The sequence below is a fragment of the Tachyglossus aculeatus genome, chromosome 11 (assembly GCF_015852505.1).
Source record: "Tachyglossus aculeatus isolate mTacAcu1 chromosome 11, mTacAcu1.pri, whole genome shotgun sequence".
NCBI lineage: Eukaryota > Metazoa > Chordata > Mammalia > Monotremata > Tachyglossidae > Tachyglossus > Tachyglossus aculeatus.
The window spans coordinates 57,862-160,927 of NC_052076.1; the positions used below are offsets into that span (position 1 = coordinate 57,862).

A 103,066-nucleotide genomic window follows, 5' to 3' on the forward strand; every position below is an offset into this window, starting at 1 on the left:
GGGGTTTTGCGGGGGAGGGGGGAGGGGGATGCAGCTCACAGTGTCATACAGGCACAACAGTTGCGGTGGGGCTCACAGTGTCAGGGAGGCGAATGGTTCCGAGGCATGAAGCCAGCCCCCTTTTGCGGACTAGTGTTTTTTGTGTGCTTCCTGGCACCTGGGCCAGGAAGATCCAAATGAGTACCATCAAAACTTGGGTATATGGCATGGAGGTAGTCTTGCCGTTTGCCCACACTCATGTTATTATTGTTCTTCCTGTTGTCTGGGTCACAAATATCCAAATGGCAAGACTCAAATCTGGGGCTCATGGCACAAAGCCACTACTCCCTTTTGCTGGCACCCAAATTTTAAAAATGATTATCCCTGGTGCCCAGGCCATAAAGACCCAAATGGCAAGACTGAAATCTGGGATTCATGGTACAAAGCTATTCCCCCCCTTTTGCCAGCACCCATACCTTTATTGTTGTTCCCAGTGCCTGGGCCATGAAGACCCAAATGTGAAGACTCAAATCTGGGGTTTGTGGCATGAAGCCAGTCCCCCCATCTTTATTATTGTTCCTGGTGCCTGGGCCATGAAGACCCAAATGGGAAGACTCAAATCTGGGGTTTGTGGCATAAAGTCAATACTCCCTCTTGCCAGCATCCCTATTTTCATCATTATTTCCAGAGCCTGGGCCATGAAGACCCAAATGGGAAGGCTCAAATCTGGGGTCCGTGGCATGAAGCCAATACCCCCTTTTGCCAGCATCCCTTTCTTCACTGTTGTTCCCAGTGCCTGGGCCATGAAGACCCAAATGGGGAAGAGTCAAATCTGGGGTTCGTGGCATGAAGCCACTACCCCTTTTTGCCAGCACCAAAATTCTTTTATTTTCCCCGGTGCCCAGGCCATGAAGACCCAAATGGAAAGACTCAAATCTATGGTTCTTGGCTTGAAGCCAGTGACCCCCAACTTTTGCCAGCATCCATATTTTCATTGTTCTTCCCAAGGCCTGGGCCATGAAGACCCAAATCTGGGGGATCTGGCATGAAGCCAGTCCCCCCTTTGCCAGCACCCATGTTTTTCATTACTCTCCCCAGCACCCAGGCCATGAAGACCCAAATGGGAACATGGAAATCTGGGGCTCATGGCATGAAGCCACTCCCTACTTTTGCCGGCACTCATATTTTCATTATTCTTCCCAGCACCTGGGCCGTGAAGACCCAAAGTGGGAAGACTTAAATGTGGGGTTTGGGACATGAGGTCAGTCCCCACCTTTGAGGGCACCCATGTTGTTGTTCATCCCGGGACCCAAGCTGGGAAGACCTAAATCTGGGGTTCATCCCATCAAGCCAACCCCCTTTTCTGTCATCCATATTTCTGTTTGTTCTTCCCAGTGCTCGGGACAAGAAGATCCAAAGGGGAAGACTAAGGCCAGCCCCCTTTTGCCACCACCCATATTTTTAATCATTCTTCCCAGCACCCAGGCCCTAAAGGCTTACAGTATTACACAGGCACAACACTGCTATGGCCCTGTCCTCGAGGGCTCACAGCGTCACACAGGGACAACATCATGGCGGCTCTGCTCTGCATAGGCTCAGTGTCACACAGGCAGAACATTTTTGTGGCCCTGCCCTCGGTGGGGGGGCTCACAATAACCGACGGGTCCAATGTTGCGGCGGCCCTGCCCTCGAGGGCTCAGAGTATCACACAGGTACGACGTCACGGTGGCTCTGCTCTGGATGGGCTCACAGTGTCACACAGGCAGGACATTTTTGTGGCCCTGCCGACGTTGGGGGGGGGGGACCTCACAGTATCCGACGGGTCCAATGTTGTGGCAGCCCTGCCCTCAGGGGCCTGCCGGTATCATCCAGGCACAACGTCAAGGCGGCTCTGCCCTGGACGGGCTCACAGCTTCAGTTGTCGCGGTTGTGACAGCTGTGTCACAGTGCCACAGTTGTGGCAGCCTTGCCCTCAGCAGCGGCGGGTGGGGAAGGGGCCCGACAGCCACAGATCACAGCCGGCCACCCTGCCCTCGGGGGTTCACCATGTGCGACGGGTCCCAGGTTGTGGTGGTCCACCCTTAAGGGGTGGGGGTGGGGTCACTGTGTGTGACGGAGAGCCCGGAACACTGAAGTAAGCACAACTTTACATTAAAAGGCATTTAATAAGTGCTGTTGCATGCTAAACTTTTGAGAGAATTCAGTACACACACCACCACTGTGCTTCAGCAGTTTACAAGTACTCTGCACACAGAAAGTGTGCAATAAATACCATGGATTTACTGTATTGTACTCTCCCCATGCTTAGTTCTGTGCCCTGCATAAAGTGTTCAATAAATACTATTGACTGACTTGAAGGGGCACGAGCATTATAATCTTTTTTACAGCACTTGTTAAGTGCTTACTATTTGCCTGGCACTGTCCTAAGCGCTGGATTAGGCACAGTTTATGTTTGGACACAATCAATGTCTCACATGGGGCTCACAGTATTAAACCCAGTTTTACAGATGACATCATTGAGGCGGAGAGCAGTGGAGTGCCTTGCCCAAGGTGACACAGTAAACGCCTGGCAGAGCTGGGATTAGAACCCAGGTCCTTCGGACTTTCAGGTCCAAGTTTCTATCCACTAGACCACATTCTGTGGTCTATAATTCCTTACAACTGGTGGGAAGAGAAAAGAGTAAGAACAGAGATGGAGCAGGAAGCTGCCCCCCACGCCCAGCCACGAGGAAGCGACACGGTCTCTGCCCACAAGCAGGGGCACCTCGCCTACAACCCTGCAAGGGCGGGACCACCCAATCCGGTAGCACAGCTATGGCAGGGGCAGCCCCTCTCTGCCCTCCACCAGTACCTTCTGGACTTATGGCACCACTTTGAGTCCTGGGTTCTTTGTTTACGCTATATATTAAGGGTTTCCGGTGTGTCGGGCACTCTACTAAGCATAAGGATAGGTACAAGCTTACTGGACTGTGTCCAACCTGATTACCCTGTATCAACCCCAGAGCTTAGAACAGTGCTTGACACATTATTATTATTATTAGATCGTTGTGATTATTTTTATTATTAGTTTGTTATATTGTTGTTAGCATTATAATGATTATAATTATATAGTATAACTGGATATTATGTTATTAGATATCATATAGTATATAACAAATAAAATAGGCTAAGTATAATAATCATATTGTTATATTATGATATAGTATATTATATATGATATATTGTGTACTATGCAATATAATACATAATGTATTATATATCAAACAATTACTACAGTGATATAATATAACACTATTATAATTACATTATAGTATTCATTATTATTGTTATATTATCTTATAGTGATTATATGATCTATTATGTATTATATAATATATGATTATATAATAGATTATGTAATATGTGATTGCATAATATATAATTACATCATTACACGATCTATTATATAATATATAATTATATAGTATATAATGTATTATATAATTACTATGCTAAGATGATATAACAATATGATAATAAATACTATAATATAGTTATTATAGTGTTATATTATATTATAGCAATTATACAATATAGTGTGCATTATATAATGTATAATTATATTATATAATTACATAATATATTATATAATTGCCATATAATATATTGGCATATAAATTGGCATAATTGCCATCAGATGACCTAGCAATCTAATATAGTTATGATAGAGTTATATAATTATATAATATACTATATGATAATATATTATTATATGTTGTATTATATAATTATATTATGTTATTGTATACAATATATTATCTACTGTGATTATATTGTTATTATGTCATATATGATATATTATGTAATTACTGTAACATGATTATGATGATAATATTATATTGTTATGATTTATTATTGTTATTATTATTCCTATTATTATTGCATCATGCCCCACCTGGGACTCCCAATTTTAATCCCTATTTTATAGATGACTTCTCTGTGCCTCAGTTACCTTAAGTGACTCACCCACGGTCACACAGCAGACAAGTGGCGGATTTGGAATTAGAATGCAGGTCTTTCTAACGCCCGGGCTGTGAGCCCCACGTGGATCAACTTGATAACCTTGTATCTACCCTAGTGCTTAGAACAGTGCTTGGCACAGAGTAAGCGCTCAGATACCATCATCATCATCATTATTAGAAGGAGTGGGGTAGACAGACCAACGTTGACACACAGAGGTGTAGACAAACCAACAGATATAGACAGACAGACAGTGAGCATGCATCCCCTGACACTCAGCCCACACACCCCATGCGTCCGTCAGTAATGCGTCCTCTGTCCCAGCCCTTCGGGACCCTGGACCCGAAGTCCAGCAGTCACCCCAAAACCAGGCCAGGCTTTCCCCAAGCCCAACGCTATCTGATCCCAAAACCTTCCCCCAACCACCTCCCACCCCACCAGCCTGCATACGCCCCCAACCAGTAAAGGCAGGTCTCAGCCTCCACCCCCTCCCTCCCTCTTCAGATCCTCCCCCCAGCCCTGAACCAACAAAAACCCATCAACCCCCCACACACACTCCCTTTCCAATTTCCCAAACCCTCCCCAACTCCAGGCAATGTACATCATATACACATCATTAGCAATGTCACAACCCATTAGGCACCCCCAAACCCCCCCCCCGCCCCCCAACATGTATATTTAAGTCATTTCTGAAACCCTGGAATCACCCCCACCAGCCCAACCCTAACAGCACGCCCTCCCCCACCTTCATCATCATCAATACAGTAGTCATCAGCAATCCCAACAGTCTCAATCCCACACCCACCCTAAAAAAAAGGGGGGGAGGGTGTAGCTGGAACAGCCACAGCCCCCCCTCCTTACCTGGGCCCGCGGCGGACCACGCTCTGTCTCCTATCCTCTTCCAAACTGGGGCGGGGTTGGCTCAGGAGCCTTATATGCGGCAGGGAAGGGCCCGTGCCGCCTCACTTTAATTAGAAGCACCTGGGTTGATTGGGGCTGGGTGGGGAGGCTGCCCTTTAACATTGCAAACCCCTGAGCTCCGGCCTGTTCTTTAACTGCAGGCCAGCAGAGCACTCTGCCCCGAGGGGTCTCTTTGCCGAGGTAGGGTTGATCAGTCAATCTACCGATCAATTATTCAAACACATTTATTGAGCTCTTACTGTGTGCAGAGCTTGGTTGTAAGCGCTTGGGAAAGTATGATGTAAGAGAGTTGGTAGACACCTTCCCTGTGCACAGTAAGCTTAGAGTCTAAAGGGGGAGAGAAACATTATTCATTCAATCATTCATTCATTCAGTCGTATTTGTTGAGAGCTTACTGTTCGCAGAACACTGTACTAAGCACTTGGGAAAGTACAGTACAGCAAGAAAGACAATCCCTGTCCACAACTAGCTCACAGTCCAATTAATCAATTGGTGGTATTTATTTTTGCGCTTACTGGATGCAGAGCACTGTACTGTCCTAAGTGCTTGGAAGAGTCCGGTACAACAGCTTGAAAAGCAATGTGACAAGCAGCGTGGTGAAGCGGATAGAGCATGGGCCTGGGACTAAGAAGGTCATGGATTCTAATCCTTGGGCAAATCACTTGACTTCTCTGTGCCTCAGTTACCTCACCTGTAAAAGACGGATTGAGACTGTGAGCCCCAGATGAGACAGGGACTGTGTCCAACCTAATTTCCTTGTATCTACCCCTGCACTTAGTACAGTGCCTGGCACATAGTAAGTGCTTCACAAATACCATAATAATAATATTATTATTGACAGAGTTGGTAGGCACTTTCCCTGTCCACGATGAGTTTACAATCTAGAAAGGAGACAAATTTTACTCTAAATAAATTATGGATCTATAACAATAGAGATATATATCCATATTCATTCATTCATTCAATCGTATTTATTGAGCGCTTACTGTGTGCAGAGCACTGTACTAAGCTCTTGGGAAGTACAAGTTGGCAACATATAGAGACGGTCCCTGCCCAACAACGGGCTCACAGTCTAGAAGGGGGAGACAGGCAACAAAACAAAACATATTAACGAAATAAAATAAATAGAATAGTAAATATGTAGAAGTAAAATAGAATAATAAATCTGTACAAACCTTGTACACCTGTGTGACCTTGGGCAAGTCACTTAACTTCTCTGCCTCAGTTACCTCATCTGTAAAATGGGGATTAAAACTGGGAGCCCCCCCATGGGACAACCTGATCACCTTGTAACCTCTCCAGTGCTTAGAACACATGCTTTGCACATAGTAAGTGCTTAATAAATGCTATCATTATTATTATTATTACAAACATATATACAGGTGCTGTGGGGAGGGGAAGGAGGTAGGGTGGGGGGGATGGGGAGGGGGAGAGAAAGGAGGGGGCTCAGTCCGGGATAATATATATAAATATATATATATATAATAATGATGATGGTATTTGTTAGGTGCTTACTTTGTGCAAAGCACTGTTCTAAGTGCTGGGGGGGAGACAAGGTGATCAGGTTGTCCCACTTGGGTCTCACAATCTTAATCTCCATTTTCCAGAGGAGGTAACCGAGGCACAGAGAAGTGAAGAGATTTGTCCAACTCACACAGCTGACAAGTGCAGCGTGGCTCAGTGGAAAAAGCGCAGGCTTTGGAGTCAGAGGTCATGGGTTAAAATCCCGGCTCCGCCAATTGTCAGTTGTGATTTTGGGCAAGTCACTAAACTTCTCTGTGCCTCAGTTACCTCATCTGTAAAATGGGGATTAAGACTGTGAGCCCCCCGTGGGACAACCTGATCACCTTGTAACCTCCCCAGTGCTTAGAACAGTGCTTTTCACGTGATAAGCGCTTAATAAATGCCATCATTATTATATTATTATTATTAAGTGGGGAAACAGCATGGCTCAGTGGAAAGAGCATGGGCTTTGGAATCAGAGGTCATGGGTTCAAATCCCACTCTGCCAACTGTCAGCTGTGTGACTTTGGGCAAGTCACTTAACTTCTCTGTGCCTCAGTTATCTCATCTGTAAAATGGGGATTAAGACTGTGAGCCCCCCGTGGGACAACCTGATCACCTTGTACCTCCCCAGTGCTTAGAACAGTGTTGTGCACATAGTAAGCGCTTAATAAATGCCATCATTATTATTATTATTAAGTGGCGAAGCCAGGAGAACTTCTGACACTCCCAAGCCCATGCTCTTTCCATTGAGCCATGCTGCTTCTGGTGGTTTACATATATATATATATATATATATATATATATGTAAGGACTGTGGGGCTGAGGGTGAGGGGAATAAAAACAATGCTAATTCAAGTACAAGGGTGAGGCAGAAGGGAGGGGGAGAAGAGGAAATGAAGTTTTGGTCAGGGAAGACCTCTTGGAGATGGCTGTAAAGCACTCAATCACCTTGCTCCCTCCTAACTCACCTTGCTACTCTCCAACTACAGCCAAGCCCGCACACTTCGCTTCAGTAATGGTAACCTTCTCAACACCATCAGTTGTATTTATTACAATGCAAAGAGTAAACATTCTCTATGCAAAACAAGATTACAGTTTATTGGGAGGACAGAAAACATACATCAAGTACAGATAGATCTCATCTCATCTTGCCGCCACCCCTTGCCCACCTCCTGTCTTTAGCCTGGAATGCCTTCCCTCCTCAAATCTGACAATTACTGTCCCCTTCTTCAAAGCCTTATTGAAGGCACATTTCCTTCAAGAGACCTTCCCTAAGCTCCTTTCCCCTTTTCCTACTCTTTTCCGCATCACCCTGACTTGCTCCCTTTATTCATCCCTCCTCCCAACCCCACAACACTTTTGTACAAATCTGTCATTTATTTATATTAATGCCTGTTTCCCCCTCTACCCTGTAAGCTCAATGTGTACAGGGAATGTGTCTGCTTATTGCTAAATGGTACTCTCCCAAGTGCTTAGTACAGTGCTCTGCACAAAGTAAGTGCTCAATAAATACAACTGAATGAATGAATGCACTTTTAATGAGGCTTTGAAGGTGAGGCGCTGGGTTAGAGTAGGTCAGCGAGACAAGGTAGGAGGGGGCAAGCGAACTGAGGGCCTTAAAGGCAACGATAAGAAGTTTCTTTTTGATGCAGACTGTAAGTTAAGCTCACTGTGGGTAGGGAACATATCTACCAATTATGTTGCATTATACTCTCCCAAACATGGAATACAGTGCTCTGAACACAGTAAGTGCTTAATAAATACTATTGATTGATGCAGAGTGGACGGCCAACCACCGGAGGCTCTTGAGGAGTGACATGGACTGAATGCTTATTTTAGAACAATGATCCGGGCAGCAGAGTGAAGTATGGGGAGAGGCAGGAGGTAGGGAGGTCAGCGAGGAGGTTAAAGCAGTAGTCAAGGTGGGATAGGCTAAGAGATTGGGTAAGTATGTTGGATAGAGAAGAAAGGGTAGATTTTAGTGATGTTGTGAAGATTGATTTTATGATTTTATGACAGATTGAATAGATGCATTAAATTATAAATCATTTATTTATATTAATGTCTGTCTCTCCCTCTAGACTGTAAATTCATTGTGGGTAGGTCCTTCTCTAACACTTCTGTTGTATTGCACTTGCTCAAGTGCTTAGGATAGTGCTCCGCACCCAGTAAGGATTCAAAAAATACCACTGTTGGTGATGATGATGATGACAATGAGTGAGATAAGCAGTGTGGCTCAGTAGAAAGAGCACGGGCTTTGGAGTCAGAGGTCGTGAGTTCAAATCCCGGCTCTGCCGATTGTCAGCTGTGTGACTTTGGGCAAGTCACTTAACTTCTCTGTGCCTCAGTTAACTCATCTGTAAAATGGGAATTAAGACTGTGAGCCGCCCGTGGGACAACCTGATCATCTTGTAACTTCCCCAGCGCTTAGAACGGTGCTTTGCACATAGTAGGCACTTAATAAATTTCATTATTATTATTATGTAGACAACACAAGCATTTTCCCCATCCCAGCACAGACTAAAAGCTAACAAACCCTCAACACACACTAAAAGCTACCTCAACTCAAAACAAAAAGGTACCTCAGGAACTCAAAACTGAAAAGCTAGACACTAGCTCAAACACTAAACTAAAAGCTAACTCCAAAACTAAAAGGTACCGCTACAAACTGAGCTAACTCAAACACTGAACTCAAAGCTAACAAAAACTCAAAACTAGGCTCACTAAAAACTCAAAGCTAACTGAAAACTAAACATTAACTCCAAAACTACCCCCCCCAAAAAAACCCCACAGACTAAAAAACTAAACCCAAACCTAGCACCCCACCGACAGAAAGAAACACGCCATCAGTTGTATTTATTTATTACAATGCAAACAGTAAACATTCTCTATGCAAAACAAGATTACAGTTTATTGGGAGGACAAAAAACATATATCAAGTACAGATATGTACAGGTTACAGATAACACAACTTAATACAGTCATCCACTTACTACCATAAGGCAAATTACAAAATGTAGCTCAGAAGGTGAAGGTGAGGAATATCACTACCACATGTGTTCCAGAGCCCTGAAGCTTTAAAACCCAAAACCTAAAACTTAACTAAAATGAAAACTAAAACCCAAAACTAAAGTCTAACCATAACAAAGACAAAAACCCTAAAAAAGCCAAAACCTAAACCACAACCTGAAAGCAAACCCTAAAACCCATCAAAAACTTAACCCCCAACCCAAACCTAAAATTTGACCCACAATGCCCCAGACCAAAAAAAAACAAAAGAAAAAAAAGCCACAAAACTAAGGCTTCCCTCCCCACCCCAAGTCAATTGTATTTATTAATCACAATACAGCACATGCCCTGCTCAAAGCAAGGTTACAGTTTATGAGGGAGCATACACACATCAATATCATTACATATAGGAACATGAGTTACAGATAGAGCCATAACTTAGTCATCCTTTTTATGACCATAATACAAATAAAATGTTTCTATTAAGAAAATTACATTTTTTAATGTAATTCAGGTGATTACATTCAGGTGTAATTCAGGTAATTAATGTAATGTAGTTCAGGTGATGTGGGGATGGAAGGAAAGAATCCGTCTCACATGGGTTCCAGAACCTTGTAGCACATGCCTCTGGAGCAACATTTTCCTCCACCCCTGAGTATAGTGGAGCATTGGCATGCTCCTTTCAACGCTCACTTTTCAAACCATTGACAATGGCAAGTTTCTTTGACCCCATAACTGTCTTGTAGAAACCACTGTATTGATGTTTGCGGGTGAGGATGATAATTTCCACGCTATTTGTCATTTTATCAGGCCTCCACTGCTTTAGTCTCAACCTCACTTCCCAAGAATGCTGCTCCTTCAGAAGTGAGACACAGCCACACAGGACTGGACATTGCACATTGAACCATTCCTACTCCTAGCCCCCACTCTTCGCCCCAGGCCCACACCGGTCAGCACCAAAGAGGTCCTTGTTCTGGGGGCCAGATTTCCATCTGGGATGACGCCAGAGATGGGACCGGGGACTCCGGGAGTTTGACCCATCTAGATTTAAGGGCCCCAGGTCTTCTCAGTCCCACAGTCCAGTTCGTGGTATCGATTCCCGGCATGGTACTCTGGTCCCCGGAATGGGGGCCAACCTTGGTGCTGAGAGCGCAGAGGCCATACCCATAATGTACCACACACACACACACTCGCTCTCTCTCTCTCTCTTTCTGGAGGAAGCACCAGATACCCTTGGCAATACAATATTTAACCTTAAGTAAACTCCACTGCTGATTTTAGAGGATGCACATGCTTCTTTAACTCTGTCTCTCAGGACACCTAGGTAATGAACTGGTTTTTATCCCAGTCGCACGGTGACAGTCTTCACGGCCGTGGGTACCCTCAACGGTCCGGGTCCGGTGTGACGGCTGGCGAGAGGTGGATCGAGAACCGATCTGTTCTTCAGGCATCTTCCCGCTGTTGATATGAGTGATGGTTGGTCAAGAAGGAGGAACCAAGGGACAGATGGGGTTTTAGTGTCGGGCCCCCTGGTGAACTGGGTAGGGTCCTCCCTCCTGGCTACTTTTGTAGCCATTAAGGCAAAAGAATCCACGGGGAAGGATTCTGCTCTCTCGTTCACCCCACGCATCCAATCCGTCACTAAAACCTGCTGGTCTTACCTCCACAACATTGCCAAGATCCACCCTTTCCTCTCCATCCAAACCGCTACCTTGCTTGTTCAATCTCTCATCCTATCCCGACTGGATTACTAGCACACTTGCCCCCTTCAAAGCCCTTCTGAAAGCTCACCTCCTCCAGGAAGCCTTCCCTGATGGAGCACCCCTTTATCTCTTCTCCTCCTCCCCTCCCCATTGCCCTGACTCCCTCCCTCTGCTCTACTCCCCCCTCCCTGACCCACAGCACTTATGTAGGTACATATTTATTATTCTATTTATTCTATTAATGTGTATGTATCTATAATTCTATTTATACTGATGCTCATGTGTTAAATGAGGATTCATTCAATCCTATTTATTAAGTGCTTACTGTGTGCAGAGTGCTGTACTAAGTACACTAAAACAATAAACAGTGACATTCTCTGCCCACGACGCAAACACAGTCTGGAGGTGGGAAGACAGACAAAAATACACATTAAAAAAAATTACAGGTATATACATGAGTGCTGTGGGGCTGGGAGCAGGGGGAAGAGCAAAGGGAGTAAGTCAGGGTGACGCAGGAGAGTGGTGAAGACCGTGAGCCCCATGTGGGATGGGAGCTGTGTCCAACCTAATTAACTTGTATCTACCCAATGCTTAGAACAGTGCTTGACACGTAATAAGCGCTTAACAAATGCTATTATCACTATTATCCATAAAATGGGATTAAGATTGTGAGCCCTCTGTGGGACAGGGACTATGTCCAACCCAATTATGTTGTATCTACTCCAGTGTGTAGAACAGTGCCTGGCATATAGAAAGCGCTTAACAAATACTACAATTATTACGGCAATTAAGGGCATGAGAAACTGGCCAAATTCCCCACCCGGCCCCTTTCCCAGAGAGTCTTGGAGTGTGGGAGACGATGAGGTCCTGTTGGGAGACAGCATCAGAGGAGACAGTGTCCTCTGGAGAGCAGCTGGATTTTAGTGATGGTGAAGCGGGGAAAGTGACTGAATCAGAAACGGGTGGAGGATGAAGGGGAGTTTGCCCAGGATGGAGTGGCTGTTGCACAGGCAGTATTTGGCTGGGGCTGCCTGTTGCTGAAGGGATAACACTGAGGCACCACTCCCACTCCCCGGGGTGGGGCTGGGGGCGCGGGGGTGGGGGGGTGGGGTAGGGGATTGCGCTCCCAAGGAAACCAGCTCCCCCAGAGGAGGACAGCAAAGCACTAAGGAAACGGACTAGAAATAAAGGTGAAACTGACTACCTGGAAGTTGACCTGTGACTTCATCGACACTACCAAACTTGAGCGGAGGCAGAGATGGTTTGTACATCCCAAGAGACTCACTAGAATGGTCATGCCAAGTGTATGGAGCAAACAAACCCACACGAAGCCTGGGCCACAGACTGTGTTGGGAGAGAAGGGAACTGACCACTGTCACTCCACCGTCAGGAGGTGTTCACGCAAACCAGCTGTAATTTAAGCTTTGAGTCCAGGTGTTGGGTGGTGATCTGCAGAAGAGCTCAGGTGAAAAAACTCTGCTCTGTTCACACGAAGGCTGCCTGCCCGATTGCCCACGGTCTTCCTCTAAAATAACATCTTATCCTCCTGCACGACTGCTGACCATGATGGGGATGCCTGCCTCCTCCTAGAAGCCCTCTGGGTGGCCAACAGAGCTCCTAGTCTGGGTGTTGGCACAGATTACGACAACATGGAGACAGCAGAGGTCCAGGTGGTACAGCCCAGACCTGCCACCTTCTCCACCATGCAGCTATTTTCCAGGTTTGGGTGGACCCGTCCACCTCTTGGGACAGCCTAGGTGTTCTTCAGTCAAAAGGTTTCACTTCCAGAGGCCCGGCCCCAGCCACCCGAGGTGAGGTGGGGGTGGGAGCCCTGGCAGGAGATGAAGCCCACACCAGGCTACTGCAGGGGTCCAGTTCCATGGGAAGAGGCTGATCTACAAACTCCTGCGGATTGTCCAGGCGTTGCTGCGGGTCAGAGCCAATACCTCTTAATCAGGAGCCACACGAGTCAGTTTCTTTTCCTCACACTTTTTATTAAAGTAAGGCTGGTAATGGAACATTTCTCATTGAAATCATAAACATAAAAGTCCCTGTATTTCATCACTCGTACTAAGAGGTGGATCTGGTCAGTAAGGTCTAGACTGGGGTGTAACTCGTCCATCAACTAGCCCAAGCCCCGCTCTGTCACATGGTGAAATGTCTCGTGTAGTCATATTCTATGGTCGGAATGACGGCTTGGACGAACTTCAAGAAAATGAGAAGATACCTGGAGGCCCTGGGTTACGGAAGAACAACGAGGTTGCCGCAGCCCCCTCCCAATACTGTCACCGAGCAGAAGCCCGAGAGCCTCACTGACTTGGGGACAGCCAGTAACCCACTCCCACTCAGCGCTTTCAGCTTCTGATCTTCCCCAGTCAATGGGGTTGCTGTTTGTTTCCTTTCCCTTCCCTCCCCTAAACTCCCCTCCGCTTTTTGGACCAAAGCAAACCTCAACCACCAGAAATTCCGTGCCCCGAGGGGGGCAGAGCAGAGCCACCCCTGCGCCAGCCATGCTAAAGCCTGGCACCGTGTGGGAACGACGAGCCACATCGCCACTTGCCCACAGCCATGGTCTCCAAATGGCTTGGGAGCAGGGTGCCGATGCCCATCCGCTCGCTCACCTATCCCATCTCTCCCGGCACGTAGTGTTTAAGAGCAGTGGCACAGGGATCTGGCTCCACCCCTAGAGACGCAAGGGAGGAGGGTGAAAAATATGCTCCCCTGGGAGGCCCCAGACAAGGCAGTGCTAAATGGACAAAGCCCCACAGTCACATGGGTGCTAGCCTGACCCCTCTGATGGGAGTGCGGGGCCCTACCAAGAGGGAGTAAGTGAGTAGACACTTTGTGGGAGAGGCTCTAGAACCCAACTCACAGATGACACCGAGCTTCCCACTTCTCCCACTTGAAGGGACCCAAGGCAACACCCATCTTTGGGCCACATCCCCTCCGGGATCCCCAACACCGGCCAAACCTTGCTAAGGGCGGGGAGCCAAGAGCCCAAGTTGAGGTCCTAGAAGAGTGTCAGGCGGCAAGATGCCATCCAAGCAAACCCAAGGGCAGCCCCCTGGATTGTCCAGAAAAGACCCTGCCCTGGAGCCCAGGTCTTCACAGCGCTCACCGAGAGAGAATCTGTACCAGAGACATCATCAAGAGCCCAGCGCATGGCCATAAGGATACATGTGAACACCCAGCTCTCCTCCACCCTCGGCGACGGTCTCGATGATTTTCTTCATTACCTCGGCATGTCTGCAGAGACCAGAGTGATCCTATTAGCCCAACCCTGCCACCCGAGACACAACTCCCATGCTATCTCCAGCGACTGGACACTTGAGATAGAGAAAGCCCAGAGGAACGAAGACATCTGTTTGCAACTTGCAGCCTGATGCCAGTAAGTTCTCATCAGGCAAGCTGCCCAGGACTGAGAAGCAGGACCAAGTAGACGAAACAGCTCTGTTGGAAGACCGAGAAGCCCCCCTGGGCCCGGGTATGAATTTGGTGCCCCCAGTCAGAACAGGCTAGACCTGAGCTCATGGCATGCAGAGGACTCTCTGCCCAGGACTCGGCAGTAGCAGAAACAGGAGGACCTGGGATGGGAGGAGGAAGCGGGGCCAGATGGTCGGGCACACTCCTGGGGCCCGAACAGATTTGGCCCTCCGGGCCCAGCTTTCTCCCGCTTCTTACTCCCTTCCCCGTTCTGGTCCCCACCCTCAAAATGAAGAGTTGTTGCCTATACTTGGGCATGTCTAGGATTTCTCTTAAAAACCATTCTCAGCCAGTGGAAACCACTAAAGGAAAGGCATTCTTTGCTAGTCAGTCCATTAATGAGTTATATGCCCCAAGAAAAGAGCATTGAGGTGGCAATGAGGTCAGTCTCTCTGGGCCACTGGGTTACACAAAAACACCGTTCATTTTAAAAAAAAAAACCTCTTCCTCTCTCCCACCTTCCCTCTCCCCCAACCTCCCTCCCTCCCTCCACCTCTCTCTCTCTCTCATTCATTCCACGGACTGTAAAGAATACACCAACAGCAATGAGACCGACCTGCACGGGTGCACTGAGCACATAGGAGGTGGTGGAAGATGGGGGTGGTTTTCAATGGTCACTGTTTTCTTCACATGGTCTTGACTGATGTCTTCATACATGTGCTCTACAGTGAGCGGCTGCCGTTGCTGAAACAGAAAGCAAGTTTTAGTCTCAAACTTTAGCCACACACACTGCAAGCCTGCTGTCTCTGCAAATCCTGGGCCTGGAAAGAACCCTCTCAGCTTTAAACCTCCGAGCTTGAGCTTCCAGACTCTTCTAACCGCTGCACTGGGGGAGTTTAAGTATGGTCACAGGGCACACCTGCACCTGCACAACGAGGGTCAGTCATCACCTTCAGGTCAGTACGCGAAAAACTAGATTTTGAGAGATACTTTCCTCCTCCAGCATAAAAACTTCGCCTCATGGTCAATGACCACACCCTTCCCCTGCCCCCAGCCCCTCAAATGACCCCTTGCTCAGAAACTAGGATGAGGTCTTTTGAGCCTTACTTTAACCACTGGAAGCAAAGATACCACAGAGCTGCCACTTCCACTTGGGGTGCAGCCCTGAGTTCCAATGCTGAACACCTGAGTGTCAGCCCTTGGGGGCTGACAGGTCACCCTCTCTTTGCTCCCTCCCTCCCTCCTCCCCAACCACTCCCCAAAACTTCCAGGAGCCCTGCACAACAAGGATGATGGTCAAAAGAATGAAGGATGGAAGGAGAGGGAGAGAGTAAGCAACGAGAGTTGGGTCATTAGGTAATCACCTTAAACCTAAGGGTTGTGCATTTGAAATCATGCGGTTTCCTCCTCCTCCTCCTCCCCAGCCCAGCCCTTCCTCCAACCGGATTTTGTTGTGGGCAACTCAGATTCATTCCCAACCGTTCCAGCTCCTTGGAGCTTTACCTCATCGTAGCCAAAGAGCCAGAGTCGAGGCGTCTGATAGTATTTGTCATAAGTGATGTATAGATCGTAGGTCCTGGTCTGCAAAATTGCGTCTTCATTCCCAACATCAGTTTTCGTCTTGCTGGCATCTAAGATTTTTCTCGTGTCCAGAGTAGCCTAAGCAGAATATTGGAAAACGAAAGTGAAAGGCAGCAAAACCAAAGTTTAAAATCCAGTCTTCCATCCTCACGGACCTATGATCCCCCAAGCCCCCAAGCATAAGGGTGAAAAGAGAGTGGGACTGGGAGTCAGGAGACCCGAGTTCTAGTCCCGCCTCCACCACTTGTCCATCGTGGGGCCTCGGGCCACTCACTGAACCTATCTATGCTTCAGTTCCATCATCTGTAAAATGGGGACAAAAATATCTGTTTTCCCTCCCTCAGACTGTGAGCCTCAGATGGGACAGGGATTGTGACAGATTTACCTATCTTGTATTAACCCCAGCCCTTAGAGTACCTTAGTAAGTGCTTAATGCTATCATTAGTATAATATCTCTAAGTTTGATAGAATAGGTCAAGAATGAAAATGTTTGTGGAGGATATTAATTATAAACACACGCACACACGCACGCACGCCGTCCCCCAATCCAAATGACCTAATGAGAACTCAATTCACTAACCTCATCAGTTTCCAACAGCCCACTCTCTTCATATTCTGTTATAAAAGGCAGGACATGATGTGACATGAGTGAATTAATTTTGAGACACGCCTAGTTCAGATCGTCATTCTAAAAAAGCATGCATGCCTTCCTCCCAGTTCCCCCGACCTCAATCCTGGACCAAGAATGGATGCAATTCATTCATCCATGGATGCAATTCAGGGTGGGAGGGTGGGGGAGGCATCTGACCTCAGTTTGGCCACCAACGTGCCCAACCTGGTCAGGGGGGAAGCCCATACGATCTCACCTGCCTCTCTTGGAGTCCTGGAGGCAGCCGGGAGGGGACGGATGGCGGGGGAGGAGAATGGCGGTTGGGGCGGGGAGAGAAATGCCCAGTTCAGTGGGTCCTGAAGCCCCACCCCTGCCCATAGCTGCCCACAGGATGAGCCCAAGCTGCCTGGTGCCTAGAGGAGTGATTAGACCCCCCCACCCCCACCCCGCCCCCTCCTCCAAAACTGTCTGAAGCCCCTTGACCGTCCCAGTCATGGCTATTTCACCCCAGGTCCTCGGCCCCTCCTGGATGGGACTCGGCCCCTGGGGCAGTGCCCCCAGATGCCCTGGACCTGGCTGGTGTCAGGTGGGAGCCCCACAACCCAGGGGCACCCCCTGGCCCCAGGGGAGCCTCGACAGAAGGCCACGGGCTCCTTGCCGCTTGCTGACACTCTCGTATTCCGTACTGAACCCACTGTGGAAAGCGCCCATGACTGGACCCCGCTGGAAGGGGGGGTGGGGAGGGAACCCCTGAGGCTCCCTGAAAGACACCTCCGGGCTGCACCCCTCAACAACCGATTGGTAGGCCGTGGTTTTCATCACCAGTGGTGAGCACCAACCCCTGCCCGGGGGAGGACAGCAAATGAGCAGTGTCTCTTCGTGGTCCCCAGCCTGCCTTCCCTAAACCTCTCTGACTGGCAGGCAATCTGTGCCCGGAAAGAACTAGAACTCCTGTACCTGGAGGCCCAAGAGCATGAATACCCATTTCATCCCGCCCCCAAAAATGATGACACGTTTTGGGGTTGGGACAGCCCCGCTCTATTTGGCAGGAGACTAGGTGAGGTAGGCGTGTCCCAGTCCCCTTTGTCAGCTTCGACCCCAGCTGGCCGGGCAGGATCCACCCTGCGGCCTATAGGCCCAGCACTCACCTTCCATATCGGCCGCTTCTCCCTCCTCCTCCTCCTCCTCCTCTTCCTCCTTGTCCTCATGTGAACCCGAGTGACCTTGAAGCCTTACACTGTCCTGTGAATCAGAAGCCAGGGAGAGAATGGTGCCGGGGGAAACGGATGCTGCCAGAGCCCAAGAAAGTCCAAGACCATGAGCAATTGATGCCATCGCTGGGTCATAGCCATGGCCAGCCCAGCCCAGGATGGAGCCTCCCACTGGGGAAAGGGATATTCCGACCCATCGCCTTACGCCTCTGGCCCTCTCTATGCACACTCACCCCACTAAAATCACTTGCTCCCGCTCTCCTTCCTCCCTCCTTCCCATCTTCAGTCTCTCACTCTCCTACGGATGCTTCTCCTCTGCCTTCTCCCAGGTGCCCACCTCCCCAAGGCCACCAAAGCCCTCCCTCTTTCCCATAGGCCCCTCTGGCTCTGGCCCCTCTGGCTCCCGTTCCCGTCCCGACTCCTAGATCGAGCCGTCTACTGGGCTGCCTTGACTTCCCTGCCACCATCTCTCTTCTTGACCCTCTGCCACCTGGCTCTCGGTCAACCTCTTCCCCAACTGAAGCAGTGCCCTCTAAGGTCCCCAGTGGACTCCTCGGAGCCAAGTTCACGGGCTCATCGCCATCCACCAATCCATCCATCTCTCCATCCCTCCATCCTGATCCTCCTTCCTGCTGCTGTGGACCCCGTGGGCTAAGCCCTCCTCTGACTCCTCCTCCAAACACCCAGAAGTCCTCATTTGGGGCTACACAACACCAACCGGGTCTACTCCTCCTTCTCTGACCATTCCTTCTCAGTTCTGTCCGCTGACTCTTCCTCCTTCTCTCACCCTCTTACTGTGGATGTCCCCTGAGGTGCTTTTCCAAATCCCCCTACTCTTCTCGCTCACAGCTCACTCTACTGGGGAACTTATCGGCTCCAACAACTGCAGCTCCCTTCTCTATGCAGACGATATCTCCCTCCCTCACCCCGCCGGTCCGCAATCTCACATCCCTTGGCCTCAAGACAGCAAACTCAATGTGTCTAAAATAGGCTCCTCACCTTTCCCCACAAAGCCCACTCTTTCCCATCTCACCACCAGTCCCAGAAGCCCATAACCTCAAGGTCACCTTCAGCTCTGAGCTGTCATCAAGAAGCAGCATGGCCTAGCAGAAAGAATATGGTCCTAGACATCAGAGGACCTGGGTTCTAATCTTGGGTCAACTACTTGCTGTGTGATCTTGAGCAAGTCACTTCTCTGTGTCTCAATCACCTCATCTGTAAAATGGGGATTCAATGCCCGATCTCCCTTCTACTTAGACTGTGAGCCTAGCGCTTAGAAGAATTATGGACACATAGGAAGCCCTTACAAGTACCATTTTAAAAAATAACAACTCTCATTTCACCCAACTGCCAAATGCTGCTGGTCCTTTCTGCACAACATCTCCCAGACTTGTCCCTTCTTTGCCACCCCAACTGCGACAACCACGGTACAAGCTCTGACCTTGTCATGTCAGGATTAGAACCCAGGTCCTTCTGGCTCCCAGGCCCATGCTCTAACCAGTGTGTCATACTGCTTCTCCTTCTCCTTCAATCCTCCAAGTCGACCTTCTACCTGAACCTCGCTTTCCACTCTCCCGCCTCCATCCTCTCTTCACACCGTTCCCGCCATGGCTGGGAACTCCCTCCTTCTCCATAAAAGCCAGTCCACAGCTCTTCCCGCCTTCAGAGCCCTCCCAAAATAATACTAATAATTGTGGTCCTTGTTAGGCACTTAATACATGCCTGACACTGTACTAAGCGCTGGGGTGGATACGAGCAAACTGGTTTGGGCACAGTCCCTGTCATCCCGCTTCCTCCAACAAGCCTTCCCTGATTAATCTCCCAGCTCCCCAAGCCACGGATTTCCAACTCTAGTATTTGTGAACTGACTTATACCCAACCCCAGAATTCACATATATGTGTAAACTCATTATTTGATTCTGACCACTTTAGTTGTGAATATTTTTCTGTTTGTCTCCTTCATTAGAATGGAAAGCTCCCTGCAGGCAGAGAACACGTCACGTAGTTTCTGGGAATTTCCCAGGAGCTTGTCAGCGCAGCACACTGAGAAAGCAAAGAAACCGCACATGCAGCCACCTAAACCATAAGACAGTTCCCCCAGAACAGCCCCGATTACCAGTGGAAGACCACCTCTTCCTTGAGTTTTCCTTTAGAGAAATGATCCATTTCATCTACCTATAATTTTAGTAACTTTTCAAGTTTAACTAATTAAGGAAGCAAACCACAAAAGTATGGTGACGTGTCTCAGCAGACACCAGAAACTGATGGGGGACAAACTGACAGTTAAAATTGGTATCAACTGAGCTTTACCCACCTTGAAACTGTCCCCTTTTTCCAATTCAAACACATCTGGGTGTATTTTAGAAGAGAACACACCCATTCCCCCCTGCTCCCCCGCCCCCACAGTCCCCAGCACCCAAATAACTGACTATGCAACGCACCTTGCTGTCCAGTGTGATCTCCTTCACTGCTTCAGTCACTCCTGCCACACCTAGCCAATTCAGCAGAAAAGCCATAATTACCCTGGGAAAACGGTAACAGGGGCCACGGGAAAGGGGGATGGGTGGGGCTGGTGCCTGGTCCACAGAGCGGCCCCCGGCTCTGGGCCACCGCTGCCACCCAACCCCTGGTGGCCCCAGCCGCAGCCACAATGCCTACAGCTTGGGCTCTTGGATTTTTGTTGGCTAGGAGCCCCACCCCGGAGCTGGACAGAGGGGCGGACAGGAGGGGAGTGAGGGGAGGGAAGAGAGGGAAGGGAGGGAGGCAGCAGAGGCAGAAACTCAGGGCCTGAGGCACCCCAGGTGAGGCCCACGAAGAGCGTGGACCGGAGATAGGGACGGACCTGGATTCCCAGGTTGAGCTCCAGAGCCGGCAAACGGCTGGCTGACACCCCATCAGCAACCCTACTGCCCGCTGGGCACTCTCCCGGAAAGAGGTGGCAAAGGGGACACTTTACTGGCCCAAAATGGACCGCGGCCCGAAACGGAAACTCCACGAGAACAAAGTCTGCTCAGAAAATACCCCCGCCATCATCGTCCCCCTATTCGGGGAAACAGAGAAGCCCAGTACAAAAAGGCCAGAATGAAGAGTCAGGAAACCCGGTTCTAACTCCAGCTCTACCCCTGACCCATAGTGTGGCCTCAGGCAATTCACTTCATCTTTCTGGGTCTCTGTCTTCTCACCTGTAGAATGGGGAGAACGTAGATCGCGAGGTCCGTGGGGGACAAGGACCATGTCTGAACTCATAACCTTGCATCTAACTCCAGCGCTGAGCCCAGAGTAACATATGGCTGAATAACTGCCCTCATTTATTAGACCTGATGCTTCTCAAGGGCAGCCCGCAGGTCTCTTTTCCTTCTCCTGCCAAACACTGACCCACAGCGCCAGTGATCTCGGAACGGATGGCGTTCCATGGCTGTCCTTCTCCCTCTTGCCCCGATGTGACCACTGCTCTACTTACCTGCATTGTGATAGGTGTCCACCCACCCTCCGTCCCCGTCATCTTCCTCTATGATGGCTTCTAGTTCGTCTGAGTATTCCATCTGTTTGCACCGCTTGTAGCACGGCACTAGAGAAATTGGGCGGCAAGAGCAGTCACCATAAAGAGTGTGTTCCACACTGGGGCTTGAGAAGAGGCAACGGGGCCCCGGCTCTCAACCAACCTCTACTGAGTGACCGAGGACCCCGTCTCACCGGACATCCCAACCTCACGGTGCTCTGGGAAGGAAGAGGCGTCTGTAGGGTACAGGGTGATGTTCACCCAACAAAATCAAACTGTCAGTAGGCCACTGCAGCCTCTTCTGAGGCAAAGAGGCTAGGGAACCCTACCCTCCCCCGCCCTGGAACAGGGCCACAGGGGATCACAGAGGTCCATGGCGGTAGCGGACTTAATAGATCTCTGCTCCTGATCTATCAATGATCAGTGGCATTAATCAAGAGCTTACTGTGTGCAGAAGTCTGTACTAAGCACTTGGGAAAGTACAATACAACAGAGTTAGTAGATGCAAGCCCCGCCCACACGGCCAGGAACCAGGAGACCGTGGGGACCGGGCCAGGGATGAGGGCGGGTATACGTGTGAGCGAGCAAGGCAGGGGCTGCCCTGCCAGCCCTTACCATCCCAGCCACTCGCTCTGTAGATGGACAGATGGAAGTGAAGAGGAGACAGCAACCTGTTTGGATAAAATGGCTAATTCATCCTGTCTTGCACACACTGCAACTCCTGCCCGGACTGAGGGTGCAGGGTCATGGATTTAACCGGAAAAGTCACCTGGTTGAGAAAGTCACCACGGAGCACCTGGTTCCAGTCTGCGTGGAAAAAGTGAGTCCCTTGGCTCCTCAGGCCACAGCCCAAGCAACAGAGGCCAACCAACTCCCCCGGGGCCAGGCCCACGTGGGAGCCCTGCAATTCCAACTCTTTCTGGTCTATAAGGCCCGGGGGTTGGGGGCGATGGGAAGGGGAGAGGCCGCCTGTGGTTCTGTGGCCAGGCCACTGGGACTGCTGCCTGTCCCGGAAAGTGGTGGCCTTGGGCAATCACAAAGCAGTCTTCCACGGCCCAGCCACAGAGGCCACAGAGAACATGTAAACGACTGTCCTGCTTGCAGCTCTACTGTGCAAAACCCAGCGGCAGGTGGACAGATTCCCCAGAACCAACGGCGAGAGCCCCCGCTTTCCCTGAACTGTCCGCTTGACGCGCCTCAAGGCCCCCGGGCCATGCGCAGGCCATCCTGTCGCTGATTTATCACCCTTTGCTGATTTGGAATTCAAATTCTTACCGTTTTTTGTGACCAAAAACTGTTTTCCCGGAGGCAAGTAGGCCTTGACTTTGAGTTCTTCTCCCGAAGCCCTTGGGAATGAGAAACGCACAGACACAAAAGCACACAGGGTTAGGCAGCGGGTTTAGGGATCGTGCAATCGACGGACTCTTCCACTTCTGCCTGTTGGCCAGGATCCCTGGGGGGAGGGGTGAATGCTGAGCCGAACAGGCCGTGAACAGGCCCTCCCGGGACTTGCTTGTCCAAGGCCAAAGGATGTGGGTATGTGGGCCTTTTGCTGAACAGAAGCCAACACGAGGCACCCTGAACAACAGAGCAGGGAAACAGCGAAAGGTGGGCTGCTCCTCAGCAAGAAGAACAAGCCCTCACTCCCTTCCCTATGGGCCAAGATGTTGGAACACTGCCGCTGGGCTACTGCAGGCTACCAGGTGGCCAGTGCTCATTTCAGGCCAGAGGGTGACACCTTGGGTGGCTCATGTCAGATTTGGCTGGTTCCAAGAGGAGGCTGGCACCATCCCGGCTCACCAGGCCCAAACAGGGCCCTGCTCCGTGAGTCCAAACGAGGCTTCCCCTCGACAGAACATAACCCAACAGCGGCGACTTCCTTTTCTCCCCACTTCCAACTCTCCTGGTGGGTCCTGATTACCCCTCCCCCTCCCAAAACGCCACTCCATGAGCATCGCCCACACTCCAGCCCAGGGTATGCCCATATCTCCTGCATATCCAACCACCCTTTCCCATTCCCCGCCCCCCCAACACCCCCACTCCCTTCACGCTCAGCAGGTAGCTCTCTCCGCCATTCCATGGAACTTACCATTGCCACGTTGGGCAGTGGTGGACCAGGTGGTCTCCGGCCGCCACGAACTAGCCGAGGTTCGGAGGAGAAGGTCAAAGAGGAAAAGGGGAGAGAAAGGAAAGGGAAAAATAACTGGAAACATACTTGGCGTCACAATCTGAGAAAGCCCAGAAACCCATAATAAAATTAAAATGACCCGCATTTTCTAAGTTCTCCCTTCAACTGTCTAAAACCAGATACTTCTACTTTCACTATTTTAACACCTACCCCGCCCACTCTTTTATCAGCTTTGGAGTGAGAGAATCCAGGAGCAGGAGAAAATGTTTTAACAACTGTTGCGAGTGCAGGCCGTTCCTGCAGCTGCCACCAAACATCTCCCTGCCATGTTCAAAGCAAGTTAGAAGCAGCATGGCTTTGTTGAAAGAGCACAGGCCTGGGAGTCACAAGACCTGGGTTCTAATCCCGGCTCCACCACATGCCTGCTGTGTGACCTTTGGAAAGTCATTTAACTTCTCTGTGCCTCAGTCCCCTCACCTGCAAAATGGCAATTAAGACTGTAAGGTGTGTCCCCCCCCACCCCGATAAGACATGGATTGTGTCCAACCTGACTAGCGCGTAGCTACCCCAGTGCTTAGTACAATGTCTGGCACAAAGTAAGCACTTCACAAATACCATTTAAAAAAGGTAAGTGGCCACAGGTCAACACGGATCCCCTCTGGGACACCCAATGAAGATGACGGCACTCAAAAGGGAAGCTCTGATTTGAGCCCCTTCCCCTTCCACGATCCCCTTCCACAAGGCATCTCAGCAGAAGGTGACACCCCACCCCCCCACACACACCAAGGGACACCGAGGGACGTCCCCCGTGGCGGACAGACCATCAAACATACTCGCGACTGGGACCCCTGATGAGAACAGACCATCCGTGAGCCAAAAACAGCCAGCTGACAAATGTTCTGAGTCATCTAGTCCCTACTGGACTCAATTCCAAATGGGATGAAGGCTCCAAAGCAAATCAAAGCCTGTGCCACAAACTGGCAACAGATACCACACTGGGCTTTGGTATTTTAGGGACGTTCCCAGACACACGGAGATGGTATAAACTTGAGAAGGCCTGTTTAAAATCACAAAATCAATTTCACCAGAGCACTGAATGCTGAGCATGATCAACTGAATTCCCACCTCCTGGAATCGCGCGGAGCTGAGCAGGTCACCCCTCAGAGTTTGGAAAAGATACTGCCCAAGGAAGCCTCTAGGAAGCCCCAAGCCTCTCCGGCTGCTCCTGGCCTCATACCTTCACACGCTGGACCGTATAAGCTGACATCAATTCAGCAGATGCTATGATGCACTGCTGAGCCCTGGGGACCCCTTCATGATGAACAAAGAGCGAGTTCCTAAAAGTAGTAGCAGCAGAAGCGATAGCGACAGCGGCAGCAGCACAGCAACTGTAGTAGCTGCATTTACTGAAAACCCACTTGGTGTAATACACTGTACCAAGAGCTGGCAAAGTACAAATTAACAAAGGGACTGGTCCCCCGACCAAAGGGAGCCGTCTGCTAACGGGGCAGACGGTCGTAAAAAGATTTCGGAGTAGCGTGGTCAAAAATCGATATCCTGAGCGGATGTACAGGCATGAGTTCTAAGGACTTTGAGGGTGGGGATCATTTCTACTTACTCCACTGAACTTTCTCAACTGCTCTGTACAGTGCTCTACAGCCGATAAATATCACTGATGGACCGAGAGGGTAAATTGCAATCCTAAGTGTCCGAGTTGGCTGAAGAGATGCTACGGCTCAGGGTGCTGGGAAACTCATTGGGGAAGGCTGGATGGAGGATGATGGGTTTCAGATGGCTTCTGAACGTTGGGGGAGAACAGTGGTCCGCCTGATGCGGAGAGGGAGGGAGTTGCAAGCCGGGGGAGCGGCAGGAGCCAGGGAAACGAGGCAGCAGGTGAGTGGATGGCGAGGCCCGGCTGGAAGACTGGGATGGGAGGAGTGAAGGCAGTGGGCTGGGGAAGAGCAGGTGAAGAGGTCAGATAGGTGAGGTGGCGTCAGATGGCAGAGAGTGCCGTAGGTGATTGTCAGAAGTTTCCATTCAATGAGAAGAGACACAGAGAAGCAGAAGAGGACCCGGTGGAGAGATGGGGACCGAGCAAAGCTTCAGGAAAATGATCTGTGCGGTGGCAGCACAGTCTAGATTGGAAGCGGGAGAGAGGCCGGAGGCAGGGAGACTGGCGAGGAAAGTGACGGCAGAGTCTAGTCGAGGCCCGACCAGAGCTGGTAACGGGGTGGCAGCGGTATGGGAGAAGCTGGGAGATGCAGTGCTGGAAGAACCAGCAGGATTTAGCCACAGATTGAACGTGAGAGCTGAAAGAGTCAAGGACGGCCCCGAGGGTGTGGCCTTCTGGGATGGGGAGGATGGGCTGTTGTCGACAGAGAGGAGAGAGAGGCAGGTACCCTATTCTAGACCAGCAGGGCTGGCAACACCGCCACTCAATTCAGAGCGAGGCTCTGTGGCACTGTGGCACATACAGACCAGGGGGATTTTAGAGAAGGGAAAGAATGACCAGACCAAACAGAAAACAGAAACAAAACAAAAAAAACAGAACTAGGTCAGCAAGATTACACAGCAGCTAAGAGGAAGGAAGGGCCTGAAAACTCAAGGACATGCAAGAGAGGAAACAAAAAGAGAAGCAGTGCAACTAAAATGAAGAAATGCACATTGTAGACTACCAGGTCAAGTTTCCATCTAATAGGTTCCAAGAGGGTGACAAGGGAGCTTGGGGCTTGAGATGAGGAAAGGTGAAAAGCAGGAAATAGCTATTTTTCCCCACTCCTTCCAACTTTTCCCTTCTAGGCAAAGAGAAACCCACACACTTTCCTCTTCACTGCCCTAGACTAGAAGCTGCTGTGGGCAAGGACCGTGCCTGCCAACTGTTGGATTGTACTCTCCCAACAGTTTAGTATAGTGCTCTGCACAGAGCATATGCTCAATAAATATGACTGATGGATTGACTGATTCATTTTTAGAAGAATTAGGCCCAGTTTCTGCTGACCAACCAGCCACCACGGCCCTGACTCTGCCGACCAACCGGTCACCGCAGCCATGACTCTGCCGACCAGCCGGCCACCGCGGCCCTGACTGCTCAGAGCTGCCTGTGGGATATTTTAAAGAGATTAAAAAGACCACAGGGGAAAACACATTACGAAAAACTCACTTTGAAGTTATAAAAACCGAACCCAACCTTTTCATTCAGAAAAAACTGAAAGACACTCACCTCTTCTGGGGTTATGACACCAGTTTCTTTAAACTTTGATTCCTAAAATGAAAAACAAAGAAGGTAATCTGCATTCTAGTAACCCAAAGTTTTGAACTTCTGTAATAAAAACCTTGAGAAACAGAGTAACTGGAAATTCTCACTGCAGGCAGCGAGATAGAGAGAGAGAGAGAAAAGAAAGGAAGCATTTTCTCCCATTGGCTAGAGAATGAATTCCAGGAAAAGTTCACAGGTCACATTTTGTTTATGAACAAGAAATGGTTTTGTTTTCAAAGAATTATCCAGGAGTTTTTAAGGGCCGAGGAACACTTCAGGAGGACGATCCGGGCAATGGCCTGGAAGACAGATCGTTTTTACCCCATTTTTATGTTGGGGTAAATATCTAATTTTGAACTGAACTTTAAAACTTTTAACTTCAGGTTTTGTTTTCATGGTTTCTTTTTTTTTAAAGAATTCCCTGGCACAGGGCTGCTGGAAAAGGGAATCAGGGGAGAGGCAGGATGACGGAGGGAGGGCACCCAGGTTCCTACCTGAGGGGCCATTTTCCTCCATCATGAGCCACTTGAGGGCCGGGGCCAGGTCTAATTCTCACACATGCATTCTTTCGGAGCTTTTGGGATGGTGCTTTGCACACAGTGACTTTTTAACAAATACTACTTTTACTATTACTACGATTGAGGGGGAAGGAGTTAGGGGACCCAATGCCCCTATCGGGTGGAACTGAATTTTAAACGAAGGTTAGGGGGTAGGCAAGGAAGCAGTCACAAGAACCTCCAAAATCTACCCCATGGACAAAAACTCAGGAGGCACTTCCTTCCCCATAGAATGCCCGGTTCTCCCTGCCCATCCAAAGCTCATCCACCACTCTCACCGGTACACTCCCATCACCAGGAGAATCATAATGTGTTCTGAAGGTTGTATCTGGAAGGCTTGGGAAATTTTAAATAGGTCTCACAGAATTTTTTTTAGTGTGGGTGAGGGCGACATCCTCCTGTTACCCCATTCTGTGAGGAATTTGGAGTTTCTGTGCTAAACTCTTCCTTGCTTACCTCTTAGTCCAATATAGCACCTTCTCTTCAAAGCCAATATTTGGATGTTCAATTTAGGGTCGATCCTTCAATCTGAAACTGCTTTAAACCAGGTTGTCAACCACCCACTCAATCATATTTATTGAGTGTTGAAGGTGTACAGAGCACCATTCTAAGCGCCTCGGAGAGTACAACAGAGTTCATAGACATGATTCCTGTCCCCGAGGAGCTTACACACATAGGAAGCCATGATGTCAAGTGTTACCTTCGCCACATGGGTCCTCGGAAAACACTGGAAAAAAGTAATGCTATTGAAGGGAATGTATCTGTTACTGTTGTACTGTATTCTCCCAAGCTCTTAGTACAGTGCTCTGCACACGCTAAGTGCTCAATAAATACAATCGAATGAATGAAGAAACATTTGCCCTCTAGGTGGTGGTGTAGAGAAAGAGAAAGCAAATGGCAATAATGGTATTTGCTATTAATAGTAGTAATAATTACTATTATTATTATCATGGTATTTGTCAAGTACCTACTATGGGCCAAGCACTGTTCTAAGCGCTGGGGTAGATACAAGTTAATCAGGTTGGACACAGTCCCTTGTCCCACGTGTGGCTCACACTCTTATTCCCATTTTCCTGATGAAGTAACTGAGGCCCAGAGAAGTTAAATGACTTGCCCAAGGTCACACAGCAGACATGTAACGGAGCTGGAATTAGAACGCAGGTCCTTCTGACTCCCAGACTCGTGCTCTATCTACTTAGCCGTGCTGGTTCTCCAAGTGCCTACTATGTGCACTATGCTACGTGCTTACTATGTGCCAAGCAATGTTTTAAGTGTTGGAGTAAAAAAATAATAATAATGGCATTTATTAAGTACTTACAACGTGCAAAGCACTGTTCTGAGTGCTGGGGAGGTTACAAGGTGATCAGGTTGTCCCACAGGGGGCTCATAGTCTTCATCCCCATTTTACAGATGAGGGAACTGAGGCACAGAGAAGTGAAGTGACGCCCAAAGTCACACAGCTGACAATTGGCGGAGCTGGGGTTTGAACCCATGACCTCTGACTCCAAAGCCCAGGCTCTTTCCACCGAGCCACGCTGCTTCGTAGATACAAGATAATCAGATCCCATACAGGGATCACATTCTAAGCAGAAGGAAGAACAGGTATTGGACCCACATTTTGTGGATGAGGGAACTGAGGCACAGATAAGTGAAGCGACTTGACCAAGGTCACACAGTAGGTAAGTGGCAGAGCCGGGATAAGAACCCAGATCCTCTCACTCCTGGGCTCGGGTTCCTTCCACTAGGCCCCGCTGAAAAGTTAAACCTGGCTCAAAATAGACACAAAATAAATTAGGGGGATGCCATACTGATTGTATGTTTACTAAATTTTTATTACATACAGTCTCTTCAGATACCCTTAGAGTTTACTTAGAGGGTATTACTTACCCTAACACATCAAAGATGGCAATGACTTGGTCTGATACCTTCCAGTGGGCCAGAAATCTCAGTTTACAGAATGTTAAGCCACTGAAGCTGCAGGCAAGGATGACCCAGCCTTTTCTTTTGTTGTTGTTGTTGTTTTTTTTTGTAATTGGTATGTATTAAGCACTTACTATGAACCAGTCACCATACTAAGCAATGGATACAAGATGATCAGGTTGGACACAGTCTTAATCCCCAACTTACCAATGGGGTAACAGGCACAGAGAAATGAAATGACTTGGCCAAGGTCACACAGCTGGAAACTGGCACTGACAGGATTAGAACCTAGGTCTTCTGACTCCCAGGCCTGTGCTCTTTCCACTACACCTAGCTACTTCTGGCACTGCTATCTTAACAGGAAACAGTGACTATTCCAATAGAGGGAACAAACTGAATAACTATACGAACCTTGCGCTGGAAGGAGTTGAGTAGAAGGCCTAAGATTACAGCACTGTCCTGTGAAAGAATTTCAGGGGCTATTTTATAGATTCCTCAAAGCCACTGATCATCAAGATAAGTGGTCCAGCTGTGGAAATCCCCGTTACCCTTCTGGGGCAGTTTAGCACCGTAGATGCAACTGACAGGGCCACATCCTCTACATCCTACTTAGTCCCCTGGCCCAGAGACCAGAAGGGTGCTCTACCTACACCTTTCCTAAAATCCTGGGCTCCAGAAATCAGCAAAAGAAATGCTCACAGCCATGGAAGTGGGGGCGAACGTACCGGTAACTTAAGTGTTTCCTGACAACCCTCTTCAGAAAGAGGTTTTGAGCCAGTTTTGAAGGCCTTTGCCAACCTCCCCAGAAGTGCTAGTACTCATGGGTTGGCTTGAAAGGGTCATTGAAGAAACGGAGGAGTTACAGTATTTATTAAGCACCTACTGTGTGCAGAGCACTGTACAAAGTGCTGGCTGAAGAAATGAGCTTAAAGAAGTAATGAGAGTTAGTGGGACAGGAACGACGTTCGACCTGATTAACCTGTGGCTACCCCTGTGCTTAGAACAGTGCTCTATACATAATTATCATCATCCTAATGGTACTACCACAGGTTAGGGGTGAGGCAGGGTTTGCAGCTCCCTGCATTATTGGGTATTTAACCTTCTGAGTTAGTCTTGTAAACAAGAACCCTCAAATAACATCACCCCTCCCTCAGGGGAGATGCAAGAGAAGTAAAAAGAATAACAACTGTGATATTAGTTCAGTAGCGCTTCCATAAGTGCTGGGGCGGGGGGGGGGGGCACAGACCGTCCCATATACAGCTCACAGTTTACAGGCAGAGGCGGGGGTCAAGAAAGAGAATGGGGACTTGACCCCATTCTTCACATGAGGAAACTGAGGCACAGAAAGGTTAAGTAACTTGCCCGAGGCCACCCAACAGGCAAGTGGCAGCCCCGGGATTAGCAGCGGATTCTCCGACTCCCCGAGAATGAAGGCAGCCCTGGATTTTGCTTGAAGGTTTGGCACGTGACTGTCCTTTGGGGTGAACGGGCCGGGTGCCATACGGCCTAGTGCAGAGAGCACGGGCCTGGGATTCAGAGGACGTTGGTTCTAATCCCAGCTCCGCCACCAGCCGCGTGACCTTGGGCAAGTCACTTAACTTCTCTGTGCCTCGGTTACCTCATCTGTAAAACAGGAAATAAGACTGTGAGCCCCACGTGGGACAACCTGATTACCCAATACCGACCCCAACGCCTAGAACAGTGCTTTGGCACGTAGTAAGTGCTTAACAAATACCATAATTATAATTATCCTAAGCAGTTTTTGGTGCCGGGGCTATGCCAGGGGTCTATGCTAGCAACCTCGGGTTAATTGGGTCCAGCGCTTAGAACAGCGCTTTGCACAGGGTAAGTGCTTAACAAACGACATCATTATTATTATTTTGGTGGAAAAGCAGGACCGGGGGCCTGCCTGGCCCGGAGCCGCCATCGGCCTGTCCCCGTCCCAAGTCAACGGGAGGCTCCCGCGGGCCGGGGGGGCTCTGCGGCCCAGCGGGGAGCCGGGGCCGGGGGATCGGGAGCGAGGGGCCGGGGGATTCATTCATTCAATCGTATTTATTGAGCGCTTACTGTGTGCAGAGCACTGTACTAAGCGCTTAGGAAGTATAAGTTTGCAACATATAGCGATGGACCCTACCCAACAGCGGGCTCTCATTCATTCAATCGCATTTATTGAGCGCTTACTGTGTGCAGAGCACTGTACTAAGCGCTTGGGAAGTACAGGTTGGCAACAATCTCGGGAGCGGGGAGCCGGGTGCGAGGAGCGGGGGGCCGGGAGCGAGGGGCCGGGGGATCGGGAGTGAGATACCGGGGGATTCATTCAATCGTATTTATTGAGCGTTTACTATGTGCAGAGCACTGTACTAAAGGCTTGGGAAGTATAAGTTGGCAACATATAGAGACGGTCCCTACCCAACAGCGGGCTCTCATTCATTCACTCATTCATTCAATCGCATTTATTGAGCGCTTACTGTGTGCAGAGCACTGTACTAAGCGCTTGGGAAGTACAGGTTGGCAACAATCTCGGGAGCGGGGGGCCGGGAGCGAGGGGCTGAGGGATTCATTCATTCAATCGTATTTGTTGGGCGCTTACTGTGTGCAGAGCACTGTACTAAGCGCTTGGGAAGTATAAGTTGGCAACTTATAGAGACGGTCCCTACCCAACAGCGGGCTCTCATTCATTCACTCATTCACTCAATCGCATTTACTGAGCGCTTACTGTGTGCAGAACACTGTATTAAGCGCATGGGAAGTACAAGTCGGCAACAATCTCGGGAGCGGGGGGCCGGGGGCGAGGAGCGGGGGGCCGGGGGATCGGGAGCGGGGGGCCGGGGGATTCACTCATTCAATCGTATTTACTGAGTGCTTGCTGTGTGCAGAGCACTGTACTAAGCGCTTGGGAAGTCCAAGTTGGCAGCATATGGAGACGGTCCCTACCCAACAGCGGGCTCTCATTCATTCATTCACTCATTCATTCATTCAATCGCATTTATTGAGCGCTTACTGTGTGCAGAACACTGTACTAAGCGCTTAGGAAGTACAAGTTGGCAACAATCTCGGGACCAGGGGGCCGGGAGCGAGGAGCGGGGGGCCGGGGGGCCGGGGGAGCGGGGGGCCGGGGGAGCGGGGGGCCGGGGGAGCGGGGAGCGGGAAGGCGGGCGGTTGCCGTGTGCCGGGGCCCCCGGCGCGGGGTGGGGCCGGGCGCCGTCACTGACACCTGGGAACGGGCCGAGCGGCGCGGGGGGACCCGGGACCCGGGGGGACAACGAGCCACGGGCGGCCCAAGGGGCGGGCGGGCGGAGGGCCGGTCGGTCGGTCGGTCGGTCGGTCGGTCGGTCGGAGGGCCGGGGCCGCTCGGTTACCTTGAGCACGGGGGTCAGGTACTCGGCCACCTCCAGCGCTTTCCCCTTCACTGTGTTGATCACGTTCTGCATCTCGGGGCCGCCGGGCAGGGCCCGGCCGGGCCCGAGGCCCCACGGCCGGGACGGGGGCGGGGCCGGGGACTCCTCACCCGCCTCCGCCGGGGCAAGGCAACCCCGGGGCGGAGGGAGGGAGGGAGGACGGACGGGCGGGCGGGCGGGCGGGCGGCGAGGTGGGTGCGCGGTGTCTCTCCGTCCGCCCTCTGTCCGCGTCCGGGTGGGCTCCGGGCGGGCCGCCTCACATGAGCCCGCCTCTCCCGGCACGTGACCCAGGCAGCCCGAGCTGGCTCCGGAAGGGGGCCCGGCTCCGCTCGGCCCGGCTCGGCTCCGCTCGGCTCGGCTCGACTCCGCTCGGCGCCTGCGCACTGGGTTCTCTCCTCGGCCCCCTTCCCCGTCGGGGCGTTCCTCCGACCCGCTGCTCCAGAATCAGCACCTCGGGGAGAGACGGCCCGCCCTCCACCCTAAGCTCTTCGCTCCCTGCCTGGCCCCGTCGTTGTCGTCGCCATGGCGGCGGCCATGGTTCCCGGCCGGCTGTCCGGACGGCCGACTGGCTGTGCCCTTCGTAGGATGAGCGGCTCGCCGGGGGCCACCTGTTCCACGTGTAGGTAAAGGCAGTGAGGACCCCGGGAAACTGCGCGTGCGCCAAGCGGGGGCCTCCAGAAACGGAAGGACGGGCGGACCGCCGCGCATGCGCCCACGGGAACCGCCGCTGACCCGGTCCTGAGGCGGGAGGCTCGGGAATCAATCAATCGTATTTATCGAGCGCTTAGCGCTTGGGAAGTCCAAGTTGGCAACCTATAGAGACGGTCCCTACCCAACAGCGGGCTCACAGTCTAGAAGGGGGAGACCGAGAACAAAATCAATCAATCAATCGTATTGAGCGCTTTCTGTGTGCAGAGCACTGTACTAAGCGCTCGGGAAGTACAAGGTGGCAACGTATAGAGACAGTCCCTACCCAACAGTGGGCTCACAGTCTAAAACGGGGAGACGGAGAACAAGACCAAACATACTAACAAAATAAAATAAATAGAATAGATATGTACAAGTAAAATAAATGAATAAGTAAATAGAGTAGTAAATGCATACAAACATATATACAGGTGCTGTGGGGAAGGGAAGGAGGTAAGATGGGGGGATGGAGAGGGGGACGAGGGGGAGGGGAAGGAAGGGGCTCAGTCTGGGAAGGCCTCCTGGAGGAGGGGAGCTCTCAGTAGGGCCTTGAAGGGAGGAAGAGAGCTAGCTTGGCGGAGGTCCTGAGGCGGGAGGCTCGGGAAGGCGGACGGATGGACAGACAGACAAACAGACAGACAGCTCCCTCCCCTCTCTTTCCCCCCCGCACACCCGTTAGATTCACTTCCCCCCAATAATAAAACGTTGTAGAGGGGCAGGCAGCAGGGTCGTGTAACCTGACCTGTCCCTGTTATCGGTGCCCCCGTTCGCTCTAGTGTTCATTAAACAGTCGATCAATCAACTCTTTATTGAATACTCAGCCAATTAATGGTACTTGTGAAATATTCAGTTAGTATTTATTTCAATCATATTTAGCAATCAATACTATTAAGTACTCAAACTAGTATTGAACATACAATGAATCAATCAAATATTATTAGTCAACCAATAATACTTATTAAATCCTGTCGTTTCTACCATCACAGCGCCACTGAAATCTGCTCTTTCTGCTGCATCCAAACTAGCACTATGTCGATCCAAGCACTTCAGCGTGGCTCAGTGGAAAGAGCCCGGGCTTGGGAGTCAGAGGTCATGGGTTCTAATCCCACCTCCACCACTTGTCAGCCGTGTGACTTTGGGCAAGTCATTTAACATCTCTGTGCCTCAGTTACCTCGTCTGTAAAATGGGGATTAAGACTGTGAGCCCTCCGTGAGACAACCCGATTACCTTGTATTTCCCCCCCCAGTTCTTAGAACAGTGCTTGGCATATAGTAAGCGCTTAACAAATGCCATCATTCTTATTAACCTCCCTGCCTCCTGTGTCTCCCCACTCCAGTCCATACTTCACTCTGTTGCCCAGATCATTTTTCTAGAAAACTGTTCAGTCCACGGCTACGCACTTCTCAGGGATCTCCAGTGGTTTCCCGTTCATCTCCACATAATAATAATAATGATGGCATTTGTTAAGCACTTACTGTGTGCCAAGCATTGTTCAAAGCACTGGGGGAGATACAAGGTAATCAGGTTGTCCCACGTGGGGCTCACAGTCTTAATCCCCATGCTACAAATGAGGTAACTGAGGCACAGAGAAATTATGTGACTTGCCCAAAGTCACACAGTACGCAAGTGGTGGAGCCGGGATTAGAACCCACGGCCTCTGACTCCCAAGCCCGTGTTCTTTCCACTAAGCCACGGTGCTTCTCACAGCAAACCCAAACTCCTTACCGATGGCTTTAAAGCACTCAATCAGCTTACCTCTTCCTATCTTACCTCTCTGATTTCCTGCCACAATCCGCCATTCCACTGCCCCTCTAACACCATCCTACTCACTGTTTCTCAGTCTCATCTATCTCACAACTAACCCCTCGCCCCCATCCTCCCTCTGGCCAGGAAATACCCTCTCTCCCCACCCTTGTGTACGACAGACCACCACTCTCCCCACCTTCAAAGCCTTATTAAAATCACATCTCCCCACTAAGCCCTCACTTCCCCTACTCCTCCCTTCTTGATCTCCTAAGCACTTGGATCTGTCCTCTGTAAGCACTTGATATTCATCCCACCCTCTGCCCCACAGCATTTATATACATATCTGTGATTTATGTTAATGCCCATCTCTCCATGTGGATTGCAAGCTCCTTATGGACAGGGAACTTGTCAACAATTCTGTTGTACTCGCCCACTGTTTTTAATACAGTGCTCAGCACACAGTAAGTGCTCACTAAATACCACTGATAGATTGATTGACTGATTGAACACTCAATCAGTGGTATCTATTGAACGCTCAGTTGAAAAATTAAGTCAGTCGAAGTGAAGCACTGGAGAGCTTTTATCTTCCTTGAGAGAAGTCAGCCTCAGATAAATGGCGCCCCCAGCCCCTGGCCGTATCCCCGAGGGCTGATGGAGGTTTTCCTTTGTTCAGTCTTCCGACAGCTGGGCAGCAGGATGCAGGGCATGGGCTGCAGTGGGCACAGCCCGGTCTCCGGGTCCAGGATCTACACGTGGCTGCTGGGGGCGCTCTTTGTGGCTCTGGGCTCAAGTCGCATCCTCCTCACGAAGCTTTCAGCCAACAAAGGTAGGCTAAGCGCCGGGCCTGAAGCTGGGGGACTAAACCCTATTCTCCGACGATCAAGGCACTGGCTCGTTCTTGGCCTGGGAAATGGGCAAGTTAATCCTTGCAGCTGAGTGGTCATGTCTTTGTGCAAGGTCTATGTCCACAGGGACTCTAGGGATCCATCCTTCCCCCTGCTCCCCTGGAGTTGATGTGTAGACTGCATAGTCCAGTGTCTTACTATGCAGAAGACTGTACTAAACACTTGGGAGAGTACAATATAAGGGTTAACGGGCTTATGGGACTGCTCTATTTAGTGAGTTTCAGTATGGTCATGGCTCAACCCTTCCCTCTCCTCCAGCACTCCCCTGCCAGAGGTGCCACCCACCCCTCACCCCACCCCTCACTGGGGAAAAAGAGGAGGCAAACCAGCCAGAAGTAGGGGAGTGCCTGGCTGCTGTTCTGGCCCTGCAGGGACCGACAAGTGATCTTTGTTCAATTTTAGTGGGCAGGTTTAGTGCTGTGGACAGCTCCCATTGGGGGAGGCTGTGGCCCTCCTGGAGACACTGCAGGGAAGCCCAGTGGGAACTGTCCCCAGAAGAGGACTCCTCCCCTCCCCTGGCTCTCTGCAGCTGGTTCCCCTTGGCCAGGGAGGTGGGTGCTTCTACAAGGACAGACACGTGAATTCAACTGGGATTCCAAGATCAGACACGGGCATCTTCCTCTAGAGCTACTCTGTAATAGCCTGCCCCCAGGTGCAGCTCTGTACTGGAAGGCCAGAGTTTACGAACGTAATTTCTTCTTTCATCCCCACTCAGAACCAAGTGAAATCATTGGGCTCACAACTTTACAGAACATCCTCAAAGCTGCAGAGGCCGCAGGCTTTGCCGTCCACGAACAAAGTATCCGCTAGTAGCTTATCCGCATTGTATTAATGGAATGCAATTTCTGTTCCCTTTTAGAGAACAAGTATGACTACCTTCCCACCACTGTGAACGTATGCTCAGAGCTGGTGAAACTGGTGCTGTGTACTCCGGTGGCACTCTGGGTGGTCAGCAAGGGTACGTATCCGAACAGCCCCACACCTTTTCATGTCTTTGGTTCCAAACTCCAGCCCGTCGCTGCTTGTGTGCAAACTGGCTTTTGGGGAAATGAGGGCACTGGGAGGGATCATATGCTGCAGGCATTTCCCGCCCGTGGTGACCTGGTGCTCCCACATCACCACCCTCACCCACCCTCAGCACCTCCAGTAGTTTCATCACCAGCTCTGGGTAGCTCAACCCCTGGTTGGCAGTCAGGCTGTGAGCCGCAGGCTCCCCGCACTCAGAGCAGGGCCTGCAGGAAACGGCCATATAGATCATGCTGAACTTATTTACCCTGAGGGTCACCAGTCTGCGGAAGAGGGGGGGAAAGGAAAGCTATAGGAGCCGCGTGGCTCCCTTTGAGGGATAGCTCTGCTCCAGTGCAAGTGCCAGATGGCAGGGACTGGGAAAGAGAAGGAGCACGGTCTAGTGGAAATAGCACGGGCCGGGGAATCAGGACTTCTAGCCCGGCTCCTCCGCGACTCAGCTGATCCAAAAGATCAGGCTGTTGGGACGGTGGCTCTCCCCAAGCCTGTGTCTCCATGGTAGAAGCGAGGGGCTCGGCTGGAACCTGGTCCTCTCCAGGCCACCATCCCCGGGGGAGCCGACCAATGTCCAACGGGAGCCTGGGGAAACGTTGGAGCCGACCCAAGCTGAAGCATAAACCAAATTCTCTTCTTTGCAGAGGGCCGTCCGTGCCGAGCTTTGACGTGCAGTTCCTGGAAGGAACTTGGAAACTACCTCAAATGGGCCATTCCTGCCTTCCTTTACTTTCTGGACAATCTGATTGTCTTCTATGTGCTGTCCTACCTCCAGCCAGTAAGTAGAGCCCTCCATGGGAAGACCCATTGAGGCCCCGAAGTCCTCTCTCACAGCTGTGACTGACTGCCTTTCTTGGGTTCCCCCCCCCCCGACACCGAGACCCCACTACTTCCAGACTCTCCTTGGACACTCCAAGAGTAGTGTCGGCATCTGCCGAGCACTCACTGAGGGGCAGTGCACTATGCTCACCGCATGACGTTTGATTCCAGAATGCAACAGCTGCACCTAATATGGGGTATCACTCCCAGCGGGTTAAGGGCCAGTGGTGGAGGGGGTGGTGGAGGGGGGCGCTTAATGGATACTGTTACTCCAACCCTGGGGAGAGGACTGGAGGACGGGGGGAAGGGAAGTCTGGCCAGACCCGGGGACCAAAACTGAGAATTTCTTTCCCTCTCAAGTATTAAATTCTCTGAAATCTTTTGAGAAGTGGCTGGGTCTTTGTGGAACTATCGTTCTCCCTGGGCTTGTGTGTGCCATCCCATTCAGTTCTTCAGGAGCACATGGCCTGTGACCCATGGAACTTTTGCATCACCATAGTACTTTGGCACTCTCTACATCCTGTGACCCTTTTGTACATACTTCTTTACGCACACTTCTGGTTGAGCAAACCTCCCTCCCACTTATTTTATGTCCTTCTCCCCAACTAGGTTGTAAACTCCTTGAGGTTGGGAGCCTGTCTGCTAACCCTGTTGTTCTTTCCCAAGTGCTTAGCACAGTGCTTTGCACACAGTAGACAGCTCGATAACTGAGTGATTGAAAACCCAAATCTCTTCAAATGTCAAACATGGGCCCAGTTTGAGGGACCGGAAGTAAAAGCCCAGGAAGTCCGGTTTGCACAGACTCAAGTCACTAAACTTCTCTGTATTTCAGTTTCCTCAACTGAAAAATGGGGACTCAATATCTGTTCTCCCTCCTATTGAGAATGTGAGCCCTGTATGAGACAGGGATTCTGTCCATCTTGATTATCTTAAATCTACCCCAGTGCTTAGAACAGTGATTGACACATTATAAGTGATTAACAAATACCATAAAAAATACCATAAAAAAGCGCTTTCCCGTCAGCCCCTCACTACGACCAGGAGGCCCTGGTCAGGTGAACATCTCAACTGTGACGCCAACACCTGGTCGGGGCTGTAACCTTGTGTCCCCTCTCTCTAGGTCATGGCCGTGCTGTTCTCAAACTTTAGCATTATCACCACTGCTCTTCTGTTCAGAATCGTGCTCAAGTAAGTAACTTGCTCTGAAAGGTATACCACCGTGACACTGGGCGTGTCCCAGTTTGGAATGTAAACTTACTGCTGGATGTTTCTGGGCAAGTCACTGAAAGTAGGGAGTCAAGTTACAGCTCAGGTACTGGCTTTTACTCATTCATCTACCGCGACACAGATCGCCCAGTGTGTTGACTTCTCACAAGAAGGGCAAGATTATTTTTCAGCTAAGAGGTATAAAATGTTTCTTCTCCCCAGGTCCCCTGCGAACATTGATTTTGGCAGGTTCCAAAAGTCAGCACTGGTGTTTTATTTGTGGGGAAGAGGGAGAAAAAATATCTTATAGTCAGGCCCTCCAGAATGTAGGTTTTTAGAGCCCAAATGCTGGAGGGGAACTAGGACACTTTCACTGGGACCATGGGCGCCTTTTGAGGGTGGAGCACAAGATGGCATCTGAAGAGCCAGCCGTGCACGGGCACACGACATGGGTCAGGGTACGGGTACCCCAGCACGATTTCCCCTCGACGCTGGGTCTGTTGGGACGTGGCCTTCATAACCTAGGAGAAGTGACCGAACCCTTTGGCCCAAATAGACCATTTCCATTGAGCCCCAACAATCCCAGGAGGACCAGCTGTAGTTGTAAAACAGGGGTGATGCCGGTGAGATAATGGTGATGGTGATGATGACAATAATGCACACCTGCACACACACACACACACGCATGCACACACACACGCACCCCCACTCCCCCTCCCCCAAAACCCACTCATGCGAATCTGTGGAAATCAGATGCTGAAGCCAAAGCCAGACTTTATGTAGTTTGAGGTCTCAGGATCATCAGGCAACAATTTTATTCCCTCTCTTCTTCCCTGTCCTCTGAAATCTCCAAAAGTTCAAATTGGTGATTCTGAATTACCTGAGAGCTCTGGCCAAAAGTCCATTTTCCTTAATATGGGTTCCAGGCCTGCTTTGGTTACCCTTTTAAACTCTATTAGCCCCAAAGGGGCCAAAGCCCGGGGAGGGCTGGGCCAGCAACCCCTGCTGCTCCCTGCTGGGCCACCGGGGCCCCCTGGCCAGCCCAGGCAGAGGGGGATGGAGGGAACACAGTCACAGTCCCGTTTATGGGGCTAGTTGCTCAGCTTAACAGATATCGCCATTATCATCAACATTATTATTGTTATTATCATTATCGTTATTGCTAACAAAAGTCGGTCTAAGCCTCCCTCCTCCAGATCCCCCTCCCCTGGCTCATTCTCTGAGCTTTCTGCTTCTCAAATTTTCAGTAAGTGCAGGAGGAGCTGAACATGCAGATTAATCCAGAGTGTCCAGGTAATGTGGGAGAAGCTGAGCCAACAGGCTAATTCAGAATGACTAGGTACTGCAGGAGGAGCGGAACCAGCAGGCTAATCCAGAGTGACTGGGCAGCACAAGAAGAGCTGAGCCAACACACCAGGCTAGACTTACCTGGCAATTGAGGGGAAGCTCAAAGCAGGACAGTCAAAAGTGACCAGGCAGTGCAGGAGAAGCTCAAAAGCAGGACAGCTGGGAGTGCTGGGGGGAGTGGAGCCAACAGGCGGGCCCAGAGGGATCCAGGCTTGCCGCTAGGCTGCCCTACAGCCCCGCCATCCCTGAGCCTCCTCCGGAGGGGAGGGGGAGAGACATCAGCCCGGTCCATCGAAGGAACTGAGGGGCAGGTGCCACTGTGTCAGGGAGGTCACCTAGGGCAACCCTCACCCACGGACCAACAGCCTCCTCACACCCGCATCCGGCCGCCGGGAGCCCCGGAGACCCGCGGTCATCCCAGGGATAGGGAAGTATCGCATCCACACGGGTAACTGAAAGCCTGGGAGCCCAGCAGTGGGTCCTGATTGCCCTGCCCCTTGGGCCCTGGATCGAGAGGTCCTTGTGCTCCTACAGAGTGAGACCAACCAAGCAAATGGGTTCCAAAGTCAGTCTTCATGCTCAGAAGTGGTTTCGGGCCGATGGGGAGAGGTGGCTGGTCAAAGGGGATTAGGCATCAAAGCTTGAGGCAGGGTAGAAGCAGTAGCCAGGATGGTATCTGCTGAGCGCCCTGCATCAAGTATTTGGGGAAGTACATGAGAAGCACATGACCCATTCCCTGCCCACAAGGAGCTTACCCTCTCTCTAGCAGTGGGTGACAGCCATAATGGTCTTTATACCCAGTGGAACCATGATGAATCTTGGATTTTACAGCTGTGAATACACAACAGGGCTGAGGGGGCTGTTGGGTCGAGACGATGTGGGGAGTTGGGGGACGGAAGGGCTTCCCGGACAAGATGGGATTTCAGCAGCATTGCCTCTCAGGCGCCCAGGCCGGCTCTCCACTCCAATGAGCGTGAGAGCCATTGAGACGTTCCCCCGTCTCTGCCTCTGTCCCCCGGTCACTCCCTCCCTCCCTCCCCGTGTCGGTGATGCTCCTGTTTTCCACCCCTGACCAGGCGGCATCTCTCTTGGGTGCAGTGGGCTTCCCTGCTGGTCCTGTTTCTCTCCATCGTGGCCCTGACCGCGGGCCCCGGAGGCACCTCGCCCACGCCCAACCCAGTGGGGCCCGGGATTCACCACGACGCCCTCACCCACCCGTCGGACTCCTGCCTCCTGCCGGTGGAGCCTGGGGGGTCATGCCTTGGGAATGCCACCTGCCCCCCAAGAGAGTGGTCTCTCATCCCGGCCCAGTGGAACGACACGGCCGGGTTCCTGCGCCACATGCGCGTCAGCCTGGGCCACGCGCTCATCGTGGCTCAGTGTTTCATTTCCTCCCTGGCCAACATCTACAACGAGAAGATATTAAAGGAGGGGGGCCAGCTCACCGACAACATCTTTGTCCAGAACAGCAAGCTGTATGTCTTCGGCACCTTCTTCAACGGGCTGACGCTGGGCCTGCGAGCCGACAGCCGCAGCAGGATCGAGCGCTGCGGGCTGTTCCACGGCCACAACGCATTCTCGGTGGCCCTCATCTTCATCACGGCCCTCCAGGGCCTCTCGGTGGCCTTCATCCTCAAGTTCCTGGACAACATGTTCCACATCCTGATGGCCCAGGTCACCACGGTGATCATCACCGCGGCTTCCATTTTGGCATTTGACTTCAGGCCCTCCCTGGCGTTCTTCCTGGAGGCCCCCACCGTGCTCCTCTCCATATTCATCTACAACGCCAGTCAGCCCGGCGAACCGCTGCCGGGCGGCCCCCGGCGAGAGCGGGTCCAAGAGGGAACTGGCCACCTCTGGGAGCGCTCCAGCGGGGTGAGTCTCTGGGGTCCGCACAGAGCAGTGGGTTATTCGTTCTGGAATCATCAGGCAGGTCGCTTCTTGGAAGTCGGGCAGTGCTATTTGCTGAGCACCCATTACGTACCGGGCCCCGTCCCGAGCACTCGGGAAAGCACGGCAGAAGTACAAGATGCTTTCCCTGCCTACACGGACCTTACACCCCAATGGGCGAGGCAGGCATAAAAAGAGTGGACTCTGAATTCAGAATTGTCAGGGAAGAAGTGAATCATCATCATCATCGATCGTATTTATTGAGCGCTTACTGTGTGCAGAGCACTGTACTAAGCGCTTGGGAAGTACAAGTTGGCAACATATAGAGACAGTCCCTACCCAACAGTGGGCACACAGTCTAAAAGGGGGAGACAGAGAACAAAACCAAACATACTAACAAAATAAAATAAATAGAATAGATATGTACAAGTAAAATAAATAAATAAATAGAGTAATAAATATGTACAAACATATATACATATATACAGGTGCTGTGGGGAAGGGAAGGAGGTAAGATGGGGGGGATGGAGAGGGGGACGAGGGGAGAGGAAGGAAGGGGCTCAGTCTGGGAAGGCCTCCTGGAGGAGGTGAGCTCTCAGCAGGGCCTTGAAGGGAGGAAGAGAGCTAGCTTGGCGGATGGGCAGAGGGAGGGCATTACAGGCCAGGGGGATGATGTGGGCCGGGGGTCGATGGCGGGACAGGCGAGAACGAGGTACCGTGAGGGGATTAGCGGCGGAGGAGCGGAGGGTGCGGGGTGGGCTGGAGAAGGAGAGAAGGGAGGTGAGGTAGGAGGGGGCGAGGTGATGGACAGCCTTGAAGCCCAGGGTGAGGAGTTTCTGCCTGATGCGCAGAATCAACACACGTTCACTGAGGTAAAGGTTGGGTGCCCACAAAGAGCTAGGGGAAGCTGCTGGGTGGGTGGGTGGGTGGGCGGGCGTGAATTGACTGGTCAGACAGAGACGGGCGGTCGGGTGGAGGAGCCGCAGGGTCTGGTTTGTCCCTGGGGAGAGGCTTCCCTTCCCCCTTCAGCCCACTCAGGCAAGTTTCTTCTGGCTCTGTCGTCATAGCAGGTAGTGGCCAACAGAGGGCGCCCTCTGCACTCAGGCCCTGGCTTCCCAGGCAGGGGGCGTTGGGGACCCCGGAGGCCTGCCTTCTCTCATACTCTGGACACCTCCAGGGGGGAATCGGCACAAAAATCCCATCATTCGGCAAGGTCGTTCGGTCACAGCCATTCAGTTGTATGCCATTTTTCACGTATCGCTTCTAGGACGGAGAAGAGCTGGAGAGACTGACGAAACCGAGCAGCGACACTGACTCGGATGAAGACATCCTGTAACCTGCCCGGGAATTCCAGGGATCCAAGGCGAAAAATGCTGGATGTTGAAGCTGTTGCTTCTTCGGGTTGGGCCCAGAAACCGGATAGTGGAAGGGCCCTCTTCCAATATTGCTGCGAAACTCCGTCTTGTTTCTAGGACAAGAGTTTCTTGAATTCCAGACAATACGGGGAGGCCACCAGGAGTCTGGGCCGATGAAATGGACCCCTCTGAGCCAAATGACCTCCCAAGAGAAGTCCCACAGACTTCAGCCCTCCCCAACATAAAACCCTCCTGAAATTCCATCTTTTCCAGGAGGCCTTCCCACATTAATTCTACTCCCCAGTCATAGTCTCAGGACATTTGTGCCATCTCCCTCTTGTGCCCCTACAAACACCAGCAGCACTTGGGTACATATCAACTTGCAGACTCTTACTATTTCAACAGTTTCTTACCCACATATCCATCTTACCATTTTCTTCTTCCATAAATCATTTTGTAGCGGTCTTCCGCCTTAGATTTTCAGCTCCTCCAGAGGAGGGTTCATGGCTTCTATCTCATTCGCCTCCCCCAGGAGTGCTACACAAAGTAGACACTCAGTAAATACCACTGAGTGTCGATTGACTAGAAAGCCACGGGAAAGAGGGAAGAAACCACGAATGCAATAATAGCGGCAGGATCCAGGGTAAGAAGAAAGTAAAGAATTGATCCTGCTGCCTGCCAGCCTGCCCTTCTCACCCTCCACCCTCCTGTCTGCACACCATCCACTTGCCTGCCTACCTCCCTTCCACCCACCCACCCCCCTGCCTGCCTCCTTTCCGCCTACTGCCTGTCTGCCCGCTGCTGAGAGATGTTCATATAAATGCTACTTAGACAAAGAGAGGTCACAGAACCCACCCTGAAAGAGCCTCTGTAAATCAGGTAAACCACTGGGCAGACAGAGAGCAAACTGCCCTCTGTGAACACAAGCCCAAAAACCGCTTTCCTGAGACGACAGCAACTTTGAAAAGCCAAAAGGAGTTTTGAAGTTAGTCGGGAACAAGTTCTTCCCTTGCTCTGCCCTTCCCAGCCTGCCAACTCCAATAAGGTGTTTGGGTCCTCTGACGATCTATTTCAGGCAGGCAGAGTCAACAAGACCAGCGTCGACGGCAGCTTCGAAAACACACGGACACACAATACTTCCTCCTTCAGATGGCGGAGAAAGCAAAGCCTTGAAATCAGAGGCCTCAAACGCTGGCTTTGACAGTGAGGGCTCCAGTATTTTGAGGGGAACCATTAAGCCTCTAGGCTAGCACGGTGAAAAATAAAAATCAGCTGCTAGAACCTACCCCACTGAACCCACCCCACAGAACCCTGGTTTTCCACTGAAACTCAGACTTGACGTGTTGCCATTTCGGTGTGTTTCCATTAGAGTTGCCAACTGCTGAGAATGATTTTTCGAACAGACTGAATAAAAATGACTGACTTTCACACTTTTTCTACTGACAGATCAACATAAGGGGGTTAGAGGGAAGCAGCTGTTCCCATGGGAGCAGCCAGATGGACTCACGAGAAACTCTGTAAAAATCACTCCCAGCACTTGGCAGCCCTGGCCTGGAGCCCAGACAGGGAGAAGCGGGGGTCCAGGCCGAGACCTGCTGCTCAGGAAGGGTGGGAAGCCCTGGCCAGAGCTTTGTCCACTGCTGCAGGGAGCCCGGGGGTTGTGGGGGGATAGGGGGGAATGTGAGGGATGGGGGATAACCTAAGGGTCCAGCCTACCTTCTTCCCCCACCCTGGGACTCCCTCCCACTGACCAGGCTGTTCCAGCCTCCTCCACTTTTGTGCCGTCCCCTGTTCCCCGCAGCCATCTCTGCCTCTTGCCCACCCAGCACCCCATGCCTACTCAGCCAGTAGGGCTCCACCTTTGGGGAGTCCTGAGCCACTAGGGCTCTCCTTCCTTCCTTCCCCACCACCAACCTCCCTGGCACCACCACAGGAAGCATCACCAGCCACAGTTTCCCCAAGGCGCCCACCCTGAAGGCTGGGCAGGCAGAAGGAGACCCCAGGAATCACTGCAAACCCATCGCACGCCACTGTCTGGAGCAATGGGACCCCAGACGGGATAGGAGAGAGGAGTCCCAGGGATTTCCCTTTACCAGTAATTTACTTAACCATCCATCTTCCCTTCTAGACTGTGAGCTCCTTGTGGGCAAAGATCAGGTCTACCAATTCTATTATATTGTACGCTCCCAAGCATTTAATGCAGTGCTCCGCATGCAGTAAGTACTCAATAAATACCATTAATTGATTGGTGAAGCTGGTAGGCTGCGGAGTCAGAAATAACCAGCCCCCAGAACAGAAATACATAGCAGAGTTTCAGGGAAACTTCCTTAGCAGAAACTTCAACTCCTAAGACACACAAGCTCGATCGCCGGATATGGTGAAGATGTGGCCCAGGGATTGACTGACAGACTGCTGACTGATTGGCCGCTGAGCTGTAACCTCTGCTGAGGAGCAGATCCCCCAGTGAGCGGGACAGTCACAGTGATGATGGAGTGAACGGGGCTTCCCACCACTGTTAAATGCCCAGATCCTCTGGGAGCTTAATGGCTACAACGGGGTGCCCTGGCTGGTTTTGGTGATGCCCTAACCTCACCAAGTTTCCACCCGACCAGGCCATCACCTCCTCCCCCACACCAGGCCTATCTCACTGCTCCCTGGGCTTGGTCCTCACCTGCAGAACAACTGGCAGGTTTTGTGCTGGGCATCGGGAAGAGCTGCGCCTCCTGGAACCCCGAGTTTAGGACCGACCGTTGGCCACCTGGTGTGTTGGTCTCCTCTCACAACCGGCAGCGAGCGAGCAGGAGGAAGTACTCGGAGGCCAGCCCAGGTCCTTGGCGGAGCGGGTATGGAGCAGCTCCCCGGCCACTGCAGCCTAACTAGGTTTTGGCAAAGAGGAGGATCCCAAGAGAGCACAATTGACAGCTCCAGAATCACAAAGCACCTGAATGATCTGTCTCTTGTACAAAACCTGTCCTGATCCACAGCCCCTCGGCCCCCGTCGCCCCCCCAGTTGTGCTCCCATGGGCAACATCTTCAGAACTTGCACCCTCTGAATCTTCCGGTGCTGCCAGGGAAAAAGATCCCCAGGGCCAGGGCTGAGGCCAGTGTCAGTCCTGAGGCTGGGGGACGGGGGGGACCATTCTAGGAGTTGGGCCTGGTGCTGGGGCCAAGGCCAGGGCCGGTGACAGTGCTGCGGCTGGGGCTGGGCTGAGGCTGGGGCAGGTGCTGGGGCCAGATCAGTGCAGCGCTGGGGCTGGGGCTGGGGCTGGGGCTGGGCCTGGTGGTGGGGCTAGGGCTGGTGCTGGGGCCCGTGCTGGAGCCAGTGCATAGGCCACCGTAAGATGCTTCAGGAAAGGAGGTTGAAACAACTGCAAGCATCCACTCTTGCACACTGCCGTACTATCTGGGCCTGGGCCCCTTGGGAGTATGCAACAGAGATGAAAGACCGGCCTGGAAATCAGAGGACCTGGGTTCAAATTCTGACTCTGCCACGTGTCTGCTGTATGACCTTGGGCAAGTCGCTTCACTCCTCTGTGCCTCAATAACCTCATCTGTAAAATGGGGATTAAGACTGTGAGTGGAGGATGGGTGATACTGGCCCGACTCCGCCGTACCGCCTCCTGGCCATCCCTTGTCGGTGTCAGGTTAATGGGCTGCGGTGGACTCCTTGCCTGGCATCGCACTCCTCTCACAGAGCCAGGATCTCGCCATCCCCACCCCTCCCCTCGGCCCCAGTCATCTTGCGCCCCTTACCATAAACAAGGGAGAGTGCAGAATGTGATCTGGAGTGCGGAAGGAGAAGAGAGCAGATGGGTAAAGGGGGAGAAAACTGATGAATTACCTTAAATCCAGTAGCCAGGACTTTCTGCCTGACACAAAGGAATGGGCACCTATTGGAGATTTTGGAGGACTGGGGAGAAGTGCGCAGACCAGTGTTTTAGAATAATGCTCCAAGCAGCAGAGTGAGACATTGTCTGGAGACATTATCTGGCGTTCGAGTCTCAGTAGGACGAGAGCCTAGACCGAAGTGGGGACCGTTGGGATGGGGAGGAAGGGTGGATCCTGGAAAGAACTGACAGGATTTAGCTGAAGACCGATTAAGGGGTTGAAAGACCGTGAGGAATGGAGGGTAATGTCGAGACCCCGTGCCGTAGGGAGGGGTTCTGGGGGGAGTGGGTCGCCGAGGAGGAGCTGACGAAGAGAGGTTAGAAACGGCCAGTGAGGGAGCTAAAATCACAAGAGCCAAGGCCCACTGAACTCAGTGGGTGGAAGAGCCAAGTAACAGCCTAGCGTGAGGATTCAAGGCCGACAGAACGGCGGACGGTCAGATGGATGGATCCTGCAAGTCAATTCTGTTACCGCCCACCCTGGTGTGATCACCCCAATCCCATGCCAGGGAGGACGGCAGCTCTGAGGGCCAGGGGTTCTGCTGGGGATTGGGGAGTCCCTGGGGGCAGAGAGGAGGGAGGAGGCAGACTTTACTGCTGACTCTCCACACGGCACGTTCAGTTCCAGGCCTGTAAAGTCAGCCTTTCTCCGGCACTAAAGCTGCACGCACTCCCACACTCACACATAGACACGCACACACGTACGCAACACTGCCAGTACTTACACAGCTGAAAGCCAGTAAATCACTCCAGATCGCAGCAAGACAGGAATGAGATCAAGCAGCCAATATTCCCAGTTCCCTTTCTGGGCTTGGCTGTTTTACCAATTCACCAACTCCCTTCCACCTGTAAAAAGCGCTCTGCAAGTTTCCTGAGAAAATCTGAAGTCATCTCCTCCCCAGAACCCGAGCCCTGGTCTGGCCCCCAGACGCTCCAAATTACCTCCTCTGGCCAAGCAAGCCCCAGTAACGTCACGCCTTCCCACCCAACTGACCCACGAATGACCGAGGCCCAAGAATGGCCGACACACACAATCTGCCGGACCCGCACAGCCTCTGAGTGACCCTTCATCCCAAGTGGACATACCACTCCTGGCGGGGTTCTTCCTTGGCTCCCAGGATGGGGGGATGAGGGGAGGTGAAGGAGGAGAAGGGTGCAAAGGAGGGGAGAAAGGGGGCCAAGGAAACAAAGGCGGGGGAGAGAAGAGAGGGAGTGAAGGGGATGAAGTGGGGGGGGGGGGGCAAAGGAAACAGGGAGCGGAGGGCAGGGAGGAGGAGAAGGAAACAGGGAGCGGGGGGCAGTGGGAGGAGAAGCACGCCCTGGCAGGGGAAACAGCAGTCCCTTGATGGAGAGACTACGCAACATTCCTCCTGCAGCCTCCTGTCAGGCTCCTCTCTTGATGCCACTTCACTGATTAAGCAGAAGGGGATACTGGCCCAGGGTGGCCCCACTCCCTGGGCCCTCATGGCTCATCACAGCCACCAAGGATCTCCTGGGTGCCAAGGGACACCTGCAGCCAGTCCAGCAGACCCTCCCCCTCACCTCTTCAGGGACACCAGTCTGGGCTAAAGCAACCCGTGAGATCCGGGGAGAGAATTTGGCCCAGACAGGGCTGGTGTGATTCTTCAGCTCTGCCCTGCAGCTCAGCTGCTACCTTATCAGTGGTGTATAACTGAGTGCAAGGAGTCAGTGTGAGGCACCGTACTGAGTGTAAGGAGTGAATGTCAGGCACTTTACTGAGCACAAAGAGTCAGTTCAAGGCACTGTACTGAGCATTAGTAGTGAGTTCAAAGCACAGTACTAAGAGTGAGCAGTGAGTGTGAGGCTCTGTAGTGCTGAGCGCTTGGGAGTGTACAAGAGAACGTACAGACATGTACCCTGCCTATAGTAGAAATACATAAAGGATAGATGTGGATAAATCAGGATTAAGACGTCGAGCTCACTGTGGGCGGGGAATATTCTGTTTATTGTCCTATTGTACCCTCCCTAACACCCAATACGGTGCCCTGCCAATGGTGAATGTTCAGTAAATCTGACAGAGAGCAGAACCCGAGCAGTGCCCCCACTTCTTCCCCCCACGCATGAGCATTTCTCCTGACACGCCGTCTCCAAATAAACTCACGGGGTCCGATTCTATGCTATTTATTCTATTTATTTTATTTTGTTAGTATGTTTGGTTTTGTTCTCTGTCTCCCCCTTTTAGACTGTGAGCCCACTGTTCGGTGGGGACTGTCTGTATATGTTGCCAATTTGTACTTCCCAAGCGCTTAGTACAGTGCTCTGCACATAGTAAGCACTCAATAAATATGATTGATGATGATGATGATATAGTGAGGGTGAGTAGTGAGCGTGAAGCACTGTACTGAGTGCAAGTAGAGAGTGTGAGGCACCATATGAGAGCCTGGGAGAGAGAGCAGTGATGAGGCACTAACTACTATCCAACAGGCACACAGGTGCTTGACTAGCTCCTGGATGATACCATCCAGAGCAAACCATCTGCTGACCCCAAACTCTTCCTGCCGGTGACTTTCACCCCTTCCCCCGCCGATCCCCCAAACTCTGGGTCTGCTGCTCTCGTTTGTGCTCAGCCTCCAGCCTCCAGGCTGCCCTGTGCTGGTCAGGCTGCGTGGCTCAGGGCCATGGTCTCACTGCCATGCCCATGCCCATCACCGAGGCTTCCTGACACCCCGGCCACACCCACCGCTCCTTCACCCGCCTGGAGCCCCAGCCGGCTTGCCCAATCCCTACTGGCCTCGAGCCCTGCAGATTACTGTGGAGTGCTCAGAACGGCCCTTCAGTAGGAGTTGGGGGGCGGGAGGGAGTCGGGTGGGCAAGGGCATGGGCAGGGGCCCTGGGGTGTGCACAGGGATCGGGGGGCAGGAAATCTGGGAAACCCATGTTGTGGAGGCTGCACCTGTCCCCAGGGAACGATTGCCTGAGCCCGTCGGAGACACGGCCTCGGCTCCCTGCTCGCCGCTCGCCAGGCCCTGCATGGGCAGGGAAAGGCAGGGTCAGTGACTCCGCTGCAGTGTTGCATCACCAGTGTTCCTGGCCTTGAGTCAGCCGCTGGCTTTGGGGCCTGGATTCCAACTGCCTCCCTGGAGGGAGGGAAGACCTCCACAGAGATTGGCCCCCATGGAGGCTGAACTCCACGGATGCTGGACACCCCCCCCCCCCCCCCCCCCCCGAGGCTGGTCTCCATAAAGGCTGGACCTCACAGAGGCTGGGCCCCATGGATACTGGATCTTACTCAGGGCTGTCTAGGCTGCTCTCAAGGACCAAGCTCCTAGGCCTCCATGACTAATGGTCACCCTTCACCGGCCTCTTCCTCTCTACCTCCTCCTCCTCCACCACCACCTCCTCCTGGAAGGAGTCAGGATCAGCAGGAACTAGAATTCAGTAACGTGACACCCTATCAGCGGAAGAAAAACAACTGTAGTCATGTTTTCCGTGAACCTCTCCAGCCTCCAAGTAACAGTAGAGGGCAGAGAATGGGAGATATAAATAAATTAGCGCACACACACACGCTCGTGCGTGCACACGTACTCACACACTTGCACACCCACACGTGGTCTTGACCGTGGACATGACTGTCTGCAGCGTCTCCTTGTTTGGGTGTCTGGACCTCGGATGGGACTAGGTAACTGTGAAGAGTTTCCTCCTGTGGGTCGGGGGGTGGGGGAGTGAGGCAGGGCTCTTCCTGGGAGAGACCCCCATTCCCAAAGGGTTAACAACCTCGATTATCCTTTTCTGAAGTGACGTATCACGATACAGCGTTATAGGGTTACAGTGTTACAGAGCTTCCCCACCAGCACCCCTTCCCAAGTTTTGTCGCCTCTCCCAGCCCACCGTCCCTCCCTCCTCCGGGAAGCGGGAGGGAGAGAAGGAGGGAAGGAAGGAGGGAGGGAGATGATGTGGTGTTTTGCTGACCTGTTAAATTCTTCGTCAAGTTCCCTGATTTCCAGGGCTGAGTTTGGTTTGGAGCAGAGTTGAAGTGGCCCTGACATTTCTGGGACTGAATCCAGCCAAATGGAAGGAAAAAAAGGTGGGGGGGCGGGGAGGAGAGGCGAGCAGGAAAAGGAAAAAAAAAACTTTTCCCACATCACATTCCTGGGTTTTCCTTCGGCCTGGGAAACAGATCACTCTCCGGGCGGCTCTCTGGAAACAAAGAGGGCCGAGGGGCAAGGGCGGAGAGAATCGAGGGGAGAGAGGCCTGAGGGGTCGGGGGAGAGGGGAGAGAGGGCCGAGACGAGGGGCGGCGGGGGGGCAGGGGGAGCGGCTGAGGAAACAGAGGAGACAGCCGAGGGCAGAGGGGAAGAGGGCAGAGGGCAGAGAGGAGAGGGAGCGGAGGGGTGGGGGGGGACGCGGGGGCCGAGCAGGGCAACCGTAAGTTGAGAGACAACTGAGCGGCGGCCGGGGCTGGGTCGTCGCAGGATGCCGCGTGTGCTGGGCGTGGGGGTGGGGGGTGGGGGGCGGGGGGGCGGCCCCAAACCCAAGCCGGCCGGCAGGTAAATGAGACGCACACTTCGAAAAGGACGCTTTCCTGCCCATGCTGGCCAAGAAGGAGGGAAAGGGAGAGGAAGGATCCGCCGCCCGCCCGGCCCCCCGGAGTCCACCGCTCCCGGGCTCCGGACCGGCCGTAGGAGGGAGAGAGGAGACGGGCGGGCCGGGGGTTCCCAGCCCGGGCCGGGGGGCCAGCCAACGCCCTTCGGCGACCCCGCTCCCGGACCCTCCCGGCATTCCGGCCGCCCCGCTCCCGGACCCTCCCGGCATTCCGGCCGCCCCGTTCCCGGGCCCTCCCGGCATTCCGGCCGCCCCGCTCCCGGACCCTCCCGGCATTCCGGCCGCCCCGCTCCCGGACCCTCCCGGCATTCCAGCCCTATGAGCCACGGTGTAAGTGTGCGGTCGCTCCTTTCCGGTGTCGCTCGCGGCCGCCCGAGAGGGGGAGGCTCGTTTTGCTGCCGGCCCTTCCCTCGGGCGTCCCCCAGACCGGCGGAAAATCCATCCGGCCGTTAAGGGGTGGGCGAGGGCGGGGAGCGGCGGGTGGAGGGGGTGGGGGGGGTCGTGGCGAGGCCCCGCGGCGGGGCTGGTGCCCGCCCGCCGGGCTCAGCTGTCTCCGGGCTTGTGCCCCCGTCCCCTGCTGTGCCCCCGCTCCCTGCTGTGCCCGCAGCGGAGGCCACAATGAGCTGGATGACCGGACCCGGCTTGGCCGCGCTGCTGCTGGCCATGTGCATCGTCTGCGGCTCCCGGGAGGCTCCGGCGGACGCCACCGGGGGGCGCCCTCCCGGCCCGGCCCGGGGGGTGGGCCGGGGCGAGGGCACCCGGGCCCGGGGGGTGGGCCGGGACGAGGGCAGCCGGGACCGGGGGGTGGGCCGGGACGAGGGCACCCGGGCCCGGGACGAGGGCACCACGGCCCGGGGGATGGGCCGGGAAGAGGGTAGCCCCGCCCGGGGGATGGTCGGGGACGAGGGCACCCGGGCCCGGGGGATGGGCCGGGACGAGGGCACCCGGGCCCGGGGGGTGGGCCGGGACGAGGGCAGCCGGGACCGGAGGGTGGGCCGGGACGAGGGCAGCCGGGCCCGGGACGAGGGCAGCCGGGCCCGGGGGATGGTCCGGGACGCGAGCAGCCCGGCCCGGTGGCGGGGCGCGCGGTTCCCGCGGGGCCCCGGCTCCCCCAGCGTCCTGGCCGGGTTCGCGGGCAAGCACCGGGTGTGGGTGATCTCGGCCCCGGACGCGTCCTCGGGCTACTACCGGCTCATGATGAGCCTGCTGCAGGCCGACGTGTACTGCGAGCTGGCCGAGCGGCACGTCCAGCAGATCGTGCTGCTGCACGCGGCCGGCCGCCGGGAGGCGCTGCTCCGCGCCATCGGCCCCGAGGGCCGGGTGCGGGAGCGGCCGCTCGACCCGGGCCTGGTGCCCGCGCTCATGGCCTTCCTCAAGCTGGAGCCCGGAAAGTTCGGCATGGTGCTGCTGAAGAAGACGCTGCAGGTGGACGAGCGCTACCCCTACCCGGTCCGGCTGGAGGCCCTCTACGACCTCATCGACCGGGGCCCCCAGCGCAAGATCGAGAAGATCCGCCAGAAGGGCTTCGTCCAGAAGTGCAAGGCCGCGGGCGTCGAGGGCCAGGTGGTGGCCGACGGCGGGGCGGGGGCGGGGGCGGCGGCCGGCGAGGGCCAGGCGGTGGCCGACAGCGGCCCCGGGGTGAGGCCGGGGGCGGCCGCCGCCACCACCACCGCCGCCGCCACCCGAGCAGGCCCGAGCAGCGAGCAGACGAGGAAAGAGGCGCCGAGGAGGGGGCCCGGCCCGCCCACCAGAGGCAGCCGGGCCCGAGGCCCGGGGCCGGCCTCCTCCACCACCACGGGGGCGTCCCGCCCAGCGCCCCCCACCCAGAGAACCACGACCCTCCCCCCAGCCCCGCCCCCCGCGGCCACCACCTCGGCGTCGAAGCCCCCCGCCTCGGGCACCGCCGCCGCCCCGGGACCGACCACCCACAGAGCCTGGACGGCGAGGCCGCCCACCATCTGGCCCGCCGAGATCTACCCCGCGGCCCGGAAACGGCCGCCTGGTGGGCCCCGGAGGCCCAGTAGGGTCACCGACGTGGAGAGCTCCACGGCGCCGCCCCCGGCCCGCTCCCCGGCCCGGCCCCCGGACGGTCAGCCCGATGAGAAGGGGACGAGCCCGCCCCCGCCCCCGTCCCCGCCGGCCCGGGCCAAGCCTCCCAGGAAGCCGGGTGCGGAGAAGGGGCTGCCCGCCGAGCCGCAGGGCCGGCCGACGGGCTCGGAGCACGGGGCGGGGGGCGAGGGTGGGGGGCGGCCGCCGAGGAAGCAGGCCCGGCCAGACAAGGCGGCGGCAGCCGAGAAGAAGAAGAAGAAGAAGAAGAAGCTGAAGGGTGACAGGCCTGACAAGCCGCCCAAGAGTGACAGGCCTGACAAGAAAGTGGACAAGAAGTCCAAGCAGGACAAGGAGCGTGGCAAAAAGGAGGCCCAGGCTGAGCGCGGTGGGGGCCCCCAGCCCGCCCCCAAGCGCCACCCGCCCAAGACGGCCACTGACCTGCTGGGCTTCTTCGAAGGCAAAAGGAGACTCATTGTGAGTAAACTCCTCGGGGCCCGAGGTCCTGCTGGGGCCGGGGGCCGGGAGCAGGGGATGGGTCCAGAAACAGGGGCCGAAGTCTTGGGGCTGGTGGGAGGTTCAGAAAACGCGGTGGAAACTCGCTCTGGCCAGTTTTGGCTTCAGGAGCAGGGAAGGAAGGGGAGAGGGAAGGAGGAGGGGGAGAAGAGAAGAAGGACAGCGTAGGGGGAAGGGCGGACGGAGAGGGAGGACGGAAGTGAGGAAAGGCCGGAGGGGATAGAGGGGGAGAATGGGATGGGGAAAGGGCCGGGGAGGAGAAAGTGAGGGAGGAAGATGGAAGTCCTTCAAGGGAAGGGGCTTGAGAGAGAAACAGAGACTGAGACAGGCAGAACATGAACTAAGTGACAAAAATGTGATGTGTCTGTGTGCGAGTGGGTATGAGTGCATGAGACTGAGTGTGATGGGTGGGACTGCATGCCAGCATATGTGAGTGTGGTTTGTGTGTGTGTGTGAGTGCATGTGTCAGTTTGCATGTGACTACGGTATGAGTGTGTGTGTCAGTGTGACAGTGTAGTATGTGTGTCAGTGTATGCGTAAGCGAGTGTGAGGGTATGTTGGGGTGTGTATCTTTTCCCCCTACGGGCTCAGTAGGGCCGGTGGTATAAGGAGGGAAATGCCGAGCAGGCATCAACACCAGGGAGCGGGAAGGAGCGGCTGTCGACACGGCTCCTGGGCCGCTTGGGTGCCATTTCTCCCCAGGAGACCTTTCCCTCAGTCTGACCCGAGAGCCGTTGCCTCCAGGGTGGCAGACCCAACTCAAGGTTAGCCGGAGAAATGGGGCCAAGGGGACACCCCAGGGACAACCATTTCCCCTCAACTCCTTTCCAGGGATAACGAGTCAGAAGGCAGCTAGTTGGAGAACAGTTCGAGCTGTTCTCTGGCCTCCCCCTCCTTCCCTTCCTCCTCTCTCTTCTCCCTTCTTCCCTTCTCTCCTCTCCCCACTGCTCCCTGCCCTTCCCTCCTTTTCCTCCTTTCCTCCTTTCCTCCGTCCCATGGGGACCTGAAAACCCAGCTGTGTCACCTGGCTGGCTTTGGCCAGCAGCAGCCCCAGACGTCAGTCTCTGCAGTTGGACTGGAAGGAAGGCTTTGATGGTGACACGTTGGCAGAGTTTCCTGCACCCTTCCGGTTCAGTGTCAGCAGGAAGAGGAGAGTGACTTGACAAGTACAGTGGGACTGAATCTGGTCCCACTCTCTGTCCCCTGTCCCCGCCGCCTGCCTCAGGCCCAGCCATCTGGGTTGCCATGGCCTATCAGACCTGCAGGTCATAGGAATGAGATAAGAACCCCAGCCAAGAAGGACTCGGATCCCCTGGGAAGCAGCAGAGATGGCAGCGTCCCCGGGACTTGGAACCCACTGGCCTCCCCGAGCTTTGGGCGTGTCAACTTGGCACAGAGGGAAATGGAGATTGGGCTATTTTCCCATTCATCTGATCCCAAAGACAGAGGCGATCCAGGCCACTCAGACCAGAAAAATCGACTTTCCACAGCAACAGGGCCATGGCCCTGCACCCGCCAGACTGACTGACCCCAGCCCCACCCCACGAGGCCTGACCCCTCAGTCAAACCAAAGACAAGGGCAAAGGTCAAGCTTTCCTGCTTGAATAATCCAGATCACTCCAGACCCCTCTGTTCTGCTCAGGGGAGGAAGCGCTAACAGCAGGAGCGGGGAAGAGCCATGGGCCTGGGCCGCCTCCCACTCTCTAGGGAAGCAAATGTTGGACAACTCCCAAAGGGCTGGGAACAGATGTCTTGTTGCTGGTGCACTCTCCCAAACATTCACTACGGGACTCCCTGCCCCAGATTTACTGACTGATGGATATGACAGCATCTGGAGGAAGAGCCAAAGGGCCGTGCCAGAACACACAAGCGTCTGCCCAGGGTCCAGTGGAGCTGGCTGCAGTGGGGCACGCTTGAGCCTTGGAAGGGCCAGGCCTAGGCCTCCTGGGTGAAACACAGTGGCTAGCGCCCACAAATCCAGGACCATCCCACCTTCTGGCCAAGCGTCCGGGGCACTGACTGATACTGGGTGGACAGCCCCCGGGTCTGGACCTACAAAATGCAAGGGGAAGTGTGAGACAAATGAGAGGGTCCAGATCCTGGCATTAGCCCACTGGCGGGGAGGGAGCTGCCCTTGGCTATTGCTCTATAAGGCCAATGAGCCCGGCTCACACTGGCCGGGGCCGACCAAAGTGCATCTGCTGGCCGGTCAAGACTCTTCCCCTTGTGGCTGCCAAACAGGCCAGTGGACCCTGTGGTTAGGCCACCAGACCAGAAAACGCTTCCAAAACACTCACCACTGACTTGGCCTGGAGATCCAAGCCGGTGACCCTTCCGAATGAGGGGGGCGGCGATGGGGAGAGCTAGCCTGGGGTCCAGACTGGGGAGTGCTCCTCTGCCTCTGCTCCCCACTCTCATCCTGTTTGTCCCTTCTGATCCAGGCTCGAATGGGACCAGAACAGGCGGGGCGTGACTGAAGTGGCCCCTGAGGAGGATGTCAGGGCAGATGAGACAATGGGGATCTTCCTTCCCCTTTGGAAGGGCCACTGAGGCGATTTAGAGCCCCACCCACTCCCTCCTAGCCCTGGGACTGTTGATTCTAGTGCTGGCTGATCAGTACCCTAGGGCAAAGGGTCAAATGCCCTCTGCCCTCACCCCCTCCAGGCAAAGGAGTGAGGGAGAAAATTTCCAGGGACCCAGCAGCTGGGCACTCTCCCCCCTGCCCCCATCCCAGCTCTGCCCACCGCTGACCTCCACCCTGACTCATGAGCAGACTCCTAACATACAGCACAACTGCATGCTCCTCTTTCTTCCACCAGATTTATACCTGAGTTCTGGGCCATCCACAGCCCAGTGCCAAAAACTGCCCTGCTGGACCCTGGACAGACGCTTGTATGTTCTAGCATGGCCCACTGACTCTTCCTCCAGATGCCGTCATATCCATCGGTCAGGAAACACTGGTTGCTGGGGGAGTTCACACAGAGCCAAGCCACTGATTCCCAAGAGAGTTAGTGGACCTTAACAGTTGACAGTAAGAATTAGCAGTCACAATTCCTACCTTCAAGGAGCTTGCCATCAAGTGGTGATGACAGACAACAACAAAAAAATTACAGGTAGAAGGAAGCAAACATAAAGACGTGTACAAAAATGCAACTGTGTGTGTGTGTGTGTGTGAGAGATTCTGTGTGTGTCTATGTGCATGTGCATGTCTGTAAGTGCTTAGGTGAGATGGAAGCACTCGGGGAGTGTCAGGTTGTGCACTGATGGATCTGCTGAATTTGGGTCTCCCTCTCTCCCCCACCCGCCGACAGCCCGAGAGTAAGGGCGGCTGTCTGCCGCCAGAGTGATGGGACTGTGCCTGAGTGTCTGGCAGTCCCGCCTGCCCACTCCACCTTGCCATCTTAGCCTCCAGTAACCTGCCTTTTATTGTTTGACGATTGCCAGCTGATCACAGCACCCTCGGCTGAGAACCACATGTACGTGCAGCAGCGCGACGAGTACCTGGAGAGCTTCTGCAAGATGGCCACAAGGAGAATCTCTGTCATCACTGTGTTTGGCCCCATGAACAATGGCACCATGAAAATCGACCACTTCCAGCTTGGTGGGTTCTTTTCTTTAGCCTCTTTCCAAGTCTCGGAGAGCGGACCCCCGCTGTAAGGGTGGGGGACGGTCTGCTCATTCCAGAGAGCCTCTCTTGGGCAAATCAAGGGATTCTGACTGTCTTTAGGGCAATTAAACAATGGCATTTACCAGCAAGGGGCTTGGTCCCCTCATCTACGCTGCTGGGCATTCTTTTTCAAGAGCCAACAGGGGATAGGTGGCCAGGGGAGATCGCTTACTGTGCCAGTGCCCCGGACGCCTCATTGATGAGCCTGGGTCCCCCTCAGTCAGTGGTCAACCTCAGCCCCTTGGCCAGCCGCAACTTTCATTCACTCATTCAATTGTATTTATTGAGCACTTACTGTGTGCAGAGCACTGTACTAAGCTTGGGAAGTACAAGTTGGCAACATATAGCGAGGGCCCCTACCCAACAGTGGGCTCACAGTCTAGAAACTTGGCCCACTTCCCTAGGGCTGGGGTCATTAGCAGGAGGCTTCGCTGAGGTAAAGTAAAGCAGGTGTTTCCTGGTGGGGGCAATGAGCTGAGGGTCTCCCGGTAAGGTAAGTGAGGTGTAGAAAGGCGTAGAAGGCACAGGCCTTCTTTTGGCTACCTTGAACACTGTGGACCCCTCTCTTCTCTGGGAGTTACTATCTAATCTGGTTTATTTTCAGACACAGTCCTCTCCTAGTTTGACTCCTTCCTCTGTAGCCAATCCTTCTCAGTCTTTTTCACTGGCTCCTTCTCTGCCTCCCACTCCCTAATTGTGGGGGTTCCTCATGGCTCTGTTCAGGGTCCGCTTCTCTTCTCCATCTACACTCACTTCCTTGGGGAGCTCGTTGGCTCCCACAGCTTCAACTACCACCTCTATATAGATGACTCCAAATCGGGCTCGCTAGCCTCCACCTTTCCTCTTCTCCACAATCTTGCAATTCCTCCTGCCTCTAGGACATCTCTGCCAGGATTTCCCACCGGTACCTCGAGTCCACTCTGTCCAAACCTAAACTTCTCATCCTCCCTCCCCTACCTTCTCCTCCACCTAGCTTTCTCATCACAGTTGTTAACCCACCATCCTCCCTGTCTCTCAAGCCCATCACCTTGGCTTCATGCTTGATTCCGCTCTCTCTTTAAGTCCCCATATTCAGTCTATCACCAGATCCTGTCAATTCTTCCTCTGCAGCATTTCCAAGATAGGCTTCTTCCTTTTTAGCCCACTGTTGGGTAGGGACCGTCTCTATATGTTGCTGACTTGTACTTCCCAAGCGCTTAGTACAATGCTCTGCACACAGTAAGCGCTTAATAAATACGATTGATTGATTGATTGATTGATCTAAATAACCTTTACACCGGTCCAGGCCCTTGTCATAGCCCAGCTTGACTAGTGCATCAGCCTCCTTGTTGGTCTCCCTCATCTGCAGTCCGAACTTCACCCTGCTGCTCAGGCAGCTTTTCTAAAATGTCATTCTGTCTGGGTTTCTCAACTGTCCAAAAACCCAATCGTTGTCCATTCCTCTCTACATCCAGCAGATACCCCTGACCATTGGCTTTAAGACACCCCATCAGCTAACTGGGGAAGACTTGTAGGAGAAATTGGGATTTTTAAAGTGTTTGGAACATGGGGAGAGCTGGGGTCTGATGGATTTGCAGGGGTGAGGGAATTCAAGGCCAGGAGAGTAGCATGAGTGAGGGGAAGGAGGGGTATGAGTTGAAAGTCAAGGAGGTGAGCTTGGCAGTAATGAAGAGAGCAGACTGGGGAGTAGCAGGTGAAGAGAACATACAGTTAAGGTGAGGAAAGTTGTTGGAGAACTTTGAAATCAAACGTGAGAAGCCATTGCCCCAACTGGAGGGAAATAGGAAGGTGGTGGAGGTGCCAGGGCAGCAGAGAGAGGTGAGGAGGGTGATCAGGAAAGTGATCTTAGATCAGTGAATAGTAAAGATTAGCAGGGATGGAGGCTAGGAGGCCAGTGAGGAGGCCGAGACCATAGTCTAACCACAGTGTAGCAAGAGCTTAGACTAGGGTGGAAGCAGTTTATGGGGAGAGGAAGGAGAAGATCCAGGAGTTGTTGAGCAGGAAGAAACCAGGGGATTTAGCTACTTTGCCTGGGCCAAGGGGGTGGTAAGTCTGTCTGCAGACTGTTGTTTCTTCATTTAAAAATGGTGAGAGTAAAGAGGCAAGGAGTCTGTGCTCAGTTGGAACTGGCAGCTCATGAAGGGTAGGAGGAGTCACCGGTCTCTGAGGCACACTCCCCTACCTCAGAGGAGGGAAGGAATTTGGGCCCCCACTCCCCCAAATGTGAAGGTGAGGCAAAGATGAGAAAGAGGCTTCAGGGAGCTCCTGGAGGATTCTGTCTGTCTGTCTGTCTCCCCACCCCTCTGCACCCCAAGAGGCAGCCTCTGCCCCATTCATTTGTGATCTCCCTGCTTTAAGATAATGAGAAGCCCATGAAGGTGGTAGAAGAGGAGGACCTGGTAGACCAGCACCTCATCAGCGAACTGCGGAAAGAGTATGGGATGACCTACAACGACTTCTTCATGGTGCTCACCGACACTGACACACGGGTTAAGGTGAAGCCTCGGTTCTAGGGGCGGTTGGGGGTGGGTGGGGGGCCACCCATTCCCACACAAGGTTAACTACCAATCGGATGGGGCCGTCGAGGGGGTCCCTGCTCCGACCCTGCAGGCGCCAGCCCACACCTTCTCCAGCAGGAATCCCCCACAGAGGGAATCTTCCCCTCTCCGGCACGAAGCCCCCCCAACTTCCAATCCCATGGGCCACAGCCCCCCCACCCCTCCATCCCTGTCAATTGATAACATCTATTGGACCTGACATAGACTCGGCTGTCTTTTTCCCTCAAACAGCAATACTATGAAGTGCCCATAGCAATGAAGTCTGTGTTTGATTTGATCGACACTTTCCAATCCCGAATCAAAGATATGGAAAAGCAGAAGAAGGAAGGCATCTTCTGCAAGGAGAACAAGAAGCAATCACTGGAAAATTTCCTGTCTAGGTAAGACCCCTTTCTCACACATGTAGGGATTAGTGCTGATTGGCTGGTGGTCAAACATGCGAGATCCAGGGAACCCAACTGATGGGCATCCTCTCGCAGACTGACACCCCAGCCCCATAGCCAGGAACACTGATTTCCTACTCCCTGGAGGGGAGCTGGTTCGAGGGTTTTTGAGCTTGTTCCTGTGCTCAGCCCATGACTTGCTGCCCTTGGGATAAGTCACTCTCCCTCGGCCAACTGTCCCCCAGCGCTGAGTCCCCTCCAGGATGCTGTCAGGACCACACATTCCCACAGCAGGGGACTGATTCCGGAATGGGGAAAGCTGAGGAGACACCACACGAGGCATTTGGTTCCTTACAGTCTTGGTTCTGGGGTGTGTGACCCAGCTCAGAGGTGGGAGTGGAGCCTTTGCCTGGAACCGAAAGTGACTGTTGAGGGCTGCACACATGCTGCCAGGATCCAGCTCAGCAGGGAGATAAATGTTTCCTCGCTCCCAATCAGTCAATCATTAGTATGTATTGAGCTCGTCCTGAATGCAGAGCCCCATCCTCAGCACTTGGAGAGGACAGTAAAGTTAGTAGACATGATCCCTGCCCTCAAGGAGCTGACGGTCTACTGTGTCCCCTCTAGACTGTAAGATCATTGTGGACAGGGCATGTGTCTACTAACTCTGTTGCATTAAACTCTCCCAAGTACGTAATACAGTGTTCTGCATACAGAAAGTGCTCAATGAATACAACCAATTGATTGTGTCCTGAACACTGTCCTGAGCACATGGGAGAAGTACAGTAGAGGTAAAAGACAGAGTTACCCTCATTGTCAAGCCCACCTATCTCTTTCCCTGCCCCTTCTTCCCCCACTAACTTGATGCCTCTGTAGCTCGGACTGACCTCCACAGGGTGAGCTTTTCACAGGTTAGGGAAGAGGGACGGTGAGCTCCCAAGGAGTGAAGATGGGCGATCCGGGCCAGTTTCAGTGGGTGGCTCTGGACTGGCACAGGCTGGAAGGAGGGGTCCGGTGGGAACTTTGTAGAGAGAGCAGGCCCCGGTCCCAGCGAGGGCTCCCCAAGCAGAAGGCTCCTCCAGCCCCTCGGACGAGGCCCCAGGCCAACACCGCGGATGAGGCCCCAATCCCCTGTACTCCGAACTCTCCTGCCAGAACCACAGCCATCCCCAGCTGAGACTGTGATTGCAAGGCGAGGCAATGAGTGGGTTGGAAGGAAAGTCTTCTGCTAGAGAGCGGCAGCTCCCAATGCTAGTGAAAGAAGGGAGTGAGTGTTGCCCAAGTACCGGCCCCATGAACATTACAGCCTCTCAACGGGGAGGTGCGTCCAGGCCGAAGGGTGGCGGGGATTGGGGATGGGGCTTACCATACACTCGAGTCCATCTAGTCTTCAGCCGTGCCCCCCGAGGGCCCGCCTGCTGTCACCTCTAGGCACGAAGGGAGCCACAGAACAGAGGGCCACCATTCTCTAGATTTGGAACGTCCATGGGCTGTGTGAAGTGCCCCCCTGTGGCTGCTGATCTTCCATAGCAGAGGCCACGGGGCCATCAGGACCAGGAGAGGGGGTTGGGTTCTGGGAGGACCTGTTCAGACTCCCAGGTCATCGTCATCATCATCATCATCATCATCATCAATCGTATTTATTGAGCGCTTACTATGTGCAGAGCACTGTACTAAGCGCTTGGGAAGTACAAATTGGCAACATATAGAGACAGTCCCTACCCAACAGTGGGCTCACAGGTCACCAAGTGAGGGCCAGGGTGGGGGCTGTGCTCAGAGCGAGAGACCTGCACAATGGGCTGCTTCACTCTTTGCCATCCCGGCAGAAAAGCCAACGTACCCTTGGCCCACAAAAACTACCTGGGCCGACTCCATTTCCCTGGGGAGGGTGGGTTGGTTGGGTCTGCCAATTCCGGGCCAGCCTGGTAATGTCCCCGGGAGAACTGAGGATGACACTGCCAGGGATTGGCACTCCCCAGGGAGCAGCCCTGTCCTCCCACCTCCACAGGGCAAACACATACTTTCTCCCTCTCCTGAGTGCTGACTTTAGCTTCCCTTCCCCCAGAGAAAATAAACACAAGAAATTTGGACAACCTGGCAGGATTCCCCTGGCCAGTGCTGAGTTGGCCCTTTCTGTTTGACAAGGGCTCCTTCAGGCTATTATGTTCTCCCACAGTCCTGACCAGCCATTTCCCGCAAGGCTTTTGTGCTCTTGCCCCAACCTGGACTAAGAGGAGAGGACAAAATCAGCAACGAAATCAGCAACCATGCCATCTAGCCAAAGCCCTGCCATTCCTCCACCTAGCCAAAACCCACTTCTAGAGCCTTGCCTGGTAAATGGGGGACCAGACTCAGGCATCAAACTGTCCCTTGTCCCACCTTTGATTATTCTCCTCCTCTGCCTCTTCCTTATCCTCCTGATCTTTATCATCCTCATCCTCTGCCTCCCCTACTAGATTCTGAGCATTCCCACAGGCAACAGACCCTCCTGATCTGCGGGCCAAGAGCCTGGGATGGAGATCAGCAGGTGGAAGGAACTGGCTCTCCAGACCTTGAGAAAAAGCATGGCAGCATGGCCCGAATAGAGCCCGGGCCTGAAAGTCAGAAGGTCATGCATTCTAATCCCAGTTCTGCCACTTTTCTGCTGTGTGACCTTGGGCAAGTCACTTTGCTTCTCTGTGCCTCAGTCACGTAATCTATAAAGTGGGGATTGAGTCTGTGAGCTCCACGTGGGACAGGGATTTGTTCGTATCCACCCCAGGGCTTAGTACGGTGCCTGGCACATAGGAAGCACTTACATGCCATTGTTATTATTATATTATATATTATTATATTATACCATTATATAATAATAATAATAATTTCTGGCCTTGGTCAAGGGAGGCCCTGGCTGACTGCCGGAAGACTCACCTCCTGAAAGATTCAGCAGCGTCTCTCCCCAGGGGAGCCTACCAAAAGTGCATTCTGAGGCTCAGGGCTAAGTCTGGGCAGACCAGTCCACGCTGCCCACAAAGAGCAGCTTCCTGGGGATCAAAGGTTGGTCTTTGCTCCCCAGCTGCTGAAGACTAGCTCTACTAGTGCTCTACTAGTCCCCAACAGAGTGATGAGTGATGATGAGACTGTGTCCAACCCGATATGCTTGTATCTACTCCAGCGCTTAGTACAGTGCCTGGCACAACGTAAGTGCTAGACGAATACTACAATTATTATTTTTATGAGCCCGAGGAGATTGAGTTTCACCCACCGAAGGCTTAAACTCAGAGATCCAAACTCGGGGGTGTCGTGGGCGGTGGGAACCAGTGCCCGGAGAGCATGTATCCATGTGAGCATGTGAGCTGGTGAGGAGTTGGAGGGTCAGTTTGCTAAAGGAGAATTGGGCTTAGTCCTGGGAAAAAGGCAGCATCCCACAAAACTACTGTCTGGGCCCCCAATCTGGACTGGGGGGCGCACCTGGGCGGCCCCTCGGTCCCACTCTGTGAATGTGAAGTCCCGGAATGGGCAAGGCGATGGTGTGATCATCAGACAGGGGCAGCCCCAGGGCCCCCAGGGGCAGTGGTGGTTGCAAGGTTGTAGTAAAAATAGAGTTGGTGGTGGTAGTAATTGCAGTAGTAGTGGTAACAGCAGCAGCATTTATTGAGCCTAGTGTGGCCCAGTGTGGCCAGTATACTGATGCAACGCTCTGGGGAAGGGAGGTCCAGGCCAAGCCTGGGATCTCCCAATCCAGTGGCCATTCCCGTCCCCTGATTTGTCCCCACCACTGACCTACTAAGGCCCAGGGATCCCAGGAGCAGCCCTCGAGGTCCACAGGTACAAAGCCAGCTTCAGTGATCCTGGAAAGAAAAAAAATCTAGGGAAGGAAGGGCAGAGGCCCCGAGCAGCCGAGGAGGTTCCCAGGCCCTCGGAGGTCCCTGGCCACAGCCTCGTCTCCCCTGCGCACGCCCACTCCCTCCAGCAGTAACTGGCAGTAACCCCTGCCCTCCCTCCGTTTGCAGATTCCGCTGGCGGCGGCGGCTGCTGGTGATCTCAGCTCCCAATGATGAGGATTGGGCCTACTCACAGCAGCTTTCCGCCCTCACGGGACAGGCCTGCAATTTTGGTGAGTGCCTCCCACTTTCCCCTCCCGGCCCCCCGAGACTTCCTTCCCAACTCCACTTGCCAAAATGCAGTCCTCTCCACACACCGCAGGGACGTGGTCACCTTGTGGGCCCCAGGGTAACACTTGAGGTCCAGAGGTGGACCTGCAGCACCCCAATCCCGTCCTCAAGGCCCCTAAAAGTAACCAAGGGTTTGGGGAACCTAGCTTCCTCTGACCTCTTTGCACAGCCCCCAAAGTATGGGCACAGTACCTATGTGATAACACAAACCCGGGCAGCGGAGGACCAGGATTCTAATCCTGGCTTCTCCGCTTGCCTGCTGGGTGACCTTGGACTAGTCACTTCATTTCAATGTGCCTCAGTTAACTCATCTGTAAAATGGGGAGTCAGTACCTGTCCTCTCTCCCCCATAGACTGTGAGCCCTGTATCCAACATGGTTATCTGGAATCTACCCCAGATTGCTTAGTACAGCATATAGTAAGCATTTAACAAATACCACAATAATTATTATTATAATTTGCAACAGGGAATAATCTTGGGGGGGCACATGGGGTAGCGGGGACCGCCGGTCCACTCTGGTCTCCCCAGCCACACCCTTGCCTGGATTTCACCCACTATGATGTCATCTCCAAATTCACAGAGCAGACACGAAATACTCTTGAAAATTAGAAGCACATTGGAAACAAAGCCCTTCTATTTCAGTCTGCAAGACAATAGATGCCAATAAATGGTTGGCACTTTCCTGCGTTTCCCTCCTCCTTGAAGTCATTCCGAAGACTTGTAGGAGCCGCAGCCACGGTTCCATGACTGGAGCTGTAAAAATCCCATTTTCACCTAACTCAGCCCATCCCAGCTCTTGCCGATTGGACGGGAACTTTCCTTCCTGCCTCGTCCCAGCGGTGGGACCGGCAGTCATTTTGTGGGCCGCCCTCACATCTGTGCCTCTCACGTCTCCTCAGGTCTGCGCCACATCACCGTCCTGAAGCTGCTGGGCCTCGGTGAGGATGTCGGGGGGGTGTTGGAGCTGTTCCCGATCAACGGTGAGACCCTGTATTTCCATGCGGGCCTGCCCAAAAGTGCCGACCTCCATGGCTGGCACACTCCCACTGGCTGACCGGTACCCACACTGCCTCACTTTTAGCTAGCGTTAACCACCTCCTCCAGGGTTCCTGTCGGTGGGTTGGGACTGGAAGCTGTTAGCAGAGGGCTTTGACACATTCACCAACCAGAGATTAGCAGGGCCCATTTGTGGCTCCAGCTAGTCCTGCAGACATTCCCAACAGCACTCTCTCCCTTCCTCGAATTGACTGTTGTGACAGTCAAGTAGGGAGGACCTGCTCTGAGATTTGTTAGCGAGAGAGGGAGGGAGGGAGAGTTGGAGAAAAGAAAGGAGCCTGGGTGAGCGGGGGTATGAGAGGGCATAGAGTGGTCACCATCTCATCCCCCAATGGGGCCTAGTTGAGATTCCTGGTGAATGACTGCGAGCACCAGCTTTAAAGTCCCAAACAGGAAGCCCCAACTCTCAAGTTCAGTGGCTAAGCTCACCCCTAGGGCCTTCCCCACCTCTGCCCCAACTTTGTTTGTGGATCCTCCGCAGGACAGGGCCCCCAAGATCCATCAATCAATAATATTTATTGAGCACTTACGCCATGCAGAGCACTGGACTCAGCGCTAAGGAGCGTACAGTAGAGTTAGTAGATATGCTCCCTGCCCCCAAGGATTTTTCAATCTAGGTAAGGAGATGGAGAGTAAAATTGCTAATGGATAGGGGAAAGCAAGAGATAGCAAAGATGTGCATAAAAGTGCTGGAGAGGTGGGGGGATGGAGAGTGGTGTGACATCTACTGCTCCCGTCCCCTCCCCTATAGGAAGCTCCATGGTGGACCGGGAAGACGTGCCCGCTCACTTGGTCAAGGACATCCGGAACTACTTCCAAGTCAGCCCGGAGTACTTCTCCATGCTGCTGGTCGGGAAAGATGGGAACGTCAAGTCGTGGTACCCTTCGCCCATGTGGTCCATGGTGATCGTGTACGACCTCATCGACTCCATGCAGCTCCGGCGGCAGGAAATGGCCATTCAGCAGTCCCTGGGGATGCGCTGCCCAGAAGACGAGTACGCCGGCTACGGTTACCACAGCTATCACCAAGGGTATCAGGACGGTTACCAGGACGATTATCGCCACCATGACGGGTACCCCCACGGATACCCTTACTGAACAGAAAGAACTATTTAACCTTTGCCCCGGCCCCCTTCCCCAGCCGACACCCACCGCCGCTCGTAAAGGCACACGTGGCCGGATGGCCAGACACTTACAATAATTCCTCCAAGCCTCCTGCACCGCCCCGCCTTTCCTTACAGCGTTCGCCCAAGGCTAAATAAATACCAGACCTCTGCCTTCTTGGAAACGCAAGAGTCTCTGAACATAAAATACTTCAAAATAGTAGCACTGAAGCTTTAAGCAATAAAGACGTTTTATTTTAATCCTTGAAACCGGAGGGCACCCTGTTGCTGAGTAATTCACCTGAAAATCAAGAGATGATGTTCCTTTTTCTTTCAGGAATGAACATTGTTATGGTAACACAGACTGTCAGTGAGGTTTAGTTTTAAGTATTTCCTAGAATGGAGTGAAAATTATGAATAAGGTTAAAGAAAATCAGCAGAGACGCATGACACGGATATTTTCAGAGAATGAGGGTGAGAAGATTGATTCTCAACATATTTTCAACCTGAAAAACTTCTCAGGAAAACTCCTGTCCAGACTCGAGTTCCATTCATAAAACTGGCTGTACAAGGAGAATTTGTGGTAACCCGCCGGCCCAGCAGTCCGTAATTGGCCAGCTTCCGCCAGTTGGGGCATGGGCCCTGGGCACCGGGGGTGTTGGGGCTTGCGGGGGGGTGGGCACAGTCGGGCACTGGGCAACTCCCCCTGCCTCTGTCTCCTGGATCCTGGGGAAAGCTCCAGGAATGCTGGGGGACCTCCCCCTTCTCCCCGCTTCCTCCCCGCCACCTTCTAAGCTTAGGTTGGTGTCCTGATTTTCAACAAAAGTAACGTGTCAAAAACTCAGGCAAAGTGCTGCTTTGCCAACAGTGGAACAATGAGCAGCGTAACCACTGCCTTGGTTAGCTGCCTGAGGTGACGCTCCCTGGCCAAGATGCCGAAGCAGAAGGAACTGACCCCCTCACCCAGGGTCCACCACAAAGCAGTCGCTGCATGTGGCTATCTGTGAGGGGTCAGAGATTTTACGGCTTCAATGGAAATACCAGCCAACACCATTACCTTTCCCCTTTCTGTCCCTGTCACTCTCTCCAGTGACTCCAGTGACCTAGCACGGACCATCCGACACCCTTAAATCTCCTCTCTCAACCCGTCCCTCCCTCTGGTGCCCAACATGAACTATCTGACACCCTGACTCTACCCTATACATCCCTGACTGTCCCTCAAATGCCCAGCACAGACAATATCCTTGGCTCCCCTTATCCATCCCTGACCTCCAGTGATCCAGCAAAGACTAACCAATGCATCTGATTCTCCCCTTTTCATCCCTGACTCCCCCTCTAGCAACTCATTACAGACCACCTGACTTTGAACATGCCTTTAGAACCCGCTGGTGTTTTCAGTCTGTACAACTTCCTATGGTAACGAATTCTACCGTACTGGTGCAGGGGTGGCTCCTTTCCACCTTCTGGCTTTCTAAGTCCCATCTTCTTGGTGGCGTGGGAATTAATTAATTAATGTTGACCTTGTCCACACTCTTCATGATTCTGTAGACTTCAATCCTTTCCCTTCTCAGCACCCACCTCTCCAGACCAGAGTGTCCTTACCTTTTCAGTCAGAGAAGGGGAGATTTCTGAGAGCAGAAACTTTGAGATGACTAAGACCCCAAGAGGGAGAAATGAAAATGGCACCAGGGACTATGGATAAAAGATTCACCAGAACAGCAAGGGGCAACTGTTGCCCATTCAGGATGTGGGAGGGATTTTACTGGCCACACCCACCCACTGATCAAACTTGCCACCAGTTAGTTGCCACACCCTCAAACCTATAGGATAGCTTTAATCATAAAGATGTAGATCGTTGCTGGTTGTTTAGTTTTTTTAACAGTAATTGGGTTTGGTGTTGCCACTTTCAGCTTCGATTCCAAGTGGGAGATCTGAAGTCTGGGCAGACAGGGTTTCTCCTATAGAATCACACCCTCGTATGTGGCCTCCTGGCAACCCTGGATCTTCCTGTCTGGAAGCTGCTACCTAGTTCCGGGGGTTCTGGGCTGCTCCCTTCCCACTGCCCCCAGGCAACCTGCAGTGGGACTACCCTGAAGCCCCCAGGAAGGCAGCGAGATGAGGTGACAGGGCTGGGAGCTATGCCCAAAACTCCACCCTTTGGCTAGGACATCTTACTTTAAACATTAGCATTCCTGGGGGTCTCTGAAGCAGGTTTGAGGGTCCGAAAGTATTAGCCCCACCCAGAGGGAACAGTCCCTCTGGGTTCTGTTTCCCAGGGCAGATCTGGGGCTAGACAAGGAATTTTCCATCAAGCACAAACAAACCTTTAGCCCCTGGCCCTAGCCCTGGCCCTGGCCTGAACATGCTGGCTGGAGTCAGGAAGTCCTGAAAATTACCCAAGTGTGGAAAGCAGCATAACAGCTTGCAGAGGGCCTGACAAACTCCTTTCAGAGTCACATCCCAAACTTAAGCCCCATCGCCTCGAAAATAAACTCCATCTCCCCACAGAAGACATCCGAGCACAGAGGGAGCTTTGTGGAGCCATACATGTATCAGATGGGGGTGGGGAAGGCAGGCCCCGACCCCACTCCCCTGCTGAACTCGTTCTTGGACGCCATCTCCTCCCCTAATCACCCCTGGCCTTCCTGGGCCCTGGTCCCCAGCCAGGGGAGGGGATGACATCGGCCTTGTGTCCTGGGCTCACCCGATCCTGGACAGGTAGATGCGGAATGGATGTGGGAGAATATGCCTAGGCAGGCCTCGGAAAGGAAAGACCCCAGGTGCCCCAAACTCTACCCAGGTCTCCGTGCCCTCAGCCACAACCTCTGTGGACTGCAACCTGGGCAGAGGACCGACACAACCAGCGAGTCTGCGTTAGCGCTGCACGGGCCCAAAGCCCAAAGCAGCTGGAAGTGGGGAGGAGGGCAGACAGAAGGACCAGGGATTGAGCTCCCCACAGGAGGTGAATCCTCCAAGACACCTCGGTTAGACCCAGGACTGGGGAGGGAGGAGAGACCGATCTGGACCACACAGCTGCAAGAATCAAGCTCTCCTCTTTCTGCTTTTAAAAGTTCCCAATGTGGTGGGCACCTTCGCAAGAGAACTGCCAGGCATCCACACAGTCAAAAGGCATGGCACGCCCTGGGCTGTGTGAGTCTCTAGGGCAAAGCTTGGTCAGTGAAGACTGGGCAGATTGTCCAGGCTGGGGCTGAGGTCAGGGTGGGGCTGAGGCCCTGGGGGCTGTGTAGGACTGACCAACATTGTGGTGAAACCCAATGTCCTGCCAGGCCGCTACGGTTTCCTCATCCCTCCTGAATGTGCGGCAGCTGTTTGGACACAGGGCAGCTGTGTGCTTCTCTGGGCCCCCACCCCATTCCCAGCAGAGCCCCCATCCACACCCTGTGCCCGGCAGTGCCCCATCCCTAACACTGCATCTGGGAGCACCTTGTCCCCACCCCTTCAGGGGTCCCAAAGCACTTACTGAACTGCTGTGGAAGGAACCTGGTGAAGATTCTAATGATAATAATAATTGTGGTATTTGTTAAGCGCTTACTATGTGTCAGGCACTGTATTAAGTGCTGGGATGAATACAAGCAAATCAGGTTGGACACAGTCCCTGTCTCGCATGGGGCTCACTGCCTTAATCCCCATTTTACAGATGAGGTAACTGAGGCCCAGAGAAGTGAAGTGACTTGCCCAAGGCCACACTGCAGACACGTGGCAGAGCCAAGATAATGACCCATGACATATGTGTACAGGTGCGGTCATTTGCATCGCAAACAAACGGCAGTTCGTGATGACATCACACACACCGCTTTGCCAAATCCGTCTGGGACCACCCAACCCTAGGCACGTTCCTGGGGGAAGCTGGGTGCTGGCGTCGTGACAGGGGGAGTCTGGGCACTTAAAATAAAGACACAGGACATAAAGTACCCAGTGCCCTCTTTGTACCAGCTGGGGGTAGACAGGCCGGAAACCGAATAGTCACACAAGCCAGACGGAGGTCGAGCTGGGCAAGGCGCTTGCTGTAATCTCATGTATCTGAGTGTGGGCGGCTGGAATGAGATAATCTGCAGAGAAACCTGAGACTCCAGATTAACCTAGCACAGCTGGGCGCTGGGAAGACTCCCAGCCAGTGAGAGCAGCCTGTCTGGCCTCTAACAGCCTATTATGGGATTGGGTTTTGGGATGATGGTGAAAATGGCCCCATTCCTTCTCACTGTCCAAACTTCTTCCTCCTGAAAATCACCCTAGTCATCCCACTCCCCCGGCATCACCAGTCACCCTGCTTCCCTAGCCCCTCCAGTCACCCCAGTCCTCCTGGTCTCCCATTTCTCTGGTCCCCCAACTGGCCATTCTCTGGTCACTGCTCCCCTGGCTCCCCATCCCCTGGTTCCCCACCTCCCCCACTCCTCTGTTAGCTGCTCATCTGCCCACCCCACCCCAGTCCTTCTGATCATCCTCTCCCCTGGACCTCTCCCCCAGCCTACTCCCTGCTGCCATGACTCTGCAGTCCCCTGAGTCAGCTCAGCCTCTTCCATTCCCCAAATGGCCACAGCTCTTCTAAAAACTGGAAACAAGAAGCCTGGAACAGAGCCTCAGGCCCGGAAAGAAACACGCAGCCTGGAATTCGCTGGACTAGCGCAGGCGGGATGACAGTTGGGGCCAGAAATGAACAAATCAGCAATGCCCAGCCCAGCCTGGGAGAGCTTGGCAGAGCAGCAGCTGACAGAGATCGGGCTCCCCGCTGCTGGGACTCTTACTGGGACCCTGATCTTGCTTCTGCAGCACCCTGAACCTCAAGACACCAGAGTCCCCTACAGAACAACTGGTGGAACCATTACTGACTGGAGTCAGTCCTCTTAGCCAGTCCTGTCAGGGCAGACAGTGCCCTTTTGGTGGACCAAGGAGCCTTGGTGGTCAGAGGATGACAACTTGTCCTTCAGATCACTGGACTCTGACTGACCGCCTTGGTTCAACCCCGAAGTCCTCCAACCCAGACTTCTGTCCTGGAGAGCAGCACTTAGATCCTGTGCAGAGTCATGTCAGGACAGGGTCGATTAGGAGGGCATTGGAGACTAAATCAATCAATCAATAATATTTATTGAGTACCTACTATCTGCAGAGCATTGTGCTAAGCACTTGAGAAAGTACAATAGAGTTAGAAGACATGATGTTTGCCTTCAAAGCGCTGACAGCCTAGTCTGGGAGAGGGACCCCCATCACCCCATTGCATGGGGATGGGTTCAAGGATCATTAAGGATCAACGTGGCAAGAGGGAGAGACCAGCTCAAAAAGGCTGAGGCATGCAAGATTTATTCTACGAGGCGAAGTGAACTTCCCTCTCAGGAGGAAAACACTCATGCATTACTTGCACATGGTGAAGCACCTAGCCCCTGATCATGAACGCTTCCCACATGCAGGAATTTCACTTATGCGTTACTCGCATGTGGCAAAGCCTCTAGCTGCCACCCACGAACAATTTCCACTCAGAAGAAATTCACTACTGCATTACTTTCATGTGGCAAAGCATCTAGCTCCCACCCATGAATGCTTCCCACTCTGGAGGAATTCCCTTATATGTTACTCACACGTAGCGAAGCACCAAACTCCCATTCATGCACTCTTCCCACTCGGTAAAAATACATTTGTGCGTTACGTGCCCGTGGCGAAGTGCCCTGGCTTCCAGCCCCATGAATGTTCAGTGGGACACTCATTTTGGCTCCTCACTTTGTGCAGACAAAGCGGGCATTCCACACTCTGGGCAGAGGTGACTTGCAGCCGTCTGCTGTACGTCTCGATCCACTGCCCAGAACATTGGAGGCGGTGGGAATTTACCACCTGTCCTTCCAGGCTGTTGAGGCTTCTGGTTTCTGCTTGTCCAATCTCCATCCCCTACTCCCTCCTCCATACCTTATTTGGTTGGCATGGAGGAGAGGGACACCTTCTGTATTCCTGGCCTGGGATGGCTATCTAGCGCTTTCGGTTGTGGGGGCAGTGTCCCGCCCGTGCTTCTGAGTTCCGCTTTGCTGGCTCAGGCAATCATGAGATAGCATTTGACCTTGAGATGTTCACCTTGGAACAGACCTCAAGATAAATTCCAGATAGGAGGAAGAAGGATAGAGAAGCAGTGTGGTCTAGTGGATAGAGCACGAACCTGGGAGTCAGAAGGAGCTGAGTTCTAATCCTGGCTTCATTACTTGTCTGCTGTGAGATCTTGGGCAAGTTACTTGTCTCCTCTGTGCCTCAGCTACCTGTGAACCTCATGTGGGACATGGACCAATTCCAATCTAGGCTTGGCTTGTCCCAGTGCTTAGTATTTGATACATGTGATATTCGTCCCACCCCCAAACCCACAACACTTACACACATATCTTTAAATTATATATTACAAATTACTAATTCATTCATATTAACGTCTGTCTCCCCCTCTAGGCTGTAAGCTCACTTTGAGCAGGGAACGTGTCTGCTAATTCTGTTGTATGGTGCTCTCCCAAGTGCTTAGTACAATGATCTGCATATAAGTGCTCAATAAATTCAATTGCTTGATTAGTATAGTGTCTGGCACACAGTAGGAACTTAACAAATATCATAAAATAGGTAGGGATATGTAAATATCACTCAGTACTTTAAGTACTAGCGGTCATTAGATAAGCGCATAAATGCAGGGAGCTGTGGGCAGGAGCCAAGCACTCAAGAGCTTAGGAAGTGCAGAAAGGGTAAGCAGCAATGGGAGGTGGGGGAGGGAAGATGACCAGGGGAGATTTTAAATGAACTGGGGAAAGCCACCTGGAGGATTTGGGATTTCAGAAAGGCTTTGAAGATGGGGAGAAGGGGGGTCTGTCATATTTGAAGTGGGAGGGAGTTCCAGGCTGGAGGGAGGACATGAGCAATAGAAACCAAAATGAGGCACTATGACTATGTTGGATTGAGAGGAAGAAAGTGTGTGAGCTAAGGAGGAGTGGGAGAAGAGAGTGAATAAGCAGTAGGAAATCAGCCGACAGAGTGCTTTAAAGCCTTTGGTAAAAAGTTTTTTTTTTTGTCAAGGAGAAGTTTTTGAGGAGTGGGGAAATTTGGGCAGTAAAGCATTTTGTGAAGTGTTCTGGGCAGTAGCGTGAAGTGTGGACTGGAGAGGGAAGAGACTGGAGGCAGGGACCCCAACAAGGAAGCTGATGCTGTAGTCTTGCTAGAAAAGGACAAGGGCCCGGACCAGGGTGGTGGATGTTTGGCTGAAGAGGGAGGGATGAGGGATATGGGAAATGTTGGGAAGAAAAAACCGAGAGGATTTGGTGACAGATGAAACTGGAGTATTGAAAGAGAGAAGGGTGTCAAGGATAATGCCAAGGTGGCCGGCTTGGAAGACAGAGGTGGTGATGGTGTTGTGAACAGTGATGGGAAAGTCAATCAGTGGTATTTATTGAGCACTTACTAAGTGCAGAGCATTGTTTTCAGCACTTGGAAGAGTAAAATTCGGTAGAATAAGTCCGTAAGATCCTTGCCCACAGAGGGCTAACAGACCAGATGGGGAGTCAGATATGAAAATTAATTACAGATGGATATCTCCATAACTGCTGTGGATGTGGAGTGGAAAATCGAAAACCCAAGTGCATAGCTGATATAGAAGATAGCTCAAATAGAGGAAGTGAGGGCTTATTCAGGGAAAGGCTCGTGGAGATGTGATTTTACGAGGGCTTTGAAAGTGGGGAGAGTGGTGGTCTGTCAGATATGAAGGTGGAGAGAGTTCCAGGCCAGAGGGAGGATGTGGGTAAGGGATCTGTGGTGAGATAGATGAGATCAAGGCATAGTGAATAGGTTGGTGTTAGAGGAGAGAAGAGAGCGGGCTGGGTTGTAATAGGAGATCAGCCCAGTAAGGTATGAGAGGGAAAGCTGATTAAATACCTTAAAGCCAGTGGCAAGGAATTTTTGACTGATGCAGAAGTGGATGGGCAACCACTTGAGGATTTTGAGGAGAGGGGAGATGTGGATTGAGTGGGTTTTTTTAGAAAAATGATCCACACAGCAGAATGAAGTGTGGACTGTAGCAGGGAGAGACAGGATGCTCCACCTCCAACAAACAGAAACTCCTTACCCATGGCTTTAAAGCAGTCAATCACCTTGCCCCCTCCTATCAATCAATCAATTGTATTTATTGAGCACTTACTGTGTGCAGAGCACTGTACTGAGCGCTTGTGAAGTACAAGTTGGCAACATACCTCTGCTCACTACTCTCCTACTATAACCAGGCCCACAAAATTCATTCCTCTAAAGCTTACCTTCTCATTGTACTTTGCTATCATCTATCTCGCCGCCAGCCTCACGCCCACTTCCTGCCTCTGGCCTGGAACGCCCTCGCTCCTCATACCCAACAGAAAATTACTCTCCGCCTCCTTAAAAACTAGACTGTGAGCTCACTGTGGGTAGGGAATGAGACTGTTTATTTTTATATTGTACTCTCCCAAGAGCTTAGTACAGTGCTCTGCACACAGTAAGCACTCAAAAAATATGATCGATTGACTTATTGAAGGCACGTCTCCTCCAAGAGGCCTTCCCTGATTAAGCCCTCTTTTCTTTTTCTTCCACTCCCTTCTGCTCCCTTTCCTCTCAGGCAGCTCCCACCCCCAGCAGCCCCCACCCCTCAGCACTGCCCAAACCTGGGGTGGCTGGAGCATCAGCAGGGGTCCGTGCCTACTCCCAGTGGGTTGGCAGATCCCCTCAGCCGCTGGTGCTGATGTTCAGGGCAGGGATACTTTTGCAAAGTGTCCCAAGCACCCTCTGGGCAGAAGGGGCAAAAAACCCTAACCTGCAATAGCCCCTCCTACAACCCCCAAACCCCTGCCAGGCCCCTGCCAGGCCTGTGGCTGACTGGACTGCCCTGAGTTTATCCCAGCAGGAACCATCCACAGACTTGACCACACCTTTGCTATGGGCAGTCCAGAGAGGTACCAGGCCAGGCCCAGCTCCAGGCCCATGTGCTCACCGACTCGGAGCCCCCGTGACCCTGGTGCCACCAAATAAGGCCAGTGGGCCTGGGAAGCCAAGTCTCTGCCCCTGGCCAGATCCTAACAAGGGCAGCAGCATGCAGAGAGGGCTGCCTCCTTCCTCCAAAGGCTGTGCCCAGGGTCAGTTCCCAGTCATCCCTCCTCGCCTAAACTTCTCAGAGACAGCAGCGACAGGGCGGACTCTAGGCCTGACTAGGCTTCAGGCTCCCGGGGACACAACTCTTCTACTTCAAGTTGAGGTAAATGTGCTCCTCCCTCTGGCAGGAAGCTTCGGTCCAAGCGTTCCCACGGGCACTGCTCTCTGCCCCGGTGTTGAAGTGAATGTGCTCCATCTCCTCCTCGTGGTCCTGGCTGGAAGCTGGGGTCCGAGCTCTTCTGTGGGCACTGCTCTCTGCGCTGGTGTTGAGATAAATGTTCTCCACCTCCTCCTCCTCCTCCTGGTCCTGGCGGGAAGCGCCGGTCAAACCCTGGAGCCCGGGGGCCAGGGGATGGGGTCAGGGAAGGAACCAGGAAACTAGTTGGGGTCACTTTGCTCCTTTGAGCCAAACCCCAACCAGGAACTTTCTCCTCACAATGTCACAGAGGATGGGCCTTAGAGGGAAGGGGCTCATGGTTTCCAGGGGTGCAGGCATGGGGGATGTCCATGGAATGGGACTGTGCAGACTAAGGTGGTGTCTGGAGGGGTGAGGGCACGCAGGATGGAGTGCTCAGGTGGATAGGATGAAAGGGGTGCTCAGGTGGGTGGGACGTGCGGGGTCAGGAGCACTCAGGAGGGACAAAGGGGCATAATAATAGAAAGCAGCGTGGCTTAGTGGGAAGAGCACAGGCTTGGGAGTCAGAGGTCGTGGGTTCTAATCCCAGATCCACCACTTGTCAGCTGTGTGACTTTGGGCAAGTCACTTAACTTCTCTGTGCCTCAGTTACCTCATCTGTAAAATGGAGATTAAGCGATTAGAACAGTGCTTTGCACATAGTAAGCGTTTAACAAATGCCATCATTATAATAAAAATAATAATAATAATGATAGCATTTGTTAAGCGCTTACTATGTGCGAAGCACTGTTCTAAGCGCTGGGGAGGGATACAAGGTAATCAGGTTATCCCACGTGGAGCTCACAGTCTTAATCCCCATTTTACAGATGAGGGAACTGAAGCACAGAGAAGTGAAGTAACTTGCCTAAAGTCACACAGCTGACAAGTGGCAGAGCTGGGACCGATGACCTCTGACTCCCAAGCCCGTGCTCTTTCCACTGAGCCATGCTGCATGGGATGGGGTGCTCAGGAGCAGAGTGGGGGCACAGAGGAACAAGGACAGGCTGGGGCTCAGGTGGGAGGAGGTGGCAGCACAGCCTCGCCCAAGAGCAGCCCACAGCATGTTAGTTGGAATGGAAAAAATCCCTAAACTCCACCCTGGTCCCAAGTGACAGTCAGTGGGGCCCATGCCAGACCCAAGTCTTCACACCTTACCTTTATAGCACCAAAGCTGGCTTCGTGTATCACAAGAGGGAGAGTCCTGTGGGAACAATTAGGCAGCAGTGACCCCAGGCCTCCCCAGCAAACACAGGAGTCATCCCACAACCACCACGGGGCCTCTGCTCCAACTGGCAGAAGGGAAGGACGGGGTGGAGGGGTGCTTCATGGAAGTCCGGGGCTGGCTGCCACCCAACCGTCCCAGTTGTGCCCACAGGCTAAGGGGAGCCTTGCTTGGGGGATGGGGTGGGGCTGACTTCCTGCTCCAAGGTATCCACGTAGTCCTGGGGTTGGCGGGGGTGGGGGGTGGGGGCGGGGAGGGGTGCTCAGTCTCCGCCTCCATTGCCCAGAGCTGCCAATAATAATAATAATAATAATAAGGATGGCATTTGTTAAGCACTTACTATGTGCAAAGCACTGTTCTAAGCGCTGGGGAGGTTACAAGGTGATCAGATTGTCCCACGGGGGGCTCACAGTTTTAATCCCCATTTTACAGATGAGGTAACTGAGGCACAGAGAAGTTAAGTGACTTCCCCAAGGTCACACAGCTGACAGTTGGCGGAGCCGGGATTTGAACCCATGACCTCTGACTCCAAAGCCCGTGCTCTTTCCACTGAGCCACGCTGCTTCTCAATAGGGTCTTGGTTCTGCTAAAGCCCAGGAACGGTATTTACTGTAGGTCTCTGCTGACCCACCGGCGGGTGCTCCAACTGGTTCCCTGGGAGGGCTGGAGCAGAGGTGCGCAGTGCACATACCTCGTACCCCGCAGGGCCCTCTCTGCTCCTCGCAGGCCTCCTGCCTCCCAGAGAGAGAAGGTGGGAGGCTGGGTCCTGCCCCATCCCAGGGCCACCCACTTGGTGGCTGCTGCTTCAGCCCTCTACCTCCAAAGCGGAGAGCAGGGCTGGTGGGCTTATCATAATAATTAAAAAATGGATTTTTTAAAGTCCTTACTATGTGCCAAGCACTGTACTAAGCACTGGGAGTAGATACAAGATAATCAACAGAGTGATCAATTGAAAGCACTGTTTCAACTCTGCCTAAGTGGACAGCACAGCATGGAGCTGGGCAGCAAAGGCAAACCTACTCCCTGTGTCTGTCTCCACCTCTCCATGCCCCCACCCCACCCTGTGCTCTCTCTCTCGGCCTCCCTTTTGGGTCAACCATCATCCCTTCACACCCAGATGCCTCAACACCCCCCGTATATCCCTACATTCTTTCCCCACAACCCTACCCTCCACATTCCCTCGAGTCCCTCCCCTCCTTTCTGTGCTCATCGGGTGGCACTGCTTCTCATGCCCCCTCCCTGCATACACACTTTCTGGGCCTTCTTTCCTCACCCTGTGTATGTCTCCATCTCTGTTCCTCTGTAAACCCCAAACCAATCACATGAAGATGTGGGTGCTGGTGAGTACATGTGCGTGTGGGTGAATTTTGTGTGTGTGTGTGTGCGCACGCACACATGCACCTGTAAAGATAGCCTCCTTTTATACCCAGAGATGTTACTTCTATCCAGGCATGTAGGTGTGGCTGGGTTGACACTCCATTCCCCCGGAAGAGAAGATGAGTATTGTACTTGGCTACTCGAATGTGTTTGCTCCTTTCAGCATCTGCCTTTACTTTCTAATTTGCCCCTGGGTCTCCTATCTTCCTGAACCTTGGGGCAGTGAGAGCAGCCCCTCTCCCAACTGTTGCTCATGGGGCTGGCCTGTCTGTCGCTGCAGTGTCTTCTGGCCTCCCACTCCAGGAGAGCAGCCCCTCTTTTCCTGACACTGACCACCTGCCAGGCTGGGTGATCTGCTGCCACAGTGTCTCCCGGACATTCATTCATTGATTCAATCGTATTTATTGAGTGCTTACTATGTGCAGAACACTGTACTAAGCCCTTGGGAAGTACAAGTTGGCAACATATACAGTCCCTACCCAACAATGAGACATCCACTCCAGAAGAGCAGCCCCTCTCTGCCCACCCCCTGCCAGGCTGGTCTGTCTGCCACCAAGGTGTCTCCCAGCCATCCGTTCCAAGAGAGCAGCCCCTCTCCACCCACCTCCTGCTGGGTTGGTCTGTCACCACTGTGGTGTCTCCCAGTCATTTGCTCCAGAAGAGCAGCCCCTCTCCGCCCACTGCCTGCCAGGCTGGTGTGTTTGCTGCTTCTGTTGCTGCTGCTGCTGATCCTGCTGCTGCTCTCTCCCAACAATCTGCAGCTCTCCCACGCTATTTGAGATTGAGCCTCACTGCATCTCTGAAATGTTGTCCTGCTCTTCTGGCTTGCAGTTTCCCCACTGCATTGGTCATACAGCGAGCCCTCCGTCAGCAAGCTCACAGCAATGCTGACACCATGCAGTCCCAAGATTCCTGCCTCATTTTGTCTCTGTGACCAGGTCCTTTTCCTCCATCATTCAAAACTGAGTTTAAAGCCTGACTCCTCCCAAAAGTCTGAGCTGATTCATCACGAACCCCTTTCCTAATGATAACCACCATTATCTGTTAGACTGGAAACTCCTCGTGGGCAGGGATCATGTCTCCATGATCTCCCAAGCAAGGTGCTCTGAGCACAGTAGGCACTCAATAAATACTACTTATTGATTCCACACAATCCCTCGCCTCTCCCTCCACTTAAAGTTACAATAGAGAAAATGAAGATGAGAGTGCTGACCTAGGTGATGATGCTGAGGATGACAAAGATACCGATTCTGAGGTGACGATAATGATGATGAGGACACTGAGGTGAGTATAATGATGATGAAGAGGCTGAAGTGAAAGAGGGTCATGATGTGGGTTGATGCAGATGATGATCCTGAGATGACCGTGATGAGGAAGAAGATTATGATGATGTTATCGACAAGGCTGAGGCTGACTCCGATCTTCACGTGACAATTTGGCTGAGGTCCAGTGCAGGCCTCATAAAGTAACTTCAGCCTTTGGGGCCCCCATGATTTCAGACTGCACTCGGAGGAAATCCCACCGCCACCATACTGGGGTTGGTGAGGCCCCCAGCATGAAATTCCTGAGAGGGGGGAGGGGGGCTCCGCCAGCTGGAATGGAGGGTGGAGTTGGAGGCCTCAGAGGGCTTTTCTTCAGATCTACCGTGCAGCCAGGTCCTATTGAAGAGCCCAGCTGCTTCGACGGGGAACACAGGCAGCTGCGGGCACGGTACCTGGACTACCCTAGGAAACAGTGGGACCTCAGCCTCGGTCCACTGCTGCAGGACCACATCACAAGACCAGAGGGAAAGGATTTTGTTAGGGAGAGAAAACTGGGTAGGGATAGATGGCCACTTTCATGGTTCTGCGAAAGGATGGAATGGCAAGGGAACAGAACAGTGAAGGGCCTAAAAGACCATCTGGGGATGGAAAAACTGCCACTGGTAGACAGGCTGGACAGATGAGGACTCTTCGGTCCAGAAAGACGGAGGCCAAGAAGTTTGGAAATCCTAAACACTATGGACAGGATGAAAGTGGAATTGTTGCTCTTCACACCCTACAGTCCCTGGATAAGGGGCACCGTTGATGGCAGAAGGAAGTCCTTGTTCACGCATCAGTGGAAACTCACTACAGAAACTTGTTCAGGGACAAAATATCAGGAGGTTCAAAAAAAGGGTGGGAGACATGCACAGGCAAGCGACCTGGAAGAGGTTCGCAGAAGGAAAAGGTACTGATATTAGGCGGTCCAACATGAATGTGAAGATAGATGTTACCAAAGACAACATGTACACAGTTCTGAGGCTGCAGCCATCCCTGTGGAAGATATAATTCTGGGCTGGATGGACGATGGTGCTGAACACAGATGAAAATTGCGTATGTTCTTACTTCTGTTCCGTCTGGGAATTCTAGCCCATGATATACTTATTTTTATCTGAGGTGGAACAACCAGATTTACTAACCACATTCACCTACTTTCCCAACCCTGCCGCTAGCACCAGCCTGAGAAGCTCACAATCTCAATGCGATCCTTAACTCCTCCTTCTTTCAACAGTCAATCCACAGTCAGAACCTGCCAGTTGTTCAGCCAGCGGCAATTTCTGGGTCCACCCCTTCCTCTCCATTTTAACATCCATCACTCCATTCAGAGGCTCCCCATTTTACTTTTAGAATGCTGAATCAGTCTGTTTACCGGTTTCCCTGCCCATAATCTTTCCTCACTTTGATCTAAACAGGCATCTTTAGGGTTACAATCTCCGGGTGATACAATCACCTTGGGGACACAATCTCTAGTATCTCTAGTATCTAGTATCTCTAGTAATCTCTTCACTCATGCATACACTCAATTGCCCCTTCATCAAGCCATAGGTAAATATGCCCTTCCCTCCTCCTTCAGCCTGCCTGGTTCCTCACTGAGAGTAAGTAATTAACAATGAATGGATCTCAGGGTTTGTGCCAGTTTTTTGAGACAAAGAAGGGATCCCTGATCACAAGATCCCTGGAGAAGCCTGTAAATGGAGAACTAGTTGATACAGTTGGCTAGTTAACTGTGTTCTGTTCACAGGAATCATTGGTCAACAAGAACTTCACTGAACTTGAACCATCCAATGCAACATTGCAAGATGTTGAAACAGAAAAAGAAACTGAGGTTTCTCCTCCAGCAGCTAAAACCTTGGGATTAAAAAATCTTGCTTAATTTTCAAGAATGAGAATGCTAATCAAAGAAGAAAAAGAAAGCACTAACGAGAGAGGAGATCAAATGGGCACAGAGGGGTTCAGAAGGAGAGCACCAGTTCCAAAGGGCTTTGAGAAGAAAATAAGAAGATGGCAGCAGTTCTAACTAAATTGAATGAATTCTTCACTTAAGACTGAATAACCTCCACGAAAGTCAGCAGAACAAAGCTCCTGCAGCTCCCTGCAAAGACTCAATAATAATAATAATAATAATGGCATTTATTAAGCACTTACTATGTGCAAAGCACTGTTCTAAGCGCTGGGGAGGTTATAAGGTGATCAGGCTGTCCCACGTGGGGTTCACAGTCTTAATCCCCATTTTACAGATGAGGTCACTGAGGCACAGAGAAGTTAAGTGACTTGCCCAAAGTCACGCAGCTGACAAGTAGCGGAGCCAGGATTTGAACCCATGAGCCCTGACTCCAAAGCCCATGCTCTTTCCACTGAGCCACGCTGCCCACATCCTCCCCCTGGCCTGGAATGCCCTCCCTCCGCACATCCGCCAAACGCTCTCTTCTTCCCTTCAAAGCTCTACTGAGAGCTCACCTCCTCCAGGAGGCCTTCCCAGACTGAGCCCCCTCCTTCCTCTCCACCTCCTCCTTCCCACCCCCCCCGCCTTACCTCCTTCCCCTCCCCACAGAACCTGTATATATGTGCATATGTTTGTACGTATTTATTACTCTATTTATTTATTTTACTTGTTTATTTTACTTATTCTATTTATTTTATTTTGTTAATATGTTTTGTTTTGTAGTCTGTCTCCCCCTTCTAGACTGTGAGCCCACTGTTGGGTAGGGACCATCTCTATATGTTGCCAACTTGTACTTCCCAAGCGCTTAGTACAGTGCTCTGCATACAGTAAGCACTCAATAAATACGACTGAATGAATGAATGAATGACCTCTGACTCCAAAGCCCATGCTCTTTCCACTGAGCCATGCTGCTACTCTATTATATTACAGCCCCTAATTTCCTTAATATTGTAATGCTAAGTTTTGAATTTCTAAGTTAAAAATAAAACAATAGTTTAATGACATGTATCATTAAATACCATCATCACCATCATCATCATGATATATAGCAAATAAGGGAATTTCTTATTACTTTTCCAGATGTCCTAATTTTTTTAGGGTATTTCATTCATTCATTCATTGATGTGCTGGGGTAGATTCAAGCTAATCAAGTTGGACCTAGTCCAAGTTCCACATGGGGCTCACTCTTTATTCCCCATTTTACAGATGAGGTACCTGAGGCCCAGAGAAGTGAACTGACTTGCCCAAGGTCATAAAATAAACAGGTGGTGGAACCAGAATTACAACTCAGGTGCTTCTGATTACCAGGCCTGTGTTCTTTCCACTAGGCTATGCTGCTTCCCGATTTATAATGCGGAAGTGTCTAGGAATACAAGAAGGTTATGTTCCATGAAAATGTGGTTGAATTGTGAATGTTGGTATCATGGGGGGGTTCCATGTGGTTGTGTTGGGGAGGCGGGGTGGGGAGGGAGAAGGGGGTGTGGTAGTGGCATGCCAGTACTTCACTCTGCTGTGTGGATCATACTCTTAAAACATCACTCAGCACACATCTCCCCACTCCTCAACAACCTCCAATGGTTAACCATTTTCCACTGTATCAAGCAGAAATTCCTGATCTTTCGCTCCAGTATCCTCCACGACATCTCTCCAACTTATGTAACGGCCCTCCTCACCTACTATTCCCCCACGGAAATTTTTGTTCTCCACAAGCTCACCTTCTAACTGTCCGTCACTCGTGACTCTCCCAACTTGGTCCCTGCTCTCACAGATACAACTACAAATCTTCCCAAGAAGTATGTTTCCCCAGCTTTAAAGTGCTCTTAAAAACCCACCTCTGCCAGGAAGACTTCCCTGATTATTTTCACACTGTCATCCATGGCACTGTATGAACAAATTTATATTTAAATGGATACTGTAATTTGTTTCTACCTGTCTCCCTCATTGAATTGTAAGCTTCTTGAGGGCAAAAATCATGTCTACTAACTCTAGTGTACTTACCCAAGTTCTTAGAACGTGGGAAGCAGCAGGGCATAGTGGATAGAACACGGGCTTGGGAGTCAGAAGGCTATGGGTTTCTAATACCAGCTCTGCCACTTGTCTGCTGTGTGACCTTGAGCATGTCACTTCACTTCTTTGTGTCTCAGTTACCTCATCTGAAAAATGGGGATTGAGACTGGGAACCCCACATGGGACAAGGAATGTATCCAACCTGATTTGCTTGTATCCACCCTAGTGCTTAGTAGAGTGCCTGACACAGAGTAAGCGCTTAACAAATACCACAATCATAATCATTAGTAGTAGTAGTAGTAGTAGTAGTAGTAGTAGTAGTAGTAGTAGTAGTAGTAGTATGCTCTGCACATAGTAGGTGGTCAATAAACACTAGTGACGATATCAAATCTGTTAGTCAAACAATAATTACCTGCAGCAACCTCTGAGTTTCTGACTTCCAAGAGTTCCCCCGATGATCAAAACTGCCAGGAGCCCAGAGAGGGACAAGAGAAGCGGCAGCAGTTGAGAAGGTCCAGGACCTGGTTCAAAGATGCCACTGAGGTTACAAGACATGCCAGCCAGGGGAGTTAATTCACTGCTCTGAAGACTACACCATCCTTTTTTCTGGTGCCTAAGGCGGAACTACTCATGTCTCAGAATGGGGACCCAGCTTTGCAGGCCAGAGCAGAAAGGACATGAGGCTTTTTGACTGGAAAGAAAAGCCTCGCTCCTCGGCCCCCCACACCATACCTGTCCCCTGCACTGAACCCACTGAAGAGCCGTCATCTCTGGGAATCACCGCGAACCTCTCCCCAAGACCGTGGTCCTGCTGCTCAGAGAAGTGGGGCCCCAGCATCTCCAGAAAGCACACAGAAATTTGGTTTCCCCACATCCCTTTCTCCGCCGGAAGCTTCCTCTTCAATCCCAGTTTGACAAAACACACAGTGAAGAGCTTCTGTGTCCCTTTCTGGCCCCATTCTGCCCTGCCCTGCCCCAGAACCTCTCCCCAAGAGAAGAATCCTTACCTGAGGTCCTGTACATGGACAGAGACCTGTTCCCGGTCACATGGCTCACAGAGCAGACAAGGTCAGACAGGTGGCTGCTGTTCCCCCAGTAGGTACTGACCACCGTCACCGTCCCGTTGCCGTGGGTCCTGTTGGAAGTGCTGTGCTCCCCTGGCGGGACCCAGGATATCTGAGCAGCCGGCTTCCCTGCAGAGGCCTCGCACACAACCTGGCTGTCCTTCCCCACAACCAGCGAGACCATGGGAGGCACTGTAGAGAGGGAAGAAAGGGAAGCCTACAGCCCAGCTCCCTGCCCTGGGGCAATAGGTTTTGGCCCCGGCCAAGGCCAGGGAACCTCACCTCGTCCTCGACTCCAGTGGGTCCATTGCTGGGGAGTGGACAGGGGGTGGCCCTGGATCCACTCCTCACAGCCCACCCCTGCAACCATACCCTTGGGAAACACACGCATGGCGGGCTCACCATCCCATGATAGGGGGCTGTGACCCCCTGAAGACCCATGCACCCAGTCCGGGAGACAGTAAAGGTTTGCTAGTATTTTCTCCCAATCTCCCATCCTAAATTGTATGCTTTCCTCCTAAGTCTTGCTTCTGCTGTCAGGCCAAACCATCCTCATCTCCTCGACATCTGCACCCCCAAATGCCTGGGTATCATCACTTGTTTCCCCATCACCTCGGTCCCACCTGGCAGTTTTTTCAGGCTTGGGGTCCCCTGGGCCCTTTCTTCCCTCTAACAGACCCACAGCCCCAAGAACCCAGACACTGAGCCCTCAAACGAGCAATAGTAATGGCCCCCTGGGTTGCAAAATCTGAAACTGTTCACAGAGGGGCTCAAACAGGGAGGCAGTGAATGGGGTTGAGGGGAAGGAAGCAGGAAGAGGAAATGAATCCCTTCTTTTCTGGAAGAACTAAATATCCTAGAACAGACTGGGTGCTCAGCCTTCCCCTCCTCCCCGAGGGATGATCAGTCACCATGTATGTCTGAGAATGAGGGCCTGCAGTAGCAGGGAACCAACAGTTCTCATTGTGGGGCCTGTTAATAATAATGATGGCATTTATTAAGCACTTACTATGTGCAAAGTACTGTTTTAAGCACTGGGGAGGTTACAAGGCCATCAGGTTGTCCCACGGGGGGCTCACAGTCTTAATCCCTATTTTACAGATGAGGTAACTGAGGCACGGAGAAGTTAAGTGACTTGCCCAAAGTCACACAGCTGGCAATTGGCAGAGCCGGGATTTGAACCCATGACCTCTGACTCCAAAGCCCATGTTCTTTCCACTGAATCACGCTGCTTCTCTGCTAGGCCTGTTGCCCGCTGAGGGACTTTCACGGAAAATTGGAACATTCCTATTCCTCCATGCAGATTTCACCTTTTGCAGCTCCAGGCCTAGGCAGTGAGGGGATGGAGAACTATCATTCTGACATCTCCAAAATAAACAGACAATGTGGATGGGAACATTCACCAGCTCCTGAATTCAGAGCCCACACCCTGCAGGAGTCAGTGATTGGGGAAGAAGGGACAGAACAGGACCAGAATCCAGGCCATTATAGAGGACCCAGGAAGAGCCACAGGGTTCCAGGGGTCCTGCTTTTCAGGTCACCACATGTGGACCCTCCCAACACCAAGTGGAACCCTGGGAGGGTTCAATTTCCAGGGCTATTCTGAATCTACCAACCCTGAGAGAAGCTGTTCCTTACCCAGCACGCTCAGGCAAAATCCGCAGTCAAAATTCCCCTGACTCGTTGCAACATCACAACGATAAAAGCTGTCATCTGTGATTGTCACGGGATCAATCTGCAGGACTGGATTCAGATCGGGTCTCGGTCCCCAGGCCAATCTCACATCAGGAGGTGTGGTAATATGGGCTGTATCATTCCTGTAAGCCATGGTCCAGTTAGCAGTCCTGCTGCAGACAATGGTCCACGAGACCATAATGAGATTCTCCAATGGGACGGAACGACAGGAAAGAGTTGCCTTGGAACCCACCGCTGCCTCCACCAATGTGCAACCTGGACATAGAACAGGAGAACCGTAAAGGTCACTGGGAGGGATCACCATCCTCGAAGATCTTTCTGATGATTTGCCGGGACAGTGCGTCTTGTGGCTGACCCTACCACAGCCACCGTCGACTTCTCACCCGGCAACACCGTGGTCGCCATCCCAGATGGGTCTCCAGCAGAACAAATCCCGGGCCATCCATTTCCCAGTTTCCTGGATCCCTCCACAAATGGAGTAAGAGCTGGCCAGGATGGAACTCAAGCCCTTGGAACGCTTACAACTTGTAGCCCTGGATTAGGACTGGCAGGCCCCAGGGAGCAGGGCTTCACCCTCAACATCTGGGCTCTCCACAGGGCCACCTCCCCTCTTCCACACTGAGTCATATCTGCGACCCTTTCTGCAGGCCCCGGCAGTAGGGGCCCAGGGAGCCAGCTGCTCCCAAATGTGGGACTGACAGGAATCATCCATCTGGGGCCCACAGCATCCGACACTCACCAGGGTCACCTTAGGACCAGGTCCACGTGAGACTAGCGGGTTCCACCCCACTAGCCTTTTCACCCAATCTCTGCAAACTAGTCCCTTGCTCAACCAACAGGTGTACCAACATGCTGAGAGCCACTTCCTCATGCACTCCCTCTTAATCCACTGCCTTCCCTGCCTGAAGTCAGGCCCCTCTGCTGGCTGCTGGCCTATCAACTAGATGATGGCATTCATTCATTCAATCGTATTTATTGAGCGCTTACTGTGTGCAGAGCACTGTACTAAGCGCTTGGGAAGTACAAGTTGGCAACATATAGAGATGGTCCCTACCCAACAGTGGGCTCACAGTCTAGAAGGCGGAGACAGAGAACAAAACAAATCATATTAACAAAATAAAATAAATAGAATAAATATGTACAAATAAAATAAATAAATAAATAAAGTAACAAATACCTACGAACATATATACATATATACAGGTGCTGTGGGGAGGGGAAGGAGGTAAGGCGGTGGGGAGGGGGAGGGGGAGCATCTGCCGGGTACTGGGGTTCCCCTTCCTCCTGCCCACAAGGCTAAGCAGGCCAGGGCCCAGGCTAACCAGTGATCAGGCAGAAATCCCCCTCTGGCAGGCAAAGGGCAAAGGGCAGCCTGGGGTTGGGGGGCTCAGTTGTCAAGGGGTGGAACAGGAGTCTTGCTGTGGACATGAGAGCCCTCCTGGTTACCCAGACGAGTCCTGGCCAAGGGGATGCTGCCCCTCCCTCTATCGTGGCATGGCTAGGAGGCCAGTTTCAAGCTGTGCTGTCCACACTAGGGCCTGTAAGCTCTCTGGAGGCCAGCTGAGAGGAAAGGAAAAACGCTGTGCAGGAATGGACCAGCGTGAGGCCAGGCACATGGTAACAACCAGAAAGCTCTTCCCCTTATCGGGTGAGGAAAAGATCCATTACTGCACCATGGGAACGTTGCTGGGCACGGTCAGGGCGAGGTCTCCACCTGCTGGTTGGGCCTGGCCTCACTTACCTCCGCGAGCTGCCTGATTCCAATCAATCAATCAATCAATCAATCAATCGTATTTATTGAGCGCTTACTGCGTGCAGAGCACTGTACTAAGCGCTTGGGAAGTACAAGTTGGAAACATATAGAGACAGTCCCTACCCAACAGTGGGCTCACAGTCTAGAAGGGGGAGACAGAGAACAAAACCAAACATATTAACAAAATAAAATAAATAGAATAGATATGTACAAGTAAAAGAAATAGAGTAATAAATATGTACAAACATATATACATATATACAGGTGCTGTGGGGAAGGGAAGGAGGTAAGATGGGGGGATGGACTTGGGGGGGGCGAGGGGGAGAGGAAGGAGGGTCCGGCCCGGCCCAGCTGCTTCTAACCCCAGCGGCCCAACCATCCGGCCACCCCACCTGGCTGCTGCCTTCTGGCTGTCCCTACCTTTGTCGAAGTTGCTGCAACCTTCCTGGTCCGGGATGACCTGGCTTCCTGGCTTCCTGGCTTCCTGGTCCGGGATGAGGGCTGGGAGGGTCCATGCCAGAAGTGAAGGCCCAGAGGAATTTGCTGAAGCTGTCAGATCTGCTGTGGAAAAACAGAACCAAGGGACTTTTTTGTGCTCAAAAAACCATGTCGAGTCACCTGTGCTCTGTACGCAGCAAGCTCTCAATAAGTACCACTGACTGCAGTGTTGTCTAGTGGATACAGCACAGGCCTGGAAGTCAGAGGAACCTGGGTTCAATCCCGGCTCCACCACTTGTCTGCTGAGTGACCTTGGGCCAGTCATTTCACTTCCCTGTGCCTCAGTTACCTCATCTGTAAAATGGGGGTTAAGACTGTGAGCCCCGTGTGAGACATGGATTGTGTCCAGCCTGTTTAGCTTGTCTCTACCCCAGCACTCAGTACAGTGCCTGGCACACAGTGAGCGCTTAGCAAATGCCATTTTAAACAAAATAATTGATTCATCGATTGCTTCACTCTTGGGGTAGCTCTACCTGCTTGCAGGGTAACAGTCAAGGGTGAAAACCCCACAGACCCCTTCATGAGAAAGCAGAATAGTTCCCATCATCCACCTGGGGTAGGGACCGATTCCTCTGAACTCCTATGTTACTCTTCAGGTCTTCCTTGACTTGCTCAGTGGCTCTGATCAGCTACATAGAAGACACTCCTTTTTCCTGCTCTGAGCAGCTTTAAAGAAGATGCCACATAAGTAACAATATTGATGGTTAAATAAGAGAGATCACCTAGGATCCCGATGTTGGGAGATTTAATTTCATGTTTGATCCTTGAGTCCTTTGCAACTTTGGGTTCTGGGAGAACCAAGCCCGTTGACTTAGCTTGCAAGGAGTTTTCTGGATCACCAGTGAACTTGAAGAACTTTCTGAAGCAACCTGAAGCAACTTGACCAATATCCCTTGGGGAAAACACAAATTAGCAATGAATTTAGCATTCAACACACTATCAGCAACCCATTCTGGAGACTTCAGTCACAAGTTCAGAGGTCACAAAAGGAGTACTGGGAAGCAAAAGAAGTCCCTAACCGCACCAACCCAGAACTACTCAGAGAAGAGCAACGAGAGATAAACCATGCCGAGCTACACATGCATAGCGTCTGGATGGTGCAGCTTCATGGACCACTCAACATCACAAACACTGAGAACCCAGATCCTGATTCAGCCTGCCAGCCCCAAACCCAAGTTTGTCACCTCACCCTTTTGCCGCATGTGGCACAGTGGAGAATGGACAATAACAGGATCCCCAAACAGCTGCTGTTTGGTGAGCTGTAACGGGAAATCTCTCTAAACCAGGATGGGTCATCGGCCACTCCAGGGAGATTCCAGATATTTGCAGGTGACTCTGTCCTCTCTGCACCCACCAACAGAAATCGATAAGGTCAGTGCACATGGAAGGGTCTCTTGGGAGAGAGAGAAGACCCTCTGTATCTGTGCAACTTTGCCAATCTCACTTGTAATTCCTTCTGTCATCCCTTTGAGATAAGATCGCTGATTGTGCTGGAATAGTAAAATATTCTCCGTACCCTGGATCCCCCAGGGGTGCCATATCTGGCTCCTTGAGCAGTTCCATCAACATCACCTTTGGGCCAGACTCAACTTCCGTCGGCATGACGGGACCACAAGCAGCCAAGTCCTGGAGTCCAGTCGATATCCAATGGTGGAAGCTCTGCTCACCTCAACCCAGTACTCTGGGTGGGATGTGTGGGGAGAACGGATGGCTGTAAGACACCCAGATGGCTGCTCTCTGCAGAGCTGGAAGGAGGCAACTGAAAACTAAGGGACCAAGGAAACAACTAGGAGAGGCAACAAGATACAGCCCCAGATGATATGGCTTCAATGAATTTGTGGAATTTATTTATTTATTTATTGAGGGCTTATTGGCTGCAGAGCACTATAGTAAACACTCCAAAGAGGGCAGCGCAATAGAGTTGGTAGACTTGATCCCTGCCCCCAAGGAGCTTTCAGTTTAGAGAGGGAGACAGACTTTAAAATAAATTAAAGATAGGGGAAATAATTACAGATAATTACATCTGAAAACTGAAAGGCGGCAGCAAAACCCAGACTGACAGGGCAGAGGGCAAAGAGGAAGTGGCTTCTTTTGAGCAGGAGCTCCAAAGACCTCGAGGCAAAAAGGCAACAGGAGATGCAAAGATCAAACGGGACCACCCCACCAACGGAGGTGGAAGCTTGACTGTGTGAATGAGTGAATGAGTGACCGAGTACAGTACACCAAGTACACTGGAGAGGCTGGGACTGCCGGTCTTGTATCGGCCATTTCCGCTGCAAACGCCCAAGAAATTAATTTCACCACCAGTGTCATTATCTCCATGAATGAGGGATGACTGACATATGTTTCCAGGGTGACATATGTTTCTCCACAAGGCAGAAAATAGGTGCTAAAGGAATCATCACTCTGCAGTATTGGCTGGTTACCAATTTCCTCTGGCTACCGTGGGGTTTAACAGCTCCCTTGAACACTTCTGCAATGGAAATTTCACCTGATATTTTTGGTTTCAAAAAACAATCAAAATATTTAACCATTGATAGTCTAACATTTTTTGGAGCACAGCATATTTTTAAAAACTGTGAGAGTATGCATTGAATATCTGGTTCTTTACCTTGGCAAAAGACAGCCTGTTGAGGTTTTCCAAGAAGAGCCCATCTCTGAGCAGCAAAAGCTCAGAAAATTCCCCGGGGAATTTTGAGAGCTATGGAAGTGTTGAAGTGACCGGGCGGGGGCCAGGAGGGATGAACCTGGAGAGACTTTGATTCTGGGGAGACTTTCTGGAGGAAGGTGGGATTTGGCAAAGGGAAGAGTGCATTCTGGGCAGAGAGCATCATGAATGCAGTGGAATCAATCAATCAATCAATCAATCGTATTTATTGAGCGCTTACTGTGTGCAGAGCACTGTACTAAGTGCTTGGGAAGTACAAGTTGGCAACATGTAGAGACAGTCCCTACCCAACAGTGGGCTCACAGTCTAGAAGGGGGAGACAGAGAACAAAACCAAACATATTAACAAAATAAAATAAATAGAATAGATATGTACAAGTAAAATAAATAAATAGAGCAATAAATATGTACAAACATATATACAGGTGCTGTGGGGAAGGGAAGGAGGTAAGACGGGGGGGATAGAGAGGGGGGTGAGGGGGAGAGGAAGGAGGGGGCTCAGTCTGGGAAGGCCTCCTGGAGGAGGTGAGCTTTCAGTAAGGCCTTGAAGGGAGGAACAGAGCTAGCTAGGAACGGGGCTGCCAGGATGCATTCAGAAGACCAAAAGCAGGTTGGCATAGTGATGGTGACTGCACAATGGGGCGAAAAAGGAGACAGTAGAGGCAGCCAGTTGAGCCAGTTTCTAGGGGGTGGGAGCGGTGGAGTGAAAAGGAGAAAAGACGTGCTTGGAAGCATCATTTAGGAGTCCTGTCTGACTGTCTGATTGGTCCTGTCTGACTGCCTGATTGACAGAGGCAGTTTGAGCCCGTGTGGTTTCCAAGAATGGGGACGATCTCTCTATCAGCAGGACCCCTTCTAGAGGCAGGGTGAAGGGTAGACTTGCAGAGGAAGAGGCTGGTGACAGAGACTGGGACAGGAAGCCACCTCTCCTTGTCCAGTTTCGGTCTGAAATGACAGTCATACATGGCTGACATCATTTCTTCATAAAATATGACCAACTGAACATGCCGTTAAGGGAAACAGTCTGGTGGTAGGTGAGCAGAAAGTACCCACCAAAAGTAAACTCTGCCTGCCGGTCACACGGACTGGATGACTTTTACTGATGGGCTCCGGAGACCGGTCAGTGAGGGCAACTGAGAATCAAGACACGTTCAAATGCTTAGTAAATGTTGGGAAGTATTGAAGAAGTAGGCCCAGATTCTTGGGCATACAGAAACTTGAACACAAAAAGTCAAATGGAAAATCACGATATTTATTGCATGTATTTCAAGGGTTTCAAATGGCTTCCTGTCTACGTAATTAATCTTCACACCATCCTGAAGACAAAGGAAGCGGGACCCCTCCAGTTTGGTGAGAGGGCAGTGATGCAGAAAACAGGTAGGTGGTAAGTTTCTTACCCTGTCACTTGCTCAATATTCTTAAGCAAGTTGCATGTCAGATCCAAGAACAGAACCGGGGCTCCTGGCACCCCATCCAGATGCCCCATCCTGACATTCTCCACGAGAACATCCCCGCCAACTCAACCAACACCAAATCAGGGCTGTAGTTTTCTAAATGCCCAGTGATCTCCAAAGGTTTGGCTCAGGGCCCAGGTCAGCTTTCTAAAACATCATCTTCAATGTCTTCCCACCTGCTCCTCGAGGAAGCTTTCCTGATTAACCTCCAGGCAGTCACCTTAAACACTTTTGAAAATAGTGATTCGCAGACAGCTCTTGTATTTTCTTACTGACATTCATCTAGTCATCTTTCTTTAACCTTCCATTACCAATTACATCTTTGTCATTGCTCTTGTTTAAACTATTGGTAAATATTTGTGTCTGTTTCTCTTCCCCGTAAGATTGTAATATCCTTGACGGCAAGGACAGTATCCTTTACTCGTGTTGTACTTTATCAATCACCCAGTTTGGTGCTCTGCTTGCAGTAGGTGCCCAGGATAGTTTTCTGCATATAGTAGGTGCTCAATAAATACTACTGATTGGTTGGGTACATGAAGAATGGAATTCCAGTGGGGAAAGCCTTTCACAGTGAAACTGACATACCCCCTCGCTAATGTCCAACTGTTCATGAGGACCACAAGGAGAACAGGCCACCAAAACCAAGCACCAGCAGCGTGTAACCCATCAAGGCACCCATGGTGGCTTCATTGGCCTGGAACGGCTGCATGAGACAATCCCTCCTGACTGGACCATCTGTCCCAGCAGGCTGAACCTTGCCAGGGCCCAGGAGCCTTGGGTCCCACTGCTCAGTTGGGGACCATTAATCAGACTCTTTATTTCATCTCAAAGAGGAGATCAAAGCTACAGGCACCAGCATGGAGAGAAAAAACGATTCTACAGATCCTATTAAGTTGAATTTTGAAAACTCCCAGTCAATAAATTGGAAGAGAATCATTCGGGTCTCTCTGCCTGCCCCCTGCCTCTCTGTCAACGAGTGCTCACCTTTACTGGCGGCAGCGGTGGCCAACAGGAGAACCGTGATTGCCGTCAGCTCTGGGGCCGGCGACTTCCCCAGGGTGCTCATCTCCAGGCTCTTCTGTGCTTCACTGTCTCCCTTCAGTTTGGCCGGCAGGAGCCCAGGCAATCTGTGCATCCAGGGACTGTGTCTCTCTCCCCCTCGCTCCCTTGCCCACCCACTGCGCTCCAGGTTGGACCGTTCCACTCCAGGTCATCGGAGCCTGCTGCGTCCTGCTCTCCCACCCCCCAACCCTGCCCAGGGCTCCTTCCCTTGCTCTGGCTACTTCTGGCAGATTAGCCACTTGGGCAGGGAGAGGTTTCTCTTTGCAAGCCACCACTGCAACAGGTTTCCTGTCTGCAGGGTTGCGACGAAGCCTGAGGAAGTAGGTTGACTAGGTTTTTGCTTTCCACTCATTGGTTCCCCTTCCAGGTCTCATGAGAACAATGAAACCACACCCTGGACCCCTGAATGTGCAGAGATCAAATAGATATGTGTGCAGATGGGTTTTTTTTAGAATTGTTCTCCTTACTCAGAGAAAATGTTACTGGTGGTAAAATTCACTTACGGGTGTTTGTGAGACTGAAAGGGAAGCAGCGAGGCCTATTGGAAAGAGCCCGGACTTTGGAGTTAGAGGGACCTGGGTTCTAATCCCAGTTCTACCACTTTCTGCTGTGTGACCTTGGACAAGTAACTTCCCTTCACTGTACCTCAGTTCCCTCATCTGCAAAATGGGGATTCAATACCTGTTCTTCCTCCTACTTAGACTGTGAGCCCCATGTGGGACAGGGACTGTGCCCAACCTGACCAACTTCAATCCACCCTAGCACTTATTAGAATGCTTGACACTTGGTAAGCGCTTTAACAAACACAGTTATTTTTATTATGAAAAAGCCAATGAGGGACCTACATTCCCAACCACGCTGTGCACAGACACGGTCTGTTCTTGGCTTTGTATTTGTTTTTGCCTTCTTCTCTCTCTCGAGTTTCTGCTCAAAAAGAGCCACTCATTTCCCGATTCCCGCTCGCTGCACTCGTCTGCTTGCAGCCCTCGACTGCCCATTTTCGGTGGGGTTTGCAGCATGAGTTGAGGCTTCGTCTTACAGTATCCTTACACTGTTTCCTCCATCCTTGGTGCTTTGTTTCCCAATTTCAGCTGTCCATACAGCAGCTACTTGGGTCATCTGCCATCAGCCAGGATGGGTCTAGCCTGGGTTGAGGGGAGCAGATATAAATGTTCAATCTGACTTCATTCAGGTCCTTTGTCGTTTACAACCCTGCACTGCTATTTGCTGCTGAGTAGAGCCTGTAGATGACGCTGGTGGACCGGCGCAAGGAAGAGAATTATGAGTCGCCATGGGGTAGTGATGCACTGACTAGTCAGTATTCATTCATTCATTCAATTGTATTGATTGAGTGCTTACCGTGTGCAGAGCATGTACTAAGCGCTTGGGAAGTACAAGTCGGCAACATATAGAGACGGTCCCTACCCAACAACGGGCTCACAGTCTAGAAGGGGGAGACAGACAACAGAACAAAACATGTGGACAGGTGTCGGGTCATCAGAATAAATAGAAGTATAGCTAGATGCACATTATTGACAAAATAAATAGAATAGTAAATATGTACAAGTAAAATAGAGTAATAAATCTGTACCAACACATATAAAGGTGCTGTGGAGAGGAGAAGGAGTTAGGGTGGGGGGGATGGGGGGCAGAGGAAAAAGAGGGCTCAGTCTGGGAATAATAATAATGATGGCATTTGTTAAGCGCTTACTATGTGCAAAGCAGTCTTCTAAGCGAGGCCTCCTGGAGGAGGTGAGCTCTCAGTAGGGGTTTGAAGGGATGAAGAGAGCTAGCTTGGCGGATGTGCGGAGGGATTGGGGGCATTCCAGGCCAGGGAGAGGACGTGGGCCGGGGGTCGATGGCGGCGGGACAGGCGAGAACGAGGCACGGTGAGGAGGTTAGCGGCAGAGGAGCGGAGGGTAGCGAGGCATTTCTGTTTCAAGTGAGGATAGACACTTATACCTCCGGACAATCTGACAGTCTGATGCAAATCCAACCCTGACAGTTGCTGTTCTGACCAAGGAAGGCCTCTCTGACAGAAAGGGCATCCAAGGCCTGTCTCTATGAGCTGCCCTCTATCAGGTATTCTGGTCTGGCTTACAGCTGAGCTATCTACTGTACTCCCTGGGAAGCTCATGCACTACAGGACTGCTCTTCTTTTATGCTGATGACCATTGTCTCCCAGTAGCTCTTTTGCATTCTCTAACTTTCTAAACAGTAAGATCCCTACCTTGCAAAAACAAGTGAAACAATTGCATGAGGGAGATGCCTTCCCTCAAACAAATGATTTATACAGAAACCCCAAATTCCATTTTTTACCCTTCTAAAAATGATAGCTCCAATCCCTAAGGGATTTTTCCTTATTCTCAAGGAAGCCCAAAAGAAAACAAATGATTGATGAAATTGACTGCCTCCAGGCCTCAGTTGCAGAGTGCTGGTGCAACTAACCAGAGGATTGCAAGAACTGCTGGGAGAAGCTAGCTAGTTAAGGAACTTCAAACCATACAGATAAGGCTCCACCTGTGAAACTGACAGAACCAGGATGAGAACCTAGGTCCTCCGACTCATTTATTCATTCATTCATTCAATCTTATTTATTTTAGACTGTTAGCCCACTGTTGGGTAGGGACTGTCTCTATATGTTGCCAACTTGTACTTCCCAAGCGCTTAGTACAGTGCTCTGCACACAGTAAGCGCTCAATAAATACGATTGATTGATTGAGCGCTTACTGTGTGCAGAGCACTGTACTAAGCGCTTGGGAAGTACAAGTTGGCAACATATGGCGACGGTCCCTACCCAACAGTGGGCTCACAGTCTAGAAGGGGGAGACAGAGAACAAAACAAAACATATTAACAAAATAAAATAAATAGAATAAATATGTACAAATAAAATAGAGTAATAAATACATACAAACATATATACATATATACAGGTGCTGTGGGGAGGGGAAGGAGGTAAGGCGGGGGGATGGGGCTGGGGACGAGGGAGAGAGGAAGGAGGGGGCTCAGTCTGGGAAGGCCTCCTGGAGGAGGTGAGCTCTCAGTAGGGCCTTGAAGGCAGGAAGAGAGCTAGCTTGGCAGATGTGCAGAGGGAGGGCATTCCAGGCCTGGGGGATGACGTGGGTCGGGGGTCGACGGCGGGACAGGCGAGAATGAGGCACGGTGAGGAGATTAGCGGCAGAGGAGCAGCAGAGGACTCCCAGGCCCATGCTCTTTCCATTAGGCTACACTGCTTCTACAAGCTGATTTTGCCGGCAGCTGTGAAGTGGTGGGTTGGTTAGTGACATTTCTAGCCTCCCACAGGACGAGTACTTCTTCCCTAAGCCTCCTTCTCTTCCCAAAGATGCTGCACACCTTCTGTGGTGTTTACATTATTACGTATTTCTGACAATCTTACTCCCAGGTGCATGACCTCCTTTTTCATGTCCAACAGACAATTACTCTCCACAGCCCTGCTGGCACCCTCCGCTCCTCTGCCGCTAACCTCCTCACGGTGCCTCGTTCTCGCCTGCCCCGCCGTCAACCCACCGCCCACGTCCTCCCCCGGCCTGAAATGCCCTCCCTCTGCCCATCCGCCAAGCTAGCTCTCTTCCTCCCTTCAAAGCCCTACTGAGAGCTCACCTCCTCCGGGAGGCCTTCCCACACTGAGCCCCCTCTCCGTTCCCCCCGCCTTACCTCCTGCCCCTCCCCACAGCACCTGTATATATGTATATATGTTTGTACGCATTTATTACTCTATTTTATTTGTACATATTTATTCTATTTATTTTATTTTGTTAATATGTTTTGTTTTGTTGTCTGTCTTCACCCTTCTGGACTGTGAGCCCGCTGCTGGGTAGAGACCATCTCTATATGTTGCCGACTTGTACTTTCCAAGCGCTTAGTACAGTGCTCTGCACACAGTAAGCGCTCAATCAATAAGATTGAATGAATGAATGAATGAATACTCTCCCCAACTTCAAAGCCTTATTGAAGGCACATTTTCTCTAAGAGGCCTTGACTAAGTCTTCATTTCCTCTTTTCCCATTCCCTTCTGCATCACCTGACTTGCTCCCTTTATTCGTCACCCGCTCCCCCAGCCTCGTGGCACTTACGTATATATCTGTAATTTATTTATATTAATTTCTGTCTCCCCCTCTAGACTGCAAGCTCCCTGTGGGCAGGGATTGTGCCTTTTATATTGTAGTGTGGTACTCTCCCACGCACTTAGTACAGTGCTCTGCATACAGTAAGCGCTCAATAAATACAACTGATTGATTGACTTTTTAAAAAATGTTATTTGTTAAGCAAGTACTATATGTCAGGCACTATTCATTCATTCAATCGTATTTATTGAGCGCTTACTATGTGCAGAGCACTGTATTAAGCGCTTGGAAAGTACAAGTTGGCAACATATAGAGACGATCCCTACTCAGCTAAGGCCCTGGAGTAGATTACAAGATAACTGGGTTGTGAGACAATCCACCTTCCACGTGGGGCTCACAGTTTTAATCCTCATTTTACAGAGGAGGTAACTGAGGCACAGAGAAGTTAAGCAACTTGCCCAAAGTCTCACAGCAGACTATTGACAGAGCCAGGATTAGAACCCAGGTCCTCTGACTCCCACGCCTGGGCCCTTCCCACTAGGTAATGCTGCTTCTCGTGGCCTACTTGTTAGGGAATTTGCCAACCTAATGAATCCTCCCTCAGTTATCTGATCAATCAATTGTATTTGTTGGGCACATACTGTAAGCAGAGCAGTGTACTAAGCGCTGAGACAGTCTTCATGTGAACAGAGCTGAGTTCATTGCCTGAACCCTTCTGCAGATCATCACCCAACACCTGGGCTCACAGGTCTCCCAACACAATCTTAATTTCCATTAAGACAGATGAGGGAGCTGAAGCACAGAGAAGTGAAGTGACTTGCCCAGGTCACACAGCAGACAAATGATGGAGCTGGGATTAGAACCCAGATCCTTCCGACTCCCAGCTCCATGCTCTATCCACTAGATCACACTGCTTCTCGCTCCACTCTCTTATCAGAGGGGATCCACTAGGCCCTTATGAGAAGCAGCTTTGCCTAGCGGACAGCACAAGGGCCTGGGAATCAGAAGAACCTGGGTTTTAATCCCGGCTCCACCACTTGTCTGCTGTGTGACCTGGGCAAGTCACTTCACTTCTTTGGGCCTCAGTTGCCTCATCTGTAAAATGGGGATGAAGCCTGTGAGCCCCATGGGGGAGACTGGGATTGGGTCCAATCTGATTAACTTGTATCTACCCCAGTAGAAGTAGCGTGGCTCAGTGGAAAGAGCCCGGGCTTTGGAGTCAGAGGTCATGGGTTCAAATTCCGGCTCCGCCAATTGTCAGCTGTATGACTTTGGGCAAGCCCCTTAATTTCTCTGTGCCTCAGTTCCCTCATCCGTAAAATGGGGATTAAGACTGTGAGCCCCCGTGGGACAACCTGATCACCTTATAACCTCTCCAGCTCTTAGAACAGTGCTTTGCACATCATAAGCACTTAATAAATGCCATTATTATTATTATTATTATTAGAGCAGTGCTTAGAATGTGGTCAGTGCTTAACAAGGTGCTTAACAAGTACCATTATTAGTGCCACACCTCCTCTCTCCCTCTCTTTCCCTTCCTTTGAAGACCTTGTCTTCTGTCTCTACCACCTGCTTCAGTTATTGGTTGCCTTCATCTACAACCTCCACAAGCCCCACCTCCAACTTTCTGAATGATTTTGATCCCTTTCTGGCATTCCTTCTGTCTCCCGATTATTGGGTACTTTGATATCCATGTGGATGTTCTGAAGACCTTCCAGCTGCCCGCTACACCTCACTCCTCAACTCCTCTGACCTCCTGCTCCACCCTTCCTCACCAACTAGGATATGCCCTTGACCTCATAACCTCTTAGCATTATACAATCTCTAGCCTGAACAACTCTGAAATTCCCTTCTCCAAACACAATCGCCTCATCTGCCTTCTCTCCCACACAACTATCCCACCCCCATCCCAAGACCTCTGTTCTCTTGACCCCCTTCACCCCTTCCATTCTGTGACCCAATGGCTATTTTTTTTATGTCTGTTTTTATCTGTTGCCTCTTTTCACACAGCAAGTGAGCTGAGTTTAGTCTGAGGGAGGCAGGCCATTTTTGGATTACCTTTTCTTATCCTTTCCCCATCCTGGGGAACCAGAGCACTCCTGAGGAGGGTGGCTCAGGTGTATCCTCTAGACTGGAAGCTCCTTAGGGACAGGGGCTATGCCTACCAACTCTGATATGTTGTACTTTCTCAGTCAAGAGTTTAGTACAGTGCAGTAAGTGATCAATAAAGATGACTGATTGATACACAGGGCACTGACAAGTGGCACATTGCTCCCTTCCCAGAAACCAACTAACCAAAATCCGACCCCAGCAGGACTTTTTATAATTTGGGCAGCAGGCAGCCACCATCAGTGGAGCCTGAAGAAAAATCACTTTAGGTGACTTTCATTAATGGTGATGGTTTGGGCTGAACCACACATGAAGCAGCATGCACAGAAAGACGGTTGGTTTAGGGCACATGTGCCACCTTTGGCCATGAAGCAGTGTATCTCTGAGTTCCCTCAATTTTATCAATGGTATTTATTGAGTGCTTACTCTGTGTAGAGCACTGTACTAGGCACTTGGGAGAATATAAAACAACAGAGTTAGCAGACTTTTTCCCTGCCCACAGTGATCTCATAGTCTAGAGGAGGAGACAGATGTTCTTATGTATAATTCATAATATATAATTTATAGATTCATTCATTCATTCAACCAATCGTATATATTGAGTGCTTACTGTGTGCAGAGCACTGTACTAAGCGCTTGGGAAGTACGAGTTGGCAACATATAGAGACGGTCCCTACCCAACAGCAGGCTCACAGTCTAGAAGGGGGAGACAGAGAACAAAACAAAACATATTAACAAAATAAAATAAATAGAATAAATAAGTACAAATAAGAGTAATAAATACATATAAACATATATACATATATACAGGTGCTGTGAGGGGGAAGGAGGTAAGGCGGGTGGGATGGGGAGGGGAAGGAGGGGAGAGGAAGGAGGGAGCTCAGTCTGGGAAGGCCTCCTGTAGGAGTTGAGCTCTCCACGAGCAGCACATAACACTGTGGGAGTGAGGTTGGAGCAAATATCAAATGCCCAAAGGTCACAGATCCAAGTGTTAAGATGTCATAGAAGGGAAAGGGATACAGGGAAATTGGGAAAGGCCTCTTGAAGGAGATGTGACCTTAATAAGGCTTTGAAGGTGGGAAGAGTGGTGGTCTGGTGTATATGAAGGGGGAGGAAGTTCCAGGCTAGAGGGAAGATTTGGGTAAGTGGTTGGCAGTCAGATAGATGAGATCAGGACAGTGAGTAAGCTGCAGCTAGTGGAGTGGAGTGGGCAGGCTGGGCTGTAGTTGGAAATCAATGATTTAAGGTAGTGGGAGGCAAGCTGATTAAGTGTTTTAATGCCAATGACAAGGAGTTTCTATTTGATACAAAAAAGGGTCCACAACCATTGGAGGTTCTTGAGGAGTGGGGAGATTTGGAATGATTTTTTTTTTGTTTTTAGAAAAATGATTCATGCAGCAGAGTAAAGACTGGAGTGGGGAGAGACAGAAGGCAGGGACGTCAGCAAGGAGGCAGATGCAGTAGTCAAGGTGGCAAAGGATAAATGCTTGGATCAGCATAGTAGCTGTTTGGATGGAGAGGAAAGGATGGATTTTAGTAATGTTGTGAAGATAGAAAGGAGAAGATTTGGTGAAAGATTGAATCGGAGGGTTGAATGAGAGAAATGAGTGGAGGACAATGTCAAGATTAAGGGCTTGTGATACAGGGAAGATAGTGGTCTCTACAATGAGAGCAGTCTACATGCAGAGCAGCAGATACTATTGGACCCCCAGCTGCTCTGTGTAGAGTAATGGAGGCCAAAGTGATTAAGGAGTAGTCACGTCGGTTATAGTTATAAAGGAATGGATTTGAAATTTGAAGAGTAAAATATGTCAGGTCACTCAAATGCTAGTTAGCCACAGTTGGCTAAGTGCAAGGGAGCCCACCTCCCCTGAAGCCCCTCTCCTGGGCCAAGCCAGTAGAGGGGCAT

The 103,066-nt window shown here is 52.0% G+C and overlaps 5 protein-coding genes across 6 annotated transcripts; 3 read left to right on the plus strand and 2 right to left on the minus strand.

The window, feature by feature from the left end:
- Positions 1-13,090: 13,090 nt before the first annotated feature.
- Positions 13,091-32,824, minus strand: ATG3 (autophagy related 3). The gene is made up of 12 exons (XM_038753413.1): positions 32,662-32,824; positions 26,790-26,831; positions 23,531-23,580; positions 22,717-22,787; positions 21,403-21,510; positions 20,384-20,433; positions 17,880-17,973; positions 16,702-16,736; positions 16,044-16,199; positions 15,157-15,284; positions 14,295-14,363; positions 13,091-13,344 (listed from the first exon to the last, which is right to left on the minus strand). The coding sequence occupies exons 1-12, from the start codon at positions 32,731-32,733 to the stop codon at positions 13,263-13,265; spliced, it is 957 nt and encodes a 318-aa protein (XP_038609341.1). The 5' UTR covers positions 32,734-32,824; the 3' UTR covers positions 13,091-13,262.
- A 259-nt stretch (positions 32,825-33,083) lies between these two features.
- SLC35A5 (solute carrier family 35 member A5) lies at positions 33,084-45,094 on the plus strand. 2 transcript variants are annotated; one of them, XM_038753411.1, is made up of 7 exons: positions 33,084-33,319; positions 35,808-35,960; positions 36,899-36,997; positions 37,704-37,837; positions 38,999-39,066; positions 41,508-42,306; positions 43,589-45,094. In XM_038753411.1, the coding sequence occupies exons 1-7, from the start codon at positions 33,223-33,225 to the stop codon at positions 43,655-43,657; spliced, it is 1,419 nt and encodes a 472-aa protein (XP_038609339.1). In that variant the 5' UTR covers positions 33,084-33,222; the 3' UTR covers positions 43,658-45,094. The 2 variants fall into 2 exon arrangements, with proteins under 2 accessions (XP_038609339.1, XP_038609340.1); XM_038753412.1 differs by having other exon boundaries at positions 33,240-33,323.
- Positions 45,095-52,060: 6,966 nt separating this feature from the next.
- On the plus strand, positions 52,061-52,859 carry LOC119935166 (basic proline-rich protein-like). Its single transcript, XM_038754823.1, has 2 exons — positions 52,061-52,456; positions 52,734-52,859. Exons 1-2 carry the CDS (start codon positions 52,076-52,078, stop codon positions 52,746-52,748), a joined length of 396 nt encoding a protein of 131 aa, XP_038610751.1. The 5' UTR covers positions 52,061-52,075; the 3' UTR covers positions 52,749-52,859.
- CCDC80 (coiled-coil domain containing 80) lies at positions 52,754-68,197 on the plus strand. The gene is made up of 7 exons (XM_038753466.1): positions 52,754-54,649; positions 58,133-58,289; positions 60,714-60,850; positions 61,145-61,293; positions 65,289-65,392; positions 66,351-66,431; positions 67,259-68,197. The coding sequence occupies exons 1-7, from the start codon at positions 52,754-52,756 to the stop codon at positions 67,603-67,605; spliced, it is 2,871 nt and encodes a 956-aa protein (XP_038609394.1). The 3' UTR covers positions 67,606-68,197.
- An 8,636-nt stretch (positions 68,198-76,833) lies between these two features.
- On the minus strand, positions 76,834-94,966 carry LOC119935131 (cell surface glycoprotein CD200 receptor 2-like). Its single transcript, XM_038754774.1, has 7 exons — positions 94,885-94,966; positions 89,702-89,842; positions 87,472-87,783; positions 85,777-86,025; positions 85,182-85,290; positions 78,076-78,121; positions 76,834-77,097 (listed from the first exon to the last, which is right to left on the minus strand). Exons 1-7 carry the CDS (start codon positions 94,964-94,966, stop codon positions 76,834-76,836), a joined length of 1,203 nt encoding a protein of 400 aa, XP_038610702.1.
- Positions 94,967-103,066: the final 8,100 nt, after the last annotated feature.

Bases quoted from the DNA above. Each gene is read 5' to 3' on its own strand.
- ATG3 (XM_038753413.1), bottom strand. From the start codon at position 32,733: ATGCAGAACGTGATCAACACAGTGAAGGGGAAAGCGCTGGAGGTGGCC. The intron at 22,788-23,530 runs GTAAGTTCCATG...CTCATTCCCAAG, and splicing joins CACTGCCCAACGTGGCAATG to GGCTTCGGGAGAAGAACTCA. The intron at 21,511-22,716 runs GTAAGAATTTGA...CAATTTCTCTAG, and splicing joins GTTTTTGGTCACAAAAAACG to TGCCGTGCTACAAGCGGTGC.
- SLC35A5 (XM_038753411.1), top strand. From the start codon at position 33,223: ATGGCGGCGGCCATGGTTCCCGGCCGGCTGTCCGGACGGCCGACTGGC. The intron at 35,961-36,898 runs GTAGGCTAAGCG...GTTCCCTTTTAG, and splicing joins GAAGCTTTCAGCCAACAAAG to AGAACAAGTATGACTACCTT. The intron at 37,838-38,998 runs GTAAGTAGAGCC...CCCTCTCTCTAG, and splicing joins TGCTGTCCTACCTCCAGCCA to GTCATGGCCGTGCTGTTCTC.
- LOC119935166 (XM_038754823.1), top strand. From the start codon at position 52,076: ATGAGACGCACACTTCGAAAAGGACGCTTTCCTGCCCATGCTGGCCAA.
- CCDC80 (XM_038753466.1), top strand. From the start codon at position 52,754: ATGACCGGACCCGGCTTGGCCGCGCTGCTGCTGGCCATGTGCATCGTC. The intron at 54,650-58,132 runs GTGAGTAAACTC...GACGATTGCCAG, and splicing joins AAGGCAAAAGGAGACTCATT to CTGATCACAGCACCCTCGGC. The intron at 66,432-67,258 runs GTGAGACCCTGT...CCTCCCCTATAG, and splicing joins GGAGCTGTTCCCGATCAACG to GAAGCTCCATGGTGGACCGG.
- LOC119935131 (XM_038754774.1), bottom strand. From the start codon at position 94,966: ATGAGCACCCTGGGGAAGTCGCCGGCCCCAGAGCTGACGGCAATCACG. The intron at 86,026-87,471 runs GTAAGGAACAGC...CCCTCTCTACAG, and splicing joins ATTTTGCCTGAGCGTGCTGG to TGCCTCCCATGGTCTCGCTG. The intron at 85,291-85,776 runs GTAAGGATTCTT...TCTTTGAACCAG, and splicing joins GTCCATGTACAGGACCTCAG to GTCCTGGACCTTCTCAACTG.